This window comes from Chiroxiphia lanceolata, chromosome 23 (genome assembly GCF_009829145.1).
Source record: "Chiroxiphia lanceolata isolate bChiLan1 chromosome 23, bChiLan1.pri, whole genome shotgun sequence".
Lineage (NCBI taxonomy): Eukaryota > Metazoa > Chordata > Aves > Passeriformes > Pipridae > Chiroxiphia > Chiroxiphia lanceolata.
In genome coordinates, this window is record NC_045659.1 from 2,224,687 (window position 1) to 2,366,264 (window position 141,578).

Here is a 141,578-nt window from a genome sequence, read left to right on the forward strand (position 1 = left end):
GGACTTGCCCCAGGGCTCCCAAAGCAGCACCTCTGCCACCACACTTGCCTGCCTGGGCACCTCAGATAACAGCTCCTGCCTCGGACAGGTTGTTCTGTGCAGCCACAGCCCCTGTGGCACCAGGTCACACATCCTGGCACCGAGATTGCTGGGGGGGAACCCACCAGCTGGAGAGGGGCTCGGGCCAGATGGTGGGCAAGGATTAGAGGCATTTGATTTTTCAGAAGGCATCAGAAACCTCGATGATCTAATATTGCTCCAGATGTGAAATTCCTTAATCCACAGGGAGGAGATTTTTTTTTGGGGGGGGGGGGGGAAGGAATGGTCCCTGCCAACTGTGTTCCTGGAAAGGAATTCTCCTGCCTGGCAGGGGGTGGTGGTCTGGGAGTGTATTAAAGAAATGACAGCATATATCTGGCTCCCCACAAGCCACACAGAGAGCCTTCCTGCCCAGCAGCTCCAACAGCCCTGCACGCAGCCATTCAGGAGATGAGATTTTAAAAAATGCCTTTATTACAGGGATTATTGTCGTAAGTAGGTTAAACCATCATTGACAATGCCAGCTACCCTGAGGAGAAAAAAATAGTGACTTGGAGGCTGGTGATTTCAAGCAGCTGCCCACCTCCCCTCCCAACCCCATTCTGACTAATTCAGACCTCAGGCAGATGCCCCTTGGCTATGATCTACAGTGCACCAAAAAAAAACCCAAAAAAGCCTTATAAATAACCACCATTGTTCCAAGATTGCCTTCTCTGCCTCTTTTTTGTTGCCCTCTCCCCGAGGCAGGTTTGGAGGCTTCCATTTGTGCTGAGGAGAGGCAGAGCAGGGCTGCTCACGTCTCTCCCCTCTCTGCTCTGCACTCCCCGAGCTTTTCTCCCCGAGCACGTGGCTCTGATGCAGCAGAGACACAAAACTGTGCCCCCCCTGCTCCTGAAAGGCAAGGAAGGGGCTCAGCTTTGGGCATCTTCACCCACTTCCCTCCTGCAGAAGTCACCCTGTTGGATTTATTGATGTTGGTTTCACATCTGGATTGGATTTACCTCTTGAACATCCCGAAGTGAAGGAGGATTTTACCTTTTGGGGAAGCAGGTCCCCGAGCTGCGTTTGTTGATATGGACACTCAGCACCCAGAGGTTTCTCCTCCCCTGGGCTGCCTGATGTGCCCCTGAGTTTCACGTCCCCTTGCTGGGACAAAGGCACCTCTGTGTGAGCAGTGAACCCCCAAACCCAGAGGCTGGATGTTGAGAGAATCCGAGTGTAAAAATCTGTACCTGAGCGGGGTGACAGGAAATCCCCCCCTCATCCCAGATTATTTGGCTCTGAGAGATCAGGCTGGATTAGGCATTACAGATGGTTTCCCCTCTCAGCCAAGACACCCACCCCTTCCAAATTAACTTCATCCCTTCCGGCCTGGGGGGGGGGGGGCTTAACACAGATGGAGACCCCGATCTCCTGCTTCCCCCAGGAATCAGGGAGCTGGGAGGGGAGGATGGGGCACAACAGGACCCCGCTGTGGGAAGCCAGGCTGGATTCCCCCCGTGTGAGCACAGCACCGGGCTGGCAGAGCAGTCCCTCCCGTCCTGCTGGGAAAACATCAGTGCCAGGGGGTGTTTGGGGAAAACATCAGCGCCAGGGGGTGTTTGGGGAAAACATCAGTTCCAGGGGGTGTTTTGGGAAAACATCAGTGCCAGGGGGTGTTTTCCAAGAAGAGAGGAGGGAAGCAGAGCGTTCCCCGGAGCTGGTTTATGGTAGTTCTCAGCCTTTTAGCAGCTGTTTGCACATGAAATTGTTTCACAGCGATTAGGCAGGTAACGGCACCTCTAAGCCCTGTGTCAAATATTATTACGCAATAAAATAAAACCCCGAGGGGGAATCGTCCTGACACACACCCTGATTTACACCCTGCGCCGTGGAGATAATTACATTTCAGCCTGATCTATAAAAGGCAGCCCAGGAAGCTGGTGAGGAAGGTGCAGCTCTCTGCAGCGCCTGCTAAGTCAGAAGTGTCTTGTTAATCATTGTTTTACAGGAATCAAAATAACGCTGGAACAAAGAGGGACTAGCAGGGCTGATCTCCAGGGGGGCTGTGAGGAGGGCTGGGAATAGGGCTGACTGGGGAAGACAGCTCTTGCTGAACAGGGAACAGGGAGGGGGAGCAGCGTGACCTTTTCCTGCCTCTTCATTTCCTAAATAAGTGTAAAACACTTATCACTGCAATTTTCTCATCCTCTTCCCAACAAGAACAAAAACATGGCTGAAGGTGAAGCTGCAAATGTGCCTGAAGATGTATTAAAGTGGTGGAGAAAGGGGCCAGGAAGGATGTGTTTGCTTGGGAGGGAACCTAATATCCATGAAAAGGGAATGTATCCCTATTCCCTATTTCCAGAATAAGGGTGCTGGGCTGTGTGAAGGCTTCATTCTGCCTCTCACCTGTGTCTGGGAAGGAGAAGCACTGAGTCACTAGACCTTATCTGTAGCCCATCTTCACCTTGTTTTAGTACAGAAAGACTTTCCTTCTTTCCCAGTTACAGGGAAGACACTTCATGGGGAAATCCCAGGAAGGAGGGAGGTTTAACCTGTCTCTTCACCAAAATGCTTATGCTGTGAGTTCAAAACCAGCACTGCTTTTACCTTTTTTTTCCTTCTCTTCCTTGCAGGTTGGTGAGACTAATCCTTTCAGGGTGTGAAAAAGGGCAGAAAAGCCTCAGGCAACCCAAGGTCTCATCCCCACCTCCTTTCCTGCTGGAGAAGTTGTGGCCCTTCAGTGCAGCTCTGCAGGTCTATGGAACTTGCAGGTGAAGCCTGGGATGAGGAACAGGCTCAGAAATGGGGACAGTGGGACTGGGAGAGCTGCTTGTTGGGGCTGAGGAGAGCTGGCAATAAACTGGGATTAACTGGATGTTGCAGCCTTGAATTTAGTTCTGTCCCACTCTCACGTCTTTGCCCTTTTCTTGCCTTTTTCCAGGTGAAATCAGCACTGTGATTAGAAAAAGAAGAGAAGGAAATTAATTGCTCATAACAAACTTTTAAGATCACGGGTTAGACAGTGCCTCCTTAAAAATCTCCAAATCCCCACGAAAAGCCAGGCCCCTGCAATGCACTTTACATACTAACAGAGTCCAATTCCCTGTCTGATAAAAGCAGAAGGAAAGATAAAAAAGCCTGAAGGCAAACAGGATTAATTGTGTGTCAGAGGTGCCTAATTAGAAAGAATGATGGTGTGGAAGGCAACACACAGGAGGCACCAGCCAGCCCATGCTGCTCTTAGTGGCCTCTTCTGTACCCAGGAGCATCAGCTACGGGCACCTTTAATGCTCTTGCATCACTGAGCCCCCTTTTTCCACTCTGTCCCTTCCATCTGGGATGTAGGAAACTCTTCTTTAGTACCTCTCACATGCCTGGGAAGGTTTCCTCCATCCACATGCTTGTTTACTCCAGCTGCCTTTCCCCTGGAAAATCCATGTGTTAGAGAACTCTTGTTCCTTCTTCCTTCTCTTTTTTGGTGCGTTTCCTCCCGAGCCTTTTGTCCTGCAAGGCTTTTGAGCATCTGTGATTTCTGAGCCAAGTATTTCTCCTCAACCTCTGAACCTCAGGGAAGCCCTGAGCCTCCTCTGAGGACACAGAGTTGGCTTCCTTAGACTTCCTCCACGCCCAGAGACAGAGTCTGGGGTGCCATGTTAAACAGAAATAAATGGCCAGCAGTGTTGTGCTGGAATTTTCCACAGAGCAGAGCAGCTGGAGGGGATCTGGTTGTTACACGTGATGGGAGGGTGCCAGTCTCTTCTCCTGCTTGGAGGCTCAGGGAGCGTGAGTGGGACTAATTTCATTTCACCTAAAGCATTCAGTGAATCCTTTTCACCATGTAAAATCCATTGCAGTTTTCTCATTAATCCTCCAAAGTACAGACACTTACTCCAGGCCTAATCCCACTCTGCTATTGTGTTTCTCTACTGCAGCCTTCCCTCATCAGCTTAACAAATTCCCTCGATTTCAATGGAAGATCCAAAGCTGAACATGTTGGGCATTAAACTGAGACTGTCTCCCAAGGGCTGTTACACCTTCCTCATCTGGAAGCAGCCTGGGCAGGGAAAAATCCTGAAAGAAGGCAGGAGAGGCGGAGGTCACGAGCTGTGACATTTAAAAATTGCTTCTCAGAGCCCGTGTCAGGTGAGACAAAAAAATGTATCACGTCCCAGGCAAATTAGAATTGATCGGGGGCGAGGGCTGGGGCTGAGATTCTCTTTTTTCCCTTTGTGTCTCTTCTGGGACTGATCCCAACTCCTGTGGGGAGATAGATGGAGAGTCCACGCTGGTGATAAGGAGCTGGATCTAATTAACAACTTTGTCAGAGGGCTTTGTTTCAGAGGCTCAGCTCCCGCTGCCAACACACCCCATCCATCAATTTTAAGCAGCCCTATCTATGCACAGCTCATGGGCTCAGGGGGAGCTGAGGAGCTGTTAAACCCCCAGCACTGGCCCTCAGCCCTCCTGCTCTCTGAGACCAGCAATGAGCTCAGGCACAGCTGCTCTTCCTCCAAGGACTTCTGTTTCTTGTCCCTTGCATTTCCTTGTGTTCATTTTGCTTCCCTCTCTTTCCCCTGCAAACCTCCTCCTTTCTCCTGGATGTTGATTCGGGATCAAGCCGCTTCTTTCCCTCTGGGCATCGGTTTGTCACCTCTAAAATGGAGAATGCTGACCCTTCCATTTGCTTGGAGATGCTGGAGGAAGGGGGGGAGGATGGTTACAGTAATATTTTCATCTTCAGCTGCTTGGCTTTGCTCGCCTGTGTCATCTGAGCAGCTCTTTCCTTAATTTGCACCAAGAAATTGTGTTATTTCCTCCCAGTTCAGGCTGTTGTTTCCTCCCAGTTCAGGCTGTGGGTCCCCTGCCCAGCTTGGCACCCCTGAGCTGTAGCAGAGAAGTGTTTATTTTCCTCCTGGGTGATTCCCCAGCTGGGGTGGTTATTGCACAAGGGATTTCAAGCCAGGAAAAGCTCTAAACCTCCTTGACCTGGGTGCCTGTCAACTTCTAGGCTACAAAGAGCCTTTTCATGACCACCTAAACAAGTAGCCACATACACCTGCAGGTTCCCAGCTCACCAACAGCCCCTTCCCAATTCCCTGGGGACCTCAGGTGACCTGCACAGCTCAGTTTTCCCTTTCCTCCTGGCCCTGCTTTAGCTCTGAGGATGCACCCAGCACCTAAATAACATCTCATAAATATCTGCCCTTAGACCCCTCATCACTAGTACAGGCTGAGGCCATTTGCTCTCTTTCCATTTATAAGGTCTGATTCCCATGTAAATGTTTCATTTGCTTCCGCAATTACTTTGATCTCTTCTGAATTTTTTATCTCTTTTTATTGTGTTCTGGGATCATAATCCTGCTTTATGTCCTGGTGTCTTTTGGAGAGGCCAAATGCCTGCGTGCATTTGTTTTTCAGCCTGGCATTTTCACTGTGCAATTGCTACATGAGCACACTTCTGAGGGAGAGATTCACAGTGGAAATTAGGCATAAAAGACTAAATGCTCCTGTTGAGCTATGAGCTGTTGTGTTGTTTTGTTAAATTTTTAAGAGTATTCGGATGGAAATGGTCCCTTTTTTGGTTCAGTTTTCACAAATCCCTTCTGAGAGACCATAGTATCCTTCTGGAATATGCAGGGAAGACTTGTCTGTTTTAATAAAAGTGAGAAGGGGAAACAAAATAAACCCAGAAACAGTGATATATCCTCTAAAATTAGCAGCATCACAGGCATCCTAGTAGAACTAACTTGGGAATGATGGTGTGACATGCAGAGAAGTGGGGGAGAGGCTTTTTATCTCCTCAGCCCTTCTCCAAGGACGATGCTGGGCGGGAAGGAGATGGTCTGACTGGAGTCAGGCACAGCCCTGCTGTGATCTCTGGTTTGGGGCACAGCCCTGTCAACACTGGGCTGAAGTGCTGAGCTCGTGCCATGGGTGGAGATGGGCATCCTTGGTGCCAGGCTTCAAAGGAGAGAAGGAATATAAGGAGCACAAGGGGTGGGAGGGAAGTGTGGGTGAAAAGCAGGCTTGGAGGAGACGAGCACGGCGCGGAAGGGAGGATGTGTTTGGCATTTTGCGGGTGCCTGTGCTGTGGGAGGGCAAGGTTTGCCATCTCTACCACGCTCTGGTTTGTGAATTGAGCTCACCCAGCTTCTGAAGAAAGACAGGGAGAAGACCTGTCCATGGAGGAGCAGAAATTCCCAGCATTAACACCGTGTCTCCTGTTTCTGTGCAGGACCTCCCGTGGTTTATATTCTTGCTTTAAGTGAGCCACTTCTGCTCGCAGGGATTGAGGAGGGGATTTAACCTGCCCGTGCTGATGAGGTGGTGAAAGGCCAGCTGAGGTGCCCAGGCTGCCCATTCCATATGCAGATGAGCTTGGTGTGTGCCTTGAATTCATACCAGGAGCCTCTGATCAGCTGGCCCTGAGGCATCACTGAGACACAAAGCACGGGACAGGCCTGGGGAAATCCTGAAAGCAAAGGCTGGGGTGATCAAAGTCTGTCCCTGTTACACTTCAATCCTGTCTTCCTGCAGATCTTTCAAAACAAAGTGCAGCCAACAAGACAAGCATGTCCTGAGACAGACAGGGCAGGGCTGTCTCTGAACAAAGAATTCGGTGCTGGTGCAACATTTAAAGAGAAATCACTTTTCCTCAGCCTTAGCTGGGGAAAGAGTCCACTGGCAGAGGAGGCTCAAGGACAGGTCCCCTTTTTCCCTTCACCCCCTTCCCTGTCACTGCAGCAAGTGAGGTGTTTTCACTGTGCATTTTCTGAGTTGCAGAGTTATGGTTGTTATTAAGTTGGAGTGTTTTTATAGACTTGTCCACTTACAATATACAAGAGTGTTTACACACCCAAACCCTTTGCTTTTATTTAGTTCTCTCCTTCTCTGCACCCCATCAAGTGACTTCTAATAAATGACCGAATAAATGCATTCAGATAGTGCTGTAATGGAGAAAAATTCAGTATCTAATGAAGAGGTTGTTCATACCCCGGGACTGTAAAGATGAATGATGGTGACTACAGTTTGAAAACTCCTTTTAGTTTAAAATATTGCTCCCTCATAAGGAAAAAAGAAAGCACAAAGGAAAAAAAAAAACCCAACAACAATCATGTATAGTTTTTACCAGTCAGGAGCTGCTTGCACACAGAACAGAACTGTCGCAGCCAAAATTGCTTCATATATCATAGACCAACACCAGGCAGATAATGGCAAAGCCAGCTCTGATCAGGGGCTGATTATTGTCCCGTGCTCCCAGCACTGATGTGCAGACAACTGACTGCAGCCTGGTTTTCTTGAACTGAGCTGATCTCCTGAGGTTGAAATTAAGAACATGATCACCCTGACGGGGTAGATGAGGTGTCAACCCGAAGGAGAATCCCTAAAAGAAGTAATCCTTCCTCTCTCACACTTGCATTTTATGTTTGAAATAGGATTGTCTTCTTTCCACGAGGAATCTGTGTGTGCTCAAAGGGAAAAATAGGCTTTTGTCTTCCTGGCCTGTTAGTGACAGATATCAAATTATCTCAAAATCATCTTGCACCTGATGGGAATCTGTGGTCAGATGAGTTCCCAGATTGCAATGCCTGGCAGAAATAGGAAGCAGAGTGGAGGGAATTATGATGAGATCGTGTAGTTTAGTATCAATCTGCTCTCCCCCAGCTCATCCAGCGTGATCCTGGAGCACCCACCTTGGAGCACCAGGCAGTGTGTGTGTTTGCTTTGCCCAAGGGCTGACCCCAGAGAACAAAAGGCAGGCTGTTGTGGGTGATCTGGGAGAGGTGGACATGCCAGGGGTGCATTTGCATGTGAGGAACAAGGTCTGTTGCTGCTGTGTCCACGGGCTGGGAATGTGTAAGGAGTGCTCGTCCTGCGCAGTGTCACAGCCTCGTCGGTCCTTCAGAGGGGACAGAAACCTCCTCGGACACCAGACCATCTGCTCTGTTACACCCCTCAGCTCATCAGCTCCCTTTCCCTGGGCTCCACACTGTTCTCTGTGCTCTGTTTTGCTCTGTCTGTACAAACACATCTTTCCAGACTCACAGGACACCACGATCAAACTCTCCGGCGCTGGAGGTTCAGGTTGGGATAGGGGAGATGGAAAAGCAGGGGCTGTTCCCTGCCACTGCAATGTGATCCCAGGGGATCATCCATCAGCCTGTTTGGCTCTTTCCTTCTCCCAGTATCTTTGTCATTAGGCCATTATGAGTTTCAGATGAGGGACAGTCCCACTGGTTCAGCACCAGCCAGGCAGGGCCTGCAGGGACAGTCACAGCACGAGCAGAGATCAATGCAGCAACTGAATCCTGCCCACTCCAACAGAGCTCTGGGAATGTGTCAATCTACTCAGTACCAAATCCATGGATTTGGTGCTAACAGGATGCTTATCTGCCACGTTGTACCCTAAGACCCCCTGTTTAATTTATTTTAACATGACATAGGACCAGTGTCAGAAAGGAGAGGGAGTTGGGTGATCCCCAGGCTTGATCACACTTGGCAATTCCCATGTGCCTGTTGTTGATTTTTTACTGCTGGAGAACAAACTCCAAGCTGAGAAAGGCACCCAGTGGTCAAAGGATCGTGGTGGGGACACAAAGTAGAAAGCAAACAATACAACAAGAGAAAGTCAAGCACAGATGAATCTCCTGCTGCCAAGACAACAAGTCAAACTTGCACCTTTCGTGCCTAAACCAGCACATTAAAATTCATTGAATGAGCCCTAACTTCCGTGAGAAGGATGTTCTGTGGCTGTTCATCTGAATCCTTGCTTCCCTCAAAGATGTTTTTGTGCCATTAATCCAAAATTATGCTACATATCCTCCTTCTTGTAAAGCACAGTGAGAGACAGACCTGGGATCTGCCACAGTTTGTTATGGAGTTTGTAATATGCAATTGTGGGAATGATTATAATATCAGCAACTGTATTTCATCTGTCCCTGCACATTCAACCAGGCAAGCAGGAATGAACAGTGACAGGAAAATGTTCTTGTTTGCACACAAATCCTTTAATAACTAGCAATTTCAGAAAGAGAAAAGTAGGAGAAAAAGAAGTTGAAGGACAAAGAACTCACATATTAAATTCTACAGTGAAGTTAAGTCTTAAAAACCGTATCATTAAAGCTTTCAGCGTGCCTGGAAGAGTGGTAAAAGCAACCAAAAGGGTTAATTCTCCCCCTAAATCTCTCATTCAGAGACCACTATTTGCATTCCTTTTAAGGCAGGCAGGAAATTACATTAATTTCTCTAATGTGTGCAGTGCCATAAGTTCTTTTTTTAATTACGATGATCAAAATATTGCTTAAAATTAAAGGCAGCTGCATTTGTTTCTGACGGATATCATAATTGCAATTGTAAATTGGGAAATGTAACGTTTCCTGGTGCTGCTGTGAGTAATGGTTCTGAGATCATTATAGATAGGTAGATATAAATAAACCAGGAGATCTGTGAAAATAGAGCAAAAGCAAGCTAAAAGGGTAATTAGCTGAGCGAATGGGAACAGAGGGATCCGGGGCTCCAAAAAAAAAAATAATCTCAGGATTCTGAGGAGCTCTGTGACTGTATTGGTGGCATGTTGAAAAAAAAAATTGCTTTTCAAAAAGGGAGAGGGAAAAAAACCCACCGAAACAACAAAGGAAAAGAATTAATTTGAACTCTGGATTTACCACGAAGGGTTTTTATTTTTTGCTGTCTTTATACCCTGTAGAGGAATAAATTCCTCCCTGTGAGATCCCCCAATGCAAATGTCACAGAGTTCCTTCGGGTTTGTCCTGCCCTGGGCCTTGACTCCCATGTTGGGGTGATCCCTGCTTTTCCCTGGGGAGCAGCAGGTGGGAAAGTGGCTGATCCTGGGGCTCTGTCATTGCTGGTGATGAGAAGACAAGTCACGTTTTAAACCAGCCTCTTTTCACCCCCTGAAGAGGGAATGTGAAGCCAGGCTGGGGCTCCTTTCCCCAGGGCTGTCCTAATCCAGGATCCTGCTGCCCTCTGGGAGAGGGATGGAGCAGCTTCACACCCCGTTTCTATTCCACACAGCCATGGAAGAGCTGGAAACGCTCAGAAAAGCCCTGGGACACCCAGCAAGGTGCAGCTGAGCTGTTCTTGTGTGACTGAATGACCTCCCAGAGCACAAGGAGCCAATCTGGAAGGGGTGTGAAACCAGAGGAACGCACGGGACCGTCGGTTTATGTTTTTTAACAGAAAGAAAAATGGAGGTTTTTCTGGTTCCGAGGCCCTGACAACTGGAAAATGGCCAACTCAGCAGCGACATTTATCAGTAGGCCCTGAGATATAACAGGCAATCACACTCCAGCTGGTTTCCCATCAATAAGCAGGGATGGAATATTAGTAACAATTCCGTGGGATTTCGGAGGCAAACACCGAAAAAAAAGAGCAGTTGCAAACTGGAGAGCTCGGCCCGGATTCCCTGCTCTGCTAAATTCCCTGGTCCAACAGCTCCAGGTGGTGCTGCTGTCGCTGCCTCACCAGAGCCATGCTGGGAAGAGTGGGCTGAGATGACTCATGGAGGAGACAGATGGAAATGGGAAAGCAGTGACCAGCTGTGCAAACCCCTGGAACGTCCCCAGATGGGAAGGAGCTGTTGCTGGACCAGCTGCCCACAGGGGCTGGAATTGTTCCTGGCACAGGCAGGAGGAGCAGGACACAGAGATCTGACACTAGTTGGAAGATACATCCTTAGAGAGAAAATTAGGAAGCTGCAAAATAAAGTGGAGCTCTGATGCTCTGGGGCAGCCCAAACTTTGCTCCCGGGGTTGTGCCCACAAAATTTGCAAGCACAAGTAGAGCTGAAATCACTGAACATCTGCTGAGGAAATGCATGTTCTCACATGTGTGAGAGGACACTTTGACCTTAACTGGAGCAAAACCAAGCACCAAAATTTGACTAGCCAGGCAAAATTCTGAGAAAAGCTGGTCCATCCCATAAAGCTGATTAGCAAGGAACGCTTTCCCTCTGCTGTGGGCGAGGGAAGAAGCCAGCAGACTTCTTAGGCTTCATTAGAGAGATGGGGATCATTATTTCCCTTCTCCAGCTCGTAGAATCACCAGCTGAAAGGATCCTTTGGCAGCCAGAAACCAACTTTACAAGGACAGTGACCGATGGAGGAGCCTTTGTGGGTTCTATAAACAGTATTGATTTTCACATTCACAACGAAATGAATTAGCTGCCAATTGTGTCTGAACTGTGCTGCTGTCCCTTGAGCACTCTGTGAACAGGAGTAGATCTGCAAAACACTGGGTGCCCTCAAGGGAAGAACAGGCTGAGGAGGGAGAGAGGGAGGGAGGGAGGGAGGGAAGGAGCACAGATGTGGGATTGAAAAGGTTGTCTCCAGTTTAGTCCTCTGCTATTGTCAGCAAGTGCCTTAGGAAAGGCCATTTCTCAGCTAATCAGGCTGCTGTATAAAACCTTAAGGAAACAGATTTAAACTCCATGGTCAGCATGGTGCTGACATACCTAGTTGCAGACTAATCTGAGAATTCTTAGCTAAAGGGGACCAGGAGAGAGAGAGAAAATGGTGGATACTGAGGGAATAATGTGAAACTGGGCTCCCCTCTGCTCCACAGGACTTCCCACTCGCACAAACCCTGCTGTATGTTCATCCTCACGCCTGACAACTGACAAAACAGACATGTGGGCATCCAGGACTATCACCTCTGTGCCAGTCACAATGAGCTTTCCCTTCCAGAGCTTCAAATCTGCTGTTCCAGACAGTCCCCCACCTCTGGGAGATGGAGGGATGTGAATGACAGGAGTGACCCGAGAGCCAGGACAAATGACACGGCCCCGTGTCACAGAGCTCTGTCTCCTGCTCTAATTCATCATCACCACGATGAAGAAGAGCTCAGACACTGCAGCTGGGGCTGGTTTAATCTTCTGCAGGGCTGTAATGACTCTGAACCCCGTGTCTAACATCCCTCAGCGTGACTACTTAATTACAGTAATTGGGGAGTGTGGCAGGAACCTGTGCAGTGTGAAGGAGGCACTGCTCTCAGGAAACGGATTCCCTGTCCCTCGGGTCCATTAGGAAGTGATCCTGCCCATCGCTTCCACCTCCTGTGGCAGCCTGTGCTCCAGTCTGGTTGCTCAGGAGCTCTGTCTGCTCCAAGCTGGGTTGGACCCCCTGTTCTAGGCAGGGGATGTGCTGCTTCTCATGGTTCTTCCTTCCCTCCCATTCCCAGAACTGATTTTATGCTCCAGCATCAGTGAAAGATCACTCCTGGCTGCTCTTTAAAAGAAGACAAGGATGGTGTTGGTCAGTTAGAGAGGTGTCCCTGGGAGAGAAGGTGACAGCCAGGGCTCCTCTCTCCCCATCACCTCCCATGAGAGTGGAAGTGAACATCAGCTTTCCCACTGGGTCACAGGGAGCTGGAGAATCTCTCCACCCTGGGAAAAGGCATGTGGAATACTGGTGGAGAGGAGGGAGCACTGGCACAGCATTGCTGTCACCCCACATGCATGGCCAGGATGGCTTTTCCCTCCACAGGGAGTGGTGGCAGCTCACCCTTGAAGTAGCTGTGATGTCTTTCTGGAGCAGCACCTCACTCCTGACCCTGACCAGCCCCCTGCCCACGTTCCCCGAGCTCAGACAGACTAAATCCTCTCTGCCCTGTGCCCTGAGTGACTCCCACAGGCTCACAGCAGCTGGATCACAGCACAGCCCTTTCCCCACCCCACGTGTCCCGCTCAGCCCCGACCCGCCCTGGCACTCAGCCTGCCTGGAGCATTCCCTAGGCTGCTCTTGTCACACCTGATCTTCCCTGAGCTGCAGCAAAACACGTTGCACACCAGGAGGGTTGACCTTTCCAGCTTCCCTGTGGTTCAGAGACACCTTCCCTGCCTGCTGTGACGTCCCTGTCCGAGCACACCCCGCGTTGGTCGCGCTTTGGGAGGTGACACCGAGCGTGGCCAAGGGACAGGGATTAAACCTGCCCCCAGCCAGGGCAGAAATAATCCTGGCCCCACACCACTGCACCGGGGAAGAACCCCGGCTCTGAGTTAATGAACCATAAATTCCAGCTTAATGAGTTTTATACTGAGGAGAATAATTAATGCAATTAGTAGTGATACGAAAATGATGGTACTCGAGCCCGGATTACGAGGAGAGGGGAGGCTGAGGGTGGGAGGAAGCTTGGAGAAAGTTCACTCTGTCTATGCTGCTGCTCACCCAGAGGAACAGGGCTGGATGCATTCTTGGCAGGCTTTAAAACCTCACCTCCCATCTGCCATAAAGGGGAAGAAAGTAGAGCATGACAATAAGAGCAAAAAAAAAAATCCAAGAGATCACCCCTGCCCTGTTTGCAGCAGGGACGTGGAGCCTTCAGTGCAGCTTTTTCCTGGGATGGCCTTTAATTCACAGCTCCTCCACTCCACTCCCTGCTCATGGTGTATCCTCTGCCCTCCACAGTGCCTATTGTTTTTGTTCTACATGAAAATATCTCTATAAAGGTGATTAACTCCAGGATGAAACAACAGCTCTTCACCTTACACTGCATAAGCATATATTTACTTCTACTGTATAACTGTTTTGATATGTTTTATGTATTTAATGCAGACCAGGAGGCACTAATATCTGTATTTTGGTTTTATTCATGTAAACTGATACATAAATTTCTATATAACCATAAAGTGACCCAGTAAGGGGTACTCTGAGTGTGGCACTGATCAGACATTCAAGCAGTGGAGAAGGAGACCTAAAAACTCATCTTAAGTGCTGACCCTGATAGCAGGGGGGAAATAAAAAAGAGCAGGAATTGAGGTGCTTCACAGCACCTCTGTTTGATTTGGCTTCTTTTCCTCCTTACCTGTGCAAGGTTTTGCTCACACCAGCCTGGGTGTTTGTGTGACTTTTCAACACAGGCTCTAGTTGGGTTTTGGTGGGAGTCTCCTGCTTCAGAACCTGCCATACAGGAGGTAAATCCAGATTCTTTCCCCCTTTTTGGAAAGCGAACACAGTCCTGGGGGGAGATGCCAGGTTCCAGAAATACAGGATAAACCAGTCTTTGTGCAGAGTGAGGGTGGCACTGCCAGCAGTCTGCTCCCACCATCCTGCCTTCTACCCTGAGCCAGGCTGCCCCTGAGGATAAGCTGTGTCTCTCCTTGATATTTCTGAGAAACAACCCAGGGAAATGCTGGAGTTCTCAGCAAAATTGTGCCATGGTCTTGTCAGCTTATCTCAAGCAATCCAATAAATCCTACCCAGTAATGCCCAGCTTTGGCTGCTGCTGGTGCTGTATCCAACCCACTGGCTGCAAGGCAGAGACCCTTTTACCCTCCCTCCTTCAAACCCCACCCCAGCCCTCTGCAATCTGCTAACCCAGATCTGTGGCTAAATTGTCCCAAAAAGGCCTTTATCCAGAGGCAGAGGCTCTATCCTTGTGCAGTGGAGCTTTGTTATTAAAAAATATCCTGGGGATTTTTTCATTCTCGGAGTTAGTGGCTTGTGCTAAAAATTCTCTAATGGTGTATTGATCAAATGTGTCTGACAGGGAACCTCCTGAGTAAGCAGGAGCTCTGTGTTCAGCTGGGTTGGGCTGATGTCCCACAAGTGCTTCCTGTGGAAGCAGGACTGCTTTCCTGCCCAGGGAAATCAGGCCACTGGCACGAGAAGTGGGCTAGAGAGGAGGGAATCCAGGGGTGACCCCACTGCACCTTCCCTGAATAGCTGCTGGCCCCGAGGACCGGCTGGTTGTGACTGATTCTGTCCCACCCACGTGCACAGGGAAGCTGGGAGGAGGCTTCCCAAATAGTCAACAAAAGGAATTGAGTGAGAGAGGCATTTTTTGGGGCACCACAGTGGTTGTATTGCTCCAAGGGCAGAGCTAGAGTGGGAATGTGCAGCAGATAGTGCCTTGCAGATCAGCTGGATGTTGCTCCTCTGCTTACCTGTAAGTCCCATTTCCCCACTGGCAGAGGAAAGGTGTGTTATCCCAGTCCTGGGAAGCCTTTGGAATGGGCAGGACTCAGCCAGTGTCTCCTGGGCCCTGTGCAAAGGCAGGAGTGGGTGCACATTTTGGGGTGGGAAGTGCAAGGGAGGAGGGAGGTGGTGAACAACCCCAGCCAGCACTGGGAGAAAGGCAGAGATCAAACACCCCACCCAGGTTTGACAGGTATGACAGAAGCCCTTGTAGCTCTTCAGTTCACTTTTATTTAAGTTCTGTGATCAGTCTTTTCCACCTGCAAGAGCTCTTGTGTCAGTGCCACCGACATATGGAACAGAAATTATGACATTTCACCCTGGTAACAGGAAGAAGGGCTTCATCTTAAAGGTCTTTTCAACCTAAATGGTTCTGTGTCCTATAACACCAGTTCCTCCCACATTCTGCCAGCCCACTGGGTCACACTCCACCAGTTTCCTGTTCAACTTGTTCAGCAGTCTACACCCAACAACTTCATGGCTCAGTTCCTGGAGCAGGGATCTTTTAGAGTCAATTGGCACCATGTCAGGAGGAGAGCACCTCTCCTCAGTGTTGCTGCAGCAGGATTTCAGCACCTCCGGGGTCCCCACGGGCATGGGCAGCCTTAGCATGGAGCAAAGGGAGTGTTGAGCCCATGGCAGCAGGTGCAGGGGAGTTTGGAAGAAGCCACCAGGCAAACACTGTGCAGCAGCAGGGAAAGGGAGGGAGGAGTAAGAGCCCCGAATCAGAACCATTTCCAAACACAGATTTGTAAAACCAAAGCAGTGCACCTGGACCTCATTAGCTCTTCCTTCAAGGTTTTCCTTCAGGGTTTTCCCACTTTTCCTAGGGTGGTGTGTGGCAAATCTCTCTTGCCATTTTTTTTTTTTTTTTGAGACCAACCCAGAGAGGCAAAGAGAACCAAGACATTCCTATACTTATTATATGTGCTGGCATAAGTCAAACTAGAGCTTTGAATTGAGGCTCCTCTTGCCTTTTACTTTTCTAAGGAGGGTTGAAATCCTTTTGCTTTGCTGAAAGCACAGTAAAACCCTCTGTGGCAGACTTCTGTGGGTAGCTCACATTCAAAGCTGCACGAGGCAAACCAGAGTTTCTCTGTAATGCTGCAGTTTGTGTCTCTGCCTTCCCCTTCCTCATCAAAGCATCGTCCCCCCAGCCATGGGCAGCAGAGAAAACCACCTGCAACGTGTTCTCTGCCTCCTCTGGCAAACAATCATTTTGTCTGGCTTTGTTTCCTTATGTGTCTGAAGGCCTGAACATCTTCCACTCCTCGTTTAAGTTCTTAGATCTGTCTGAAACTGCATCAGGAGGTGAAGGCTCCAAATCAAACCTACCTCTGCTATTCCAGGCATGCAAGTAGGGAAGTGTGTGATGGGTTTTTGCTTGCCTTTATTCCGTGGTCAGCGGTGCTGGGTTGGTTCGAGGACATCAGAGACCCTTGGGTTTTCCAGCACCTCATCACCTTTCCAAACAGAGGGACCAAAGGCAGGTTTGGCAGAGTTGAGCACAGTTCCCTGCTGGGGTGGAAGTGTTGGCTGTGCCTTCAGTTCAGAGCACACCCAGTTTCCAGCTCTGTGGCAACCACAAAGTCCCCCAAGGTGTGTTGAGAAGGAAACGAGAGATAAACACATTATCTGAATCAAGACATGTGGCATTTGAGTCCACTGGTGACCAGCTGAATTCTCTGGAAACTGGAGGAGGAACTGTGAATCCAAATGACTCCAAGAAGGTTTCCATCAGTCAAGACCAAAAGGATGGCATTGTAAAGTTGTGCTGAATGCTCTAAGGCTGTGCCTGCATAGTCCCCTGGTCCTTTGGGAACGAGAGTGCTCCATGCACCAGCACACAGGGAAGCTGCTGCTGCCCATTTCAGCTTGGCCAAAAATTGTTCATCCCCATCTCAGCCAGCCAGGTCACTCAGCTGTCATCTAGTGGGACACCACCTCCTAGCAGGAATCTACCTCCCCAGGAGCAGCAATTCCCACCACAGAGGGGAAAGCTTGTCCTTGTGACCAGCTCCCAGCCCGTCTCAAGCACAAAGTGTCAGCGTGCACAGGGAAGCAGGGAAGGGTGGGAACACTCCGTGCCCCAGGGGGGTGTTTGGTGCCATGCAAGGGCCTGGGGGATCCATGCACATGGTGCCATCTCACACAGGGCTGGATTGCCCCACTCACTGAAGAATAAACTTCTCTCTTATGTACAGATCTGCTCGTTATCCTGCAGGGGGTCCACGAGGTAGTGTGACATTCACAGATGTGCTTCTCTGGGGAGGAGGAGGAGGAGGAGGAGGAGGAGGAGGGACAAGCAGGGGGAGGCTGGAGGCTGCTCCAGGTGGGAACACAGCAAGTGCAGGCACCAACTCCAGCTGTTCACATTCAGATACACAAAAATCGACGGGGTCCTCAGTCCGGGTGGCACAGCAGGAGCTGGGCTGGGGCAGCCAAGGAGTTCCCACCTCCCCTGGCAGGGAGGCTTCACCTGGCTGGGAGTTCCTTTCCCACGTGTACAGAACAGCACTGACACGTTGTCTGGGCAGTGGGATGATGGAGTGGTCCCCGTCCCTGCCTCCCACTCAGCTCGAGCACCCTGGCGGTTTCCAGAGGAACAGCAAGTGTGCAAGGTCTGCAGAATCCCAAATACCCACCCTGAGCCAAAGGGAAGGGAAAACCCACTCGCCACATATCCCCTTGTTCAGACCTCTCCCACCTCTCCTATGCCATACCTGGGTGAAACAGGTGAAAGTTATCCCTGAAACCAAGCTCTTACACAGCATCTTCATTCCTCGTCCTCCTCCTTCCTCTGCTTTGCTTTTATATACATTTAAGTGTATATCGATATTTAGTTTTTCCTCTAATACAGGTGAACACAAATGTGATGTGGAGATAAATTCCCTTGTCTAAAACACTTTGTGGCCACAGGAATGCACACGTTTGGATTGACAAACCCCCACACATTCCAATATCCCAAAAAAAAAAAAAAGTGTAGTCCCAAAACTAAGATGCTTTTAAAAAAGTTAAAAGGCCAGATTCCTCTATTGGCTTTTATCCTTCATTAAGAACAAGGAGATTACCTGAAAACATGATTTATTCTTCATATTCTGCCTGAGTTAATTTTAAAATTCCAATCAACAGATGCAAGGAAGAGAGAGGGGAAAAGCTAGTGGGGGGCCACGTTAGGCTTTGAAAAGAAAATTAGAGAGAATGTTTTCCTTCATAATTATTTTCCCCTTCTGGTTTCAGGTTATAAGACAGTTATTTAAAGGATGCTTCCTCCAAATGGGTTGACTTCAAAATACGTCCCCATGTCACATGGATTTAAAGGAGTCAATCCAAGAGATTGGGAATGGGAACAGGAAGGGAAAAGGATAGAAACAAAAACCCCCAAACCAAGCACTGATCTCTATTTTTTGGGTTGGTTTTGAGCATCTTTCATTACAAGCATCTTATGATTTGGTTCAGCCACCCTGGCTGTTTAGCTCTTCACAAACAGGGATTTCCTACCCCCACTGCCAAGGGGGAAATTTCTCCAAAGGGGGGGGGTGGTGATGGAAAAAAAACCTCCCAAAGCTACAGCCTGAGATCTGAGCCCTGGCCGTGCTGGAAAACCTCACACAGGCTGGAACAGGGGCCGTGGAGGATCCACACCCAGTGCAGGGACTGACATGAGGGAGCCTACAGGGGATGTTTCATGGGGTTGGGCACATCCCACCCACCACAGGGGCAGCTGCCACCCACGGGCACATGCACACACGGAGCCAGCTGGGCACAGGAGGGCCAGGAGGAGGAAGGAGAGAGTGATGCAGGAACCACAGGAGATGTGGGAGAGGGCAGAGCGTTCCCTTGGGCACGAGCAAAGCCGGGCAGGTGCTCAGCCCAACCCAGGTTTAAAAATCAACCCAGAAAATTTAGCTGATGGCAAAAAAGGGGGGGGGGACACACGACAGGATCTAAAAGGCCGAGTGAAAGAACGTGGAGCTTCTTCATTTTGCACCTCAGACATACTGTTCCTTAGGGCAGATGTAGGGAGCCCGAGAGCCTGGGGGTGGGCAGCAGAAGGAGATGTCAGAGTGGTGAGGGTAAAGATCCTGTGGGAGGTCTGACAGGGGGGTGTAGACACGAGGGATCTTCTCCAGGTAGCGATGATCTTGGTGTGAGTAGCAGCGGCTCAGGTAATCACCCGCATCCGATACCTCTGGGTGACACTTTCCAAAGTTCTGCAGGCAGAGACAGAGAGGCAAGGGGTGAAAACTCCGGGCCACAGAACCTTCACCACTCCTCAGCTCCCTGCTGAGACGCACGTGGAACGAGCAGGATGGAAAATTGAACAGTTCTGCTCACTGCTCCAGGGAAATAGAAACCCGGGTGATAAATCCTCACACGGCAAAATTTGTAGTCTCACTCCCCAAAATATCCGTGGTTTTGTTGGTGTGTATGTATAGACTGTGCACAATTTGTCCCTTGTCTGTAAATACTCTGCTCTCTGGACAAAATAAGCAGCTGGGAGAGGAAAGACAGTTTGTTTTCGCTCTTTCACACCTGAGTTTTGGAAAAGCAGTGCTTGGAGGCGTCATTAATCTAACCAGGGCTCGTGCTCTTTCATTTAAAGGGCACATGTGTCTGAGCAGGAGCTTTGGATGCAAACTGGGTTACTGTGCCTGATGTTTCCGTGGCAGACAGGAGGGCGTGTGTGGACCTTTACCTGTGTGAGCAGCTCCCCTGGCAGCCTGGGGGCCAGATTTGTGAGTCAAATCAACTGCAGGGAACACAAAGAACTCACAAAACCCAGGCTGCTCTGCGGGTCCCATGATCTCTCCTGTGATGGAGTGTGTGCCGTGGATGCTTTGCTCTCTCCCGGGGTGAGAGAGCATCTTTCCCACAGCCCAGGGCTGTGGCTCCCCAGAGGGTGGCAGCAGATGGGAAGGATTCCTCCCTGCTCACAGCCCTTTTCCTCCTCTGGAAGCCCTGCAGGATGACCCAAGCAGGCAGGACACCTGGAGAGGACGGGGCTGTTGGCTTTTAAAATCACCCCATGCTCATGGGCACCCACCAAGAGCCGATTTCTCCTCTAAGAGAGAGCCAACAACACTTTGGTGCCTGTGGTTTGAACAGGGGCTGGTTGAAGCAAGTAAATTACCCTTGAGTCCTTCCTTGTTCTCATTCAAAAATACCAGAAAGAGTCAGTTTAGTGGAAAGGACAAGGATTTGACCCTCAGGAGAGAACGCCTGAAGGAACAGAACAATCTACTCAGCTCATCTGCTGGAGTTCCTGGATAAATATTTCACCAGGATGCTTAAAAAAAAAAAATCGTATAGAAAACAAGGTGTCAACAAGAATTTATTGATGGGTAGGACTGCTGGGAGAGGCAAGAACAAAGTTGAAGGGCTGCTCAGTCTTAAGGCGATTTTGGGAACAGCCTGGGTGGGAGCAGTGAAGGCTGCTGAGGATGGAAAGTTTGTCTGAGCACCAGGAAAACAGCAGCAATTCTAAGGTCAACCTCATTTTCATTTCCCTGCCATTGGCACAGCTGAATATGCCACAGATTAAGCTTTCAAAAGTCAGTGATTGTGTGTTAGAATTGCTCTGTTGGTATCCTGAATCCGGGTGGGCCATTCCCACAGCTGCCTCAGGGGGGTTTGGCCACTTCTGGCCTCCAAGTGCAAAGTGAAAAGGTGGTAAAAAGTGAAAAGTGAGTGCTGTGCAGCATTAGAGCTGTTTAACTGGAGGAACCCAAGCCAGGGGCCACGAGGGACCTTCACTAACTCCACCTTAACCTCAGACCCCTGTTTGCTCTTCTTCTGATGGCACCAGCTGCTCAAAAGGCACAAAGAAGGGGTAACAGCCAGGCAGGGTGTGAGCCAGCTTGGGGGGGGTGCAAAGTCTGTATAATCTACCCTCCAGAAATCTCAGACACAACAGAACTCCTTTCCATACCTGCAAGGGGGGAAAAAAAGTAATAGCCACGCTCTCCTCCTGCTTTACAGGGGTCATTAACTGTCTGGGTAAAGCCAAGCTGAAAGGGAAGTTGTCTTAATTATGGCAATTTAGTAAGACACAGCAGGCAAGGGGTTTTCTTAGCAAGGTTTGTAATCTGTTATCTGTTAATGGGAGGGAAGGTTTAGATGGTTTTTGGGCATGCAACAGAAAAGCACAGGATTTGATGTTACTGTGTCTTAAAAAGGTCTCACGGGAAAGAGATTCTCAGTTAACAGAAAGTGATGTGTAAGTTGAGCTGGGCGTGAGCAGGTAACTCTAAATTAAACAAAAGGGGTTGTGAGATCCTATTTTATGGGCTGCTGTGACAATATTCTGGGTCAGTAAAGCATAATTCTTTCTGCTTGTCTCCCAGGCCATGTGGGCAGGGGACAGACATCCATAAAGTACTGCTAAAAGACACTAAGTGCAATTTTGTCCACACTTCTGCTTGCCCAGGTGAGTCCAAACAAATTCTCCTTTTCTTTCTGGTCAGTGTTTTGTGATGGATGTCAGGGTCAAAGGAAGAGACTCCCCTGTCTCCTCTCACCTTTCCTCAGCAGGTGAAGGCAGGATTTGCATTGTTCCTGCTTTGTTCCCTGATCTCATTTCTAAGTAGCAAAAGGGAAGAGAACAAAATCAGCCTGGTGGTTTTTTTTAACATATTTAGCAGCCCGTGCCCTTTGACTTCCTTCCCCGGTCCCACTGTGAATTTTCCCCAATCTAATTTATCTTTAACGAAGTTTGAAATTAAATTAGGGATAATGAACTAATTAAATTGAACTGGCACACGATTCTACCACCTTCCCCCACCTGACTTCTCCCACTTGCCTTTGTCTCCAGCATGACTCCATACAATTCTTCATTATCTGGGTTACATCCTCCCCTCTCAGTTTTATTTTCAAGAGCTTGATTAAAGGGGATGTCAGCAATCTATCCATTTCAGACAGCCTGGCAGATTACCTTTAAACAGGCTTTATTTGAATGAATTAGAGAGCTTTCATTCCTGCCATGTCTTACTCTCAACCCTTCTCCACCCCCCATACACCTGATTCCATCTTTTCTTCTATTTGTAGATCATCTCTTTGGGTAAAACCATGTGTGCAGCAGGTGACCATATCTTGTACTTTCAATCATCTTGAAATAATGGAGTTTTTACTGATCTAAAAGTGAAAAGCTCCTTCTCAACATCCTGAGGATTTCTCTGCTGCAGTTTTTGGGAAGTCTGAAGAGTACTGAGAGCTGGGCAGACACTGGTTTTCTCTGCTGGGCCAAACCCAGGGCACATTCCTGCACTTATGGAGTGTGTGAGCCTGTTCCCTGGCTGGGAAAAGTCCCTGCTGCTCGAAACTCTTCAAACTTTGGGCTGCCACCACCCTGACCCTCTCCATCAGCTGATTTGGAATTTTGGGATGCAGCACAGGCTGGTGGCCAGAAAAAAGTTCTGCTGAGTGACAGCAACATAAGACTGTTGTCACTGTGGACCATTCAGTGGGGAGGATGTAGGTGTTGGGAGATATAAAATACACTGGGAACCAAAAATAAGAAGCATTTCATCACTGGGACCTCACATCCTCTCCTCCCTGGTTCTAAACTCCCTGCTTGCTGGTTTTGAGCTGTTTTTCATCTTCCAAGCATGGCCACAACTTCAGGTGTCTCTGGGCATGTCCCTGCTCTGTTTGATGCTTTATCTGAGAGGGAGTTCTCAAATAATCTCTGTCCTGAGCAAAGAACAAACATTCCTGTCCCAGGGATGAGCAGGAACCAGGGGTCCTGAGCTTGCTCTCAGGATCTTTGTGAGCATAAAACCGAGGGCAAGCGGGACAGAGGGATCACCCCTGGGACAGAGGGACTCACCCCTGGGACAGAGGGACTCACCCCTGAGCTCAGAAAACAAAAAGGATGAGCATGAGGAAAGCTGAAATTCCCAAAACACACGGCAGGGACCTGTGATGAGGGATGCACTCAGACACATGCAAGTATTAGTTATGCAGAAAACTTGCTCATAAAGTTGCATTCCTTCCCACAGCATGCTGCTGTCCTTCTCTTCTGCCTCCAGCACCCACCTGTTCTGTGTTCCTACAGCAACTTACACCAGCAACAATCTGAAACATTGCCCTCCTTGCTGTTTCTCTCCCAAATCCTCCTCTCTATCCTTCTGGAGTCAGGGCAGAGCTGCTGTTTAAATTGGGGAATCTAATAAGGAGCCACCCTAGTTCTTTGCTTTATTTCCCCTGCAATTTGGAAAGGGGAATTTTCGCCCCAGTCACCGATTTTTTGGGTTCTTGGCGCGAGTCTTTTGGTTTTCAGATATTCCTGCTGCAACAGGGACAAGAAATTCCCAAGCAAAACTGAGAACCGGAGTGCGGGGAGGTGAAGGGGGGAGGAAATAATTAAAAAAGCATCAAAAAAAAAATGAAATTGCCCTGATCTGTGGTGTGTCTTAGCGGGGAGATTTCGTGGCGGCCGAGATTACACCTTCAAAGCACCATATGACTGGCTTTATTTTTACTTCAGAGAAACTGGGAGGATTTCCAAATTTGGATTTGGAGGATTATTGTCCTTTTGCTGACAATAAAATTCCCCACCCCGGGGAGGACAAGGCGAGACCTCCCAAGATGGATTAGGGAGCTCTTGCCTTGTTTGGAGCAGCGGGAGCAGCTCCTCCAGCACAGCCCAAGGATCTGTTGGGAACTGGAGGTGAAGGGAGGGTGGAATTCTCGTCCTCTCATCCAGAGGAGGCTGGCAGGTGCCTGGGAGCTGCTCAGCCCCAGGTGACAGAGAGACCCCACAACCCAAATGGAGAAAAGGAAAACCAAACCCATCCAAAACTTACTGTCCACTCTCGCTCGTTACGTCTACGAAGACCTTGATCCTCATTCTGGGAGCAGGAGTGGGTGAGACACCACAAGAGAGAGGTTATGGTTCTGGTCCAGGCCAGGGCTGCTGCAGACACTTACCTAGGAAGGCTTTTGCTACAGCAAGGGGACTACAGGGCTGCTTCCAACACGGGAAAACCAGGGACCACAGGGATAAAAGGCAGACTGAACTCTCCCACTGCACACCTTCCACCTGGGGGTTTGTGCTGCACCTTCCAGCCCAGGGGTTCCCAGTCCTCAGGGAGACACTGAGCAACAGGGCTGGCCAAGGGGACTTCTCAAAAATGCCATTTTCCCCCTGCTTATCTTCCTGCATGGAGCTACTTCCCTCCTTCCCAGGGATCCAATTCCCCTGTGCTTTATCTCCTCCGAGCCATCCCTCTCCATCCTCAGGCTGCTGCTTCTCTGTGAGCCTCCTCTTACCCACCTGGGGCGACCTATGAGGGATTCAGGCAGCTGCAAAGCACCTCAGCACCTCAGCCCTCCATTTGCTGTCTTCCTTTCTCCTCACCCTTCCCTGCACCTCTTCACTGGGTACCCCCTGTAGCCCCTTTAAACCCACAGCCCCTTCCTGCCCTTGAAAAAGCAGCAAAATAAAAGGGAAGAAGTGAGACAGAAGCTGGAATCACCACAGCTTTGGGAATACACAGGAGTGAGGAAGAGTTGTAGCCAAGAAAGGGGGTACCAATGTCATTTCCTTGGCCAACAACTCTTGGAACCATCCAGCAAATTTCCCATGGGCTGGGGAAGGAGAGATGTCTCCCTTTCAGACAGAGACCTGGTGGCTTTAATAGGTGTGGTTTTAGGGCAAGGGAATATAAGAAAAGCTGAAGATGCCTTTTTCCACTAAAAAAAACACCACTCAAAGGGTCACTGGCAGCCAGAGATGGATCAGAACAACCACTCATAGGTTTAAATTCAAACTGAGTCCTAATCCCTCCCTGCCACAGGACCTGAGCTCGGTGACACTGATGCAAAAAACAGGAGAGCAAAGTCAGGTCTGGTCTCTAATTTTGAGAAGGAGAGCACCAAAGAAAATAACCTTTCCCCCTCTGTCCCAAACATCCAAACACGCTGCCTTGCACCATCCTCACACAACAGCAGCTCTGTCACTGTCACATACACAGTCCCTCTCTGACTGGCTCTTATTCACTGAGTCTTTCAGATGTAGGAACCTTTACGTGTTCCCATATTCTCTCACATCCTCTCCCACCTTGTTCTTTCACACATGCACATATGCTCCAGCTTATCTATAGTTACTTCCATGCACACAAAACTCTTCTTTTTTAATTTTCCTTTCAATCAGTCCTTTTTTCTTCCCCCCACCCCTCCCCTTCTTGCACTGACTAACTTGGAAAACACCTCTTAACATTTCTAGGAGGATTTTTGACTCCTGCAGAACTAGGTACTAGAATCCTGGTACTGCTGCTGCAAAAATTCCCTGAACTGAATCCCAGACCAGGAGCTGTGCCCACCTCATCTCTCCCTGTGCCTCCAGCCACGCTGATGCAGCAATGGGGGCAAACCCTGGCCTGAAATGAAGGAATCAACACTTTCCCCCCTCTCCCACTGTAGAAAGCAAAGGAAAACACTGCAAAGAGCATGCACAGAGGCAAGGCAAGGCAAGGCATTCCTGTCAGCACCCCCAAAAATCAGGGTAGCACGGAGAGCAGGCAGCGCGCGGGAGGCGGGAGCGGGAGAGGAGGAGGGGGACAGACCGGGCGTGGTGGGGACCACTCCAGAGGGGGGGAGGAGATGCAGGAGGGGAGAGTGATGACTTTGAGGGGTGCAGTGAGGAAGGCAGAGTGCAGTTGTGTACCTTGAGGCCAGAATCTGAGGGGAAAGGGCCTAGAGTGACATGCGCTAGCGTAAGTTGGGCTGGATGGTTGCATACTCGACTAGGTCTCCGCCAGCATGGATGGAGGTCCGAGGGCTGGGTGACGAGGCCAGAGCGGACGTGTCCAGCTCTGCATACTGGACATCACAGTCCTTGTTGCCAGAGTTCTGGAGAGAAGAGAGCAGCAAGGCAGTGGGGGACACAGGAGGGAGGAGTCGGGGTCGGAGTGGGGAGTGAGAACGGGACGGAGGGTCCGTGCGGACGAGTGAGCGAGAGGGGAGAGGGGGCGTGTGGAGGGTGGGGGAGAAAGAAGAGAAGGGTGAGGAGGGGGGGGGGAAGAAAAAAAGAGTTAAAAAAGAGGGAGGTAGGGAGGTAATGAATAAATCAGTAAGGTAAAATCCCAAGTCAAAGCAGAAGTCCCAAAGGCACTGCTCCCCAGATTCACCACAGAGCTGAGTGACTAAGCCCGGCTTGGCAGCACTCCCCTTTTCTCACTGCTCTGCTCTCCCATCCAACCCCTCTAGGATCAGCATTTTCCTTAGCTGGGGGGTGGTTCAGTGAATTCAAGCCTTCTCAGGTACCTGAGCTGTCTGGTTTGCCCCAGGGGTTCGAGGTTCACTGCAGCACAGTGGGGGCACATGCAGGGCTGGGGGGGCAGGACTGAAAACCTTGAATTCTGGTCCTTGGAAAGGAGATACCTGGAGGGAATGACCTCAAAGCCACAGCTCCAGGGGCACTGCCATAAGGAAATGGCACTGCTTGGCCAACAGTGTTGTTTTGCCCCAGTGTGGGGACTGTAGGGTCCTTAAGTGCCACACTGAACACAAGGCTTGACTGCACAGCTTGCTACTGCAGATTAACTATGCAGCATGATTTTGCCATTGTAATAACGACTAATAGAGGCTAAAAGCATCCCTCTTTGGCATGGAAATATTTATGGGTATTCCTTTACTAAGCAGGCTTATCAGCAAGAGCTGCATGAATGGAATATTATCCAATTTGTCTGATCATTCCTACCCAGCCATCTTTCATGCTTTGCAAACAATAATAATGGGAGAGCCCTGGAAGGCAGGATGGCCTGGAAAGCTCAGGGCTCAGTGGGGAATGTGGATCACCAGGAGGAGCCTTGGTGCCAATAGTCAAGGTGTGAGGGGGACTCTGGCTACTTGCCCTGTGGAATTTCTTTAATACTCACTTTTAGAGCTGTTTTCTGTGCCAGCATTAGCCAGGCATCTGCTAAGCCTCTCTGAGAGGAGAGCGTTTTCCCTTCCAAATGAAACAGCTTTCCAGTTTCTCTCTCCCCTTTCCAAAATGGCTGCATCACTTGGTAATTATGCAAAAGGTGTTTAATTTGAAAGTGTTTCTCTCCTCTTTGTTTGGAAGTGTCCTCAGCCACCTACCAGCTGTGGCAGAGCCATTTTCAGAAGTTTATAGCCCTGTAATGAGCTGGTTGAGTGCCTGTTGCTGGAAGGGGTTATTCAGTGAGTGGCTGTCTCTGCCTGCTGTGCCAGGGCTTGGCTCCCTGATTCCCCATGAGGGGAATGGGGAACAGGGCTGCAGCAGCATTTCCACGCTTCCCAAGCTGGATGCTGGGGGAGCAGGAGGCTCGAGGTCACCTCTGTCCTGCCCTTGGTGAGCAGATGGCAGTGGCAAGTTGTTGGCACGAGAGCTGTGCATCCTGTGGCCTCTCTGCTTCGTGTCTGGACCCAGACTATGGGCATTTAGGAAAATTAGTAATGCCAACTCCAGCCTCAAAGCTAAACCCAGGCCCTGCAAACCCCTTCCCCCTGAACTTTGTATCTCAGTCTCAGAGAAAGGCGGACTAAGTTTTACCTTTTCCTGCCTACTTTGCCTCACTCCTCTCCAAAATAGCGCTTCCTTCCCACAGGAGGTGTTTTCTCCATGGAGTTTCTCCCACTGCTGGGCTTTCTCCTTCTCCCTGCTGCTCGTTTGGAGCAGAATTTATTACAATATCAATAATGTGACTTGTATACAAGGTCTGGCACTGCCTCACACAAGCGCTGTGTGTAAATCATCGGCATCGGCACCCCGGTAATTGCCCTGCAAAACTGAGAGGAATTATTCTGCTGTCTGCAGCAATGAAACTTTCCCCTCCACCTGTGCAAATGGGGCCTGCTGACACCTACACTAATCATGGCTCTGCTCCTCCACGCACTGGTAGCCCCAGCTCCCTCCTCATGTTACTGCTCACACGCACCCAGAGCACGCCCGCTGTCACCCACACACCTGAGGCACACTCACCCTTCCCTCCCTTCACTCCTGCTTTGATACCTCCCATAAACCAACTCTGTCACCCCATAAGAGCTCGGAGACAAATGCTGCAGGCAACCCCTCCATCCCTATGCCACTTCTCAGTTGTCCACTCCACTGTCCTCGGGCATTTTGCTGCTGTCGGCTCCACTTCAGCTTTCCCACGGTCTGCAACTCCTAAATGTCCATATTCCTTCCCAGTTCTGACATAGGGCTCCCCCCTGCTCCCTTCTGCAGGTGTCCTGGCCCTGCAGACATGCCCCAGCCTCTCCCTTCCCCTGGTCCCCTGCCAGCACATGTCCACACACACATCCCTGCACACCCTCTTTGGAGGTTCCTCCTCCACCTGCCTCCTTTATTTTGTCTCTGGCACCTCTCCCATTTCCCCCTCCCTCGCTCTTTGCCATCTCTAATCATTTTCTGACTCCCATTCTAGTGCTGTGAAATTGTCAACCCCAGGCAGTGGCTTTCATGCTGCCTTGTGATAAATCTAGTTTATCCCAAATTACGAGGTTTTGCACAATTCATTTAAAGCTGAATGCACCCGCCCCATTTTCCTGCAGAATCCGTTCCCTTCAACTCTCATCTTCTTCACTCCCCTCCCAAGTCAAATCTGCAGATGAAGTACAAGCAGAACAAGAATATCCTGCCTTTCTGCTGTGCCTTCCCCTCTAAAGGATCCCAGAACCACAGATACTCCGGAGTAGCTGTGTCTGAACACGGTGGGAGCGGGGCTGTAGCAGAGTGAGGTTGGCAGAGACCAGGTGAAGCTGAAGGGATGTGCTTCCCTCCTCATCCTCCAACTGACCCACCTCCCAGGTGAAGGATCAGGCAGGTCTGGCTCCATCCCATGGCACAGGGTTGCTGGGACTGAGCTGGGAGTGCTGGTTTTGGTAACCACCACTCTCCCTGCTGCTGTTCCCTGGGGGTTTCCACACCAGTGCTATCCCAGACACCCCTCAGAACCCCAGTGTGACACGAGCAGGAGGCCCCTGCAATGCTTTAGGGGTGGAAAAAAGTGATGCAGGTCACTTTTTTCCCACCAGGGAGGAGGGCAGGAGCTGGCTCCTCTGCAAAGCGTGGCTGGGCGACGTGGTGCCCACCCAGCCTGGCTGTGCTGCCTGGGAGAAATCCAGCAAAATCAGCACTCTTTGGCTGCAAAGCAACACCCTTCTCCCCCCTGCCAGTCCCAAACTTGAATAGCCTGCTGCCTGCCTGAAGGACACGGTGATTTAGCAAGGAATGGGAGCAAGCCTCAGCTCGCTCCTCCTGGGGCACGGAGCCAGGGCACGGAGCAGGTACGTGATGGGGGAGTGTGACACCCATTGCAGGGGCTGACCAGGGGACAGGGCCAACCCACAGCTGTGCCAGACCCATGCCAAGAGCAGGCAGAGCTGTGGCAGCAGTGTTTGAGTCCCCCAGACCCCACATCACCACTGCAAAGCGAGCCCTTCATGGGCCAGATGAAATGAGAGCTCCACACTCCGTCACCTCCTGGCTGAATCCACGGGTGGGGAGCAGGGAGTGCCAGGCTTGGGACGTGGAAATGCATCTTCTCAGGCCAGGATTGAGAGCAGCAAACTCTGTTCCCATGGTTACAGAGCAGCTACCCATCAGGCCCCATCTCACATCACTAACTCTGCCACTTAATTAACTGACTGCTCATTATTTCCCAAAATGAGCTCCTCCATCCTCCTGCCTGCCTGAAATCCAGCCCTCAGATGCTCTCCCAGCAGCTGCCTTGCTTTAGCACCCTGTGTTTCATTTAAAACTCAGCAAGGATTAGAAAGACCCAGGACTGAGGGAGGGCTCCAAGGGGAAGTTTTTCTTTGGGGCCACGGGCCACGCTCAGCTGGGATGAGGGAAATGGGATCACACGCACACAGCCCAGCACAGAGCTGTGCCTTCTGATTTCCAACGCCCTCGGCATCTGTCTCGCTGCAGACTTCTGCCAGCTAAAGGTCACTGGGCCCTGTCCTTCCATTATCTGCACAGGAACACCCATTAAAGGGTCATAGCAGGATGAACTGGGTTATAATGAGTTATGTTCATAAAATATTACTCCGGTGTGGGCTGGTATTTGCACAGCCTTCTCAAACAAATGGGCTCACGTTGCTGGAGCACCAGGCTGGGTGTGCAGTGCTCTGAACCATCCCTTGTGGAGGAAGAATTTGGGAGAGACCTGCAGCGTTTACATGGGGATGCCTTGTCTCCCATGGATCAAGGGGGGAGCAGCCCCATGCCACCTGGTGAGGGAGGGAGAGGATGTTGCCTGAGGCCCAGTGGTTTTCTGTTTTCTCATCCAAAAAGGACTCTCATCTTACTTGCCTTTGCATCTGACATTTCCTCCTTCAGCCTCCCTCCTTGCAAGCCTGCCTTTCCCATGTGGCTGCTAATATCTCTTCCTGACCCTTAATCTCACTGCTGCTGCTGCCTCACATTAGCATCTCCCCATCTGAGGCTCAACAAATCCACACACACACACAAAAAAAAAGGGGTTTAAAGAACTTGTTGTCAAGTGAGAGCCAGACACTGGCACGCTCTGCCCTGCAGATAATTGCTTTGTGAAGCTCTCCCTGCTGCTTCCTTCAGCTGCAAACTCTAACAGGGGCTCCTTGCAGGAGGTGAAGAGTGGCCAGGGTGGGCTTGTAGGCGTAGGTGTCATATGTGGGTAAAGGATTTGGAGTTAACAGGGGTGTTCTACTGAGGAATGAGCCATAAAGGCACAGCTCTAGGACCTGGGGAAAGGGGCAGAGGTGGGTCTCAGAGGTGGGCTGAGATCAGTGTGGAGGTTGCCTTCCTCCAGCACAGGATAATCCTGGGCTGAGAAGCTGCTCTTGGGGGTCTCTTAATTTTTAGGGTGAGAGATGCAGTGTGCAAGGCAGAGAGGCTGGGGGTGAGGGTGAGGCCAGGCAGCACCATCAGCACCCTGTCTGGCAGGGTCCTTACCAGTTTGTCAGTGTAGGGAGAGGGCTCAGGGGCTGCCATGTCATAGTATGGAGTCTGCAAGGGGAGCTTCTGGATCTCCTCCTCATGTTTCATGTTGTCCAAGTGAACAACCTGTAATAGAGGAGAGAGAAGAGGTGAGAAGGGCAAGATCTGTCCTCCAAGGTCTGTCCTCCTGTCACAGCTTGTGGCAATGTCTGTTCAGGGGGCACCACGAAGGGCAGAGCATCTCACCTCCTCCCTTGTTCCCACCATGTTATTTGCCTCCTCTTCTCTTTGTCTCATTCTCACACCCCTCACTACCACTTGTGCCGTTCAAAGTGGGGGGAGATGCTCAAAAGTCCTCACACCCAAGAGCCCACCTGAACACCAACCCCATTGGAACTCAACACCCACAAAAGGGACTGAGCAGAATCCAAATTACAGCTTTCAACGAGTGCCAGACTCTGGGAGTTCTGGGGGAACGAGTCACAGAATCAGAGAATCACAGAATCAGAGAATCACAGAATGGTTTGGGTTGGAAAACCTTAAAGATAATTTATTTCCAACCCCCAGCCACGGGCAGGGACACCTTCCACTAGAGCAGGTTGTTCACAGCCCTGTCCAACCTGGCCTTGAGAAGTCCTTCCTTTCTGCCCCTCAAACTCAGGCCATGGACTTCTTTGCTCCTGGAAACCCCATTTTCCAATTTTTAGGTACTGTGGACACTGCCTGGGATCAGTTTTCCTCTCCAGAGGAAGGCTGGGGAGGCATACCTGGATATCTTCTGGAGTCAGGTGGCTTTTCATCTCCTGTTTCCTCTTTGGTGGAGGGGCAGGTTTGTGGGATGGAGGCAAGTCAATTCTGCAGGGAAAGAAGTGTCTGATGATTAGAGAACAAGGGAGAGGGATCTGCTGCTTTGATGTGCCCTGCACCGAGGCTTTGATTGTGTTTGTCACCAAACTGCCAATATAATCATATAGATTACTCTCAGGAACTCCCCCGTGCCCTTTTCCTCACCCCAATTAGAATTGTTAATAGAAATAAACTCCCTGCTAGCATTCTGTTCCTGTTCCAAGCAAATCTCCATGTCGGATTGCGGATCCTGAGGGTGCAGCTGGGATACCCAGCTTTGGAATGGCTCAAAAACCATCCCACGGGAGGTGGGTTATTTTTATGGCTGTAAGGTACTGGGAAGTGCTAGCAAGGTTATGCCAACCCCAGTTTGGCAGCTTACCTGGAATGGCAGCCCCTGCCACAGGCTTCCCAGCAGGACTTTGGATCCTCCTCCCAGACAGGCTGTGCCACGCAGGGACATTCATCCCTGACCCCCAGTCAGGGGATCAGCTCTTGCCCCAGAGCAAAGGGATTGGCAGCCACGGTAATCCCAGCCTAGAGACTGTCTCTGCACATTCTGTTCACATGCACAGATGTGTCTAATCCTTTTACAAAACTTATTAAAACTCTGATCCACTAATTAGCCGGGTCCCCCCTCCCTCCTCTCCACCAGATCTGATGGAGATGGGCGACTTCTCTTGGCAGCCCAGTGGATTCCAGCGTGGGACCAGAGCTTATGGGTGAAGGGGAGGGTGAAAGAGCTCCCTGAGGCTCTGTAAAACATTGACTTTGTGGCTGTATAGAAAAGAAATTCTATTACCTTTTGGATCAGCTTCCACAATAGAGGCAGCACCTCAGCAGAGCAGGGCACTGTTGTGTTTCTATTCTCTGGTAAAGTGGCTCTTCCCCGAGCCTGGTGGAGGGCCATTGTGGGAAGTGGATTGTCAGAAAGCATCTCCATCACAGGGCCAGTGCTGTTGATGCAATTTCACCTCGTGGTGCTGGGTTTTTTTTTTGTTTCTGTGCCTTTTCTGTCTCTGCTCCTGCTCTCCCCACTTCTCTTCCCTCCCTTCTGCCGCTCTCCTCCGGTGCCCTCTCTCAAATGGGATTAAATGGAGCACAAAATGTGCCCAAGGTGTAACAACAATGAGCTGGGGGGTTGTGGAAGATAAAAGCAACCTCTGGGCCTTGGGCTTTCCGTGCCTCCCCTGTGAGGTAGGAGAGGAGGGAGGTGGTGGGAAGAGTGGGAAGGGAGGGAGGGGGTGCTCTGGTGAAGAGCTGGTGACAAGACAGGGCTTTTCAGAAGAGCCCAGGCTAAATGTTTCTGAAGAGGTTCATGCTGCATAAACTGACCTCCACACCACACAATTCCCTGCCTGGGATCTGAGCTGTGTGGTGCAGGGCAGAGCAAAGCAAGTACCTGTCAAAGAGGAGCCCCTGTGATGTCCTCTCTCTCTACTATTGCCAGAGTTCATACCACCCTACGTGCAAAACCAGAATGCTGAGTGGATGTGAATCCTTTCCAGACCCTTTGGGATACATTCAGAGGTGCTCAGGGTGACATCTCTGATGACAGAATGTCATCCAGCCCAATTCAAGAGCCTGAAGCCATTTCACTGAGAAAGAAAGAACAGGATCCTCTTCTACCCATGGAGGTGAGAGGGGCACTGAGCTGCTGCTATGCTACAGCATCTGGGTGAACATCACTGTGCTTCAGTTTCCACTTAAAGCTCATGGTAAGAACTCAAAAAACAGGAGAGAGAAGGATGGAAAGCACGAGGGAGCCCCAGTGAAGGGAGGAGAATCAGAGCAGTGAGCCAGGGGGTGGCAGACCCGGCAGAGACGCCAGGGAAAAATCGGCTCGCTGCCAATTTTATCTTGTGTGCAGGCAGTGGGAGGGCCAGAGGTGCTCTCTCCCACCCCAGAGCACCTGCACCACCCGTGGGCTGTGGCTCTGGGGGCGTGGGGTCACTCACAGGTCGTGGTCCGTGCCCGTGCGGTTCTTCTGCTGCCGCCGGTAGACGACGATGACGGTGACGGCCACGCCGAGGATGAGAGCGGCTGCCACGACGCCTCCCACGATGCCAATGATGCCTCCCGGGGCACTCTGAGGTAGTGGCTTGTCTGCAACACACAGGGCAGCACAGAGGAGAGGGTTAGAGCAGCACAGGGACCAGCACAGGCAGGGATTCCAGGAGCAAAGGTGCCAACTCGCCCCACCGAGGGAGACGGGTTGTGATGAAACACAGCCCTCGGAGCTCAGGAGGAACAGAAGCTGTGGCTACAACTGCAGCCCACTGTGTCCCCAGGAGTTAACCCCTTCCTTAATCCACTCTGCAATTTCCCCTTAAATCAGGTGGTTATTCCTGGATCTCTTATTCAGCCTTTGTTCAGCTCTAGAAAAAAGAGGGGTTTAGGGAACAAAGGTGCTTCCAAGCACTCAAGTGGACCTGCTACTTGATATTGCTTAACTATTTTTGAAAGCCTTCTGCTGGGCTTTGTCAAAGTGTATTCACTGAATTCATGGCACTGCCTGAAATGAAGGAGAGCCTTGTTCAAGTAGACCTTAGGAAAACTAAGGAGCAATTCATTGAGATGGAGCAGAGGCATGTGCGCCCCTAAAGCTTTCCTAAAAAGATGTCCTGAGTGCAGGATTTAGGGGTAAAGGGGAAACATATCTCATCTTGCAGTTCATCTCCTGCTTGCCCCATGGCTGGAGAGCTCTGTGACCTGGGCCAGCTCCTGGGTGACCAACATGGACCTCATTCAAAGGCAACCCATCCCATGGGCCTGATGGGAAAGCGCTTTGAAACCCGCGATAAAAGGATTTAATTTGCTCTACCTTCCAACCTAATTAAACTTGAAAACTAGCTAATTGGTACTTTGTACTTACAACTCCGGCAGTGATGAAAGGAGGAGATAATTGGAATGGAGGAAGAAGGAGGAGGAGGAGGAGGAGGAGGAAAAGAAATTCAGGGGAGGGGAGCATGACAGGGGTGAGGGAACAAGGTGCTTCACAAAACTTGTCTACCACATTTAATTTTCATACTTCTCTTAATGCCCTGGGTACTGGCTGCTCTTAGAGACCAGATGCTGGACTATATGGCCCTTATTTGTGATAATTATGGCTTTGGGTACCATAGTGTCAGCCAGGATCTCCCCTAAACCACCTGGCCGCGAGGCCACTAAATTATACCCACTTTACACGTGCAAAGGAATAAAACCAAGCTAAGTGTGGTCATAAAACATCTGCACACGCTCCTAAACCACGTAGGACAACGTACACAGGGCTTTTCAGGGTGAGCATCTGCCTCTTCCTCCCACCTCACACCCGTGGATTCAGCACTCAGATCCTGGAGCTCTGCCAGCAGCCTATTCCCAGGTCTCATCTGGCCGCCAGCCTTCCTCACCTCTCAGATTTGCAGCTGCCATCCAGGAGTGGAGTGAGGTGTGTAAACATCTCCCAGGGAACATCCCCTCCCCGGTCAATACCAGCCTGCAGAGCAGAGCCCTGCCGTGTTGGCTGTGTCGGTACAAAGCGCTCTCGGGCTGCCGGCACCACGCTGGGACAGCGCTGCCGGGGAGCAATTTACCCTGGGAATTGTTTGGACACCGATTCCCCACCCTTTCCCGGGCAAACCCGGCTTTCTCTTGCCAAGCCGTGACACCCCAGAGCGCCCACGGGGCAGCATCCCACGCTGGTCCTTAATTAAGAGCTCGGAGCTGCGTGTGTGATGCTGCAGTCACCAGAACTCGCTGCCCCCCCAAAATCCTCAGCAGTGGCAGCCACTTTTCTTCCTCTTCCCTCCTCCAAAAGCCACATTATCTCGAAAATAATATTTCTGCCTTGAGACAGCTCTCTCACAGCCCTGCTCGGGCACAGGGCTGACATGTTGCAATCCAATTCAGACTGTAAAGAATCTCCTCCCAGTCCCTTTGGCTGGGGCATTCCCAAGATGAATTGACCCCTAATGGCTCTCGGGATGGAACAGGGAACATCAGCCTCCTGCTGCTGCTGTAAATGTGTGTGTATGTGCGCGGGGGAAGGGGGTGGAAGGAGAAAGAGGGAAATAAATAAATAAGATGAATCTCCGGGAACTTGGACAGGGACCTGTGTAACAGCAGGAAGGGGCCAAGAGAATTTAGAGAGGGGCAAATACAGCCATCCTTTTGAAGAAGAGGAAGAGATAAACACAGGGCACTGGGTAAAGACAGTGAAAGAATGAAGGAGGACAAGGAGAAATTTGGGGTCTACCAGGGTCCCTCCTTCTTGCCAGGCTCTCAGAACTGGGGTATGAAGATCCTGGTGTCAGTGCCCACCCAGCTGCCTCAGCCAGGGCTGGGTGACACTGCAGGGGCAAGTCCCAAACCCTGACAGAGCCCCGGGACAGCAAACCCTGCCCCTCGTGTGCAGGATAGCCCGAGCCACCCACCCTGCAAAGGGTTGGTCGTGGCTTTGCAGGAGTCCAGGCTGGAAGCTGTGAGAGGTGCCAGGGATAATTGCTGACAATAACAGGAAACACCAGGAGACAAGGAAGATAAATGAGAGAAGAAGGTCCTGAGAGAGCAAGAAAGTGCAGAGGATAGAAGAAGAAAATGAGTAGTAGAGAGAATCCTTCCTTTCTGCTTGCTCTTCCCTCTCTATTTTTTCCCCCTTTTTAAAACCATTTTTCATCTATATCCCTCAATCTCCCCTTCCTGGGGAAGAGCTGTGTCTGATGGTTTGGAGGGCACCATCAGGGCTTTTTTGGAGGGCAGGGTGGCTGCAAGAAGGGGTGTTATAAGTCAAACAGGAGAACACCAGGAAAAGCCCCAGGAGATGATGAGAACTGGCAGATGAGGATTCGGTTACACTGACAGGGCTTTGGGGCAGCCCTGGGAAGATGTTTGCAAGGCTTGTGAATCAGGATCAGAATAAATTGGCAGGACAGCTCAGGGGCCTCCAGACAGGAGTGGGAAAAGGCTTTGCCAATTAAGAATGCAAACCCCCGTGCTCTGTGTCACGCTTGAATAATTTAAAACTCTCCAAAAAAAAAAAGTTGGTGTGAAGCAGTTGGCAGTGAGGCAGGTACCAGAGAGAACCCAAAGGGGCTGAACAAACAGCTCAGCCTTATCTGGATGTCTAAGGGCTGCTGGGAAACTCCTCGTTCCTGCTGCAAAACTGAATTAATTCACAGTATTACAATTAAGGAGAAAAGAAGGGCGTCCCACCCCCGGTCTCTTTCAGAGCTGTTTTGTTCCTTACTTTGTTCTCCCACGGCTCTTCTGGAGATGGAGGCAGACACAGGAAAGGAGGAAAAGTGGTTATCTCTCTGCAAAGCATCCTTGCCAGTCACCTGATGGTGCGTGTGTCTGGCTTTCCAAAAGTAACTGCTAACAGCTGAAGGTCTTTGTACCAACCGGATCAATTAAAGCATTTTGCGAGGTGCTGATACTGTAATTCACCACTCCCAGAGCTCAGTTAAATCACACCCAGCATTCCAGTGCTGCCCGTTGTTCCCAAAGAAGCGAGGAATGGATGGGCATGGATGTGTATCCCGAGGGGATGCATCAGGCACAGCCACAGCACACAACTGAGCGGAGTTTAATGGCACTGGCGCTGACAAACCCCTTGTCCAAACAGCCTCGGGGCTGATGGCTCTGTCTGTGAGGACTGTGATTCACTGCCAAGAGCCAGGGGAGCGTTGCTCAGCAGAGAGACAAAGGGACAGAGGCATCCACGGGAGCAGAGCCCAGGGGAGACACAGTGCAGCTGCCCAGAGCAGCAGTCAATAAAAACTGAGGGACAACAAAGGCTCGGGAGAAGCAACTTGCAGGAGAGCAAGAGAGATGCTCCCAAAGGCAACTTGCAGTGAGGCAGAGATGGATCAACTGGAAAACATCCAGACAAGGGTATGGCAGAGCAGAGGAAATGAGTCACTTGCTCTTGGTAAGGAGGGAGGGATGTGGAGGAATTTGTGAAAGGAGAGACTGTGTCTGTCACACTTTTGGAAGTGAGGTCTCTTCCCTCAGAGCTGCTTGTGTGGTTGGGACATTGGTATCGTGAAGCAGCCTGGCTGTTTTTGGGATCAAGGCTTGAGGGAGGGATATGTTACATCCGCAGCAAGGGTCTGTGCCTGCCTGGGATTGACTTTGGCTGTAAAGCTGGGATCAGACAGCTAATTCTGCCCTCCCTGCAGCGTGTGCACAGTGCCATCCAGCCTGAGCAGGTCTGTGGGAAGGAGTCTGAGCAGGCAGGAAGGCTTCATTTGGGTGAGGGGACTGGGTCTCGCACTGGGATTGGCTTTTTTCTGTTCTGACTGTCTGTCATGAACTCAGCTGCCCCAAGGAGAGCCTGAGCCCCATCTGATTGCTGATGCTCCAACCTGCCCCCCCAGGTAAATCTGGAAGCTGGGTCAGTCTCTGGGCTGTTTTACTGCAGTGAAACCAATACTTCTGAGCGAAGCCAATTGCTCAAGGAGAGCTGCACACTCTCCTCCTGTCTTTGCCCCCTCCTAAATTCAACCTGATCCCTCATTGCTTCGCAGAAAACCAGCACAGCAACACACAACACCTCTGATAAACGTTTGGCTCCAAGACCTGCCCGCATCCATAACCAGTTCCAAAGCAGGGTTCCCTTTCCATTTATCACCTCCCCACACAGAGCAAATCCCCCCCTGTTCCGTGGCTGGCTGGCCCAGGCACTCAGCCCCGTGCTGCCTTGCTCACAGACACACTGCAAATCCACGGGAAGGGATTGGGATCCCTCTCTCCTCTGCTGGCAGCTCTGAAGCCCCTCCAGCAGCCAGCCCTGCTGGAGTTAGTGCTGCCTTGGTGCTCCCCTGCCTGCACGTGTAAAACACCCCGTGCCAGAGCAATGCCAGCCCAAAGCAAGCCTGTCCCTGCCCTGGATTGTCACCCTGACCCACTGCAAGGAGTCAGCACTTGCCGGACTCTTTTCTTCCTGCTGAGCAAGACAATGAGCTCAGACGATGCATATTTATAATACACCCCACCTGACACCTTCCAGGGAGCCTGAGACAAGTTCACAGAGAGCTAAATTAAACCGAGCTGAAAAGCTTGGCAGAACAAATAGATCCCCGGTTCGGGTTTTAAAGACAAGAGCAGGATTGGCTAATTTGAGACACGCTCCAGTGGAACACACACACACACCCCCGGGCACAAGCTGGTTCCCCAGCCTCGTGATTCCCTGCCTTTGCAAAGGGTTAATGGGATGCTGCTCCCAGGAGAGCCAGAGCCAGAGCTGGTGGAACTGATAGGCCAAAGGGGAGGATGAACAGCAAGGTCCTGGGGATTTGAAAGGGATCTGAAGTCTGAGGGAGCAGAGGATTCTCTGGTGGCAGTTCCCTTCGCTGGGTATATCAAGTGAATCCCTTCCAGGGACAGCGAAGCATCCAGAGGATAAAAGGGATTAAGAAGGGAAGGACACTGCTGAGGAAGCTGTGCCAGGGGCACGGGACCTTCAGTGTGTGAGGTTGAAGTGCCCTCCTGCCCCTTCAGCAGCAGCATTTCCTGGGTCTAAAATATTCACACCCTGTGGTCCTGGCCTGGAGAGCAGAAGGGGAGCACAGCACCTCCCTCTGCTCCCACCTAAGCCCCCTCAGACCTTGCTCCAGCTCAGATCCTTCTGGAGGTGGCCAGGCTGCAAGAACCACTCATGGAAGTGCTTCCCAGCGAGGTGACCCTGCCCTGTGCAAACACAAACTCATGTTCCATGGTCGGTTTGGGGGTTGCAGCCCCACTTAACCCCCTCCAGGATCCAGTCCCAGCTCTGCTACCAAGTGCTGCTTGTGTGGTGAGAGAAAGAGGGGCAGCTGGACCTCAGCACAGGGGGGAGCAGTGATTTGGTCAGCAAAGGTGGCTGGCAGGGGTTTCTGAGCAGGAGGAGTGTCTGGGCTTCACTTGGGGACAAAAGCATCCCAAGAGCAGAGCTGAAGGAGCAGATCTCCCTATCCCTGCCTCCCAGAGACCCCTCCAGCTACAGACATTGCTCAGGACCTGATTGCTTCTGCTTTTGTGCCACCCCAGGAGCTGGAGGTGCAGCTGTTGCCCATAGAATTGGTGTGCAACAAGCTGATAATTGCACACCCAAGAGGGACACTGATTATTTCAGAGTTGCCCAAGCCTGGGTCCTTGGTGGTGTCCCACAAATCCAGCACATCCACTGGACTTTTCATGCCACTATTTACACACAGGAATTCAGAGTTAGTAACAGGTACAGCCCCTCTGTTAGGATTAGTTAGTCATTTCCACGCAAATTCCATAACCCCACCTAACTTCTACTCATGATCTTTACCTGGGCAGGGTCTTTTTTAGTATTATAATTATATAAAAGATACATTAATATTTTTTAGTGTTATAATGAGCATAGTTCAGCTGTAGGACACACGGACCTTGAGTCTTTTGCCAAGTTGGCAATGTATACATAGACATACATCAACATCTTGATTTAATACTTCCTTCCCTAATAGTTCCACGAGGTCCTTGATGCTCACTGCCCTCTGTTCTACTGACACACAACAACATTTTCATTTGCTATATCCTTAAAACTTGTTAGTTCCCAGATGTCCTTGACTCAGGCATGCTGGCTGCTGCCTGTTGCACTGATTAGGTCTCCTTTCTTGGTGATTAGGCTTGAAAGTATACGAAGATTTTACACCAGGGAACATCCTGACTTAAAACAATCTTGACATATTCCACATTTTGCAACACAGCCAGCTAAAGGTTAAACACCAAAATGAAGGCAGAGCTTCTCTTCTGCTCTGTGCCCTGATATAAGTCAGATGGAATTTTTAGAGCCTGTCACAGCTTCTCCCTGTCAGGGTGTTTGTTGATGTAACTCTCACTTACACAATCAGCCACCACACAGGCGAGTGCCAAGGCATGGCTTCGATCCTGGCACTGCCTCCTTTCCCTGGAAATCCCCCCCTCAGCACAGGCTGGGGCCACAGGGCCCCCCCAAATGGGGTGCTCACCTCCCACAGGGGCTGCAGCATCTCCCTGCAGCAAAGGGGTGCTGGGAGGGTCCTGCTTACACTGTGTGTTTGATGGGGCCAAAAGCCAGTGTCCCCAAGGGTGGTTCAACAAACAAATGCCTCTGACCCCTCTGCCTTGTCCTTTCTCCCCTCCCACGAGTGGGAATCCCTCTGCTGAGCCCCTCTGTGAATGACCTGATATGTCCCCTCTCTAATTCCTGTCCTCTGAAAACCAGAGCTGGGTATCCCCTGGGTCATTCCCAGCGTGGGTATCCCACTGTCCTGGTTCCAATCACCACATCCCCTGAAGATGCCTGACCACTCTGCTTTCCTCTGTAATTTTTCCAGTGCCAGCTGGCACTCAGGGACTGTGCAAACCACTGGCCTGTCTCTGATGAGGTTTTGGGAGAGCCTGGCAGTGTGCTGTGCGGGTCCAGCCCTCCCTGGGGTGCCTGCTTTGAAGTGGACACAGGGATGTGCTTGATATTAGTGGAGATTTCACAGACATTCCAGCAAAGGCAATTGCTTTGCCATTCACCAAGGGCAGGGACCAGCCTCCTCCCTCTCCCCTCCTGCAGGAAGCAGCAGCCACAGCCATCCTTGGTGAAACAGCATCTGCTTAAGCAGCTACTGGCTGCAAAGGCATGTCTGGAATGTGGCTTTAGCCCCTGGTGACCTCCCCTTGCTGTGCTTCCAGTGGCCACTACCCAGGATGGGGCTGGGATGCAGCAGTGGGAGCAGGGTGTTAACCCCATGGGGTCCAGCAGAGAGGAGGCTCCTGCAGAGGAGCTGTTGAGGTGGGAATTCCACTAAAGACACCTCTTACTGGGCTGGTTTTTCTTCTCTGTGCCACTCTAGCAAAAGAGGGGGCAAACATGACCTCGTTGCCTCTAACCCACCTGTCCAAACCCAGCCCAAACCTCACCTGGCCTCTCTCCATCCCACTTGGCCAACCCCACAGACACCCCCTGCCTTCCTGCAACCTGCAGCTCAGTGCAGCAGGATGGGCAGTGCCCCAGCCTGGTTTTGGGGGAGAAGACGAGCCCTGGAGAAGAAGGGAAGTGTTATCTGATATTTCCTCAGCCTCCCAGCCCTTAATTTTAGTTCTGCTTCATTTCCTTGCGGCTCGGCAGAGTAATGAACAATCAAATCCCTTTAGTAATTTATTTCTTCTGCTGTACAGTTTCGAGGAGGTGATGACACTTGAAATTGCCTCTCCTGGAGGGATGAAGGGGCCAGATCCCAAACCCTGTTACACCAGAGCGTGTCTCTCTCGATCTCAGCAGCCTGCTGGAGCTGCCCAGAGCACAGTGTGGTCCCAAATCCATGTTTAGCCAGAGATACAGCCTTGCTCCCTTGATGAGTCCATTAAGGTCATGCTATTACAAGCAGCCACCAGATGAATTCTGTCAGATAGAAGGTACAGGAACTCAGACAGCTCAGACTCTCATCATTTGCGTTAATAGAGTTAATTTGCTCAACAATCTCCAGCAGCTCTCCCGGGAACATCTCACTCTGCCTGGGCTGTGCTCTGGGTTGTGTTTGTCTCCTGCTGCCTTTGGGGTGCTCACAGCACTGGGCAGCGTGTCCTGGCTGTCTCCAAAGGATGAGCTCCCCTCCCGTTTGCATCCATGCCCAGGAACACAGGATGTGAGGAGGAATTGCTCTGCCCCTCTGTCACCCCAAAGTGCCTCGATGGTTGTGCAAAGGGAAAGGTGGGCAGGGCTGCAGTTCTCCTCTGCAGCTCTCCACAGAGCAGGGAGGGCTCTGTGCCTCTTCACACCCCCCTTCCCTTCTCTCCTCTCCCACAGCTTCCCAAACACCCCTGAGACCTGCTGCAGGCTGGCCAAAAGGATGACTTCAGCCTCCTGGAAAAGGGAGGGACCTGCCAGACGTGTGAGAAGGAAGCTGTTGGATGCTCCTGTGGCTCTGACCTGGACTCTGATGCTGCTGTCCCTCACACCTCCCTTCCTGACAGGCAGTGCTGAGGGTCACATCTGCTTCTCCCAAGCCAGGACTGTCCCTGTGCCTACCCTGGCTGAGGAGGTGCAGAAAATCCCTGGCTGCCCCTGATCTCCAGGACAGGGACACAATGCAAAGGCAACTCAGACTTCACATTCCTGACCCTTTTCCTGATTTCTCCCTCCCCTTCGTGGCACTGAAAGACTCCTAGCACACCTTCCCTCCTAACTTCCTAAAGGATGCAACCCCCAGTATTGAGCCATGTAACCTCACCCAGCAGGGTGTTTGTCAGCCTGCACACAGGGAGCTTCCCCCAGCTCCAGTATGGATCAAATGGAAAAGCTGGAAAGAGCCATCAGTCAGTAGGACACAGAAGCTGTGAAGGACACAGGCTATTGATACAAAAGCCAGGCTCACCCTGGGGAGCACAACAGGAATAAACAAAATCCCTGCAGTGCTCCAGAGGCACTTCAGCAGATGGGTATGGTCAAGAGGCCTGTAATGATTCAGAAAAGGCAGAAGGTTTGAATAACTATTCATGATCCGTCTCTGGAGACCAACACACATTTGTTTGTGGCTTCTGAGATGACAAAACAATTTCCTCATGTTTGAGGATGACAAGAGTGAGGAGCTTGCTGGACACCATCTCCTTGGATACTCCACTTACTGTAAGCAAACAGAGAGGTTGAAAGACTTAGATGACAAGACTCCAAACTCAGAGCTGTTGGTTTTTACTATTTGTTAAAATAGTTCAGTTCTAGAAGGTTAAATTCTAGCAGAATGGAAGAGGACACAGAGAAAGACTTGAATCCTACAGGGTGATTTCCTGGCAGCAAAGAGAAAGCAAACACAGGCTCCAGTTAATAAAGAATTAAAAGGAGGGAACATAATCAATGCCAGTCTGCAAGGTTCATGGGAAATGGGTCTTGTCAGTCAAACACAATGTCATTTTTTGCCTACTAAACCAGTCATCTCATCAAATAAGTGTAGAGATGGGATAGAAAATAGATTTAGAATGGCTGACTGACAGGTGTCAGGGGTTGTCAAGAGGGAGTTGAACGGAGAGTCCCAGAGGCTGCCAGAGCTGATCAGTCCCAAGGTCACACTGGAAGCCAGGACAAGCCTTCCCCAGCTCTAAATCTCTCTCTCCCCACCCGAATCCCCTGCTGGGTGTCAGCCCTTTTGGCTCAGAGGGGAGGTGACCCCTCTCTGGCACAGGGAGGATGGTGGCACTTGAGGGAAGAGCATCCTGGGGAGGGGAGAGGGGTCCCAAAGGCTCTGTGGGGAGTGCAGAGCTGCCTGTGCACATCCCTTCAGTCAGGGCCAGGCTCCACACGTCCTCCTCCTCATCTCCCCCTGTTCTGTTGCTCAGGTAACACTTTCAAGGCAGGTCCTCCAAGCAAAATTTTAGGTCAGCTATAATTGGGAAACCTCACGTGGAGCCATAAAACATCAGTTAATATGCTGGAACTATCTAGTTAAATGCCAATTATAAAACCCCATAAGCTCCTCAACTCAAATATATTAATAACATAATTAAACATTTATTGCTTATGCAAATTAAAAGTTAAGTTAATCGGACGGCAACGAAAACCCCGGGAAGTGACCATTTAAATAACTAATTTCTATTTAATTGTGATTCCTCCCTGTTACAAAGCCCTGCCCCCCCCCATGCCATCATTCCTGGAGTGTTTACTTGAGCCATTCCAACTTGGCATTCCCACTCTGGCATCCATTCATCACTGCAGACAGCTGCAGCATTCATCCCAACAGCTGGCAGCAGCTGCACGGGGTGCCCCTCTTCTGCACACTGGGGGAATTATTGGGCCTTGGGATGAGTGTTCCGTGCTGGGATCAGCCCCTTGGCTGGACAGAGCTGCCAGTAGCCCATTAGTATTGTAAGGTGGCCACTGGAAGGGCTGGGAGCTCCAGGACAGTGGGATGAGGCTGGGAGGTGGGGAATGCGAGCAAAGCCACATGGATGGGGTGTTCCCCCCCTCCATCCCTCCCTTCCTCCAAGCCACAGGCAGTCAGTTCGACCTGACAGGTGTGGAGCTGGCAGTTTTCCTTTCCAAACTGAGAGGTAAACAGGCTGCTGGCAGGAGTCTGGGAGGAACAGAGGGATAGAGGAGAGATGGAAACATTCCTGCAGCCTCTCTCCGTGGGGTGGCTCGTGGGCAGGCACAGGGAGGGAAGGGTTGGCTTTGCAAAGCCCCGAGTGCAGCTGGGACTCAGGTGTGAGGGTAGGAAAGGGACTGATGAAGAGGAGAAACCCCCTCCTCTCACAGCTCCTCAAAGGGATCCCTCTGATCTCTAAAGATCTGATCCCTGTTCACCCCCGGAGCTCCCTGGCAAACCCCAGCACGGTGTTTTCTGCAGAAAGAGCATTTAGTCCCTCTTTGCATGAAACCATTTTCTTCCCCAAACTCCAAACCCTTCAGACAAAAAAAAAAAAACAAACCCTGCCTGCTTCCTGCCAGGACCTGGGTTTGGGCCAGCAGTTGTGAAATCTGCAGGGGAGGGAGCGTCCCTAACTCACCTTGAGCAGGGCTCAGTCAGACGAGGCCACCTCACCTCAGCTGCTGAGGGTGAGTGAGCAGCTCCGATGGCAGGTATCCCTAAATCACTGCCTTTCAATAATTCAGCCCCTGGAGGGTGATACAACATTTTTAACCTACATTTCAGGTGAAAATGTAAGCACGGCCATGCCTGACTCCCGGATTGCTGCTCGCTAGTATGTAAAATTTCAGCAGTGCAACACACATCCATTTTTAATTTTTCTTTTTTTTTTTTTTTTTTTTACAGGCTGATCCTTGTTCTGCAAACACTGTCTAAGAGCCAGCCTGCATCCAGACACGACTGGGGAGGCTGTGAAATGCCTTGTTTGGAGGAGGAGGAGGAGGAGGAGTGAACCAGCCCCCAGCACTGAGGGCATGTGAGGCTCACCAGCACTTCTCGGTGTCACAGGTCCCCCAGCTGGAATACATTTGCATAAAGCAATTTCCTCTAACAAATATGTTCATACAAATCAAACCCAAGATTGCAAATAATATGAAACCACGAAAAAGAAGAAAACAAAAACCAAACAAACCCTAATCAAACATATTTTGCTGCAAGTAATTCACCAGCACTGGAAGTTTTTCTCAGTCCAATTTATCCAGCGGTAGCTCGAGGAGATTTAATGGGGTGTGTGACCTTGTGTGCTCTGGCTTGAACTTGAGCAGGGCTTGCCTCTCACCTCACAAGGAATTTGGGATTGAAGGTCGTATATTTCTGAACTGACCTGTTTCCAGTGCCCCTGAGCCCCCACCCCCTCACAGCCAGCCTGGTTTAACATCTCCCAATTAAACTGACTTTTCCTCTGTCTGCTGGAGCCTTTTGGCTCTGGCACTTCCAGTTCTGAGCCTGCCACGCATGTGGATCCCTGGGACATCCATCTGGTTTGGCTGTCATGCAAGGCACTAATCCCAGGTGTCTGTGCCCAGGGATATTGGGCAAGTTACCTGGAAATCCCCTGATTACACTGGGCTTTATCTCACTCTCACTCCCCACAAATCCCTCTCAGGCCACATTCATCTGAATGGGCAGAAATAATAACTCCATTGTAGTCAGAAAAGTTGGATGTGCTTGCACCAGATGGTGACCTGGCTCTGTACCTCCACCACGGACATTCCAGCCCTGAACTCTGCTTACACCTCCCAGCTCCAGGGAGGGAAATCCCACCGTGTTCACTCTGGTCTGGACCCTCTGCTGCTGGACCACGCTCAGCACGGGGCACACAGCAAACACAACCCCCTGGTTCATCTCCTCCTGCCCTGTTCCAGCTCCTCCCCTGACTCTCAGCTGATCCTCAGGGCTCTGAAGTCACTTTTGGGGCCAGCAGTGCTCGCCTGCAGAGATGTGGCTTGGAGAAGGGATCCAAGCCACGCTGCCATTTCTCCACGGGCCGCATGCACTGCTGGCATTCCCCCCACCCCAACGTGTTTCTGGTTTGTTCCAGAGAAACACAATACTTGGGGGCACTGCATGGGACTCTGTTCCTGCTGTGTTCAGCCCTCTGCAACCTGAGCTGCTGAGAAGAGGCCCCGTGCCATGGGTTTTATCCATCATCGCTCAACTCTAAGACACGGTCTGGGAAATCAGCGCAGCATTTCCCAAGGGCTCATCCCAGCAGGACCACGGGCAAAGACAGCCCCTCTTATCCTTCTTCCCATCTTAGACCCGGCTCCCCAGCGCTCCTTTTGTTTCTCTCCCACCCCCAAACTTGGCTGGAGTGGCTGAGCCAGCTGCTGGGATCTGGTTCTGTGGGACGGTGCCCCTCAGCATCGCTGCCGTGGTCGCTCTGAAAGGCTGAGCTGAAGCAAAGCTCCACTTCCAACATTTTGCCTGGCTAAGGTGAGCTGGCAGATGGGAAAACGAGAGGGGTAAAATATGTGGACAGAAGGATACAGCCCAAACAGCAGTCACGTCTCCCTTGGACAGGTTGAAGCCTCCCAACAGGAGTGTCCCTGCCTTTCCCTCCCGTTGCACCTGAGGAAAGCATTCCCAAGGCTCTCTTTCACCCCTTCCAAAGGGAGGTGCCCAGCACACTCCCTTCTGAGCAGCAGGACTGAGAACTGGCTCCAACAGCAGCACAGGGTTTGGAGGAGCCTCCTGCCAGGCAGCAGCACACAGGGCATCGATCACCATCCTCCTGCCAGGCAGCACATGGGGCACTGATCACCAGCCTGGAATCAGCCTCCTGCTGCTCTGGCACAGCCTCCACTCCTGCTGACAGGGAACGAACAATCTGCACCAACCCACTCCTTCCCAGCCTGATCCTGAACACTTCCCTCTCCATCCAGCTCATGGAGACCAGTTCAAATTCAAATTCGGGCCGGTGCCTTTCTCCCTTTCTCTCTGTTGATGGATCAGATCTGGTTCAGATCTCCAGCACATCACCCACGTGCTGAAGTTGGGTGCAAAAATCCCTTTCCAGAGCCATGGAGCAGTGTGTGTTGGTATCAGAGCAGGGACAGCACGCACGCTCCCTCTGATCTCCTGCTCTCCTCGTCTCTCCCTCCCTTGCAAAAGCCTGGCCTTGATCTTTGGGAACAAGGCTGCCTTTGTAGCATCTCTTCACAGCCAGGAAGCTGGGGAGGAAAGGAGAAAGGCAAACTGTTCTTGCCCGTGCAGAGATGAGTGATGGAGACACAGAGATGCCTGATCTCCCCTCCCAGCAGTCCCTCAGCACCCCTACAGTATTTAGAGGGGTTTGATGCCCCATTTTAGAGGGGTTTGATGCCCCGTTTTAGAGGGGTTTGATGCCCCATTTCCATGGCAGGCAAGTGTTGCACTATAGGAACACCCTCCTGTGTCAGAGTAAAGGCTGGCCTAGCCCTGTATCCTGCCCTGACCACAGCTAATTCCACGTGCCTGGAGAAAATATAAGTTAAGCTAGTGTGTATTGACATTTTGCCAATAACCTGTCCCCTCTGCCACAGCCAACAGCAACTTCAGAACTTCCTCAGCTATAGGCAGTGTCCTCATCTTTAACACCTTTAATGGATTTTTTCTTCTCTTTGTTTTTCTAGCTCTTTTTTTTTTTTTTTTAGCTCAGGTAAACTTTTGGCACCAGCCAAGGGATTTCACTGTTTACACCAACAAGGCTCCCACCTCCTTTTGTCTGTCTCCAATCTGCTGTTCAAGAATTCCATACAAATATGGCAGTGGCAAAGCCAGTCATTCCCTGCCCACCTCCTCCAGCCCACTGAGCCTTCAGCCTTCACCTGCAAGCAACTCCCAAATTCCAAAATACTGCATATCTTGGGATATTTGCAGCCTAGGCCAGTGGAAAACAGGTACTGCTGTGACTCTCCTTCCAGCTCCCAGCCACGGGGTGCACAACGACGCAGTCCCAGATGCACCAAAAACGAGGAGAACGTCTCTTTTTTTTTTTTCTTTTAAAATTCTTTATTTATAAAAAAGTACATTTTTTTTTCCACAGCTGAGCCACTATTGGTTTTTATACAAGTAAAAGGAAGGGTGATGCAACACCCCACCCACACAAATTATAACCATGAAAATGTCCCCCACCCCCATCCCTCCAGGACTCCAAATGAACAAATTACAAAGGATGGAAAACTGGACCAAAAAAAAAAAATACAACAAACAAACAAACAAAAATCATAAAAGTCCATTACATTATTATTATTTTTTATTTTTATTTTGTACAAAAGCACTTACAACACAGATTACAAAAAAAAAAAAAAAAGTGGGGTTAGGGTTGTTTGTCTGTCTGCAGTCTTTATTCCACAATGATAATTACAGCAAGAGGATGAAGAAAAAGAGAGATAAAATCACTGGAGCTAAGGAATCATGGTTGTTTTGTTGGTTTTTTTTTTTAAAAAGAAAGGCAAAAGAAAAGAAAATCCAGATCCTCAGCATGAGTCCCTCCACCAGTACCAGCTTCTGCCAGTGGAGGATCTGACCCCATATGCTCCTTACATTCACCCCCAGGTAAACTGCATATGGAAAGTCACACTGGTCCAAAACACGAAGTTTTGAGACCCAAACTCACCCTCCTCTCTAAGGCTTGGGTTTCCTTCCCTTGCTGGTGGGCTGAATCCCCCCTTCACCCCCCTCTGCCCTCGGTCCCCCCCACCCCCGTGGCCCCTGGGGAGAGGTTGGTGAGTTTTGGGAGTGATGGTGGGGCCGTGGTGGGACCTGAGAGCTTCCCACCCTTGCCCTGCCTCTCCCAGGGTGCAGCTGCAGCTGCTGGCACATCTCAGCAGGTACCAGGGGGTGGCAAGGGGGGTGAATACAGAACAGGCATCAGTGCACACCAGGCTGGCAGTGCCCCCTCTCCCCATCGGGGTCCACTGCCCACAGCCTGGGCAGACCCAAAACTTCAGTGCTACGACAGCAGAGGCTGTGAACTCAGAAAAATGGGGAAAGTGGATTTTAACCTGCTGGCAAAAGGCTCCAACCCGTCTCACTGGTTCCCTTCCCAGAACAAACCGGGCCTGGGATGCCCTCGTTTCCACAGTGGGAAACCTCTGAGCCTGCAGGAATGACACATCTGACTCCCTCACGGAGCTGGGCAGGGGGGGGTTTCCCCTCCACCTAAGGATTGGTGCCCAAAACTCCCAAAAATCCGTGTGCGTGTGTGTGTGTGTGTGTGCTCATGCATGGGGAAGGAAAACAGCAAAGCAGAGCAGCAGCCCCTGTTCTAATCACATTCCCTTCTCTAATTGCTTGAAGATCAATCTTTGGAATCTCTCTCTCTCTCTCTCACCCTCTGTGATTTCTGCAGAACAGTTGTTGTTTCTTTTTGACTCAACATCAGGAAAATGGCTCCCATTGTCCCTTATGTCTTTGCAATCAATTTGGTGTAACCACTTCAGTTTGTTGATTTATTTCATGAAGAAATCCTCAGGTTGTTTCTTTTTTTAATTTATTTTTTTTTTCTCCCTGGTTGAATGAAAATAACTTAACAGGGGGAAAAAAACCCTGGTAATTAAATAAGGGAAAATAACATCACCAGGGTGAATTGCAATGAATAATCCTAGAGATAAGCCCCAGCAGGAAAACAGCTGGGGTGTCTTTGTACATAAACCACAGGTTCATTTTGGGTTGTGACACAGATGGGTTTGCTTGCACAGCTCCCTGAAAACACAGAAGGAAGAATCTGGGGCATCAGCCCAAATTCACCTGTGTTTTGGGTCATGAGATCCATGGGGCTCAGCCTGAGCTCCCCCTCAGCCTGCTCAGCTTCCACACACACCCAGCTCAGTCCTGAGGTCCCAAAGGCTTTGCCCCACGCTGCCACCCTGGATCAGGGCTTGGGAAGTGAAAAAGCACCACATTGATATGTCTTTTCACTGGCAAGAGCCCAGCACGGGGATCCCAAAAACGATCCCTTCCAATGGATGGGGCAGCTGCCACAGCTCTGAGGCACTGACACCCAGCCCAGAGCAGGGGGAAGGCATTTCCCAGGCACAAAAGCCAGCCCAGGTACCACTAATGGGACACACCAGTTCAGGACTGGTGTGAAATGGGACAGTTCCTGGAGAGCAGCAGCTCCCTAGCACCGGGGAGGAGAGGCAGCCAGCACAGGGCTGGGCACTGAGAGCACAGGGACAGCTTCCCTCTCCCAACTGGAAGCTTCCACTTGCTCTTTTCCCAGGTCCCACGGGGACCTTTTATGCCTCCTTAGCACCTCTGATGAAAGGGGGGTGGAGAAGCCGGGGATTTTTCACCTGAGGGTCCCAGAGAGGTCACCCAGCCTGGGAGCTGTGAAACTCCAGCCTGACACAATCTGCCCACTGCCAGAAACTGGGGCACAAAGGGACAAGTGACCCTGTCCCCTGAGGAAAGAACAGACTGCCCCTCTGACCCCCTCACAGCCCAGGAGCCCCCCGGGGCCAGCAGGCAGGTTGTCCCTGCAAGGTGAGCACTGCAGGGTTTCCAGCACCTTCCCTGCCCTGCAGAACCCCCCCAGGAAGGTGTTGTTCAATCTGGCAGCTCTCCTGAGCTCCCCCTCTCATTCAGGTAGAGACAGGTACCCCCTTCTTCCTGGTGATGCTGGAAAACCTGATCTAATTACCTTCAAGGGCTCCCTCAGAGCAATTTAACCCAGAGGAGACAGTGATGCTATTACAGGACCAAAACAGATCTCAGATGGAACATCAATCTGATTTTCCACCCCCACACTTCTTTTTTCTTCTGCCTTTTTTTTATGGATTAATGGCTAATCACCTGGCTAATTGCCACCCCAAGAGCCTCTTGGCCATTTAGCTGACCTTGCAGGGGACAGCAGGAAGCAAATCACAGCATAGAGGTGGCATTTCTCCATGGCTGCAGGGATAACTGCACCAAGGGAGCAATGCTGGAGGGCCCAAGGATGAGAGGAATGCACTCCTGAACCTTGAACTTGCAGGGCACCTCACTGCTGGGCCAGGCAACGCTGCCTAAGGATCTTCCACTCCAGGCTTGTTCAGGTTCTGGATGAAAAACAATCATTTGACCCCTTTTCTGACCCACTGTGACAAGGTAAGTGGCTGAGCTAAGTCCTGCATTTGTGCTGGTGCACTATTGGGGAGGAAAAAAATGTGCTGCAGCAGGAAGGGAACGAGCTTGGAAATCCCACATTGCTCCACTATCTCCTTCCCTTTCCCTGGGTTTTTGGAGCCCCATTCAGTGAACCATGTGGACAGTGTGTGAATAGGCAGCAAATAAGCCATGTCAAAAAATGACACCTCCAAATGCAAAGGATTAACTCCCCAAAGCAGATTGCTCAGGACTCCCTGTTCATAATTCCTGAAAGCCAGACCTTAACCTGGGAACATCCCCACTGTCCTGTTCTCTCCCAGGCCCTTCTGCTCTGTCTGCCAGGCTTTGTGCCTTTGCTCTCTAGGGCTCAGCTTCCCTGTGGGGTCAGTGCAGTGGGAATTTGCCAGCTCAGAGCAGTGGCCCCTGCCTGTGACTAATGAAGAACACGAAGAATCGCTGCTGGACCCTGCAGATTTCATAAAAGCTTCTTTTCTTCCAAACCCATCCCCTCACAGAGTGTGCCTGTGCTGGGGGAAATCTGCAGAGGAGGGTCTGTGCCACTGACTGCACTCTGGGGATGGACCACCCAGAGTTTGGTGTTGGGGACACTGTCACAATCCTGGTCAGAGCCTGGTTGTGAAATTCAGACCTAAAGGATTATTCACTTGACAGAAGGACTTTGCTGGGAATTCCAGGCTCTGCAGCACACCCCGTGTTGCTCTGGGGTGAGCTGTGGCTGGGGTACAACCCTCAGCTGTGCTGCCCTGCCCTGCTCCAGATTACAGATTCCTTGGGGGAATTAAAGCCCTGTGGATGCTGCTATCCCAAGGCACTGGAGGGAAGCCATTCCCACTCCTAACCACCAGCCCCTGCTAGTCATCAGAGATATGTTAAGAGGTTTTATTTCCTTTACTGGGGGGGTTTCTTGCTAGCAGGGTGCTCCTAGGGGCAGTGGACGGACCCAGGAAGGTTTTAGCCTCATTTTTTAAGCTTCAGCCTGAGAGACCTCAAGGGAATCTCTGCCTGCCCTGCCTTCCAGAGGACATAAAGCAGCCTTCCTGTGGCATGTGGCTGTTCTGCCAGAAGCCAGGAAGCCTGAGGGGCTGGCAGGAACAGCAGGAAGATTGCAGCCCAACAATTGGATTTCCCACTCCCCTTCCCCACTAACGCAATCAGAGCAAGGGACAACAAACTGTGGATGGCTCAGGCTGAGCTTCATGTGGCCTGGACCAAGAACCACATGGTGAAGGGGAGCACTGGAAGCTGCTTGGATCAGAGATCCGACCTTGACTCATCTGTGTGGGTCTGCCTCTCCACCCTCCCTTTCGTAGCAGGATAAACCACTGGATGCTATGGAACAAAACCCAGCGGGTAAGGCAGGAGGAGAATTAGTCCTGCTATTTTTAGATGTGCATGATAATACAGCTCAGAAAACTGGGGATTTCTTTTCAAACAAAAGATTTATTTATACATCAAATTAAAAAAAAAAAAAATAAAATTAACCCGCAAGAAGAAAAATAAGCCCCAACCCAGTGAATCTAATTTTGGAGACGGTCGGTGTGAGACAGAGGACCCTGAAGTCTGGAATCCCATTTATCCACAGAGCAGAGATAGCAGCAATCCAAACCTCCCCATCACAACACAGTGGCTCAAGGGAAGGAGGACGAGATCAATACCCCAGGCTCAATCACTCCTACCCTGTCTACCAAGCCTGTGCTTAGAAGAGGGATGTGATATTGAAGAAGTGGCAATCAATGCCAACTATGTGGTACAGCCAAGGCTGAGGTTGTTGCTAGGAGAGAGAGAGAGAGAGAGGGAGAGAGAAAGAAGAAGCACCCCCATGCTCTGACCAGAATAATAAAAAAAAAAAAGTGTAAACACATGACAGTTAAGTCTCAGTGGTATAACCAAAGCCAGGGGCTGATCCTGCCCTGCCAGGGTGTGCAGAGCTGAAGGCAGTGGGTGTGTGGAAGCGAAGTGTTCTCGGTTGGTCCCTTCCCCAGTCGGTGTGTGCCCGACTTGTGCCCCCAGTGAACTGCTCTGTGGCTGGTACTGACAACAACAACAGCAACAAGAACAAAAAAGAGCCAGCATTTCTCTGAGCCATCACAGGGGGAAAAATGTCAGCAATAAATACTCCTCTTCTTTCTTTTAAAAGAACACTCAGACAAAGACAGAAAACGAAAAGCCAGGAAATAATAAATTGTGGAGGGAAAATGGCAGTTTTGTTTCCCTGCTCTGCTATCAGCCCATGCACCTGGGGTTTGGTCTAGGGCTTTTTTCCCCCCCTTTCTCCTCATTTTCCTTTTACTGAGTCATTAAAAACTGGGTGTGGATCTCTCCAGGTGTGCAGCAGGCAATGGGAATGTCACCCAGACCCCACTGAAGGAAAAAAACCAAGCGATTAGGGGGAAAACCCAAATCTCTTCACCTGATAAAATGGCACCTATGTTTCCATTGCCATAAAGTTTCCTGGCCTCTGTCCTACGGACAGCCCCCGCCTCCCAAGGTTAAAAACAAACAAACAAGACAACATACAAACAAATTCCAGTGTTTCAGGGGGGTGGGAGCGGGAGGAGGAACCCTCGGGGAGGGGAGTGGGGCCGAAGGGCACTCTGAGACATGAAGACACAAAACAGAGTGTAATATACAGGCTGGGCAACAGTCGTTAAAGCAAAGAGTAACACCTAAGCCACCGACCAATACAAACACCACAGAAGGGGACGAAAAGTCGTCGAGAGATTAAAAAGCAAAAAAAAAAAAAAAAAAAAAGGAAAAAAAACCAAAAAACCGAAAAACCGAGAGAAGAGAGAAAATAATTACCCAACCTCCCGCCTCCCTTTAATGCCTTCCCCCCCCCCCAAAAAAAAAAAAACCGATCTGTAAGCAAAGCTGCCCCTCCTTTCCCTGCCCCAGCCCTTCCTTGCCAGTGCTGGAAGTGTCCAAAAGTCTGTGCTGGGGCTGGCTGGGGGGGCGAGCGTGTGTGTGTGTGTGTTTGTGTGCAGGGGGGAGCGCGGGTGTGCAAGCTCCGAGGGGTGCAGGGGAGCAGGAGGGCATCACTCGTGTGTGTGTGTGTGTGTGTTGTGTGGTGTGTGTGTGGTGTGTGTGTTGGTGCAGCAGTGCCGTGCCAGGCTACACGTACCACTCCTTTTTGGAAATAAAAGACCCGTCGTTCTGCGACACCATGTTCTCGGCCATGTCGAGCTGCTCGGGGTCGTACTGGAAGCCGAGTGTCCTTTCGTCGTAGGGCTCAGGGTGGGCCTCCCCCTCGTCTACGGTGAAGTAAGGCCTCTTGGCGTCCTCCTCGTAGGCTTTGGGGCCGCCCAGCTTGCGCTCGCCGCCCGCCTCCTCGTCCTCGTCCTCGTAGGTGCTGCCGCCCAACGGGCCCGGCTTCTTCTCGTCGTCCGAGTCGTCGGGGTACTGCAGGTTCTGGGCCATGGGGGGGTGGTGCTGTGGGATGCCGGCCTTGCTGTAGCCGTTGCCGTACACGTGCTTCTTTGTGCTGTAGTCACCCTTGAAGGTGTGACGCCGGCGCCGGAGTACCACAAAGAGCACCACGGCCACCAGCAGGACCAGCGAGACGCCGCCCACTATGCCCCCAATCACCGGTGTGGGGATGTTCGGCTGCACCATGGATTTGTGATCATCGATTGGAGACGGGGTGTAGGGGAATTCTGGGTAGGAAAAGACAGATGGAAGGGGGAACAGTGTCAAACCATGCGGAAACGCGCCCCTCCCTCCATGCTTTCATTGCCAGTTTGGGGAGGGGAGGGGGGGGGGGGTGAGGGGGTGGGAAGATGAGGGTAAGGAACAGGGAAGGGAAAAACTAGGGAAAAGGGAATAGGGGCGTCCTCACGGGGGTCAGCTCTGCCTTAGCGAGGGGAGCGCAGCGTGCCGTGCCAAGCTGGCCAAGCCTCATGCAGGAGCCCCGGGGGCTGGAAGCAGTGTGTCTGTCCCTCCCCACCCCACCTGGTCTCTCCGGACGTGCTCAGATCCCACCAGCCCAGTGTCTTGAGTCCGGACGCTTTCCGCTTTACCGGGTGACATTTTTCCAGTTCCGGTTGCCCAGAGCGCTCTGGCAGCCCCAGAGTGCTCCTGGTGGGGAGCTACACCCACATCCCAGTCCAGCGGTGGGCACCGAGATGCCACAACTGCTCCTGGAGGTGCCACGCTGGACCTGCCAGCTTGGCATCCTCCTCCTGGCATCCCAGCCTGGACCACAACCAGTTCAGTCCAGAGCAGGAGGCACCAGCACCTTGTGATCTCCCACCCACACACCCACAAGTGCTGTGTGGCTGCTCAGTCCTGCTGGCTCCTGACCCCGTGTGCTGACCCTGCAGCACAGGGACACAGACCTCCCACTGCTTCTTTTTCTTCCATGGCCAGCCCAGTGCCACTACTCATGCTAATCTCGTTCCTACAGTTACCCTGACCCATTTAAAAAAAAAAATAAATAACTCAAAAGAAAAAGAGAAAAAGAGATGAGAAAGCAGCTCTCTTCCCTTTCATGCAGTTCAACACCTACACCTTGGCACAGATAAAGTTTGATCCAGGACTTGAATCAACTTCCTGATGCTCCCTGGGCACAGTTACAGCCCCTGGCCAAACTCAGCTTTCACACAGTGCCTGTTGAACACCCGTGTCCACGAGGCATTAAGCATCACATGGTTGTCTCAGTCCTTCACCTGCCTCTGAATTTAGACAGCAGGCGCCTGGTTAATGCCCCGTGGCAGCCTTGCCCTTGCACACCAGGCTCAGACCTCTCCCACTGCTCTTCCCACCCCAAGGCCTGTCTGCCAGCCCTGCTCTGAGCTGCAAACCTTTGGTGCTGCTCCAGAGCCTCCTGGCCCTCAGTTTTTACTCCAGCAGCCAAGGAGAGGGGCAGGGTGAGCAGCAATCTCAACGTGCCCTCCCAGAGAGCAGCCAGGATGGGGAGATGGGGAAAGAGGGGCTCAAAGGAGCAGATTCCAAAGGGATATGAGGCAGTGTCTGCCTCCTACCCCTCTTCACGTCCCTGCTGGCAGGGAGTGGGGTTCTGCAGCACAGCTTAGCCCAGCAGCTGAGCAAGAGGGGAGAAAAGAGCTTCCCCCCAACAGAGGCAGTTCCTGAAACAGCTGCAGATTTTGGACAAGGGCACTGAGTTTGAGCAATTGCTGGCCTGATCCATAAATGGGGCTTTTTTTTGTGCCTGAAAGCTGATTTATTCCTGCCTTTCTTGAGACGCCAACCCGACAACAGCATCTTGGTCCCTGCAGTGCTGCCTTGCCTCGAGCAAAGCTTCATGAGGCTGAACCCACACAGAGAGCAGCCCACTGGGCAGAGTGGGCTGGGGACAGGCAGATGGGGGGGTCCCTGCTGCAGCCACAATGAGGAGCAAGATGCTGTGCAGGCAGGAGCCAGCATTTTTCCAAAGACAGCCTTTGGAGCAGCAGCAAGGGCATGTCTTTCAGCACAGGGAGCTGGGGCTGGGTTCTGGAAAGCCAAAACCACATGTTGCATCAACAGAAGGCTTGTCACAGCCAGCTGGTTAATGCAAAACCTCTCTGCAGGGACAGCAGGAAAAGTCACGTCCATCCCCTCATGGTCTTGGCTGCTGAGGGCTCGTCCTCAACCACACTGTTCCTTCTCCCCCTGCCCAAGCCACTTCCCAGGGCTGCTCCTTGCCCTCACAGCCTCTGCAACCCTGTGGTGCCCGATTCCCAAAACTGTGCACAAAGCAGGGACCACCTGGAGGCTGAGTGGGAGCAGGGGAAGACCGGCAAGCAGCTCAGTCCCCAGGGGCTCTCTGTTTTATTTTCCCACAGCTCCGATCCGAAGCCTCTTCGCGCCCTGCTGTTCCCTACAGCAAGGCTGATGTTGTGCGTGGGACCACGGGCCCCAAAATCCACCCTGAGAAGACCCAGACATGGTGTGTAGTGTCCCTCTGCCTCCCTGCTCTGGAACACAGATCCTAGAGGGGCAGTCTGTGCCCGATTCCTGAAGGAGCTTGGCCCACTTTTCCCTTAAAGGCCTCATTAGCAGTCCAGGTTGGACGCACGAAGCGAAAAGGGGGAGAGAGGGATGTTTTTCCACCTTTTCTTACAGATATTTATTTTTTCCTGCCCTTTGTGCTGCCCACCCCTGAGACAGCACCCGCCCACGTGCCGCCCCCCTGGCACTGCCAACGCCGTGGACACGAGCACGAGCACGAGCCGCCGTGTTGGCTTTCACACGTCGCTCGGGGAAGGAACTATTTTCTGCTCCCGTCCCATCCCCATCCTCCTCGCAGTGGCCCAGTTCCCATGCCAGAGAAAACAAACCCGAACTGTGGGAAGAGAAGGGAGAGGAAGGACGGGGAAGATCACAAGCCAGCAGCCGAAATCATCCCTTCCTCAGGCACGTTTTGCTCCCAGCGCATCCCTCCGGACCGGACACACGGGGGGCTCCGGGGGTGCCATGGGGATGGTGGGTGACCCCGGGGTGAGGGGATGGGCAGAACCGAGGGGCCAGTGGTCCAAGGAGGAGGGGTCCTGGCCACTCCAGAGCCCGGCACTGCCACTGGATGGCGGCACAGACCGGCGCTGGCTCCGCAGCAGGGTGGGCACTGCCGGCGACCCTCACCCTGCTCCAGCAGCGAGGGCGGGATGAGCCGGGAAGGGAGGAGTGTTCCCTGGGAAGGCAGCAGCATTCCCCAGGCAGGGCTATGCCTCTGCCTTGCAACAAGGTGCCTTGGTGCCAAGGCAGGTGGTGAGCAGGGAGCAGCGTGTCAGCTGTGCCTTGGTCCCTGTCACGGTGTCCCCATCCAGCTCCCAGGTTAATTAATGACTGGGACAGGTCTGGCTCACAGTGGGCACCTCTCCACATGCAGCCACTGCTCCAGCCCCCACAGAGGGGGACTCACTCAGAGCCCCCACAGAGGGGGACTCTGTCCACTCAGTTTTGTGTCTGGGGTGCAAAGAGAGCAGCGCTGCAGCCTGGGCAAGAGAGAGGGGGCAAGTGTGGGAAAAGGAACTCTCTTTTTGTGTCCAAGGGGGGCGTGAAATTTCTGGAAACTGGTGCGATGCCTGAGCGTGATTGGGGGCCCCCATGTGAAAAATCCATTAGGAAGAGCCTGGAGAGAATTAAAGCCGCTGTGAAAAGCGGCCTGGAGAAACAGGAGACAGCAGAGCAGAGGGAGGGGGAACAAGCCAGGCTTTAATGCCAGCATAAAAAGCCTCCCCCCCCTCTCGCCACCCCCCAGCCCTCATAAAAAGAGGGAGTGCTGTATGAATAGGAATTAAAGCAGCAACACTATCTGCCCGTGCCCGGCTCTGCCAGCTGTTGCATTCAGCCCAGCTTCCTGTCCCCGTGCCAGGAGCTGGACCTCTGGGACAGCAGCTGGGAACGCTGGGGGGTCACGCTGGGCTCCGCTCTGGCACCCGGCCGAGCCCACAGGTTCTCTTTGATCCCTCCATCCCCGGCTCCAGGCACCTCCTGCCCTCCCCCTGCAGCACCCCCGGGCACAGCAGAGCAGCCACTGCAGGGACAGACCCTCCCCAGCACCGGAGCGGCCTCGAAAATAAAGACTTTTTAAAAATCACGTCTCTCTTCTCATGGCCGGCTTCCAATAAAAACGAGGCGCATGCAAATCATCCCACCTGCCCATCAATCCCACTTCTAATGCCTTTTGAACCTGCTGGCCAATTTCAGTGCTATCTGACAGAAGGAGAATGAACCAAAATTAGCCCTCTTATAAAGCTCTTGGTGAGAGCTGGAGAGGGATCCTTGGTAGAGGTGGGAGCTAAACCTCATTAGACATCAGAGAACCCAGAAGGGACAAGAGGCTGCTCCCAAAGGGCAGGATGGGCCCATATCAGAAAAAGTATATTTTTAGACACCAAGTAATTCTTCTGTGATATGCAGATCCACGGGAAACCAGCTTTCAAAAGCCCTTCTGCTCATCACACTGCTCGGATATTTTAAAAGATTCTACTTCCTGTGGACACGTTTCTTCTTGAAGGCACATTTCCATCCTTTTGCCTTCAATCGTAAAGACCAAGGAAAAACCCAGCACCAGGTACAGCTCTCCCTGCAGCCATGGGCACTGAGGAAAATGTCAAACTCCATGAGAAATCACCTTCTGGACATGTGTCAGCCCAAGCTGCTCCTTGCACGAAGCTCTTCCAGAGGAAGGCTCTGGATTTCCTTCTACCTTGCAAAACCAAACACCCGCCGCAATTCAGGAGCAGGAACCTGAATTCCAACGGATTCATGGGGCTTCCCAGTTCCCAGCTGGCCTCAGCAAACACAACAATGACTATGTGGGTGTCGTTTTTAAGAGGCAGATTGCTGATGGCAAACTTCCCCTGCCCGGAAGAGTCCACGCCAGATTATCCCAGGACTTTGCCCCCCTGCTGTGTACAGGAGTGAAGATAAGGAGATACCTCTGGACCTGCCTCAGCCTGGAATTTGAGAAGCCCGTAGCACTGCTGCCCTTTTGCCTTCCCCTTTGCACCTCTGCATGCCCACCTCCAGCTCCAAGGGCTCCTGCCTTTCCTCTCCCTTCCAGGGGTTCCTCGCGCAGATGGAGGGAGAGGAGGCAGTCGGGGGGGGGGTGTAGAAAAACCACTGGCAACTAATCCAGAAGTTCAGCAGCTGCCACTGGCATTTCAGAGTGTGACGGCTTCCAGGCCAGATGCCAAACGTGTCTTAGGTTCTAATCTCTCTGTCAGGTCACCTATCACTTGTCAATCAAGCCCTGCTCCCGCTGGCACAGATGCCACCAGACAGGATGCAGCAGCAGACACTCCGGAAGATTAGCATCAGACAGACACCCCCCAGGCTTGTAATCAGACAGACACCCCCCAGGCTTGTTCCTCTGCAGCCCCCCCAGGCCATACATCCTCCCACTTTAAAGCTGCCTGGCCGGTGGTGAGGCTTTGGGAGCACCTGCTTCAGGCTTGGGATTTAGGACTTCCCAGAAAGGGCTTTCCCTGGGTGCTCTGAGCCTCAGCAAAGCCCTGCTGCTGCTGCATGGCAGAGGGTTCCAGCCAGCCCAGGGGCTGTTTGCAGTGACCTTGCTGGGACAAGATCACTGCTGGTGTGTAAATAACTCCCTGCTGCAAGCCAAGTAAACAGGGGGGGTGTGATCAGCCCCTGCCAGCCTTTCCTTCCCCCCAGCCTGTAGCACATCCAAGGCCAGGGCTGGCACAGCCTCTCCCTGCTCCCCCAGCTCTCCTCTGAAGGTCCATGAGGAGAAGGGATGCTTTAACATCTCTCTCCTTGTGCTGAAGCCAGTACAGAAGTGGGTGAATGTCCCCTGCACACACACACACACACAAATATGTATGTACAAACATGCACAGGGGATGGACATGCTCTGCTGCACACAGAAAAGCACATGTTCCTAAATACATGCACACACACACATGCAAATGCACTGGTGTTCCAATCCTGCACACACACATGACTGTGCAGCAGGGCACCACGGTGCAGGCAGCTCTGGGAAGCCCATTTCCACAGCCAGGATGAGGATCAGGGTCACACAGGTGTGTATGTCCATGGCCAGGATTCCCCTGGGGTCACACAGCTGTGTATGTCCATGATCAGGATACAAATGGGGGTCACAACTGTGTATGTCCATGGCCAGGATTCCACTGGGGTCACACATGTGTGTGTCCATGGCCAGGATGCACACAGGGGTCACACAGCTGTGTGTGTCCATGGCCAAGATACAAATTAGGGTCACAGAGGTGTGTTTGGCCCCAACCAGCCCCCTGTGCAGGACCCCCACACCCCACACACGGGCAGTCTCCAACCACAGCCTTTTATTATGTCACCCACCCGCCTGCAATAAATAGTTACATGTCACACTACATGGCTTGGCTGCGCCTGACAAAGGTCCTGCAAGGCAGGGGAAGCTATTATAGGAACAGATTGCTGGAATAAAATATTAAATTTCCACTTATCAATCTCTTTAATGTGCTATAACTCTCATAGAAGCACTCAGCCTTCTCCCTCTGAACAAGTCTCCTTCCCCATCAGGGGCCAGAACCAGCCCTGCCCTCCTCTCTGGGGCCTGGAGGAAGGATTTTGGGTGGCAGGAGGGGGGAGACAGGGAAGCAGAAGGGGGAAAAGCTGCTGCAGGGTTTTCTCTGCATCAGCCTTCTGTGTTGTTTTTTTTCTCCCAAGGCTGGCTGCTCACTAGATTGAACTCCATTTATTGCATGCAGCTCTTGAAAGAGGTTTCGTGGTCCACTGACAATCCCTAAATTGCCTGCAAGACCCAAACAAATGTACCTGTAATAGCTGAGCGAGGAGGGCTGAGCCCTCCCCAGCACTGGCCTAATCGGTCCTCAGGGAGAGCTGGATAAACATATTCAGATCCCATGAATTATTAAAGGCTTGCTTTTTTTTTTTTTTTTTTTATTTAATGTGGTGGAGGCCTGGCCTACTGGGTTGGCTGCTAATCCCTCCTGTCAGGGCAGCCATGGGTGTGCCCTTCATTCCCTCTCATTTAACCTCAACCCCACAATTCAGAGCTTTGGGGACAAACTGAGATTACAGGCAGGCAGACACCAACCCAAACCCCAAAATCCTGCCAGTCCCCGCTTCCTTTGCCAACTCTGTGCTGATGGAGCGTGAGAACAATGCTCTACCAGTCCTCTGAAAAACCACCAGGAAGGGAGACACTTCCAAAAGCCAGAGGGGGAACCCACAGCCCCTCGTGCCCAGAGGAGCCCTCGTGCCTGTGCAGATGAGTTGGTGCAGCCCACCCGGGCTGCAATGCTGCTGTGGTGCTGAGACACATCCCAAACTGCCAGGTGGCAGCAGGAAATGTGAAGAGAAGGCTGTGTGTGGTGTCTGGGAACACGTGTCCTGACACCACAGGTGATACAGGGCGGCTGGACAGACAGAATGACAGCGAGGCTGTACAGGCTGTGCAGGAGTGGAAAGTGAGACGTGGTGCAGAGAGCCTGTTACTCTCAAAGTCTTCTGAACTATTCCACCTCCTTCTCTGTGACTGGGGGCAGAGAGTCTGTTACTCTCAAAGTCTTCTGAACTATTCCACCTCCTTCTCTGTGACTGGGGGCTGAGTTTGGAGGCTTTTGCCCTCTGCTCACTGTTCCAAACTTGCCCCAGTGTTCGAGTTGCTGCGTGGGATGGATTTCTGTTGCCGAAGGGAGTCGGCTCAGTTTGTACCAGGCACTGCCTGCACTGTCCCAGGAATGCTGTGCCTTTGGTGGCAACTCCCATGGCATGGCCAGCAGCTGATTTTGGCCATGACCTTCCCCTGGCTTCAGGCAGTTGGGAGGGTTGGGCACCAAGAGCTTTGTTATTCCACTGCCTTTAGCTGTGGAAACAGCCCCCAGAGAAAAGCTTGTACCAGGAACAACTCAGCAGGCAAGGATCCAGGACAGGAGGTGTGAATTAAAGGCCTGCTACAGTGATAATAATCATAAATAAATACCGGGTAATTAGCATCTAATTAGCACATCCCATCCATTGACCTCCAAGCACTTGGATAGAGGAAGATTAGCCTGGTTTTACCCATGTTACAGAGAGGGGAACTGAGGTGGTGAGGGTGCCAAACACAGAGTTATTGCTCATTTTAGCTGCCCTGGGCTCATATTTATGGTTGCTCAGCATTTACCACCATAGAAAGCAGGTGGAAGGGGCTGGGGCTCAGCCCCCCTGAGAACCCCATTCCATCACACTCAGGTTAAACAACTCCCCAGGCACTGGGGTGGCTCCCAGGGGTGCCTGCTGGCAGAACAGCAGGGCTCTGACTGCCTCGGGGTGGGCAGCAGAAAGGACTAAAAACCCAGGAACCTGCCCTGTATTTCCCTGGGAAGCCCCCAGTGCCCCCTCCAGCTCACAGGCACCTGGGCTGCCCGGGGTGTTTGCAGCCCAGACCTCACTGCAGTGAGGTACTTCGAGCTCTCCTGAGACCCACAGCTGAGCACTGCCTGTCATTAACCCACTGACAAACCAAATCACTCCTTTTACCCCAAAGGAATGGGACAAACTTCCCTTTCCTGCTCTCAAAGCACCAACAGCCACTTTTCCCCTTTGGTGATGCCCTGCAATGTCACTTTGACTCTCTGAAATGAGGCTATTGCCATATGGTATTGCTTTTTTTCCAACTATTTCTTGACATCACTTTCTCTCCCTGACACTACCTAAACTTCTCCACACATCTTTTCCTCACTCCTGTGGCTACACTGATTTGCAAGTCATCAAACTCCTTCTGTCTCATACGACATCACACAGCACCACTGTCCCACTGCCTGCACCCTGGGATGTTATTCCTTTCTGGAGCCCAGACAAAGCCACTCCAGTGCCCATAGCCTCCCAGAAATCAGGCAGGTGAGCAAGTGCACAGACCAACAGGGCATTGGAAGGAGCTCAAATGAAAAACCACGAGTTACCTAACACCAGAAACACCAAACATCATCCTGCACAAATGACTCATCCATCTCACGCCTTGCAGTCCATATCCTCATCCTACCCCTTCTTCTACCTCCCAACAAACATCTCCCTGACGTGTCTTTGCTTTTAACACGCCCGGTGATCTCTCTGAATCTGAAGCAGAAGGCAAGGGGGAAACAAACTGAATACATCTCGGTGCAAGAAAGGAAAAGACAACACGAGGAGAGGAGAAAAGAAAACCCAAGGCAAACCAGCGCAAAACCAGAACAGAGCAAAGAACCCGCTGCCCCCTCTGCGTGGTGGAACTCCCCACCCTGGAAAGGAGATGCTGGTGACTGAGGAGATGTGACTCCCCCTCCCCAGCTCCCTGTCCCCATGGTTCAGAGCACACCAGGTGCTGTCCTACCTGTGACATTGACCTCCACCAGGCCCGACCGCGTGCCGATGGCGTTGGTGGCCTCGCAGACGTAGGTGCCGGCCACGCTGTAGGACACGGGCCCTTTGAAGTAGATGGTGTTGTTCTGGATTTCCACACTCCCTGGCAGAGTCCCGTTTGGCCTGGGGGGGGGGGACAAAGAGCGTGGTTGGCCCCAGAGATGACACCCAGTGGCACCGACACGCTGGGTCTGCTTTTGGGCAGGTCTGCTTTTGGGCAGGTCCAGGAGCTGGTGATGCTGTCTGGAAGGTACCCACTGATGTAGCCAGGAAAAGGACACAACCTGACCCTGCTCTGCTCCAATTTCCTGCCCATGTAACACTCCTGGGCAGCTGATCAGCCAGTGTTAATTGCAACTCAGGCTCTAAAAGAACGGTGTTGATTTAAAGCCCTGCCATCTATGACCTGCCCACGTCAGAACAGCAAGTGTGAAGCTGGAATAATGCAAAACTAGAATAAATGAACAAAGGCAGACAAAAAAAAAATAAAAAAGCCCCTGTGTGTTAGGAAAAGACACACATGGCCTGGTTATTCTTAATTACTGAAGCAAAGTAAAGTAATTACTTCTCTTAGGCAATTAAAAATTACTCAAGTAATTCCTTCCCCTCCTCCCAACCCAAATGTGCACATATTGTCAGCAATTTGTAAGAAACAAAAGGGAATAATGGGGGCATAATTAGGATTGTCAAGAAGTGCCTAAATGCACATGCACTTCTTTTGCATGTCTACATACACACACAGGCACACAGGTACAGCAAACATTTGAGTGTTTCCCAGCTACACCAATCCAGTGATCCCAAAACTGATGGGAGAACAGAACACCCTAACCTTGGTCCCCACAGAGCCCTGGATCTACAAAGACAAGGGCACATCTTGTGGGGTGGGATGCTAAATAAGGCCATCTCCTCCTCTGACAGCTCCCCTGACTGTTGCTCATCACCATCCAAATGGCAGGGGAGGAAAGCACTGCTGGGTTTTACATTCCAGGCAGGAGCAAAACAGCAGCAGCAGTAATTGCTTCCTGACCTCCGGGAAGGGGAAGAGGAACATGTGAGCACAGAAATAGCCTCAAGTGGCATCTTTTCTGCCGTGGGTGCATCTCGGCCTCTGAGGCTTTCCTGGAAATGTTGTGGGGAGCCCAGAGAGCCCCTCGGAGTTTAAGGCAGCCTGGCAGAACCAAGAGATGGAGGGAGCTGGGGATGAGGACTAGAAGAAAGGCAAGAAAAACAATCCTCTTCAGACTTTCCCTTTGAACAGTTTGATCTGGGAAGTGAAATGAGAGAGAATATGCTCCTTGCAAAGCCATGTTGAGAGCCTCTTTCCTGATGACAAATGCCAGCTGAAAAGAAGAAAGGATCCATTTGATCTTTCTCTTTTAAAGTTACATGAGTGCTTATAGAAGAGAGAGAGCAGCAGAGAGAATCACATCAGGTTGTATCAATTCCCATCTGGCTCCCCAGACACCCCTCACTCACTTTTCATGTCTCTTTAGTGTTTTCAGCCAAAAGCTGAAACCCTGGAGGATGAGGAATTGGTTCTGCTTAATGTCAGTCACGTGGGGATCTCCTGGAGCTGATTCCAGGGAAAGGTTGTTCACACACAGACAAATTTTGTGCCATTTGTGCCCCTTTAAGGCAGGGAAATCCTGGGTTATTTTCCAGCTCTGCTACCGAAGCACTTGGTGGTGCTGGGCAAATTAATCACCTTGTCACATCTCAGCTGCTTCACGTCACCAGGGCAGAATATTATTCCAGTGAGGTGAGAACAGGAAGTTTTGCTGGATATTGAGGCTGCAGTGCTGCTGGCAGCAAGTTTCATCACAGGCACAGGTTCTACCTTGGAGTGACACCGCTGACATTAATGGGACTGGGCCCTAATTGACCAGGGGGTGAGTGAGGTGTCTGCAGAGGCTCCCTGGCCCTGGTGGAAGGTGACATGTGCTGCTGAGAGCAGAGGCACTGGAGACACTTACAGCTTCCATTCGTAGGTGTGAGCTGGGGGGTTGGCATCAGATTTGCATATCAGCTTCACATCCTTGCGGTTGAGGAACCAGTTGCCATCAAAGCCCTCGATGGTGACTTCTGGCTCATCTGCAGGGGGGGTGGGAGAGAGGGAAAAGCAGTAGGGAACAGGAGAGGAGAGAGGGAAAAGGAAAGGAAGGAGTTGTGGAAAAGCAAGGAGGAGAAAATGAAACAGGAAGAGATGAGGGGGCAGGGGTGGGAGAAGGAGAGAGATTGCAAGGAGGCAAAGATGACAGGACAAGAAATGTGAGGGAGGGGAGCAAAAGGGACATGGCAGAGGCAGAGAGGGAAGGTGTGAAAAGGAGAAAACATATGATTATTCCGAGGGATCACTTCAGTTTTCACTCTCAAAAAAAAAAAAGAGAGCAGCCTCCACCACACCAACATCCTCCCTTCGGAAAATTCTCTTCTGCCAGACTTCATCCCAGACTTTATCCCGCACCCACCGCAGGGACTGGGCACTGCTCCCTGCCCCCAGCCCTGCCCCCTGCCCTGCTCCAGGCCCTGCCCAGGCCCACTCACACTGCACGTTGAGGGTGATGCTGTCAGTGAACCTGTCCAGCTGGTAGTTGACCACGCACATGAGCTGCTGCCGATGGGCCTCCCGGCTCGGCACCAGCCGGTACCGGCTGATCACCGTGAAGGTGCCGTTGCTGTTCCTGATCTCCTGGAATTCCGCCTCCCCCTTCAGCTTGGTGTCCCAGGTGACAGTGCTGGGGGGCTTCCCGTTGGAGGAGGTGCAGGTGGCCACCAGGATCTTCTCTGTCCTGCCAGACTTCGCAATGAGCGGCCTCTTGGTGCCCTCCATCCAGTTCGTGGGCTTGGCTGCGAGGGAGGGCAGAAAGAAAAGGGTACAATTACAATTTATCAATAAAGAGACGGTCAGCAAACCAATGCTACCCTGTCTACTGCATCCCAAGAGACATCTAGTACCACTGTAACAGACCTTGGGGCGAGCCCAGGATAATTGCTAGCAATTATTCCCCTGTAAGAGTTGCTTTACAGCAGTGCTTGTACACCTTGCACCATCCAGCTGCAGCACCTCTGGGGAAAAAAGAACGGTGGAAGTGGCCTGGATGCACAGATACACAGTGGGAAGTCAATCCTTTCCTGCCAGAGGTTTTCAGCCCTATGTTAGAGAGAAACTGAAACTGGAGAGCAAACAAATCATGTGCACCTTGGCTGTGTCTGTTCCTTCCCAACCCTAAGCTCCATGGACAAGCTCTGCTTGTGCTTAGGATCTCTCTCCTGTCTCTCCTCTCTGTTCACTTGACAGTTACGAGCTCATTAAAACTCCCACAGGGAACTGGCCACTGCTAATGCACCTGCCTTAAGAGTGTAGGTGAGGGGAAAAGGGAACCTGAGGCCTGGGGAGAAGAGGAGGTGTGACAGCTCAGCGAACCACCTACCCTGGGCTCCCTGCTCTTCACCTCTTCCCAGTCAACTTGAAAGATCATCACAGGCAAAAATTTACACCCAAAGATTCACTTCTGCCCTGAGCTGCCGGGACACAGGTCTCAGGTTCCTCCAGATCTGCTGAACTGGAGGCAATGGTTCACCCCACAAAGTCTTACCCAGCACAGTGAGGTTCAGCTGCCCTTCCCGGTTGCCGGTGGGGAAAGTTGCGAACTCACAGATGTAAACCCCCTCATCCTCCAGCTCCAGCCGGGAGAGCTGGATGGTGCCATCCTTGAAGGAAGGGTTCCTGAAGGTCACCCTCTCCTTGTAGGGGGACAGGATGGACACCCCCATGGCAGGGTTGTAGATGGCCACATTCTGCTTGGTGCCGTTGGTGGCCTTCTGCCACGTCACCTGCGTGATCTTCACATTGGGGAGGGGGTTGGTGAAGCTGCAGTGCAGGACCACGTCTGTGCCGATGAACCCCGACACGGTGTCATTGACCAACACGGTCTGAGCCTGCAGCCCTGCAAGGAAATGGAAACATGAGTGTGTGGGCACGTCCCAGACTGAGAAAAACAAGGTTATGGCACATCAGGCTTGTGAAATCCTTTATTTATCCCCGTTGCTGCTTCTTGGTATGGCTGATACAAGGACAGTCTATGGCTGCAGGCTCTCAGTACCTTCTGCACCCACCTGCAGCTTCATTCCTTTCATTCACATGTTCATGAACACCTTATTCCCCACAACTGGTGGTCACTCTTCACCACAATCAGTCAAACTAGGGCTCATGATCACCAGAAGTTTGGATCAATAATGCTTTCCTTCCTTTTGTCTTCAACTCTGGGTGACACCAGATCAGTTATGGTAAATATGCAGGGCATGTGTGTCTGGAGGCATGTTAAAGGGCTGATATCTATCAGCACAGCACATCCTAACATATGCTAACACACACTCACACATCCATTTAATCCCACTGGAACTGCATCAGGAATTAAAGGAGAGGCAAAGACTCAGCCCTCATTTCAGGGCAGCAGTAATTCCCATACAAGAATCACTTTACAGCACTGCCTTGTACACCTTGCACCATCCACCTGCACCATCTAGATCATTTCTGCGGCCTTTTTTTCACCCCAAAGTGGCAGAATTTAGGAACCTTCCATCTTGGTTCTATGCAGTAAAAGATGAAAGGTGCCTGGGAAAACTGGTGGCTGGAGTTCATGACAGTTCTTCTGTCTCTTGATTCCTCCCCTGACAGGTGGAGAAAAATGTCTCCCACCAGACTGACCCTGAAATTCATCTCTGCTGCCACTGTGTCTTTTCCCAATCTGTATATTTAGAGATAATACTCTGCTAATTATACACCCAGTATTTATATGATAAATACAACAGAGAAGCAAGGTGGTAAGAACAAGAAAAGCGGGTTTTGCTCCCTGCTTCTGGTAGAATCTGTAATTGGATGTATTCTGGGAGCCTGAGAGTAAAGGAAAGAAAGGGATAATAAAGAGAGAAAGATGTACAAAGAGTGAGCAACATGAAGGGGTAATAAAAGAGAGAGAGGCTGGGGAAAGAAAAATGCCCAGTAAGAGAAACACGACAGCATCTTCTAAGTGAAATGTCACCCTACCCTGCTCCTGCAGGGGATGAATGGGCTCCCTGTGCCAGGCCAGAATGAGCTGCTCAGTGTCAGCCCCCACAGATCCCTGGCAGGGGGACCTGGGACTTCTCCAGAGAAGGTGAGCAGGACTCCCCCTCCCGCACTTCCACCCACACAGTGCAGGCAGACAAAACTCTTCTCACCCACAAACACGCAGGCTCCAAGCTGCCCCCTCACTCCACGCCTGCTGCTCTCAGGCTTATCCCAATCTCATCTACGCCTCTTCCCTCTCCCCCTCTCCTTCCCGTGACCCCCAGGACAAGCCTCGACAGCCCAGCCCGGCCAGGAGACGCCACCAGCTGACCACAGCCATCAGCAGTTCCGACCGAAACTCGGCCTCCGGAGCTCTGTGTGGACTTGCCCCCTTCCCTGAGCCAAGCCCTGGTTTGCCCCACACCCCAGCACTGCAGCTGGGTGCTGAGGAATGTTTTCCAGAGCTGCTTTACAGCCACAGCAAAGCGCTGGTGCCCTCATGTGCCTGCATGCACCAGTCCTCTGAGGCTCAGCCCAGCTGGCAGGGTGCACCTCTCCCCTCCCAGCGTAGCCCAGGTCATTTTTGCCACGGTTTTCCCTCCAGAAACCAGAGGGAAGGGATGTTCCTGCTCTGAGAAAGTCATTTCTGGATCATGTTTCTCCACTGGACGATGTCCCAGCAGTAGGACACAGTGAAGGACTTCTCTGACACCGGTCTGGTCTGTGCCCACAGTGTCCTTCCTGATGAAATGAGGGCATGGGCTGGGTTTAGATGATGTCATGCTGGGATTTGAGGGAAGAATGGGTGGATGGGGAGGGGGGACACGTCTCCAACGTGCCCTGCAGCATATGCTGCTCCCTGCACCCCGGAGGTGAGCGAGCCTCTTGCAGCGTTGCCCACACCCGCGGAGGTGAGGAACAGCTCTGCCAAGCAAAGTCTGGCTCTGAAGCCTTCAGAGCCTCCCAGAGCATGTGGGAGCTTGCTGGGGAGCGATTCCAGCACGTAGCCAGGGCCCTGGGAACAGCCCCCCACCCTCCCCAGCACTGCCTGGCTGGAGGTGTGCTCAGCTCTCCCTCCTTCTCCCAGGGCTGGGGGAGAGCGAGTTCATCAGCACCCCTTTCATGAAGGGCTCGTGCCCCCAGGCAGAGCCTGCCCGGGGCTGGGGCGATGGCACAGCTGGCTCTGCTCCCACACAAGCTCCCTGACCCCCCACAGGCCCCAGGGCATCCCTTTGAACCGGGATTTCCACATCCCAATAAACAGGCCCAGGAAGCAGTGGCCCAGCGTCTCCTCGAGGTGCCAGAAGAGCAAGAGATGAGCAGAACTCCAGAGAGGAGAGGATGGAAAGCCACCAGCTTCTCCTTGGAGAAGGGCAGACAGACTGTCTCTCCCTCGTGGGACATCTAACTGCACCTAAGCTGTGCCCCTTAAATAAGGTTATAGTCAGTCAGACTGGCAGGGAACGTGATATATAGCACAGGAAAGATCAATCCACACCCTCACTTCAATCATTACCATGCCCTTCCTTTATGCTGTGATTTTCCTGCAAATTAATGAACTGACCCTTTTAAAAATCAAGTGATTTTTCTTGACCTTGAGTGGTAGTGACAATTCCCAGTTCTATCCTCCCTCTTCCACCCTCTCCCTGCCATGGGATCCATGCATCCACGCAGACTGGACTTGGGCATAAACTGGAGAGGAAGTGAATTTTGGAGCTGATCCTGAACCAGACCCCAGAATGGTCCAGCAGAACCCTCTCCCCAAGTGTAAAGAGCCAGACTTTTGGCCAGGGAAAAAGCTGGTGCCAGTTCAGTGAGCACTGCTTGCCAACAACCAAATGCTGCCAGAGCTGGGATTCAGGCCCCTACACGTACCAGCTTCAACAAAAACACATGCCAAACTTTCTCGAGGCTTCAGGGGAAAAAGGGGAAAAAGAAAATAACACCCAGCAGAAGAAATAACAAACCAAACCAAACAAACAAAAAAAAATACCCTGAAAAAAACCCCAAACACTGCAAGGAAATCGTGTTTCCTTTCCAGGTGGCTGAACGACTCATGGCTCTTTTGCAAGACAGGATGAACTCTTTATGTTCAGCTTCCCATGCTCCCCCACCCTCAACCAGAAGGCAGAGGGCAAACCCCAAAGTGCTGCCACGCTCTTTGGGAGCACTTGTTTGCAAGGTGGCCGGGCTGGGAGGGTGGCTCTTCCCCCACCCCGTTACACACTCAATAATTCATCAGGGCAAATGCACAGATAATTGATGGCAATGAGCACGCAGGGCCGGGAGAGGAGGAGAAAATAAAATCACTAATCAGCCTCTGGAGAGGTTTGAACATATTAAACTGGATGTGTGTGTGTGTGTGTGTGCAGGGCCGGGATTCGCCTCAGTTCTTCCCTGCTGAGCGATCTGTGTGGTTGGTGCAGCAGAGAAAAGGCTTGGGATGCATCCTGCTGTTGGCACGTCCCGTGCCAGATCTCCCAGTGCCCACCAATCCGTGCTGACACCTCCCAGGGGCAGCCAGCACACGAGGAAGGATTAGCTGGATGGGTTGCAGCTTGCCTGGGTTGCGTTTTTATTCATTAGTTTTCGTGGTGTTATTTTTTTGTCAAGGACCAAAAAGGCCCAGCTTGTGTGCCAAAGACATGTTGGTGCCAAGGCCTCATTAGTGGAGACCTCTGAGATCCCAACTCCTCCACCTTGGCCTCTGAAGTGGTTTGTGTTGATGCCTTTCCCCACGATCCCAAACCCAGATATTTTACCAGGTCTTGCAAGGCCTTGGGGGCACTGTGCAGAGCTGGGGGTGCCCTGAGGCACAGGCAGTGGGCTGGAAGGAAGGTCTGGACTCCCTGGGTGTGAGGGGCAGTGGGGAGGGAGCAGACAAAGTGGCAGGTGGTGGCTCTTGACCCTGAAAACCCTTTCTCCCAGCACCTCTCCCGGGAGGTGCTGTTACATCGAGGCTCCCACACCTGCAAATCTGGTTCTTGCTCCCCCATATAGAAAGCTCTGGAAATGATCTCCAGGCACTTGTGAGCTCTGACACAACACTGAGCCTCCATTCAATGCCTCTTTGTTAACAACCCTGTGAACTCCGGGCTGCTTTGCACAACCTTGCCTCTGCTGAGCCTCTCACCATCTTCTCTCCCTCCTGTTCCCTGATACTCATCTCCCCCCCAGGGCACTGAAACAGCCCTTGGCAGAAGTGTGATGAGCCACCCTTTGGTGTGGCAATATCATGACTGATGCAAATGTCAGAGGAATCACTCCTGATAGCCTTTGCATCACTTAGAACCAAACTGAAGGGTTGCAGCAGCCGGATCTTACAGAAGGACAAATCCATGCATCACTTCAACCTACAAAGATCCTACAAAAAGCACCTGAGTTTGAGACAGCACCTCGACCATGGCCAATGATGTCCCCATACGCCTCACAGACACCACAAACAGATGTCCAAGAACTTTCTAGGAGGGGAAAAAGGGGATGGAACAGGAGCTCAAAACTTCCCACTCGCTGGCACTGAGAAATGTCTCTCCTGGTATTTCTGAGCTCACCTTTCAAGGCTTCCCCTATTTTTAAGTGGAAAACAAGGTCTGAAATGCCACACAAGCTGCCTCCAGCAGCCCCAAGGAACGCCACAGGTGCGTTACAGGCAGGGTGGGAAACGGGAAAGAAGCTCCTAAAATCCCAGCAGGGGAATTTCAGGTGGCAAGAAGCAAAGGTGTGAGGTGACGCTCAGCCAAGGTGTTGGGGTTAGGTACCTTTTCTTCTTGCCAGGGAGACTTTGTATTGATTGCCAGGCATTTAAATCAGCACTGTGCTGCTCTTCCAAGAGCACAGTGCCTGCCTTGCCCTGCTCACCCAGTGGCTTGAAGCCCACTGCAGGGAAGGAGTGGGCTCCAGTGAGTCAGTGGGCCCCAGTGAGTCACCACCATGAACTTCCCGTGGCATCCAGACTTTCACTGGAGGTCTCTCTGTCATCCACTGACTCAGTCCTGCCCCACTTCAACGTGGAGCTTGAGCACCACAGGGATTAGAAGACTCTGAGTTTCCAGCACAGGGGGAAGGGGGCCTTGGAAGGGAGGAATGAGAGAGAAAAGAGATGTGGCAAGATTAGGGCTGCAGGTGACGTGGCTGCACATGAAAGGGCTGAGAAAACACCGGGACGGGGTGGGGGCACCCCAAGAGCAACTGCACCACCCAAGCACCCCTTCCCCCAGCTGGGAGCTGTATGGGATCTGACTGGGAAATGGCAGAGCACACAACAGCCCGGGCTGGCTCTCGTCCAAATCCCTCTCAAACAAGAAAAAAAAAGGGCTTGGTTTTGGCTTGCAAATGGGAAACACACAGGGCCCTTCTCCGGGTCACCGGTGCATCCCCAGAGCCAGCACACGGCAGGGGCAGCACGGATGTGTGATCCCAGTCAGTGACTTGCATTGAGTGAGGCCTCCAGCCAGCCCTCCACTGGGTCAGGGCAGTGGAGATGCCTCTGGGATAAAGCAGGGCTGCCTTCTCTTGCCTGGGCAGTGTTCCCTCCTCGGATAAATAGAGCACAAAGCAGCCTCGGGATCCCCTCGAACCAAAGCTCCTTCCCAAAGGGCCTGATCCATTGATGCTCCACTTGTTCTCTGCTATGGTTTGGGAAGCCTATTCATTGAGCCACTGCTGGGATTCACACACTGGGATTCTTTCTAAGCAAGACCAAGGCCTTGTTTGTCCCAGGTGTTCCTCACAGAAACAGAGGAAAGAAAAGCAGAGGCCAGTGATGGGCCACGGATCGAAGAGACAGCAAAAATCAGAGATGAACACCAGACTAGACCAAAAGTTCTTGCTGCCTGTGCTTCAACCTTGCAAACGGCCTCAGCTGCAGGCAGCCTTTTAGTTCTCCAGGAAAAGGGCTGCAAACCAGAGGAGTGGGATGGGAACAACCGTGTGCCTTTGCTCCCGGCTCTCCCTCTCTGCCGTACCTGCCCTGGCTCTCACACAGCTGCTCTGCTTCACCCCCCAAGTCAAAGGGAGGGGAGCCATGCCCCATGGCAAAAGCAGGCAGGCTGGCAGAGCAGAAAGAGCTGACACAGCACAGGGAAAGGCCTTCCTGCAATAAAACTCGGAAAGCCCATGCTCAGCAACAAAGCACAAAGGCTCCCGGTCCCGGCGGAGCAGCCGGATCCCGTCCCGCCCCACCAGCACGTCAGCTAATCCCAGGAGAGAGAGCTGCCAGTTCCCACACACCTGAGCAGCTCAGCAGGCTGCCCTGTGCCTCCACCTGACGTGCACCACTGCTCAGCACTCTCCCCTCCACGCTGCCTCTCCCCCGAGGCCTTTTGGACTGGACTTTACTCCAGCTCCTTCCTCAGCTCTTTTCCCACCGTGTGCTCTCTTACCCAGCCCCGTCCAGTGCCTGGGTTCACAGCCCTCATGTCCTTTCTCCTGTGGCCTTGTGCAACTTCTTGCAGCTAAGTCACATCTCCTTCTGCCCCTCTACCTGTCTCCATAAGCAGGGACAGAACTGCCTCTCCACTGGTGTCTGTAATGTTTGTTCCTTTGACTTGCCCTCCTTCCATTTCAGCCTTACAAATTTTCCCACCCCTCTTGTGCCTCTCCAACATCACCACCGCATCCCAGGCCTCTCACTTGCCTCCTCTCATCCCTAGCCACCATTTCCTCTCTGCAGATGCACCAATGGATATGTCCAGGATCATAATCCTGCACTGGGAAAGGTGGGCAGCTGGCCAGGCAAGGGCAAAGAACAAAAAATTCAAGACCCTTCTCTCCAGAGTCAGCTGCCTGCCAGCAAGGAGAAAACCAAGGTGGTTTTTGCTTGCCAACTCTGACCTGTAAGCAAGAGAGAAGACTGAGAAAGGGGACCACATGCAGAGCCAATGCTTATTTGGTGGTTGGGTGGGGAAGAAAAGAACAGTACAGCTGGAAAATCAAGTGTGGAGGAGGGGAAAGAAGCTGTGCATTGAGCAGAGGGAAGCTAATTAAGCTGAGACTGTCCTGAGACCTTATCTTGATGGGCTGAGTCCCCACATGTACAGGAGTGTTTTCTCTGCATTGCCTCTTTCTTGGGCTTCCTTGTAGCCTTGGATGGTGTTCAGGGAGTTTTGGTCCAGTGCTAAATATCCTCCCTACTAGAGCCCTCCAGGTGCTAAGGAGGAGGGATTTAATGAGGAGCCGGGAAGAGGGATCAAGATAGTAACCCATTCAGAGCCTCATTTCCGAAATTAAGGAACTTGAGACTGAAGAGACTCCATAAAAACCAAAATAAGCTCGATGGCACAGAAAAAGAGAACAGCAGATCCTTCCTTCCCTCCCTGGGCTGAGGGCTCGGAGCTGGAGCAGGAAATCAGGGAGCTCTCCGGGCTGGATCAGGGATGACTCACTCGCCTCCACAGTGGGAACGCGACAAAGCCGAAACTCTGCTGACTCAGGCGTGACTTCAGCCAGGGTTAACAGCCAGCCCTCATCCCACTGCCCCCACCACCCAGTTCCCTCTGTCCCGACCCAAATCCAGCCTCTGGTATCAGAGGGGGAGATGCCAGGCCACGGGAAGTTACCAAAGGATACAAACTCTGGCCTCCTGTCCAAACCATGGCGAAAAAACACACCCCTGCCAAACCATGCTGGTGTTGGCCAGGCCTGTAATTTTCATGAGGAGGATCAAAACTCCTACTTTCCTACAGTTGAAATGCATGTTAACAGTCACAGTTTTCTCTCCTCCGTGGTTTTGCTTCCCTTTTGTCTTTCCTCCCATTATCTTGCAGGATGTAACACACTGCTGGTATTTCCCTATCCTCCTCAAGTCAAAAAAAGGAACGTTTTCCCCTATCAAAAGGGGGAATGCCACGCTCTGTTCTTCTGTAATTTGCTCAAAGATAGAAACAGTGGAGTTTTTTTGTAACCAGAAAAAGGGGATGTGTGTTCTGGTGGCTGACAACTGAGGAGCAATCTTTGCAAACAACATGAATGCAAACATGGCACCAACAGATGCAATGGACACACACCCCTGGCTGGCTGACTGCCTGTGATTTCTCTCTTAATGTGTTTTATCTTGCCCTAGAGATATCTCTGCAGGCAAGTGGAAGAGACTCAGACCTCCCAACTTTTTCTGGGCTGTTTAAGGATTCCTGCCCGTGAACAACAGCCCGTAAAGAACAGTGAGCACAAACACACCAAAATTCAGTGCCCTGCCTGATTTCCAGCCTTGCTGCTGCTCAGCTTTCTTATCACCAAGTCCCTGTGCAAGGAACTAATTCCAGAAATTTCACCTCTCCCCGGATTTATGATCTCCAGGGTGCAGAGGCAGACATGGCTTCAGTCCTACCTGGGCCCCATCTGTAGCAACAGCTCTGCATATTTATGGAAAGCTTTGCAAATTCAAAAGGCTTTTCAAACAGTAACTAATTAATCCTCCAACACCCTGAGAGGCAGGAAAGCCTTATTACCCTGCTTTCAGGGATGGGGAAATCAAGAGGTGCTGAATGACAAAGAGATGTGCCCAAGGCCACCCAGGCAAGCACCGGCAATCTCCCCTGGGTGGCTTGGTTAGATGGGGGCATCTGCATATTGTGGTGGCAATTCTCACCTAAGGAAGCAGGGATGGAGGCATTTCTGGGAAGGCCCCACAGCCCCACCCACCACTCATGCAAATGGCAAAGTCACCCTCATTTTCATGGCTGAGGAAACCCAGGGAGGTGAAGTGGAAAACCTATTTTATCAACAGAGCCTGGAAGCAAATCTAAACCTTACCCAGTCAACAGGCAGGCTGAAGGGTCCCAAAATGTGGCTTGTGTTTTTCTCAACAATAAGCAAACTGGGTGCAACCAAATCTATGACATTTTGAATTAAGAACGTGTCAGAAATTAGGAGAGATATTTAGACCGAGAGTGAGTGTCCCGTTCACACTCCAAGCAAAGCCAGCTCCACATTTCTGAGAATATTCCACATGCTGAAAAAGAGTAGGTTTAGGTTAGATTTTAGGAAGAAATCCTTCCCTCTGAGGGTGGGGAGGGCCTGGCACAGGTTTCCTTGACAAGCTGTGGCTGCCCCAGCCCTGGAAGTGTCCAAGGCCAGGTTGGACAGGGCTTGGAGCAACCTGGGCTAGTGGAAGGTGTCCCTGCCCATGGCAGGGGGTGGAATGAGATGATCTTTAAGGTCCCTTCCAACCCAAACCATCCTGTGGTTCTGTGATTACCAGTCTCTGCTGACTCCAGACCTCCCAGGAGATGGGGAGCTGAGCAGAGGGGGGCTGGCAGAGAGACCCCCTTGCTGGGTGGAGATGCAGCTCCCATATCTCTTAAGGTCACAGCCTCCATCCAGGCTGCCTGGGGAAAGGCTGCTGAGCTTCTAAAGGGCTGCACAGCTGGGGCTCAGAGGGGCCTGCTGAGCCTGTAAGACCCAGGACTGTAAACAAGTGACAAGACCACCCATTAAAGGCAGCCTGTGCACGAGCATCTGAAGGGGGGGAAGGCAGTGAGGGTCAGAGCCCAGACCTCCCACCCCGGGTCATGCTCCCTGCCTCACCCTGCCTGGCCACAGCTTTGGGATGCTTTGCTTTCCTGGGAGACCTGCTTTAGTTCACAAAAAACAGGGAGAACATCACATTTCAGTCTGGACACCTCTCAGTGGGAGCACTGCTCCTTTCGGGGCTCAAACAGGGGTAACTGGTGGTGAAGAGTCAAGAGTTGTACATCCTCAGTGCCATGAGGGGCACAGATCAACTTCCAGGAAGAGAAACCAAGGGTTTCTTTCCATGCCTTGTTACCTCCTTCTCAAACAAGGTGAGCTTTGTGCTTCCAGGTAGCCCCAGGCAGGAGCTGGGTTGGGATAAAACACCCAGGGAAACTTGATGACAAAACGTCACTCCGGGGGTGGAACGACACCCTGTGCTGAGTGACTCACCCCACCTCTCCTGCCCAGGGACAAGGGTGTCCCTTCAAACACAGCCACCTGCACTGGGGTGCTGCTCTTTGGGCTGGGTTTGGGGGCCTCTCCCAGCACGTTTCACTTTTATCCCAAATCTGGGGGTACCTGAGCAGGGAGGCTGGGATGGCTCTGAAAGGAGATGCAGGCAGCTCCAAGGCCTGAATCCCTTCCCTCACAGATCTGCTCTAAACCTCCTGCTCCCCAAGTCTTGATTGTTGAGAGAAAAGCCAGAACCCAACAGTTCCCTGCGAAGATCCAACAGGATGGAGCCAGCCAAGAGCCAACACCCCATTTTCCAGCCTCGTGCTGGAGAATCTGAGGGTTAAACAGCCCAGCTGGCCTCAAGTGACACATTTCATTGACTTTCATAGTTATTTCATTGACTTCTGTTAAACTACATCAGCACCAGGCCCACTGTTTCCCTCCTGGGGAGCAATAAGCCACGTTCCAAAGGATGTGGATGCTCAGCAGGGCAGATGGATTTTCCTGTGCCACTGGGGAGAGCTCCAGTGAATCATCCCAGTCTTCAAAGAGCAGGAGGTCAACTGCTCTCTGGGGACTCCTGTGGGCTTTGTCCCAGCTCAAACTGAGGACTGACACAGCTGCCACAAAAATGGAAAGCATGTGATGAAAAATAGCTGGAGCTAGGGGAAAAATTTCCGGCACAGCATATTTTTCTGATGGAAAGTGCCATTTAGTCCAAGCCAAAACTACCCACTGGAACGTGCTGATTTTGGCAAAATTCAATGAAAAAAAAACCAAACCAGAAAGCCTTTTGATAAGGTTGAGATGGTTTTTCCTTTTGGACCCTCATTTCTTTTAAATGGTATATGGTAAAACACTGACCAGAGCTGCAGCCAGAATGGAATGCTTTGCCTGTCATGCAACGAGACACTTTGGATTGAGCCAGGCCAAGGTTCTCCTTTTGAAATCTCATTTCTGTGGAAATTTTTCAAATGACAGTCTGAAAGCAGAAGGGAAACTCCCTCTGAAACACCCAACATCCCCACTTGCAAGCCCATCCTGCGTTTAGTCATCCCCACAGCCGACCTTTCCAACACCCAAGGAGAAAGATCCCTGTGAATCTGCCCACCTTCATCCTCCACAGCCCACTCTGGGCTCTGGTCCATCTGGATTCATTCTCTTCTGGGTCTCACCCCACCCTGGTTAGGAGTTCTCTGGGGGTTTGGGCCACCCCCCCAAGCTGTGTGAGACCCCAGCACCTCTCCCTCCACTCCCTGTCTCTTCCTCCTTCCCGACAGACGGATTTGCTCCCACCCTCCACCTGCCTGGTGTGCCCACCTCCTCCTCCTCCTTCTGCTGTTTGTGCCTTTCCACTCACTAACAGCTACATGGGAGGCTGGTTAAGAGAACTTCTGTTCTTTTCAGACTGGGGGGAATAAGAGGGAGAGAGAACACAAGCCAGACTATTACATTTTTTAGCAGACATGACAATATGGACACAGTTCCAGCAGAACACTGTACATTTTTTAAGACACACTTCACCCCAAAAATGTCAGCCAGCTCCCCTGGTGGCAGGAAAAGCAAAGAAATGAAAGGGTCCTTCAGGTCTGCAGCTGAATTTTTACCTTGGAAAAGCTGGAAACAACTGGGCAAGATCTCTCAGCACCTGGCTGTGCAGGCAGGAGGCCGAGGGCTTGGCTGCTGCACACACTGCTGCCCCCTCCTCAGCAGAGCCCCCCACTTCCCTGCTGCCTCCCCCCAGGGCTGGAGCGAGGATGGATGCTCCCCAACATCCCAGCTCCCACAGAGGCAGCCCTGGAGTGCCCATGGATGGGGGAAATGGCTCTGGAGACACCACACAGGAGGCAGAATCCGGGAGATGGGATGGGCTTTTCCCACAGACCTTGTGCACTCCCCATCCCTGAAGGTGTTCAAGGCCAGGTTGGACAGGGCTTGGAGCAACTGTTCTAGTGGAAAGTGTCCCTAAATGGTCTTTTATGCCCATTCCAACCCAAACCATGGACTTTCTTGACCTACCACCCCGTGTCCCAGCTGGGAACCCTCCCACGTGAGGACCAAAAGAGGAACTGTGCGGAATGAATCCCTAAGAGATAAAAAACACCTCCCTCATGGTCCTAGTGTTCCACAGGAGGATGGGACAAGCCTGGCCACGGCTCCCCTTGGTGCTTCACTACCTCTGGATTTGGCAGCTGGGCCTGAGTTGCTCACAAGCTGCACAGCAGCTCCAGTGTCACCCCAAGAGCAGCCACTGCTTGAACTCACAGCTGTCCAGAAACATCTTTACTTGTTGCTCGGGTACCAAGGTGACAGATATAACACAGCTGGATGCTTGACTACCTAAGAAGATGGATGGAAGGATATAAATAGCTAACAGGAAGAGAAAAGAGGACAAAGAGTCCCATTTCCAACTTGGTAAAAAATATGACCAGGATCACAGCGGAGACAGACTTCCAGAAATAACCACATGGGTATTAAAGGAATGGAAAATAAATCAAAAGAAAAGAGAAACCAAGGAAAAAGAGATTAAAAGGAGCTTCTTAACTTGTTTGAACAGTAATTTTTCCATCATGGAAAAAGGGTTAATGTCACCTGGATGCCACAAACCCTTACTGGTGGTAAGGTACCCAGATATTTCAGTGTGGGGAGTGACAAGCAGGCAGGGGAAAAGAAAGATAAGCTTGTAGATAAACGCCATTAACTCCTATTAGTGCAGGAATTAAGAGAGTTCAAAGGCTCAGTCTTAAGGGTAGAGGTCTCATGGACTGTGTCTGGCAACAGAGGCTTGTCTGGAGAAACTCTGAGAGGAGGCAGTTAAACAAACCAATAGTTTCTTCCTAATTCTGGGAAGGCACCAGACTTGAGAATCTCGTGTTTCTGATGCTGTCACAGCACCAGACCCATGGCAGTCACAGGGAACTCTAAACAGATCAATAGTGTGGAGATCAGAGCAGTCCAAGAAGGCAAAGGTGATGAGCTCTGCATCTGAAGTCACCCTGTGCCCTGACCCAGCCAAACACAGGGGCAACGAGCTGGAGGGAACAGAGCCCAGAGGATGAGAATGATGTGCCCCAAAGGGAAATGAAGAGCCTTCATTGAGGGGAGAGACACACCTTCCTCAGGAGAGATCCCATCAGGAAGAAGTAACACCCCTGAAATGCAAAATAACAGGCTCTTTGCAGGGTGCAGGGCAGGCTGAGAGGACACCCAGTGTGCTCCCCAAGGTTCTCCCAACCCCGAGGGCTTCACAAGCTCAACAATCACTGAGAAAGGGACTGGATTTTCTGCTGTGGATGTCCTCCAGTGAAGGACTCAGGCAGGGAAGCAACAGGAAGCCCAAGAGGAAGAGGAAGTTTACAGCTGTCCTCAGAAAAGTGAACGTGGCCTTTCCTCTCAGAGCTTCCATATCCCTTGGGAAAGCACAACAACTTCTGTGCAAGTCTGCACAGCATCCTCTGGGAGTTGGAACCTCAGGCCTGACAACTCAGTGGCATAGTGTGAATCCAAAGTAATTGCATTGTTTGCTCTGGGAATACTCCAGATACACTTGGCATAACACAGAAACAGACTCGAAATCCTCTTGTTGCAGGATCTACAAACCCTCTGCTCTCTCACATCCCTGGGATCTGCTTTTCATCTTCTCCCCTGCCTTCTTTCTTTCCATCGCCCTGATCTTAGAAAAAAGGTATTTGAGTTCCTGCCTTCGCTCCCTCACTGTGTAATGAAATCTCTGTATCCTCCAAACATGCCTTGCAGAGAAGGGGTTCTCTGGAGCAGACAGTGAGGTAAGGGTCCCTTGGGCATAAAGACAAATTATCTGCAGGCAGCTGTTTGGGCTGCAGGGTTAAGCCATTTTAATCACCTGTAAGCAGAGCAGCAGCCAAAGAGTGGTCAGTGTGTAAAGCAAGCCCTGCTGTGCCAGAGGGGCTGGGATGTCTCACTGAGGCTGCCTGTTGATCCTCTGCTAGATTAAATTCTTCTGCAGAGCTGGCCCACAGTTTTATGGCAATGGGGATAACTTTCCTGCACCTCAGAGCCCCATGTTTGGGTTGGGGCAGTGCCTGTGATCCCAGAGCATTGAACTGCAAACCTCCCACCTGGATCACAACACGCCCTGCAAAATCCAAGGAACCACAGCTCCAGCAGGGTTTGAAGCTGTTGTTTTCCCATTCCTGGCATTGCAGAGAGGCAGATCCCTGGTCTCTCCCTGTCCCCATCCTACCCAGCCCTACCCAACTCCCAGCAGTTCCCCACGGTTCGTGGTCCCCTCATATCACTGTCATCTTCCTCGCATGCCCACAGAGTGAGAGAAAACGGTGTTTGGGTGTGTTTAGACATGGGCAGAGGGAAGGGAAGGCACAGATCTTTCCCAGGAGACTAAGATGGGAGTCAACAGCAGCTCTTCCCTGTGCAGTGATGGCCGTGTCCCTGCCAGCTGGGCCACGCTGTGTGCAGTCACCTGAAGCCATGGCAGGGCTCCCCAGGCAGGGCTCCCCATCAGGAGATCAAACAGCCCACTGCAAAGCTGTGCTGGACCTCTGTCAAAACCCCTACCCATGCCTAACTCCCCCCTGCCCTTCCCCTGCCTGCTTCCCAAGCAGTTTGAGCAGATCCAGGGAATCCAGTCCCCTCTCAACGTCAGTGGCTCTGCTGCACAGACCCCCCCATGGCTGCTCTGCTGAGGGGACCACGCTGTCCTGACTCCCTGCCTCCTGCAGGTTACCAGGGAAGCCCCAGCCTGGTCCCACGGGACTCAGGGTCTCCTGCTCTCCCGTTTCCATGTGGGAAGCCGCGCCCTGACCTCTTCGAGCTCCGACTTGCTTTTCCCAATCCGCCAGGTTTTGGGTCGGACGTGCCGGGACCTGCCGCCTCCTCCCCGTCCCTTTGAAGGCAGACACGTAGGCAGCCAGGCCCTCTGAGCACAGCTGCACACCACAGCATCCAGCCCTCACCCACCACAGCATCCAGCCCTCGCACTCCGGGCTGGAAAAACCACAGATCCATGAGTCACCTGCGCTCGGCACAGACAGGGCCTGGGAATGTCCCCGCTCCCCTTCTCGGCGGGACAGACGCGCTCCCAGGACAACAAACCTCCCTCCCTTCCCAAAATCCGCCATGAATGCTTGGGGAAACTTCTGGGCCAGGTTTTGGGAGCAGGATCTTGGACCCAGACATCGTGACAGGAGAAGGGGAGGCCTTTGTGCAGCCCGCTGGGAGAAGGGGCAGGGAGAGAAGGGACAGGATGCCTGGTGCCACGGCAGGTGACCAGAGCAGGCAGATCCCTGCAGAGCAAGCCCAAATTCAGGGAGCTCTGGCATGCATCAGCCTCAGCTCCACTGCAAAGGAGTTGATGAAGGGTTCTCCCTGCTCAGCACCAACCCCCTCAGAGACCCCCTCTCCTCCTCAACCCCATTATCACCCCGTTCAGCCTCTCTCCTCCTTCCAGTGCCTCTCCGAGGGGAAGGGATGAGGGTGAGCTGGGCTGAAGGAGCCACCTGACAAGCAGAACACAGAGCAGGGCGTGTGCAGAAAGAACGTTTCAGGGAAGAGGAAACACATGCTGTAATTCCATGTACACACACGGCTTCCAGGGCTTGGCACAGACCCTGCTCGACTTCCGCAGCCCGGCTCCAAATCCCCCACAAAGGCCATTTTCTCAGCCAAAGAGACAATAGAGATCTGACATAAACAACCTCTGGAGGATCAGCACATGGTCCCCAGCCTGCCCCCACCGCTGCCTCTCTTCCCCCTCAGTGGAGCCGAGGCCAGCGAGACACAATGTGTAATTAGGTTAATGAGCTAAGCACGGATTTTAATTGGGATTCCCTGATTTACTTGTCTGTCTCCTCCTTTTGTTTTACTGTCGGTGCAGGTCCCTAAAAGCTGCCCTCGCTAAGGGCTCTGATATCAGAAAGGTCTTATGGATCTTTAATTGTATTTAATCATCAAGGTAATTAATGATCCTTGAGCAAAATGGAGATTGCATCTAGAGTGGTTCCAGTCTTGCCCTTCAGCATCTGTTGTGTCTGGGCAGAGGCACTTTGCAGACATGCAGATGACAGAGAAAGACAGAAGGATGGTAGAGAGAGGAGAGTGATGGAAAGATAAAGGATTGGAGGGGGAAAAAAGCATTTAAAATGGAGAAGAAGCTGAGTAGAAGAGAGGGAAACAATTCCTTCTCATCATACGTGAGCACTGCTCCGTCCCACGCCTGATTCATGGGATGGAGGGAAAACAGGGCCCTCAGCCACATGTTCAAGGTGCCCCATGATGCTCCTCTGTCCATCAAATGTCCAGCTGTCCATGCAATAGCCTGTCACGGCACGGAGCTCTCAGTGCCACGGCAACACAGCAAGAGGGAGGCTGGTTCCCACCATCCTCCCACGGTCCTGGCCCCAAAGGCAGAGATCCAGCTGTGTTTGGGCCCTGGGAAATAAGAGGACCCTCCTGGAGCTACCAGAGTGCTATATATGCCACTGGGGTGGTGTCCTCCAAAGGGACAGGAGTCTACTCTCTGTTTAATTCCAGAGCCTGGAGTGGCAGCTCCTGGGGGATGGCCGATGTTCCCTGCGCCTCGCCCGGCACTCGGTGCTCAGATTCTGCCACGGTGACTCCCGTGAGACAATCACCTGCTTCTGCCGCTCCCCTTTTCCATCCTTTGCCTCTCCCCCCCCCTTCTGGCACAATTTCACCCCCCCTCTTTTCTCAGGGAGACGTTTCCAAAGTTCAAAAACTTCCCGAGAGGGAGCCCGGGCGAAGGGGAGCGCTGGGGCAGCAAGCTGCAACACGTCCCCGCTCTCTCCCAGGCCACAACCGTGCAACTCCCAGCCCAGCTCCCAACCTCTCCGCTTCTCCCAGAGCACAAACAATGCCTGTCCAACCAGAAAACTGGGCTGCCTGCTCCGACTTGCCCCAGAAAGGCAGCTCCAGTGAGAAATGTCAGCGGGAAAGCAGGAGGGACATGGAACCAGTGCCTGTCGCCTGGGACCTATCACACCAGGGCCACCTGGAACACAGGGAGAGGTGTGCACTGGCTGTGCTGGCTTGTTGAGGAATGTGCTCTGGCTCCCAGCTCTAATGAACAGGGAAATGTGCAGGAAAACCACTGCCCTGCCCTCCTCCAGCCTCAGCAAGGGTGGGCAGGCTGGGTGCAGCCGGTGGGAGAGTCAAGGGCAGTTGCACATATTCCACATGGACCAGGGGAATGGCCAGTGCAGCCTGGCAGTGGGGTGATATTTAGGACTGCGTGATTCCCCTGTAAAGGAAAAACCCAGCTGCCACAGCAGACCCACCAAAAAGGTTTCCTCTCTCATTCCTATTCTGGTGGGCTCTCAGTGTTGGAGGACAAGTGAAAGGTCCTGGTGTGGTGCTGGAATGAGCTTCCTTTTATTCTGTCACTGTAAATTAGCCCCAGCTGGCTTTAGATTGGACTCAGATAAGCTCTGTGAGTTGTGACTTGCACAGAGAAATTGTTGAGTTGGGCTTGCTTTTCAAACTGGGCATAAACTGGGTTTACAGGCTTCCTCCAGCCTGGAGCAGCCTGGAGTAACCGTTACGGGTTGGGGGCAGAGCTCCCCTCCAGATATTGAAAGCCCAGTTTTTCCTGGAAACCTTGGGCTCTATTACCATGAGAAAGGCACTGTGCAGAGCCAGTCCTGACAGGGAATCTGCCCCTTCCCACTCTGGATCAAGCTGCCTCACCAGGCAGGTTTCAGCTTGCTTGGGCCGTCAGCTTGGTGGATCTTATTTCTAGTGGTTTTTTTTTTTTCCTCCTTTATTGCCTACCCATCTGCCCCAGGGCTTGAGAAAGGGCTGCCTCCTCCTTCAGAGCATTAGCAACCATGCCAGTTTTCCCCACTTGGAATATTTAATGCACAGGCCCTTTTCTCCCACGCTCCCTTATCCACCTTCCCCATCCCACGTCCGGCCACGGCTACTGTGGCAGCCAGGAGCCTCCAGGGGCTGGCAGGCACAGGTAGGCAGGGAACCCTCTGCTTCATCCCTCCAGACATAGCACATCTGAGCAAATAGGAACACCTGATGTGAGATATGGGGAGAGGAAGAGTGCCAGGAGCCACATGGGAAGGAGTGTCGCCCAGAAACACGGGACACGGAGGGGGCCAGCACAAAGGCACGGGGAATGGGAACTCCAGAGGGATAGGCCTTGAAAAGCATGGCACTGCAGCGAGGAAAAAAGGGCTGGGAGACTGGGGAAGCAGCCTGGCTTCAGCCACAGCATGGTACTGGGGTTGGTTGTGCTCCCACAAAGCCTCCCCTCCCTCTGGCAGAGCAGGGTCTCAGCCTCCCTCCCGAGGCTGATCTCCACAGCCCCTGATCCTGGGAACAGGCTAAGCTGATTGCAACAGCAGTGAAGATCTGCATCAATCCTCTCCTCCCTCCCAGCACACAAGATCAGGCCGCCTGATTGTGTCATTTATTCCCCCTGTAAACAAAGCAGCCAAAAGAGAAACCCAGCCCAGAAAGGAGAGCCCTTCCTGAAGATCCAGCTCAGTGCTGAGCAGCTGGGCAGAGCAGGAGGAGAGCAGGGATGAGGCTTCCCGGCCTGACCTCATTTGTGCCAGAGCTGCCTGGGGTGGGAAGCACAGCACTGTCATCTGCACCAAGTGCCTGGGATGGCACAGCCCCCAGGGGTGCCCGGGGGGTCCGTCCTGCCCCACGGGAGCCCTGCCCTGGTGCAGAGCACATGGAGAGGGCTCTTCCCACAGGAGGCACCTTTAGCCACAGCTCTGGAGGAGAACACAGGCAGCACTTCAGGGCAGGAGCTGATCATGGCTTGCCATGCCAGGGAGGAACTGCCCCTCCAAGGCATGTCACCTACTGTCTCTTCTCTCCTGCTGCTCCTACCAACCACTTTCTCTGGGCTGAAAGGCAAGACTGAGGTCCAAAGCCAATACCTGCAGAAGTGGGGCTCAAATCCTGCTGCCTTCCAGCAGCTGCACTATTTTATATCCCAGGAAGGAGCGAATTCAAACAGCCCCTGCAGTTCACACCATCCTGCTGGGATGGAGACCGCTGGACTCCATGATCCAACACATCCAAAATCTCCAGCTCAGGATATTTTGATTCTGTGGCTGGTGTGCAGGGTGACTTGGTGAGTGACCCCCATGGGCAACCACAGCCGGGATCCCCCCCAGGCATTTCAAATTGCCCCCCTGTCACCAGGCCACTGCATCAGCACCCGCAGAGCCAGGAGGTCTTGGCAGGGAAGCAGGAGGTGCTGGGCACCCCTGTTTGCTGAACTCAACCTGTGGCACAGCTCAGCCCTGAAGCAGAGCTCCAGCTGCCCTCCAGCTGTTTTTGGGAGCCAGGGTCCCCCCTGCACCGAGGGAAGCCCTGGGCTCTCTCTGGAGCTGGCAGCGTGGCTGTGGTGCCAAGGCCTGCTGGCAGCAGCCCTGCCTTCTCCTGGGGGATGGTGTGAGAGGGAGGCAGGCTGTGCTGGAGCTGCTCTCCTTGGGGTCCCTGCCAGCCTGTGATTTCCCTCTCGCGTGTCAAGGGCAGCCAGCACAGCCCTGGCTCCCCCCCCTCTGTCTCTCAGCTCTGCCTTCCCAGGAGGAAGGGCAGCGGAGTGGCAGGCTCGGAGGCACGCACAGAGCCACCTGACTCACACTGTCTGCTCCTCTCCCTTTTCTCCCACCCTCCCACCCCTTTGCTCTGCCCTCCTGGCACCTCTGCACACACAGCAGCATCGCTCCTCTGTGCCAGAAAGGGCAACCCGACAAACTGAGAGCAGCGAAACTCAGCCCTGGCGTTCAGGGAGCCAGGTGTGTGGGAAGGGGAGAGCTGGGCAGCCTCACTTGACCCTGTCTCATTGCAGAAACGTCTCCTGGTCACCTCTGCCTTGAAACCCCTGCACTTCATAACCGTGAATGCAAAGCTGGAAGCACCACGACAGCAGTTTTTAGCCACAACCCACTGTCCTTGTTTGCCACTGCCAGCCAGGGAAGGATCAGGCCCAAGCATGCACAGAGCTTTGAAGAGTCCTCTCGATCTTTGTCTTTTTGCAAAGAGGTAGAAATAGAGCAGAAGATCTTGAGGGATGCAGAGAAGTCACTGACTGAACCCACAGCCTAAGAAGCCTTGCCAGGGCATTGTGAAACCTCTGAACCACTGTTCAAACAGATTTTAAATAGAGTCCCAGGCCTTCCTGCTCTGAGGGTGAGGAAAAATAAAATGGGGTGAGGAAGAATAAAATGAGCTGAGAATTTTTCAATGCACACATTGAGGACAAATGGCTTTCTCACTGATAATGCCAGGAGCTGAAGCCAGGGGATTCATCAGCACGTTCTGGCACCCCGTGGGACTGCAGGATTCTGCCCACACTGGTGTTAAATGCCACATTAACAGGAGCAGGAGTGCAAGAGCAGTGCAAAGACTCAGCAGCTGGTGCCAGAATTGGGCTTTCAGAGTCAAGCCCTCCTTTAAATGAATGGAGAGTCACTCCTGCAGTGCTGACACCAGCTCCCAGCCAGGTCACTTGGCTTGGATTGTGCTCTGCAACACCACAGCTGCTGTCCCAGAGGAAGCACTGGGCTGGGAATTACCTGCAGTGGAAGCACTGGGCTGGGAATTACCTGCAGTGGAAGCACTGGGCTGGGAATTACCTGCAGTGAGCACAGGCAGCTGAAAGGGAGGTGATGGTTCAGCTTCAGTCGAGTGATCCCTGCCCTGTCTCAGCCTTCTGTGCCCACCCAGCCTGAGTGCCAAGGTGCCTCTGCCTGCCCAGGCTGTGTGTTCTGCCCTTCACTCCCCTCAGGAAGCTCTTCCCAGCCTTGCTGTCACAGTAATGTGACTCCTGGGACTGAGCCACTGGCGTGTGGGAACCCAGGCACGGAGATGAATCTTGGAGAGACAGTAATTACTTCTGTCATATTAATAAATTAATAAATCTCTCATTTATTCTCCAGATTTAATTTCCAATCCCTGTGTTTTCTCTTCCTGTCACACAAACACGCTGCTAAGAAATGTTGGAAGGCACGAGGAGGGACTGAGAGAAGCAGGGAAGGGGGGAAGGAGGCTCCAAGAAAGGGCCATCTTCCCCCCTGTGAGGCTGTTTAGCATCTCAAAACTACTGAAATGGCTCCTGAAGTTGCAGTGGCAGAAAGGTGAGAGGAGCAGAAACTCTGCCTGCACTACAAGCAGCCCCCCCTCATGGAAAAACCCAGCTCAGAGTGCAGACATCTTCACCTTGGCTGGGTGTCTGCACTCACTGCCCAGTCGAGGAAGAGGAATTCCTACCACATAATAATTCAGGCAGTGTGCAGAAGGAATCCACCCTGGGCTGGATAAATCTGAGCCCGAAAGTGCCTGTTTATTTCCCTGGACATGAGGGAGTCTGGATGATTAGCTCCACATTCCCATTTGGTGTCAAGGCATGGTCCTGCAGGAAACCCTGCCCAGTGAAATCAAGCCTTTGCCACTGACCTGGGCTCTGCTCATCCAGAGACTTCCCAACAACTGCTCAAACACTTTGTCAGGAGACCTTTTTCTAAAGGAGCTGCTGAGCTGGAGACCCCATTTCAGGAGGGCCTGTTCTTTTCAGAAATCACTTCTGAAGTGCCTCCTTAAACCAGGGCAGCCCAAACCACCAGCCAAGAGGAGAACATCACCTGAACCTGGCTCCTCCTCCTGCCTTGGTACCGCTTCTTGCCCAAATTTCTAAGCAGAGGACCTGTCTTTTCTCCCTTTGCAAACTCCCCCTCTGTGAAAAGTGACACTGGCTGTGGTTCAGATTTCTGACTCATCACTTAAAGATGAAGCATCTTGGCCCAGTGCTCAGTCCAGCCTTTGTAAAATGATGCTTGGTCCCACCCCCTCTTGCCCTCCCAGGAGACAGAGGCAGTGGAAACCCAGATGGGTTTGTTGCAGGGGAGGAGGCACAGATGCTTTGATGCTGCAAGGACCTGTCCATGTTTCCCATCTCGGCAGAGGTTCAATGGGAGCATCCATGTAGCAGTAATAGGAAGGGGGAGGAAAATTAAGCTCCTACCAGAGGCCATCAGGTCTTTTCCACTCCACACACCTCATCCTACATCCCTGAATGACCCTGTATCTCCTGCCTTGCTGGCAAATACACAGGCAGGAAGATGAGAGGGGTTTTTTTCCAAAAAAAAACCCCAAAAGGTGGTCAGACCAGCAATAAGAGCAGGGACATTAGAGGAGTCCTATCTATAATTAAACCCTCCTGCTCGAAGCATTCCTCTCCCGTGCATCCCAGACAGCAGGATGCTCACCTGTGCATCCCAGAGAGCAGGATGCTCACCTGTGCATCCCAGAGAGCAGGATGCTCTCCTGTGCATCCCAGACAGCAGGATGCTCTCCTGTGCATCCTAGAGAGCATGATATTCACCTGTGCATCCCAGAGAGCAGGATGCTCTCCTGTGCATCCTAGAGAGCAGGATGTTCACCTGTGCATCCCAGACTGCAGGATGCTCTCCTGTGCATCCCAGAGAGCAGGATGTTCACCTGTGCATCCCAGAGAGCAGGATGTTCACCTGTGCATCCTAGAGAGCAGGATGTTCACCTGTGCATCCCAGACTGCAGGATGCTCTCCTGTGCATCCCAAACAGCAGGATGCTCACCTCTGCAGGTGAGGGGGCTAAGCCAGAGCTTCCCTTGCTCGTTGTTTTGGGGAAGCAGGGGGGAAAATCCCACAAGGATGGCCATATTCTGGCCACGGAAGGAAAAAAAAAAAAAGCAAGAACAAAAGGCAGCAGCGCTTCCCTGCCCCCTCCCCGCTGCCTTGCAGATGTCCACTGGTTGCTGGCTAATCCTCGGGGGCAGCCAGGCAGTGTCACCCCGCGGGGGGACAGCCCTGTTCCCCTCCCCACCGCCCCCAGCACAAAGGGGGGGTCAGCGGGGCAGGGGGGCGGCTCATCCCCGCTCCCGCCGGGAGCAGGAACAAAGCGCCGGGGCCGGGAATTCGACACAACCAACAGCATTTCCATGCTAATGAGAGCTCCCGGTTGCATCCCCGCCCGCCCGTGGCAAATTGGAGCGAAAACCCGGGCTTGGGAGGATGCAACTTTTATGCCCGATGAGCGTCGCTGGGCTCCGACACCGATGCTCTGCCCCGGTTTATTTTTAATTGACTCCCGCTAAGCCGGAGTGCACGTTCAGCCCTTCCAAACGGAACAGCTGTTGAGACTGAAAATCAGCAGCACGAAGTGCGGACGGATCTGTTCCGTGGCGTTCGCTCCTTAGCGCTCCATTGCCAAACCTCAGCAGCCCGCCCGGAACAAAGGATGCCTTGGTGCACAGCGCTAACCCCATCCTGAAACCTCGGAGTGCCCACCCTGCAAACCCTCACATCCCAATCCCGCAAACCCTCACATTCCATCCTTCAAATTCTCACGTCCCCATCCTGCAACCCTCACATTCCATCCTGCAACCCTCACATTCCATCCTGCAAACCCTCACATCCCCATCCTGCAACTCACACATCCCCATCCTTAAACCCTCACATTCCATCCTGCAAACTCTCACATCCCCATCTTGCAACCCTCACATTCCATCCTGCAAACCCTCACATTCCATCCTGCAAACCCTCACATCCCCATCCTGCAACTCACACATCCCCATCCTGCAACTCTCACATCCTAGACCTGAATCCCTCACATCCCCACTCTGCAATCCTCATATTTCATCCTGAATCCCTCACATCCCCACTCTGCAATCCTCATATTCCATCCTGCATCCCTCACATCCCCTGCACCTCTCACATCCTCCTCCTGCATCCCTCAGATCTCCGCCCTGCAATCCCTGCATCCTCATCCTGCACCCCCCCCATCTCCATCCTGAACCCCTCACACCCCCATCCTTCACCCCTCACATCCCAAATCTGCACCCCTCACATCCCCATCCTTCACCCCTCACATCCCAAATCTGCACCCCTCACATCCCCATCCTTCACCCCTCACATCCCCATCCTTCATCCCTCACACTCCCATCCTTCACCTCTCATATCCCAAATCTGCACCGCTCACACCCTCATCCTTCACCCCTCACATTCCCATCCTTCACCCCTCACACCCCCATCCCTCACCTCTCACATCCCAAATCTGCACCCCTCACATCCTCATCCTTCACCCCTCACACCCCCATCCTTCACCCCTCACATTCCAGCCTGCAACACTCCCACCCCCATCCTGAACCCCCCAAGCCCCCATCCCATGGGATGACAGGAAGGGATCTGTCCCCCGGGGCAGCTCAGCCCGAGCCGGGAGAGTTTCAACCAACAGGCTCAGCACCCAGGTCTCCATCCTTTGCACAACTGTCCAGCACCCTCAGAAACAAGCCCTGCCAAGGCTGTGGCCCCTGGAGGTGGCCAGCTGCATCCATGAGCTCATCCAGTCGCTGGGTTTTAGCTGGAATGCTGTTCCGACCGTCAGGAATCAGAGCTGACGTGCTGGTGCTTGGTCCTGCTCACGGATCAGCCGTGCCCTCCTACACAGGGAAAACACCAGCTGGCCAAGCCTTGGCCATCCCACTGCTCAGTCCTGAGGGATAATAATCCCAAATATACTGGAGAACTCCAGGAATGGCCAAATCCTCACAATGAGCTGAAGGCACGTGGAAATGTTGCAAGTGGGAGCGACTGGGGATCCCTCCAGCCCCGGGATCCCTCAAACAGGGACTGAGCTCTCTGCTAACACAGTGCAGTGGGGTCTGGCTGGCTCTGAGAGCACACAGGGTTCACTCCTCCCTCCCTGGGAAGAGGGAGAACAGCCAGTTCCTTAGCCTGGTGTACCTGTGTCCTTCCAGGTAGCCTGCCCGTGGAGTCCAACTGGACACCTGCTGGAAAGGTGGGAAAAAATTGCTAATGGGGGAATAAAAGCTCAGCCTCTCTCCCCCAGGAGTTTGCAACAGGGTTTCTACATGAACAGTCATCAAAGGCCTGGATCTCTAATACAAACACAGCCAGAGGGGGAAGCCAGATCCTGTGGTGGGAAGGATATCCCTCTCACCTTCTGTTTCTTGGGGAGCAGAATCCCCAAGAATGGAGGAAAAGACCTGGAGGAAAACCCCAAGAAGGAGCAGGAGGAGGGGGAGTGGATGCAGATAACACTTTGCTAGCGTGTGTCAGCAGGACTTACTCTATAAATAATATTTCCCACCAGCGGCATGCTGAGTGCCAGTCATTTCAGATGCTTTGGCATTTATCACAGGGTTTTGCTGGGAGCTGAGGTGTTTGGAAAATCTGTCACTGACCAGCGTGTTCCAATCTTAAACTGATTAATTAAAAGCTGACCCTGGGCTTTTTTGGAAAGTCTGGCCCCCTTCTCTGCCTCGCTCTAAACCCAGGAAAAGCAATTTTTATCTTTCTGCCAACCGAACAAATCCAGCTCCAGACCTCTGATTAAATATTAACTACTTTGCACAGACCACAAGCGAGCTCCACAGCTATTTATTGCTCCAAAGGCAGCTGCAGCAAGAAACAAAAACAAAACAAACAGAACCAGCCAGGAACGAACGGTGTCATCCACATCAACAAGTTTCCCTTGTGTGCTTGAGTCAGCTCGGAGCCAGGAGGCATTTAAGAGCACGTTTCACTGGGCTCGGAGCTCAGGGAGCCAGCACGGCTCTCCCAGACCCAAATGCCCCCCAGCAGCTCCTGCATGAGTGCACCAGCTCCATCCCAAATCCACGGGCTGCTGACGTCAATGCTCCTCACGATGGATCTCGCCACAACCCCTCCGTGGTGCTCACAGGGCTCCTCACACTCTGAGGGGGGGAACTGGTGACTTGGCTGATTTATCACCCTTCTCAAAGCCCACTCTGGGCCTGGCAGGGGCCTGCCAGGGATTTTTAGGGACAAGGAAGGCTGGTGAGTGTGTGCAGGAGGCACAGAGCCACAGAGGTCAATGCTCGTGCCTGTGCAGTCACAGCCAGTGGGACACTGCTGGCAACCAAAGTCAGAACAACGTCCCCACACCAAAACTGCCCCGTGTGAGCCCCCCTGGCACTCAAAGCATCTTTGAAAGCTTTTCCCCAAGCTTCTCCCCCGGATCATTCGATCCCCTGGAGCAAGAGGACAAAAGGTGATTGTTCCCCCATCTTATTCCTAATTATTATTGGGAATAAAAAAGCAGCCGTGCTTCTGTTTGGGCCCCGGGCCAGCACTGGGATCCCCCCTCCCCACCCGATTTCCCAGCCATGTGCTCAGGTTTCTGACGCACAGGATCAAATAACCCATCACTCAGGGGAAGATATTATCCCCTATTACCAATTCAATGCAAACAGCTCTCCTCTTCCTCAGATTAAAACCCAATTAAAGAACCTTGCCTTTCAAGGGGAGAGGAGGAAAACTGAGAGGAGATTTTTGTGGTTTTTTTTTTCTTGGTCTCTGGAAAAGAGGAAATATCCACCCATAAGAGCTATCGATGAGTTCTTTTCAAATGGCACTGATTTTGCTCAGAACCATTTGGGGCTCCAAATTTCTGCAGAGAAAAAGAGAAATACAGAGAGGACACAACAACAGAACCTCAACCACCAGTGTCCTAAAAAGGAAAAAGAAAGAATTTTTATTTGCAGGAGGATCAATGGTGTTTGCTTAAGTCAGCAATTGGTGTTTTGGGTTTCAAAGCTTTCCCAGGGCAAGGGAGCCTTACTCTCAAGGTGAAGAGCGAGCTCATAAATCTGGGAGAAGCTTCAAGACCAGAATATGCTGATTCCCCACTGCAGGGAGGGCAGAGCCAACAGGAAAAGGGCATTTGCTCTGCAAACAAGAAGCAGGATGAGCCGCTTGTAAATCGCTGCTCACAAGGGAACAGGTGACATTCAGTCCTGCTGCGCTCGGATCTGGGATACAAGGGGAAGAGAAAGGTGACTTGAAGCCAGCTCTGCACTCCCAAGGGCCACGTGAACCTCTGGTTTCTCCTCTCAGCTCCCAGCCCAGGCCAGTGAAGCCTCAGATCTGATATTTTATTTCCCACAGCTCTCGCTGGGAAAACAAGACTTATCTTCAAGACTTGACCCTGGCCCCAAATCCTACAATCACAGAATGGTTTGGCTTGGAAGGAACCTTAAAGACCGACTTGTTCCAACCCCCTGCCATGGGCAGGGACACCTTCCACCAGCCCAGGTTGCTCAAGGCCCCATCCAACCTGCAGTGTCTCCTATCGCCTCCTGCCCTGGGAGCAGACATGTCCAGAGACGTGTCCAGAGAAGGGGGAAAGCCAGAGATGGGAAAATCTCCCAGCTGGGACTGCAGCCAGCACAGAGAGACTCCACCACAGAGTGCACAGACACAGCCCGCCGCATCGATCCCGCTTCCCCAGCTTTAGTGGAAACAAACAAAAAGCCTCATCATCAAAAACCCCAGACTGCCTCTGCAGCAAGTATCCTGCCCAAAAAGGAGCTCTGCGTTTGGAATCACACAATCATTAGGGTTGGAAAAGATCTCCAAGAGCATCGAGCCCAAGCTCTGAACCACAGAGCTCCCCCCCAGCTTCCCCCCGTTGTCTGCTGCAAGGTGAGGGGGGATTAGGGGTATTGAGTTCTTGACAGCAGGTGTTTAGCACACCCATCTGCCTCAGCAGGCAGGTAGGTGACCTCCCCGGCTCCTCTGCAACCTGAATTATCTTCTTTTTCTATCAGGATGCTAAACCAGCACAAAAACATGTCTGTCTTTCTGTCAATCTGTCACCTCGCGTTCATTTCATTTTCGTCTGTCAAACATTAGCCCAGATCTTACTGTCAACAAGCAGATAGTTTATTTATTGTTTCCTCTTTTGTTTGCTTTTTTTTAAAAGCCATTTCCACTTGAAATACACTCAGGCAGGCAGAGCCATACGCACACAAATAGCAGGGCACCATTTTCACCAGGCTCACTCCACTCCGGGCTTATTTAGTGGGAAGACTGGGAGTAACTTGGTCTGACAAGTGACTCTTTGCATTAAAACCAAGCTGCCAGACTGCTCTTGGCTGCACACAGGGGCAAGGTGAGGGGATGTGCCCAGTTTGCCTGCACAGGCTGGGCTCAGCCAGGTCGTGCCACATCCCAGCCCACACCTGCCCGAGCAGCCACAAGTTTTGCATCGGGAGAGGAGAGACTCAAAAGGAGGAACCCAAAATCCTTTTCCCACTGCCTGGGCTGAGCATGAGGACATGAGGACAACCACCAGCAGACGTCCTGAACATCCTTGTGCTCAGCATCACAGCGGTGACTTCAGGATGGGAGACACCAGCCCAGCCAGAAGTGGGGAAGGGGTGGGACATGGACACAGCCGTGGTTCTGGGGGGATCCAACAGTTCTGCCATGGATCCAGGTGGGATGGAGCTCTGAGCAACCCGGTCGAGTGGAAGGGAAGGTGTCCCTGCCCATGGCAGGGAGTTGTAATGAGATGACCTTTAAGGTCCCTTCCAACCCAACCCATTCCATGATTCTGGGGGCGCTCGGGGGGAATGGCACCAGGGCTGGGGGAGAGGCAGAGCCGGGTGTGGCTGCTCGAGGGGCACCACAGCCCCCTCTCACAGCATGCCCACTGCCTGCTGCCACGCCAGGGAGGCTCCCAGCCCTCACCTGCACAGTCACACACCTGTATGGGACACCTAAAACGCAGGGAAAGGGACAGGTGGGAAGGAAATAAGGGGAGAGCAGGAGGAGCCCGAGGACAGGACAGCCTTGCAGGGGGGCACAGGGAGGAGCCAGAAGGATCCCTCCCTCTCCTCTTCATTTCCGCCCAGGGCAAAAAAAAAAAAGACTTTTCCTGCCTGGATTTTTTTTCCCGGCGTCCCCCCCGGCCCCGCTGCTCATCAGCCCATCTCAAGCCACCCCGTCGCCATGGCAACGGGCCGAAAGAACAGATGGTCCTGGCAACCAAATCCCCCTTCGAGGGGAGCACACGGGGCCACGCGCCTGGGGACAGGGAGGACACCCCCTCACGCTGCTCCCCCTCAATCTTCTGGCCATGGGGACATTCCCAGGCTTGGTGCCACCTCGGGGTGTCCTTGCAGGAGGGAGGGACAGGGATGCTCCCATCCCAAGGCGCCTGAACCCTCTGGGAGCCACCAGCCACGACCTGGGCTTCCCTGGCTGTGGGAAGAGCCACGTTTTCCCAGCAGTCCGGAGCATCTCCCTGCCCGCCTCACCCCTAAACCAGGGGGCTGCACAGGGGACAGACCTTCTCCTCCCTGAGCTGAGGGCTCAGCTCTCCAAACCTCGCTGGGTTTCCCAGACGGATTCATTTGACCAGACCGGGATGAGATCCGGGGTGGGTGAAGATAAAACTCGGCCACTAATCTCCCTGGGGATTAACCATCAGGCCTGAGCACGTGGGGCCGTGGTGTGGGGCTCTGGAGCAGGAAAACAACATCCAAGCCCTCCTGGAGATGCCCACGGCTCCTCTGGAATATTTGAGGGAAGCAGCCAGGCATGTCCCAGGCACCCAGGGAGAAGAAGGTGTTCTCAGAGGCAAAAACCTTGCCTTTCCTCATGGGATTTGCTGCAAACCTGATGCAGCTTGTTGTGTTCAGCCCCAGAACTGGTTGGTTTTTTCGGGGAAAACAGCAAGTGTGAAGCTACACTTCAAAGCCTACAGAGCTGCCTGGGCCTGCAAAGGCAAAGGACTCTCTATGGGGAAACACAGGCTAAAGACATCAAGAAACACTCTTGCAAGAAAGAAAAAAAAATATAACAAGTGGCTTTTCCTTTAGGAACCTTAGCATGGGCTGTCTCATCTGCTCAGGCCCATTTCCTCCTGAAAAACCCAGAGCACCACTTGCTCTCCAGAGCCAGTTTTGGAGCTGTTACCACCATTATCACAACTTCCCTAGCTCCAGCCAAGTCTCTGTGGATCCTGGCTGAGTTCTGCAGCCCTGTCCCCAGTCCCACGGAGGCCAGACAGCTGCTTTCCTTGCCCACGGAGTCCCGGCGAGGCTTCATCCCACCTGGGAAGCAGCGTTTCCCAGGGCTCCAGAGCCAGAAGACGGAAAGCAGGCAGTCCCAGGGTGGGAGATGAACACGTTGGGAGCTGAACCCCTCCTGCCTCACAGCAATCCCTTCCCCTGCACCGAGCTGCTCCCTCTCCCCGGCCCTGGCACGCTCACAGGGATGCTGCCCCGGGGAACCAGCCCGGCCCAACCGGCTCCCAGCCCACACCCGTGGGAAGCACCAGAGCCCGTCCTGCCTCTCAGGTGTGGCCCTTCGCCCCAGGGCTCCCAGAGCACTTGGTGCCAGCTTGGATGTGGCCACTTCTGCTGGGGAGAGGAGGGGAGCTGTGCCAGGGAGCTCCGTGCCAGGGCAGCGGATCAGGGGAGGCTCCCGCTGTGGATGGGGCTACGCTGTCCACAGCACCCCTTCCCAGTGCTTCCTCTCCTTCACACAGGGTTCCCAGACATTATTTTCGCTCTGGGTTCAGCCCTTTCTTCCCCAGCCCCACCAAGCCCTGGAAACCCACATCTTTTCTCTGCAGAACAGGTTGGGTGCAGGAGCAGCCGAGCCCGCTTCCCACGCGCCAGCGCGGCCCAGCCTGGCCCACACCCTCCCCCTGCCCCAGTAGCCCATCTCTAGTTTTTTCCCTCTGCTCCCTTTCCTGGAGCAGAGCTGCCTCCCCTCCCTGTGTTGCAAACATTATTCAGCTGCTAGATAAGAAGCTCTCCAGCAGCTCTTTATTAATCCCACTGGAGGCAGAAAGAAGAGGAGTGAAAGGGTTTAGTGTGGCCAGGACAGAGACTAATGTTCCACGAAACACCTTTGCAAAAGAGAGCCATGTCTTCTTCCCAGAAGGTCTCGTGGGAAGCTTGGGCAATAATTAACAATTATTGAACTTCAGGCCATCCCTCCCTCTCTCTCTCTCTCTGTCCTGACCAGGGTTTTGCAATAACTCCCCTGGTCTGAAAGGCTCCCAGCCCGCTTTGCTGGGGTGCACTGGGGCTGCAGGGATGAGGAGGAGGGTGCAGACAGACTCCGTGGGCAGGCTGGAGGCAGCTGCTGAGTCTGCTGCTTCTACTCTGAGCTTGGCTCTGAACCTCCTTTCCCTCCCTCAGTGCATCCTGCAGCTCCTTTGGCCACAATGGCTCGTTGTGGTTCTTTCCTAGGGCAGTTCCCCCCAGCCTTGGAATGTCACAGACTCCTGCATATGGCTAAAATCGTGATCTACCCAGGAGAGAGACTAGAAAGCTTTTATAGCACAAAGACACTTGTTTAAATCCATCTGCTGTCTGAGGCAACTGTAATCAGTGCCATGTGATGGCTCACAGGTGCATGGCTCCTCAGGCCTGGGTTTGCATTGCTACCTGTCCCCTCTGATGGAAGGACCACAGAGCTTTGGAAGTGCTTGTTCATGGAACAAAGGGTATTTCTGTTACCTGCACAGGGCAGCTGAAGTGTCAGGAACCTTGCCCACAGCCATGCAGGAAATTATGGGTAAAAGCAAAAACACATTGCAGGTATCTGAAGGCTCACATTATTGTCCTGGCATGGCATGGCATCACATCCTTCCTGCCTCAGCACCCACAGAGCCACCCAGGACAGGGCACAATGTGAACCTGCCACAGCCTTTCCTGGAGTGCTGCCCAGCAAAGAGCCAGGGCGTGGGTGGGAGGGCAGCAGGGCTGTGGAGAGATGTCCAGCCCACACCTCTCACCTACCTGCAGCCCCCCCAGACAGTGACTGGAAACCAGAAGTGACCCAAATGCAAAACCAGCAGAGCGAGAAATCAAGAGACCTCTGGATTAAACCAGGCAGGGAAGCCAATGGACCATGTTCACCCACTTCCATGATGTCAACCCACACATCACACACTCAGAGCAGCCACAAACTGGGGCCAGTGTCTGCACTGATAGAGTATTTGCACATTGATCTACACAAAAGGATTTCCTGTCTTCTAAAATCCCTGGCTCTGGAAAATGCCAAAATAAAGGGGAGCCTCCTTTCCCTGTGCTTTGTAAGTGGTCTCCTGCTCGGATGGAGTGAGGTTGGGAAGATGAGCTGTGCAAGGCACCCTGCAGACACGGGGCAGTGTGAGCACAGCAGAGAGGGACGGCCACTGACAGCCACCAGCAGCTCCTGACAAGGAAAGGCACTCAGAGGTGAAGGGAGCTGGCCAAGGATATTCCAGGGAGCTTGTGGCAAAGCCAAGAACTGCTGCCAGCCCTTCTGAGCTCAGCCTGCCTTTGCCATCACCTCCAGGCCATTCTTTCCCTGTAAGTAAAAGCTGATTCATGCCTGGTAGGAGTCGGTGTGAGGCAGCAGATATTCCCATTTCCACTGAGGTGCTGGAAGGTACTCCACAGGCACGGCAGCATTTGAAATGTCAAGAATACAAAAAAAATAAAATAAAATATATATATACTTAAAGAGAATGATTTCAGCCTTTTATTTCCAAAGCGAGTTTAGAGGCAGTGCAAGGTCTCAGATCAATACCAGCAAAACTGCAAATTGGAGTCCTCCCCTTCGCCACAGAAAGGGTACAGCTGAGACAGCATCTGCACAAACAGCCTGCCCACAGTCCCTGCCAGCCTGCCTCAGCTCTGACCTTGAGGAGTTGCCTTCAAGTGTGAGAGGGAAACACCCCCTTCCTCCCCCTGCCCATGCAGCCCCGGGCTTTTCTTCCCCGGCAGGGAGATCACTGCTGATTTATTTTCCTTGGGTACACTCTGTCTAGGGGAGAAACCGAGGCTTGACAAACTCATCCCACGTGCACACCAAGAAGAAACCTGCTTCATCGTGCAGGTGGAAAGGAATCCTGAAGGGGTTCAGGGGGACTTTGCAGCACAGATTTTGAGGTAAATCCAGAGAGAGCTTAACTAGTAGGCTGGCTCTGGCACTCTGGATGGTGAGATGTGTTCCTGTGCTCCACTAAAAACAGGCCCTTCTCCTCCTCCCCTGCCCTACAGCTGTTCCTGTGCTTGGCCCCGGGGACCTTGGAAAACTGCTGTTCTAGGTCCTCCCCATACAAAGCTGGGATCAATACAGCTGTCAGGCTTTGGCCACATTACCCCTCCTAATTGGAATTACAATGGGCAGACTGCAGCTCTCACTCCATCTCTCTGTTGCTTGTCATAATGTAATCAAAATCTCTCTCGCTGTCTCTTCACCACGGAGTGTGACGGGAGCAGCCACGAGGCTCCCAGAGACTACAGATTCCTCCGGATCAGGGAGCTTTCCTGAGGCTGGGAAGCTTTTCCACTGGGCTGGGAGACGAGCCCCTGAACGCCAAAACTCTCCAGCCTGCCTTTGGTCAAGCAGGTTAAAGGGGAGAGATGGCCTGAACCCCCCAGCTGGGCAGAGCAGGGAGGCAGAGATGGGGATGGAGGGGTGCTGTGGGAAGGGGGTGCAGCATCAGGGTAAGACTAGAGGCAGCCACAGCTTGGTTACAGAGGTGGAAACTGGCCATCAACAGAGCCCAAACGCTCACCTGGCTGTGCCAAAGAAGGAGCCTCCCTCCTCCTCCTGCTTTTTCTCCTCCTCCTCCTCACTATCTCTTGGCAATCCCAGCCCCTGCCTGCCCAGCAGTGCTCAGCCACCCCCATGGAAGCAGGTTCCCAGCAGCTGCCAGAGCCAAAACTGAGCGTGGGATCACTGGCCAAGCCATGAGGCAGCTCGGCACGGGCACGGGGCACTGAGCAGGACTCGATGAGCCACAGCTTTGTGCTCACCCAGGAGGCCACACGTGTCCTGCTCCATCCAGGGTGATCCATCGTGGGCAACAGACACAGCAGCCGTGATTTGTTGATCATTATCTAACGACAGTAATGCAGGGCTGAATTACCCAGAGGGGGGAAGGATCAGCAGCCCGGACCTACTCAGCTCCCCAGAGACTGGCCATAAACAAAACTTAAATAATTAGAGTGCTTGGGCGGAGCTGCAGCCTCTAAGTATTCTTAGGCTCCACGCAAATAAAGGGAATAAATTCTTGGAAGGTGCCAGGCTGGATGGGGCAGAGGGAGGCTCATTTTCCACATCACTTGAGAGCAGCCGTTATAAATCTCGCTGAAAGATGCACCTCCCCGGGCTAGCGATATTTTTAAACTCCGAGAGAGAGGGGAGAGGAAAAACACATTTCAGTATTTACACCACAGGCGAAAAGGGTATTTAAAAATCAGGGTACATTTTTGAAAGTCTGTTCCTGCCATGCCATGAAAGAAAGAATTTTCTTTCCACGGTGTGATAGCTGGCAATATTAGCCCCAGAGAATTCATTCCTACCACCGTCGTTCTGTTGCGAGCTGAGAAATCAAATTCCCAGAAGGACTGGGGGAGTCAGGGGATAAAGGTTCCTTCCCGACTGAACCAGCAGCAAATGCAAATCGACTCCTGCACTGTCCCTGCTCGCTTGGTGTCTGGGATAACGTCCCATGGGAGTTGGGCCGACGTGGCTCAGCACAGCAGCACCCTCACGGGAGCAGCAGGCTGGTTTGCCGGGCCAGGAGCCAGGCACAGCAGGGATGGGCACCAGGACACAGGGAGGGTGTCAACTGAAGGACATGGCACTGCAGTCAGAGCCAGGGCAGAGCCCACGAGGTGTTCTGGCCACTGGAGCGGCGTGTCCCTGATGTGCCAAGGACACCTTTGGGGCAGGGGATCCATCCACCACCTGCTGCAGGATCTCCAGGCCAGTTTTCCTTTCTGATACTTTGCCATCCTCTAGTTGGTCCATGGTTCCTTCCCTGTGCAGGGTGGGATGGGTTTTTTTGGTGGTCATCTAGGAAATGTTGCCAACAGCTGACTGATGAGGAGTTGGATGAGGCTGCAGGGCAGCTCTGCCACGGGAGGTGCACTGAGGTGAGAGTTCTCATCCTGGCTCTCCTGGAGGACCCCAAAGATGAACTGCCAGGGAACTGCCCTCCCCTGCAACCACTGCATCCCTCCTCCTGCCAAACTCAGTCCTGCTCCTCATTCCCTGCTGGGTTCCCAGGCACGGAGAACATTCCCCCTTTCACAAAGCTGTGCTCTGTGCAAGCCTCTCTCCCTCCCATCCCTCCCACCCCTTGCCAGGACTGCTGCCATCCTCCCAAAAGGATCCTATTCAGCTCCTATCAAAGGGATTCACGAGCACACCCATCAGGCATCACAGCACCGAGCAAATCCCCAAACAAGCTGCCTCTGAAGATCAGAGCCCGCTGTAATCACTCCCTCTGCGGGGAATGATCCCAATAAGCCCTCCCCCACCTTCCCTGAACCCGAGCATGGGATAAGTTTGGCAAAGCTCAGCCCCATCACTAGTAAAAGTCTCTTCACAAAACTCACACACACGTTGCTCCTGGTCTCTCCTGGTCCCACACCAGCCCAGCTCAGCACACAGGCACTGGGGGGCTGACCCAGCCCTCCTGCCCTGCAGGAAGGGGGTCTGACACTGCCCTTTCTTCAGCCCCTTGGGGCACAAAGTGAACTCACCCTTCCCGAGCAAAACCTCCCATCCTGCCCGGCTGTGGGGTGCAGTGCTCAGACTGAGAGCACCCAGCAGCACTGCTGGAGAGCCAAGAGGGGTCCTGTATCCAATGGAAACTGGTAGCTGATGGAAATCATCACAGCATGGCAAGGATGCTGCTATGCAACACATCCCCGATCCTTCGCGGCCATAAATGGGCACAGCCTTGGTTCTCCCCCATATCCAGAGACATCCCTTCCTCCAGCACGGTCCCCAGCCAGTGCTGGTGCAGCTGGCAAGGGGAAGAGCACAAACAGGCCCAGGGATGAACAGCCTGTGTAGTTGTCTCTGCTGTGCACCACCAAAATCACTCGCTGCTGCCTTCTGCTGCAGCTCTTAAAACAGCACTGCTTCCCACATGGCACAGGCCTTGGCTAAGGGAGGTGACAGGCAAGAGCAGCAAGGAAATACAACCTCTCCAGAACGGAGAAGATATTCTTAGAGCTCCTAAATTGACCTTGATTATCTGTCCTTAACATTTCCTCCAGTTTTGGCACCCCCAGGCTAGGAAGGCCATCAGCACTGGTAGGAATGTGACTCTGGGCTTTGCCTACAAGGGGTCTCTGCTGATTATCCTGCCCAAGAAAAGTCAAAGAGTAAAGCCCATTAGATGCCTCTTCCTAAGAAAAAAGTAGCCATAGCTCGATGCAGCTTTAATTCTCCAGTGAAAACACTGTCCTCCTGGCTGCAGGCTTTGTATGGTGTTATTTCTAGTCCCAGTTCAGTGGGAGAACGAGGAGATGTTTCAAGGCAGGGGGAACCTCCCTCAGGGCTGTGGGTTTGGGCGAGGGGTGAGTTATGACTCCCCAAAACTGATAACTCCTCTGTCACAGGATTCTGAGCTGAGCTGGCTCATTTCTTTGGGCTATTCAAGGACAGGCCAAGGGTTCATTGCTCCCTTGCTGCTCTCCCCTGCCCTGAGTGCCACAGTTCCTCACACAGACCAACATAACCACGCTGTATAAAGCTGTTCTACACAGAAATCAGGGAAAGACAGAAACCCTGACCTTCCTCCTCAACTCTCCAGCCCTCTGTATGTGCCTCCCAGTAAACCCTGCTCATCAGATTAAACTCTCCCCTGGGTCTATGACTTCTGCCCGTCACAGACCGTTTGTAACCCCTGGCTTTGTCAGGACACTCAGCACAACAACCTCTAATTACAGGCCTCTGCTTGAGCTCTTGAGTCACATCAGCCTCTTCTACACATCACCATCAGACCCTGAGCCCACAGCCAGAACCCTGCCCCCAAACTGTCCCCTTGGGCTGTCTTTCCTAGGGACAGTGAGAATGGTCAGTGAAAAGCTCCTCCAGCAGCATCCCCTCAGTCCAGAGGGTCTCCTGCCAGGGGATAAGAAATGAAACCTGCTTTTGCCACGTGTGAGATCCTCAGTGCAAAAGGCAGATACCAGCTGAAATGCAGCATCCCCACTGGGTCCATGGGATGTGGCTCCAGACCCTCCACTGCAGTAGCCTCTCTGTAGCCTCACACAGAGAACAAAGCTGGTTCTGCTCTCAGGTGGCCACTCAGCACTTCATTCCAGCCCCCTCAGCTCCTGCACAGACAGGCCTTTGTGCTGGGAAGGGCTCTCTCCCGTCACCAGAGCAGAAAGGCTGGATGTTGGCCACTGGCTGGGAGCTGCATGGACACCCTGTCACTCCTGGACAAGCCTCTGGATGCCTCGCTCTAGCACGGGGAGGGGAGGAATGGATCCTCCACGAGAAAAGAAAAATGGACTCCAGCTCAGCCTGATGACAGCATTTCCCCAGGTAGAGAGAGAAGTGCTGAGAAGAGAGATGGAGGCTGAGTCCTCTTGACTAACCAGGCTTGGGAGTACCTGCTGTCTCCTAGCCAGGTGGTCCATCTGGTGCCTGCCGCTGCTCCGAGGCAGGGATGTGATTTGCAGGTCCTGTTCTGCAGCTGTAGCATCCCTGCATGGTTGGGAGCAGATGGAGCCACTTTGCTGTTTCCCGCAGCTAGCAGGGAAAATCGGCTGGGATGGGGAACAGAAAACCCCATCCCTGGGTTTTAACTTCCAGGGAGGAGAGCCACACTGATCCTGCCTCTCTTATGCTCTTCTCCCTGCCCGCCTGTGGGCTGAATGGGGATGGAAAGCAGTGCCTACACCAGTCCCCAACTGGTCTGGCTCAGAGCCAGGAGCAGAGCGAGGGACAGAGGCAGAGTTGGGTAGACAGTGCTTAGAAAGGCTTCCCTCTTGCATCACTCCAAATAATGTCAAAGGAGGATTATAAACCTCCTGCAGGGACTGCTTTATGGTGGGGGAATGGAGAAGAGATGGTTCATCAACTTGGGTCCGTTCCTCCTCACCCATCCCCAGCACCCCACAGGGACGCTGAAGGGAGCAGGGACCACTGAGCCAGATTTCCCCTGAGCCTCCCCAGTCTGGGACCTCCTGTCCTCCCAGGCTGGGGAACAGCAAGAGACTGAAGCTCTCTCCTCCTCCTGTGCCCAGTAGCTGCTGTTTGTCTGCCTTGGGACTGCAGCAGAGCCGAGAGCTGCCGCAGCTTTGCTGAAGCCAGAGTGTGCAAACGGCTGCACCAGCCCCCAGACAGGGAGGAACACGGGATGGGGAGCAGGTGTTAAACTCCCCACGTGTCCCTGGGGTGCCCTTGGAGCCTGGGACACGCAGAAGTGACAGCACAGGGCAGATAAAATAACACAGTGCTGGGAAGGGCAGCCCTTGAACCTGCAAGTTTCGCTTCCCGTCTCTCCGTGTGACAGAAATGGGGTTGGAAATGCAGGACTTTAAACCCAGCGTGGGGGCACAGGGGAAGGACAGGGAGGTGACTGCCTGGCTGCCACGGGCTCTCAGTCACAGACTGAGGGGAAACTGTCCTTCCTCCCATGAGTGATACTTCTGCATTTTATTCCGCTATGGGAAGAGGGGGTTCCCCTTGGAAACCCGGCTGGGAGGGTACCTGAGTGTGTGCATCCATCTAGTCTGGACTAAACCTTCTCCAGGAGAAGCAAACAAAACTGTACACCCAGGAGAATATCTGTGGCTTAACAGCAGCCAGCAGGAAAGCAGGAGGATGTATCACCAGAGGTTTCCCTCCTTAGTTAAACAAATTTTCACCTGGCACACTAATGTGGGTTAGGGAGCCCTGGATGTGGAATTCTCCGTGCTGGGATGGCTGAGCTCTGGTAATTAACACAATGAGTGTCTCCAGTGCAAACTGGGTCCCAGCTCCCGTGGCTGGCGGCACCAGCTCACCCTTCATCAGGGCTGCCCTGATTTAATCTGACGTATTTGAGGAAGCAGGATCTCTGGGGGCTGTGAGACTGGAGTACCTTTGTCCCTCCCTCATTTGTTTCTTCTGCTTTTTGCACTGATAAGCCTGGCTGGGCTGAGAAAGGCACTGAGCAAGAGCCACCACCACCTCGAGCAATGATGTTGCAAGAGGCAAAGCCTCTCTCAGCAGCCCTGAGGGCTGTGGCCATCCACATGAGGACTGACCAACTCATCCTAGCAGCACCCACAGGCAGCCTGGCTCCTGCTCTTCCAAAAAAACTTGCCTTTGAGCCAGCTGGTCTAGTGGGAGGTGTCCCTGTCCTTGGCAGGGGGGTTGGAAGGAGATGATCTTTAAGGTCCCTTCCAACCCAAACCATTCCGGGAGCCAGTGATTAAAAAATCATTTTGCCCTGGTGCTGCCCCACCATTCCTGTGTAACCCCTCGGGGCACTGCAGAAGGGCAAAGAGCCTTCCCCTGGCTGGTGGTGGCCACTCACTGCTCTCCCCCCAGGCTGTCCCCAGCCTCGGTGGCACTAGCAGAGGGCCAGAGGTGCCCGTGGAAGAGCAGGCCTGGGAAGCAGGGCAGGACAACCGGCTCTTCTGGTTCCCTTGGTGATTCAGGTGCCCAAAGGATCCTTCTGGTGCCACCCTTTAAGCTGGGCTTTGTGGCTGGTCCAGCTGCAGCGCCAGGCTCTGCCAGCACCCGCATCCTGTCAGCCACAGGCTCCTTCCCAGCACCCTCTGGATGTGCTGCTGGATGTGGGGGTGCCCCTGCGGTCTCTTTGCCGACGGCTCCATGTGCACCGGGGCTGGCAGCTCGTGCCTGATTAACTCTGCTGGTTCAGAGAGCAAACAGCAGCAAGCAGGGCCAGCCCTGGCCCTGGCCACGGGGCAGACGCCCTCCTGCTCGTGGGCTGAGCTGGCTCTCACACAGCCTGTCGCCTCACCCACACACCCATGAGCTCAGCACACCGGGGCAAAACCCGACGGGTCGGTTGGGCTGCAGAGAGCCAGGTTTAACGAGAAAACACCAGCAAAAGACACGCTTTGCCTTCCTGAAATAGCCCCATGCTGTCGTTTCTGAGTTTTCGGAGCAGACAGGCGGGGAGAAATCAAAAAATAATAACAAGAACTCAAACCAAAGGCTGAACAAGACTCTGGCAACTGGGTTTGTTTTTTTTTTCTGTGTGTGTTTTGGAAGCTGCTGTGGGATATTAAAGCAGCTCTGTAAAGCACAAGATGGACCAGATCCTGCAGTGACACACTTTGACTATTCCCAGCACTCCAGAGAGCTGTTGTACCTCGCCAAAAACGAACCCTCCCTCCAGCTGCAGCCAAGCTTGACCTCAGCCCTCCAGGTCACTACAGCTCAGGCAACGCTGCTTTTGATGGAAAAACAGCGTGTCAAAGCTTCAGCCACCTCTGCAGCTCTCCCCTGCAGAGCATCTCAAAGCACTTTGCAAAGTGTTCACAGGCCCCTCTGGGAGCCCAGGAGGCAGCCCAGCGACAGCAGACAGGAATTTGTCCCCAGACAGAGGGGAGCACTTGGAAACAGAGGCCCAGATGTGCAGACGCAGGACCCAGCACAGGATGAAGCCTCTGCTCTGGGTGGCTGCACCTCAAGCCGTACGAGTTTCAGGGCAGGGATTAAACAGACAGACTGTTAAAACTTGTAAAGCATAAATTTAACTGCGAGTGTTCTTCAACTCTGCAGTGGAACCCTCCTGCCCTTCCCCCAGGGCTTTGCAGGAGCCCCTGTTGGTATCAGTATCTGGAAGCCCTAATGTAGCGTGAGTTGATACCTGGTTCCAAATGGATGGGCAGATGTGCACCGAAGGCTGCAGGAGCCACGAACTGAATCCGTTCTGGGCGATTGAACCGATCGCGTTAAAGATAATTTGTAAAGCAGATTTTTATAAGAGCCTCCGTACGGCTTTTACAGCAGGGAACTTTTATTTCCTTATCGGGGGGGGAAAAAAAAAAAAAAGCTAACATTATGTGAAGGGGGAGGCAGCGGACGTGGATGGGAACAGAATGAAACGGCATCGATCAGACGGACATGAAAGGTTTCCCAGAAAGCAAGCAGTGCCTCCTGCTTTCCTCTCATCCTTCTTGGAGGTTGAGAAAACCACATTTGCCAACAATTCCACAGCTCCTATTCATTTAGAGTAGCGGATCCTGAGTTCCCCTACCCCCTCATTGAAAAGCAAGCTCGTCTGCATTCAAAGCTTACGTATGGCTTGTTTTAGATATATATATAAAAATATAAAAATATAAAAATATAAAAATATAAAAATATAAAAATATATAAATATATAAATATATAAATATATAAATATCTCCTCAGCTGAAATTGGCACAATGCACTTGAACTTGAGGAATTACCTGCCTGATAAAGGCACCCAGACCTGGGGTCCAGCAAGGACTGCCAGTCTGCTGTGTCTGTGTGCAGCACCGAGCACGGCACTGTGCTGGTCCTTCCCTGCAGCTCTGGATCCATCCCCAGCCCACCCAAAACGAACCCAAACCAAGTAAAGAAATGAATGAATGAATGTGTAACACGGGCTCAGACGTTCCTGCAGCTGTGGTGCACCCACCACCACCACCAAACTGGTCCGGCCGAGAGTGTCGCCCACACAGGCTGCAGGGCACTGGGGATCCCAGCCAGGGTTTGGGAAGGATTATCCTCCTGGAACACTGCGGAGCTGGCTGTCCCCTTGGCTTGGCAAGGCACCACTAGATGCACCACTGGCTGATCCTGGCAGAGCTGTCAGCGGGACAGTGCAAGACAAACTACCACGCTACTGCAGTGGCAGGAGATGAGCCCGCTCCACTGCTGGCAGCAAAGCCTTGGGAACAGCCAAAAATGGGATGAGTGGAGGGGAAAAAAAGTCTCTCTTGGCAGGACAAGGTGAGATGCCAGGCTGAGTCAGGGTCACGGTGTGTCTCCTTGGTGAGAGCAATTCCTAGAGGGACTGGGGGGAGCATAAATCCCTTTTGGTTTGCCCGGCTCAGTCACCACAGCATTACTCCACCTCCTGTGCCTTTCCCGGGGGTTGTGGGGAGGGTTTCCTGCATGGGGCTGCCAGGTGGAAGGATAGAAGGAAGGAAGACCAGGTGAAGAATGGCATGGAAAGTTCTGAGACATCTTGTGAGGAGCCAGAGCCCAGCCAGGCACCTGCCTGGCAGCACAGGGAGTGCAGGGAGCCCGAGGCTGTCCCTTCCCTCACCTCTTTTTGCAATGCACAGCAGATCCCTTTGTCCTGGGAATACAGAGCCATACCCAGCCCTGGTTTCTCATCACCTTCTTAACCTTTTCTCTCTCACAGTCCCCCTGGTTACTGGACCATCCCCCTCCTCCCATTTCACCTCTGTCCTCATCCATTTTAGCCAGACCATCCAGTCACTGTGCCCTGTTATCTCCCCTGCTCTGGGTGTTATCATCAATCTTTGCCAGCACCAGGAAACTCTGGGCCCTGGCATTTCCCCTGATGGCCCGTCCTTTGGCTCAGACCTTGCTATCTGCAGCCACGTCTCAAGAGTCACAGCCCAAGCCAGCCTGGCTGCTCTTCTCAGACGCAGCCCCAGCCCAAACAGAGCAGGAGTGGAGGCAATTCCACCCTGCCTTCCCTGCAACTTCTCTCCAGCTGCAGATCCCACTCCTGCTGCAGGCACAGGCTGCCTCTCACCCCTGCAGAAGGCTGGATGCCGACCCGGGGTGGCACATGTGCCCGCTGCCAGCACTCCCGCCCCAGCCACCAGCAGCCTAGTCCCAAAAAGGCAACCACCGGCTCTATTTGCATCTCCCGGCTCATTCACAAACTGTAAACCCAGACTGCCGATCCCTTTTCCATGGCTCCGACTCCGGAAAGCCCTCCAGGATGGCATTAACCCACTCTGCACTGGAGCAGAATAAATGAGTCCCCGCAGGGCACTTCCCAAAGTGGGTCACTCTCCCGCTTCCCAGAGCTGTGCTGGAGCCCAGGGCAGCACCGAGCCCGGGGAAGGGACACACGGGCTGTTCTGCCACCGCCCGGCTGGGTCCAAGGAGCTGGGGAGCAGCCGATCCACAGCTCTGCCCATCTCCTCCTTTCCAGGGATGGATCGGAACCAAGGGGATGGATCGGAACCAAGGGGATGGATCGGAACCAAAGGGATGGATCGGAACCAAAGGGATGGATCGGAACCAAAGCGATGAATAAGGTGCCGTCAGGCAGCCAAGCGCAAAAGCAGCGAAAGGAAGCTCCGAAACCTGGGAGCGGTCCAGCCCCTCCGCGAAAGGAGCCCGTGGGAAGTGTGTGTGCGAAGGGGAGCGGGGGGATTTCGGGGATGCTGGAGAGCTGAAACCCTCCATCGCTCCTCCCGGAACATCTGCGCTCCGTGCCCTGCCTCGTGGCCGCCTTTCCCGGGAAGCCTGGCTGCCGCGCCTCGCCAGACGCCGCTCGATCCAAAAAAGCAAACAAACGGCCTCAGCTCCCCGGGCTCCGCAGCCCGCTGCCTGCAGCTGCTTCCCAAACAAACGGGCGTGTTGTTCCGAGCCGAGCTGGGGCTCCCACCGGCCCCGACCCTCGCCCACCCTCGCACAGATGCTCCCACACCTGCTCCAGACCCGGGCGCGCACCCCAAAAACGCCGGTGCCGCCCTTCCCCGCACCCCTTTCCCCCACGGGCACCCCGCATCCCCCCTCCGGGGCTGTCCCCCATCCCCACGGAGCCCCGGCGGAGCCCACCGCCCCCCGGGGGGACCGTCTCACCTGGGAGGAGCGCGGCCGCCAGGATGCAAACTCCGATAGTCCACCACGATGCACGGCAACTTGTCTGCAGCCGTGAAGCCATGAGAGTTCCTTAGGAGCGATGGGCAAAGGGGTCGGTCTTGGCAGCAGCCCCGCGGGGTACCCCCCCCCCCGCCCCAACCCTCCCCGCCCCGCGGTGATGCTCAGGTCTGGTTGCAAAAAAAAAAAAAAAATAAAATAAAAAATATTAAAATATAAAAAAACGTAGGTGGGTGCGGGAGGACAAAGAGGCGGCGGGAGGGCGGGAGGGCTCCGGGGGGGGAGCTCCGCACATCCGCGGGGCAGCACAGTGAGAAAGGGAGGGGAGGGGACGGGGGAAAAAAATGCTATTTAAAAAAAAAAAAAAATTAAAAAAAAAAAAAGGAAGAAGAAAGAAAAAAAAGGGAGGCAAAACAAATAAAGAGCGGCGAGGCAGAGCCCTCCGCGGGCTGCGGCGGTTCCCGTGGCTCCGGGCTCTTCGGCAGCCCCCGCCCGCTGCCCTTGCCCTGCGCGGGGCGCCGGGGGGGCCCGGCGGGGCTCACAGGGGGATGCGGGGCTCGCTGCGGTGCTCCATGGCCGGGCGGGGGGCGCGGGGGCCGGGCCGGCCGCGGGGCGGGGGGCGCGGGTGCCCGGGCTGGGCTGGCGGGGCTCGGCGGGGCCGCTCTCGCACTCGCACACACGGAGAACACACGCACGGCCCGCGGGCGGAGCCTCTCCCGCGTGATGTCAGCGCTCGGCGGAAGGAGGGCGCAGCCTTAACCCTTTGCAGGGATGCGGGGATGCGGGAAAAAAGGGCAGGGAGGGGTGGCCGGGCTCGCCCCCCGCCCCCCGCGGCTCCCGCCCCCTCCAGCTGTTGGCAGATGTTGGCGGCTGTGGTGGCAGCTGGGCTTTGTTCGCCGTGTCCGGGCGCATCTCGCGGCCCAGGGGCGCCTCTCTGTGGGTTTCCCGAGGTGCTCCTGCCTCAGCGCCCCGGGTTTTGTGGACTTGAGGCTTGTTCCTGGATCCCCTTCGGGGCCGTGCCTCTGTCAGTGCCAGGTGCCCACCTACCAGATACAACACACAGAAATACCCGCCACGAATAGACACGGCCATCGCGGGGGGATCTAAATTTACCCTCCCCGGTGCCTGGGGTGTAGATACTACAGCGTTTCCTCCTCTACGCCTCGGGTGTAGCTGCTCCAGCGTTTTTCACGGGGCCTGCTGAAAGAAGGAGCTTGTTCTGGACACCCTCTGTGTGTACTGATAAGCGAGGGGATTCAGAGCCAGCACAAGGGCTGGTGAGCCGGAGGAGGGAAGGCAGCGGTTTGCTGCTCTTTGTAACAGCCTTTATTATGTGGACACAGACACAGCCTTTGTGGATCCTTTGCTAAGGAGGTATTTAGCCTGCTAACGCCGGCTCCCGAGCTGCCCTGGCCTCTGCGAGGATGCTGAACCCCAAACAAAGATGTGAACAACAATGACAACAACCAACAACAAAGTCACGTTGATTTCAAGCTCCATTAGAACAACACGGGAACAAATCAATGCCTGGCAGGCAGAAAAGGACAGAACCAGTGGGGAAGGATACCACACAGAGTGGAAAAGGGAGAGGAGGGGGCAGCCAGCAGCTATAAAAAGATACCCCTGAGGACCCCTTCAGCAGCCTCCTCCTCCTTTTAATTCCTTTAGAAGTTAATTCCTGTTCGAGGGAAGGATGGACAGCTCTGTAACAAAGCGGATTAGCCAGATACAAGGTTTGCTCCGAAATAACAAAAGTTATTACGTAGTAATGAGGTTTGGTTAATAGATTCACAGGCTGCAAGGCCACTGGGATTCCTTTGGACATCCTGCTTGTGGAGCTGAGGCTGCTGAGCTTGTCCTGATGATTTCTGCCTCCTGCCTCTTCCAGAAAGCTGCAGACCTGAGCTTAGGAGTGCAACCCCCCGTCCTTGTGGACAGGCAGGCTGTGGAGTGTTCCCAGCATCCTTGGGATGGTTGGTTTTCCTGTCTGTGGAGTGTTTATCGGTTTAATTTCAGTTTTAATCCATAAAGTCTCATTATTTCTTTTCCCAACTCCATTAAAGAGATACCTCCAGTGAGACATTGCTCCCCTGGGCAGGACTCTCGAAGTTACCACGGAGTCCCCCACATTATCAATGTTCTATCTTGCATTATTCCCAGTGTTACACTCTCCCATCTCCCATTTACTGTACAGTCACTGCCCCTGAACTGGCCCCTGCTGAGATGTGTGGGGCAGCCACACCTCAGCTTTCTGCATTCCAGGTGACACTGCAGTGCTACGTCCAAGGTGAAATTCAGATTTCCCTTCAGGAATATGGGGAGATTTGGGCCTTGGCCTTGAGGTGGAGCCTTGGGCCTTGACCTCCCAAATCCCAGACCTCAAACATGGGAGACAAAAATGTAAAATCCATTTAGCAGCAGCAGCAGCAGTGGACCATTCGCCCTGGTGCATCAGGCCTGACTTATTGAGCCAGAATGTATTATTTTCATGATCCTGCACAAAGCAGAACCCATCACATTTGGCACAGTTCTGGCTGTTAACTTCTAAGATTTATTACACAGTGCCATGGGGCCCCTGTTCCTCAGCATTTTGTGAGTCCAAAATTTCCGTGAAGCCCAAGGGGACTTCTGCATGAGCAGGAAAGGCAGGAGCAGAATTCTTTGCTTTGGCAGTTTTTTGTTATTTCTAGGGGAGGAAGATCATAATATGTAACATATTTAATTGCATCAGACTTATTTTTTGGATTTGGGGAGGTCTCTGTGTGCATGTCCTCTGAGGGCTGCAGGGACTGCCTTCTGCTTTGCTAGAGCAGCTGGTTTAGCCAATTTTTTCTTTCCTTGTTCTAACCCTCACTGGGATGGTTTCTAAAGCTCATCCCAGCCAGAGACATCAAAGAGGACCCCTAACTATTGTATATCCCATGGTGCCTGCAATAATAGGACAGGGGTTTTAAAGGTTCCCCATCCTTTCCACTGCTAGTATAGGAACACATGAACCACTCTGAGGCTCAGAAATTCCTTTCATAAATCTGTAAACATATTTCACTAGAAACAAAGGGAGAATAAAGCAGCCCACCTGGTGCCTCAGATAATCTGGAGAATCCCGTGTTCTCCAAGGAGAATAATTTCTAACATGGTGCTATTTACCCCCTCTTGACTTTTAGGGATGGCAGGACTCATTTGAGGTGGCAGCTAGCCATCAGAACAGAGATCCAAGCCCCTTCCTCTGCACCCCTTTGAAATCTGTTTTAGGCACAGATACTGGAAGTGGTGCAGGAACTTGGCCGCCACTTCCATGAGCTGTCACGCTAATATCGTTCTTGAAAATTGCCATTAAAGCATGAAACAACATTTGGCTGGAAAAAAAGAAAAAAAAAACAACAACAACCCACCCCGGGCTTGCAGTGTTTTGTCCGCCCAGCATTTTGGCTGCTCCACCAGCACGAGGGTTTTCTGCTGATGCTGCCATGTGAGGTAACGTCTCCTCAGCAACCTGCTGTTATAGGACGTTCCACCAGCGCCTCCCAAAATCCTTCCCACTGCCTGACGTGGTTGAGCCTTGGTCTGTTGGCAGGAGGACACGGGATGGGGCTGGGAAGGGCTCTGCAATGACACAGATCCTTTTGGATGGGGTCTTCCCTGGCGAGCTGATGCACATCCTTCCTCTGGGTGGAACAGATGCTGGGCTGGAGTCAGGGAAGAGTGGCTCGTCCAAACAGCTCCTGTCTGCCCTGGGAGGAGCACAGGGACAACAGGGCTGGGCTGATGGATACCCCTCAGGGGATCCAGGAATTCCCTCAGTGTCTTCCCGAGCAGTGGCCCCTTCCCAGTGGCTCCCTGCGACTTGAAAGGCTCAGTGGGAATGGACCTCTTATACTAGTTATTTATAGTTATGATTACCAGAGAGGCTTGGGAGGAGGGAAGAAGGGGGGGAAAGGAATTGCTCTTTAAAACATTCCTCAGTGGGGTTTTTCAGCTGCCTTTGTTTGATGCAGAGCCCACAGCAGAGACCTGTCATTCCGAGCTGGGAGCGCGTTTGACACTCCTGTCTCCGCCGTGTACCTGGTGTGTATTTGCTGCAGTGCTGATTACATTAACTCCTGTGTTTATAAACATTTGGAATCAGTGCAGAAGGCTGTGCTGAACAGAATTTTAAAGCCGGCATCAGTTTTATTTTTGCTTTTTCATCTGTAAACACACATAATGTGTCTGCGGCGCAGTCAACAATGAGGGATCAGAGGTGCAAAGGGCTTCCTGAGCTGATTGTCTGCTTGGCTTCACTTCTGAGCTCTCCTGATACAGCCTCCTCCATGCACAGACAGACAGACACACATACACACTGCACAGACAGCACACACTGCCTCACACCTCAGAGCACCATCCTATTTTACGAGGCAATTCAGCACTGATAGTCCTGTCCTGCTGTTCTCTGGATAGGACCAGCAGTTGGAGAAGGAATTAAGTCTGAACTGGTGAGAAAATTGCCTCCCAGTTAATGGGAGCTGATGCGAGCTGCGAGCAGCCCGCGAACAGCAGAGGGGGTGTTGTGGCCCCCTCTGTGGAAGGGTTTGTCACAGCCTCGCTGCAGCGCTATCGCAGTGCCTTAACCCTCGCAATCCCCACAGCACCCCCTTGTGAGGCTGGAATTAAACCGTAATCCTCATTATACATGGAGAAAAGAAGCCCAGGGAGATTAGGAATCCCGGCCCTGCAGAAAGCAGGATGAGTTCTGCTCAAGGCTTTCAGTGGAAAGCGGCTGGAATGGCAAGGCTGGGGGATTGGGAGGACCCACATCTTGGAAATGCCCTACAAGGGCTGGACTGAGTGGCTTTTAATCCAGCCAAACACTGGGGGGGGAATTTGGGCTGGAATTTGGGCTCTTGCAAGGGTAAGACTGCTGCAAACAGCACCCATGTCTTGCTCAGACTAGAGGTGGGCACAGGGGCAGACTGGACAAAGGGTGTGGGGTCTGTGTGTGTGTCAGCCTGTTCCCATCAGCAAAGAATCACTCCTGCATCAAAGCCCATGAAATGCCTGAGAGAAGGAGCTGTCTTCTTCCCAGATGGAGCTGACATGGAAGAAGGAATTGAAAGGTCTGTCTTACATGCACACAAACACGCTGGGATGGTGTGTGCATGTCCATGGAGGGCAGGAGGCGAGGCACAGCATCCACAGAGACCCCATGGCACTGGGGGGGGGGGGGAAGAAAAAGCAGAGGAGAAATAGAAAATGAACTCAGCAGAAACACTTCAAAGGGCATTGCTGATGAGGTCCAGCAAGGGGAATTCTCTCCCTGCTCTTCAGACTCGTCTCTCAGGTCCAAGATCTGAATGATGTGCTCCCCAGCACCGGCACGGCCCGTGCAGGGCGGGCAGTTATTGTATTAGAAAATAGCATTATTATGGAACAGCTCCATGCCCTGCCTTCCCAGGGGCCTTGGCAGTGCCCATGCGTGGCCAGGAAGGCAGGACACAGAGTCCCAACCCAACAGCCTTCTGACTGAGGGTGTCAGGAGCTGCTGTGCAGCCATCCATGAGGGAAAAGCCACAGAGAGGATTTCTGCTGTGCTGGAAATGCACCGACACGCTCTGCTTCGGGTTGGAGTCGGGATCAGGACACGCTGCCAATTTACAAGTGGAAATAAGCCTTTTGCTTTCAGTGGTCGGACAAATAGGCTTCTGCTCTTGCATAAGCTCTTTTGGGACCTGATCTCAGGATCACAGGGAGGGAAGTCGAGGGGTTTGAGGGCCTGTCTCATTTGCAGGCTGTCAGGTCAGCAGCACGAGGGTGTGAATTTGGTGCTGTGACAGGGGAGCAGTGCTCCCACAGCCATCACGGGGGTGGAGGGGCACGTTGCCACCAGCAGGGTAAAACCCCTCTCATGGAACCCATGGGGTTGGGCCAGACCCCCTTCCCCGTGTCAAGGTGTGCCTCTGGAGCAACTCTGGTGCGTTAAATTTAGCAAATCTGCAGCAAATCCAGCCCAGACATGGGAATTTCTGGTGTAAACCTGGAGTTGATCCCAATCACTGCTGTGAACACGGAGCAGCCCCACTCCCTGTGCCCCTTTCAATCGGTGCCACTTGTTTCTAAGGCACATCCAGCAAAGATTATTCTCTCTATCCCTCATTTCCAGCCATGCCATTAATTCCTGGCTGTCCCAAACGAGCTGTTTCCCTGTGAACAGGACCCTCTGCCCCTCTCTGCCAGGCCAGGTGGGCATCAGCCTTGGCAGCACCCGACGGGACGGGAATCAACACATCCTAGGGATGCTGATTTGTCACTCTTGGGATTGTCAGCATAAATCCTGATAAATAGAGACAGGAATAATAAAGGCTGAGTTTACCTTGTGGGCATTACTGAGTGTCCTGTGGGTGAGCAGGGGGAGGCTGTTGCCAGGCTGGGCAGGCAGGGGAGGTTTCCTGTGCACGTTCCTCCACCATCCCAGGAAGGGAAGGGGTTTTACTCCAAACAATGCTGTGTGAGCCCAGAGTAATCCCCCTCACAGCCTGTTTTGTCAGTGCCAACTGGGCCTGGCTGATGTCTATTCAGAGGGATTTTGCTGCAGTCTGAGGAGTTAGCAATGTGAGTTTGGAGGGGCTCCAAGGGAAATGTTTCTGTCAGCCTGGAATGACTGCAGAGGGGCCGGTGGAATGATGTTGCTGCTCTCTCCCAGAGGACAAACCTCTGCTCGTGGACCAGTTCCCTCCTCCTGTCTCACTGTGGGAGTTCTCCTCCATCCAAGAGTTTCTGCTTTCTTCTGCAGGTGCTGGGGGGAGGAGGTCACCTTCCTCCTGCTGAGCTCCCAGGAAATCAGGAGACCTTTCCAAAGGCATGGGATAGCTTTGCCCATCTCCCTGGGAGAGTAGCTGGCCTGGCACTGAGGATGAGCACTTGTCCCCATGGCAAGTCTATCCAGACTTTCAACCAGCCAAAGAGCCAGGCTTTGTCTACTAATTCCTAATGCCTGTTTAGTTGGGGTTTTTTTGTGACAGAAAAAGACACTGGTTAAAAATTGGTAGATCTCTGGTGCTTCACAGCCTTCCCAGGAGGAGAAAGGATTCATGCAGGCTTTGGACTTAGGGAAACCAAGTTTAGTTGCCCTCCCTGGTGGTGTGACTCTTATCTCCAAGTGCTGTGAGCCCCTGCCACCCTGGGCACCCACCAAGAGTTGTAAAGTGACTTCATGAGTCATCTCTTACCAAGTGGGGAGAAAAAAAATGTCACATTGCATTTTTGTTTTTCTGCTCTGGGCAGAAATGAGCTCACAGTGGAAACTGTCTGCAGGGTGTGTTTCCCATGGCCATGTTCTCTGGGTGGACATTTGGTGGTGTTGCTGGGTTCCAAACCCCTCTCTCATGGAGCAACAGCTAAGCCAGTACCTACATGGGCTTTTGTGGCAGAAAAATTTAATGTGTCTCCTACAGATCTGTGGAAATGGGACAGAAAACTTTGAGCAGCAGAAACAGACCCCTGAGTTCAGCCTGTATTTCTGACACCTTTTTTCCCCCCATTTAATATTCAGGTTGAGCTCAGTTACATTTTTTTTTTTGCCCTGATATAAACAGCTGGGATGAGAATTCACTTTGCAGCACATCTCCCAGTGCCTGTTCATGATACCTATTCTACCAGTGTATGATACCTATTCTGTCCAGATCTGGGGCTGGATCTGAGGCATCATCTCATGCCTCAGTTTGCCACCAAACATGTCACAGCCAGTTTGGAGGTCAAAAGCCCTTGTGGCTGGAAGAGGCTCAGCCAGGGTTGGGATAAATGAGTAGCTGGTCTCCATCTGGAGCATTCTGGGAAACTGGACCTCTTTGGAAGTGATGTGAGATGGATAATAGCAGGGAAAAGCTGTTAAGGGCTTTTTGTCCTTCCGTGGGCACCAAAGGTCTCTTTTCTCTTTGAAGATAACCTGAGAGGAGTAGGACTGTGGGCTCACTCCATTTGTCAAGCGATTCTTTTAAATGTATTTAAATACTTTTACAGTCTCTGTTAATGAAACTTTGGTGACCCTGGGGCTCCTCAGGGAATCCATCTGCATCTAAGTGATGGAAAATGAACTCGTTAATGGCTGGGCCCTGCTTAGTCAATAAGGGATATCGATCCCTGGTGATGAAGGGCTGGATGGGAAGGGGCTTGGCTAAGTGGGCTCCATCCTCGGGATGAGCAGGGATGGGTGGGCAGTGCAGAGCAGTGATTGATGAGGAGGATCAGATGGTGGCTGGGAGAACTCCTCATTCTCGCTGCTCGCTGCAGGGATTTGGAAGGGCTTGCCAAACTGAGGTACTCGTGCCTGAAGGACACGTGGAAAGCCTGTGGAAGAGCTGATTGCAGTCTCTCTGCTCCTGGCTGCTGTGCCTGTACACCACCCACCTCCACAGGGGGCTTCTTTCCCTTTGGATGTCCCCTTGGGAAGGAGAAATGTCTCTCCAAACCCACCCACCCCTGCTCCCACCAAACCTAATTTCCTCTTGCCACAGCAGACTGAGCACGGGGAGGGAGGTTAGAACTCCTGGATGTGCTCACCCTGTGGATAACACAGAGGATAAAGGCTGGCACGTCCAGAGAGCCATTGGAAAGTCATGCTCTAAATGCCTGGATCCTCTGGGAGGTGCTCTGAAGCAGTTGGGAACATTTCTCATGCATCCAATGGGAGTTATTTTGGGGCAGGGCTTGTCCTGGTCTTCCCATGGGCTGGAAAACTCCCATGAACTCCTTTTCCACTGCCTTTGGAACACCTGCCCATCACGGAGGGAAAGAAGCTCATACATTTGGGAATCTGCTGCAGGAAATGGGAGTTACCTGTGTGGCTGTGGAAACCCATTGCTCCTGCTCAAAGGGAAAGGTGTGAAGGTGGGGAGGGGGATGACAAGTTAGAAGAGGGAAATAGGGAACAGGAAGCATATTTTCCAGCCTGTTTGGGTGCAATCCTCCTGTACACACCATCTGTGCACTGGGAAAACCGTGCTGGGTCTTTTAAGGGCACTGATCCACCCTTTCATCTCTCTCACACAGGGCAAAAAATGCAGCATGGAGCTGGGAGCAGAGCCTCAGACAGAGGAAACTGGTCATGTTCTGCTGGTATCCTGCAGAAAAAATGCTGATTTTCCTTACAGAGGGGGATGGCCCAGCGACATCAGAACAGCAGGGCTGACTCTGCTTTTATTCAGGGTCCTGTTACCCCCCTCTCCTCTGCTTTGAGGGGTCTCACTCATTTGAAGCAGCTGAACCTGCAGGGATTGTAGGGAAAAAAAAGGCAAATTTGGAGCAGTGAGCAAAACCTTTATGGCTCTGGAGCAGCTTTGGAATGTCTGCAAAAGGCTTTGAGAGCTGCAGTGGCCAAAGCTGAGCAGTTTTATTACAACGTGATGGTGCTGTGGCCTTCAGTGATTCCCACATCCCCTGGGTCAGATCCTCAGCTGATAAAAGCTGGGAGAACTGAGCTGATTTATGGCCACTGAAGATCAGCTGCAGCAAGCCCACATTGCACCATTGGATGAACAGCCTGCTCTCCCCTCTTGCCTTTAGCCACTAAAATCTGCTTCATTAACAAACTCTCCCTAATCAGTGCTCCTGAGCAGCAGAGCACTCTGCCCAGTGGGGCTCTGCGTGGAGCTTCTTCCCAAGGATTTTTCCAGCCCATATAACACACACTTTAATGACTTTGCTTCTCCTTAGCCAGTCGTTGGAGGCCGTGGAGCAGATTCTGCACAGAGTCTCTCGTGGGTGGCTGGATGTCAGGCTGTGAATCTGCTCATGTCCCCAGCAACCAAACATCTTCCTCCTCTTAAAAGGGGATGGTCTTTTAGCTAAAGGCATTTTAGTCACCAAGTGGAGTCTGGGGGGTTGGTGGATGTGGTACTTCAGCTTTTAGGCACGTCACAGAAAGCAAACAGGGGTCTTCAGGTATTTCATTTTTGTGCCAGGATTTGCCTTCGAAAGAAAAACTCTTCCAGGAAATAGAGTTTCCTGATCTGGAAGCGATCAGACTGTGGCTGTGCCACGAGGGAGGGAAGGATGGGCATGGAAAAGAGCAGGCTGAGCCCTGGCAGCACGACCAGGATTTGTGCTCAGCAGCGTCTGTCAACGCCCTCCTCCCCGTGGGCTGCGCTCGCACCCCTCTCTCTCATCCTGACGGATGGAGACCCACCATGAGACGTGGAGAGGATAATCTGGGCTGTTCTATTCCCACCCTGGCGTGGAGCCATCTGTGTGAGACGTCAGAGTCTCCCCCACACAGCCCCTGGCACAGCAGCAGCGGCGGGTTTGCCGTGGGGAGCGGCCCAGCCACCCTTGTCCCGTGGGCGGCTTGTTTTCCATCCTTCCCACCCCCTGGGTGATGATGAGGCCTATTTTTCTCCCCTTCCCTGTGCAGAAATAGCTCGCATTTGTCGTAAATCACCTCGGCTGCAGATGGTGAGTCACCAGTTGATCAAAGGCAAGACCCTTTTCTAGGTCTGGGCGGGAGACGAGATGCTTCAATAAATCATTGGGAATCAGCAGCAGAGAGTTCCCCTCTGGTTTAAGGAGAAAACCAGCCCGCCCCCCTCCTTTATCCCCGTGCCCCTGGCTTTGTGCAGTGTACATTGCAAGCCTCAGTGGCAGGAAGGGGGACACCTGATTTAGGATCCCTGTCACAGCTGTTCCTGGGCACTGGGCAGCAGTTTTCTGCCCTAACCACCAAGCCTGGACAGCAGCAGGGGGGAAAACGTCGTGGCTGAGGGGGACAGATGTGCTGGGAGCAGGGAATGAGAACGGACAGAGTGTTGGCATGTGCCATTCACCAGCAGGCAATGAGATAAGAACGGAGAGTCCAACGGGATCAGCATCAGCTGGGCAGGAGCGTGACATGAGTTGGCGGGGTGGTGACAGGAGCTGGGATGCAGGGGGGGTAAACTGCCAGCCTGTGGTATAACTGCAGCAGGATCCAGGGATCTGCACTGTGCACCCATGGCAGGGTGGGATGAGGTGGCACCGACAGGACTGTGCAGGCAAGACAAGGAGAAACACGGCAGTGAGGAGAGGAGAGACTGAACCCAAGCCGTGCCTCTGCCAGCCTCGTGGTTGCAGTGCCTGCCCAGGAGAGAGAACTGGGTTACAGGGGAGCAGGGGACGGTGGGAGAGCTGTCAAGGAAAAGGGAAAGACCTGGAATTGTTCTGAGGGCTCCTTTCCTCTCCGCACCTCCAGCCACAGCCTCTCCGGGAAGGGAGAGATCAATGGCTCTTGAGGCAGAGACTCCGCTGAAAGCGGAGCAGATGAAGGGTTTGCCATCTGTGAACAAGTTGTTCTGATTGAATTAGAGAACATTTAACATTTACAGATAATTAGAAACAGCCTCCCATTACAAAGGGAGCAGAGGGAAGGGAAGCTTTTGAAAGGCGATTGGAAGCTCCTCGACACATCAGCCAGGGGAGCTTTTCACACACAACTTCTGAGCGTTTCCAAGTGCTTTGTGCTCCTTACAGCTCCAGATCTTGGGAGCCAAGGGTCTTCCTCTCTCTCTTTTCTGTCCTCTCCATTACTTTTTAACTGCCTTTTGCCTTTTTCCTCCAGCCAGCTCCTTTCTGGGAGATTTTAGCAGGGTTTTACCTTCGGTCCCATACTGGGCTGTCAGCTGGGAAGGAAAGGGAAGGAAATTGCTTTCCTGTTCCATGACTGTCACAGTTCCTTTGGCCTGGAGTTGGGCTGTGCAGCCATGGGGAGGGACATCTTTGAATGCAGAGGCTCCTGTGCTATCCTGACCTCTGCAGGAGAGACCTGGACCTAAAGCTGGTTAGTATTTTTTCAAATTATATTACACAGCAAGATAAATACTCCTGTAATAGGAAAAGAAAAAATAAAATGTTTGGTTATAGATTTAAAAAAATAGTAAAATGTGTAAAACGCTCTCTTTTCTGCTCAAAAATACATTCTTCTCTTTTTATCCTCTAGTATGTTTTTACATCAACAGTATTTAAGAAAGCTTGTTTCCCATCCTTTTCTTTTGAGTGAAAAGAGAAGCTGGTGGAAACTTCAAATTCCCCAAAAACGCGAAAAAAGAGATGATTTCCTTCCCAAATTTCCTCTGAAAAATAGCTGGCATTTCTTAAGCAGCTCGAGCAGTAATTGCCTTTCAGCAGTGATGGTAATTGCGTTGCATCTGCTGCGAAGAGATACCCAAGAGGTGAAACCGTGGAGCTGCAGCTGCCCTTTGGCTGGAGGAAGCCTCAGTGATGGCTTTGGAGCAGCTGATCCATGGCTTGGCCTCTGCTCCCAGCCCCGTGGGTGAATCCATGGGCAGAGGCACTGCCCCACTGCCCCATCCCAGTGGGATTGCTGTGCCAACCAGGGAATAAATAGGTTTGTGTGCATGCATGGAGGTGGCTGTGCCTTTAGCAGGAATTAAATGCTCAGTGAAGTCGTGGCTGCTCCATCCCTGGAAGTGTTCCAGGCCAGGTTGGATGGGTTTGGAGCAACCTGGTGCAGGGGAAGGTGTCCCTGCCCGTGGCAGAAGGTTGGAACAGGATGATCTTTAAGGTCCCTTCCAATCCAAACCATCCCGTGGTTCTACGAAGTTTCAAGTGGGGATTTTTCCCACAGGCCCGAAAATATCAGAAATCCTGGCTGGGGTGCTGGCACTGACCCGGGCACAGCTCCCAGCCCAGCCTGCACCCCAACCCTGTCCCCCCCGGTTCCCAGGGCTGTCCCCAGCAGCCGATGTGCAGGACCCTGACAGACATCTAGTGGCATTTTCTATAACTACAGGCACGTGTGGCTGGGAAGGGGGTGCCCCGGGGAGCTGGGGGGGCACGGTGGGAGCACACGAACAAACATCAGCAGGAGCTCTGAGCACCCATCCCTTGCGCCGGCGTCCGTCCCACGGAAGGACGAAGGGAGAGAGAGATGCGATGCCGCAGCTTTATTTCTTGGAGGATCAGGCTGAGGGCGAGGGAATCCTTCCAGAGGGCTCATCCCGTCCCGGTGCCACCGATCCCCGCTGCCGGTGGTGCTGGGCAAGGAGAGGGCAGGGTGGGCAACCCCTGCCCGCAGAGCCAGGGCGGGCTGGGGGGGTCTGCACGTGCCCGCACCCCGGCTGGGAGCATGAGAAAATGCCTCCAAGGGGGTGTCAGACACAGTTACAGTGAAACGCGATATTTATAACAAAGTGTGGGGGAAGGTGTCACATCACATTACGCTGATGCTCCAACGCCGGAGACGCGGGGACAATGCTGCTGGAGTGGGGTGTGGGGAGGGCCAGCAGGCAGGAGGATGGCTTGGCTCGGCAAGTGCTGATCCTTTGCTGGAGTTCCTGGCAGCGTCCACACCGAGCAGGGCTTTTCCTGGAGGCAGGAGGGGAAGGCAGGTCTCTCTCGTGGGTGCTGGCATCGGATGGTGGTGTCACTTGGCTCTTGGAGTCACTGTGCCCAGCCTTGCTCTGCTTTCCAACAGCGGTGCTGGGGTGTGAGGTGATAAAACGGGGGAAATAAAATCCAGATATCTCAAACACTGCTCCACTGTATCTCTCCTGGATGGACATATCCCACTTGCTTTTGCGTCAGCACAAGGACGTTGGCTTGGGAGCACAACCTTGCTGATAAACCTTTCCTTACCAAGCTACCAGTAAATACTGCAATCCTTGGAATAAACAGTTCTTTAGGGAGAGCCAGGCTGTGTCCCTGCACGGAGCTGGGATTGCACAACTGCCTCCCTGAAGAACGAGCCTCTGGAAGTACCCAGCTCTTCCCAGTTGATGCAATGAGAGCCAAAGCCAAGGGCCAGGTCTCAGAGCTGCAGTTTCCTTGGATCCTGTGTGGAAATTCCCTTGCATTGTAAAGAGAGCAGTGGGAGCTCTTACACACACCCAGGCATGCTTCTTTCTGTGCATTCAGCTCCTGCTCCTTCCCCCTGCCCTGGCAACGGCACAGTGAAACATGGATGCAGCACAGCCCAGCAGGCACAGCCCTCGCCGGCCTCTGGGGGCTAATTGCCTGGGAATAGCTTTTGTCAGCTGCCGGTTCACCCTCTCTGCAAACACGGGAGCGTCTCCTGAGACAGCAGGGCAGAACTGGAGCCTGCTGCTTCTCCCCCCTTCTCTGGTGAAGGTGTGTGGTGCAGGTCTGGTGGCAGGTAAAGCCTCTCCCCTCGGTGAATGGAGACTGGTCCCCACGTGCCAGCACTCAGGGGAACGTGCAGGTGGGCACTGCACACCTTGCAGTGGGCTGGGAGCCCTTCCAGCCCTCTCTGCTCTGCCCCGTGCTCCTCTGTGACCCCACAGTCCCTCGTGGGCCACTTCAGCCTCTGCCCATCCCACGCCAGTCCTGCATTCCCTCCATTTCTCCCCCTGTTTCCTTTCTGGGCACTCAGCTGCTCAGTGCCTGCAGGGACTGATGCTCTTTCCCAGGGTGGTTTGAGGTCAGTTAGAGCATCGCAGCTCTGTCCAGAAGTGGAGACCTCATCACTGCTGGCGTGTTGGTGCCAGCTTTTATCCTCCTGGGAGTGCCTCTGACAGCTCTCCTTGGAGTGCCAGCGTGGGTTGGGGTGACCTTGGCCCCGTTGCCTGCCCTCATGAGGCTGCTTCCAAGTGCCTGCAGCGCTGGAGCCGCAGTCCCTGAGTGGAGATGGCAGCAGTGGCTGCACAAGGGAGGTTGGCTCTGCCCCAGCTGCCTGCAAGGGAGCGTTCCCTGGGAAAAGGCACTGGCTCCTGCCTGCTTTGCAAGGCAAGTGTCTGCCATGGGAGAGAGCAAATATTAATTTTCCAAGGGAAATGCACACTTGAGATCAGCCCTAGACTAAGCCAACCCTGAGCTCTGTTGGGTTCATCTGCAGGGAGAGTGAGGTGCTCTCACCAGGTCGTCGCTCAAACCTGAGCTCCTTCACTCGAGGCATGAAAGTCCCCACGTGAGAGAAGAGCCAGGAGAAAAGAGGGATGAGAGCAGAGGCTGGCATGGAACCCCAGGAGGGCAAAGGGCTGGAGCACCCAGCTGGAGCACCCCAGCATGGTCTGTGGTCAGTGGTAGAAATTGGCTGCTTTGGGGAGGAAAAGGTGCTGGTGAGAGGCATTAAGGAGGTTTAGGCTGTGTGTTGGTGCACAGGGGTGTGCTGGGTGCAGGTTAATTGTCCTGGGTGCACCTCTGGATGCACCTCTGGGATCTGTACAGCACAGCCCTGCTGTTCCCAGAATAGGTGTTGCACTCCTGCTGTGAACAGGCCAGCACAGGGGCTGTGATGGATGCTGGAGTGCGACTGTACATCTGCACAGAGAGCACTTCCCAGTGAGATCAGGGAGGGACACAAAGGCCACAGGGGCACAGACAGGGGTCCCTGCACACCCCCTGTGTGGGTCATACGTGTCATGGTGGTGATGCCTGACCAGACATCACGTCCCTGGGGGTGAGGGGCTCAGGGGGACGGGGGGGGTGTGTCCCTGCCAGGCTCTGCTCCCATCACAGACGTGTTTCTCTGCAGAACACGTCCCATGGGAGTCAGTGTCTGCACGAGAGCCCAGCCTGTGGTTCTGGTGTCCCGGGCTGTGTGTGGACACACCAACACGTGTGTGTCCTGGGAGGCACATCCTGCAGCCCGTGTTCCATGTGTCTGCTGCGTGTCAGCCCAGCCCAGCCCTGCCTGGGCCCTGCCCACAGCCCTGGCACAAGGCCATGGCACAGCCAGCCCTCGGATGTGGCTGCTCTTCCTTCCCCTCACTCCACAGTTTAAAGGAGGTCGTCCTCCTCCCGCTGCATCCAGTGACTAAGGCAGCCTGGCATTTACCCAGGATTTATTTGGACACCCTAGAGCCAGCTGCACACATTTTTTTCATTTGCTTTTTGTCTGACTTCATGCCCTTTTGGTGATTGGTTGTAACCCCAGTGCAGAGAAGGCACCAATGCTCTCTGCTTCCAGGGGAAGGAGACTCGTGCATCATCCACCAGATTCAGCCAAACCAAAAGGGAAGCAACCTAAGAGAGAGAGAGAGAGAAAGAAAAAAAAAGCCTCCTGCATTATCTGTCCTGGAAATGGCATGTTCTTTCTACAGTTCCCTTTGACTGTTTAAGGAAAGATTTATTGTCTCCTTTCTCTGACAGCAGAGTTTGCAGTGCTCCTGTTAAGTTTGGGCCAGCCTGGATTAACTGTGCATCCTCAGTGTCTGATTAGCTCTATTTGCTGTGTTTTTATTGACCTATGCAAGAGGAAAAACTAGGTCAAGCCAGGCTGATGAGGCTCGAACTGGCTCGGTAATATAAATCAGTACAAACGAGGCCATCCAGTCGCTGAGCCATCAAATCACGCTCTGGGGTGGGTCGCCTCCAAAGTGTCCAGGGGACATAATTAGGAACTTTCCCAAGCTGTCAATCAGACTGGAAGCGTGGTTTGGAGGTGGAGGGCGGGTAGATCGTTTTTATTTTTTAGGAAGCTCTTCTTTGTTTCTGTGGTGAGGGGCATTCTATCAGCAAGTGGCTGAAGCGCAGACGCTGGGATGGCTGCAAATAGAAACGGCCCCTGCCTGGCTGTGACTCCGTGTTTCTCTCCACAGAGGAGGGCTGGAGACAGCTGAAAGAAGCCTGCAGGGCTGAAATGAGTTTTTCTACGGAAGCAGGAGGGGAGGGCAGCATCTTTTACCCAGCTTCCTCGCTAGCAGACCTTATTGATGGCTTCTGCCATGCACAGCCAAGGGCGGTTCAGCCAGCTTCCAGCACGGGGAAGCAGTGGAGACTGCCTGCTCCTGGCAGTCCTGAGTCTCCTCTAACATTGCCACTCCCGATCTGGTTGGATCCCAGCAGGAATCAGGCTGTGACCCAACGTGAGTTAGTCACCCTGCTCTGGGGAGGGAAAGGAGGCAGCAGTGTCTGTGACAGGCTGGTTTCAGCGGCATGAAAAAAAAAAAAACCCCTCCACCACTGGAAAAGCTTTTTGCAGGGAGACAAAGGTGTCTGGTGCTGGAAGCTTCCAGGACAGGGAGCGGGGAGCAGGCTCAGCTGGTGTGTGAGCGGAGTGTGACGCGCTGGGAGTGAGCTGTCACACAGCATCAGCTTCACTCTCGGCGGGGCTGTGCCAGCTCGGGGGGTCACAAAGCCACCCTGAGAGGGGCCAGAGGAGCAACAGGGCGAAGCAGAGGGGGCCACATCCCGACCAGGCTGTGCTGGTGCAGCAGGCACTCAAGGAGGGGGTGCTGGGGGGGCAGTGGAGGAGGCTGGAGTGCTGCCAGCTCAGAGGGCTCTCCCTGCTCGTCCCGTTCCCCCGGGGCTGTCAGCGAGGCTCTGCTGGATTGGCCCCGGCTCTGCAGAGCTCAGCCCGGGCGGGAGGGGAGCTCAGGTCAGCGTCACGTTGTGCTGCCCAGAGCCACACATGCCATCCCCACGGTGAGGGGGAACCGGCCCTGGAGAAGGTCACCTGGGTGAGGGAGCCGGCTGTGGTCTGCTCCGGGAGGAGCAAGTGGTTTGGGCAGAGCTGTGCAGGGTGAATTCAGCCACGGGAACAGAGCAGGATGTTTTCAGAGTGCAGACAGAGGCAGAGAACCCATCATCTTCCAAAGGCTTTGGGGAGCTCACACGGATGTCGGGACACAAATGCCTCGCTCACCCCCGACAATATCTGCAGTCCCTTCCCACTTAGCGGGATCTGAAGGGATTTTGTGTGTCACAATATGTGGGGCACCTTCAGTGGGAGTGTCAGGATGCTGCTGGGGGCAGGAACTCACCTGTTTGGAACAGGAACAATCCTCTATTTTCCAGCTCTGTACAGCAGATGCCCAACGTGCTGTAAATGCTGTTCCTCCAGGGAAAAACTGGTGAGGAAAACAAGAGGAATATCAGCTTTTATGTACGAGACAGAGCTGATGAGCCCTGCATATGCAAGGTACCCTCCACTGAAGCCATCCAGCTGAGGCAGGAGGTGATTCCCAGCTCCTGCAGGCTGTGCTGGGGGAAGCTGGGATGCAGGGAGCAGCCACTCTGGCAGGGCAGGGGCTGGCACGGGCACCTCTGCAGCCTCCAGAGCTGCCTGTCCTGCCCCTGCTGTGAGTGATGGCCCGGCTTCCCGGAGGCATTTGCATTCCCTTCCCGTGCTGCTGTTGCCTTCCCTTCTTTATGGCTGTGATTTACTGACGTCACAGGCGCAGCATCACGGAATTGAATTTACGGGAGGCTGAATTTATGATTAGAGAAATGAACCCTTCACCACCGTGTGCTGCGCCCCCCCCCCCCTCTTGTACACACCTCACTCTGCTCCACGGCATGGAGGGGGAAGAGAGGCCGTGGAAGACCCCAGTTCCTGGAGGATACCTTCATTTTAGCAGGTAGAAATGAAGGGAGCAGGGAAAGGCTTCAACGGGAGCCTGGGCATCCAGAGTTGCCATGGACCTTCAGGCTGGCACTGCAGCCACTCAGTCAGGAAGGCAGAGCTCCTGTCTGCTTGTTTCGTGCTAACAGTCCTCTTCAGAATGATGTATTCCCTGGTTCTGGGTGACTTCCAAAGCATTCCCAGCAGGTATTTCTCAGCCTCGCCATCCCCTGTCCCTCCCCTCCAAATTTTGCCCTCTCTCCAGCTGAACTGTTGGACAAACTGCAGGATCCATCAGCCAAAGAGAGAGGGAAGGGGAGCAGAAACGAGGCACAGTTTACAGCCCACAAGCCAAACTCGCTATGGGATGCAGCTCCATGCAGATTGGAGCGTGGCTTGGTTTGTGTCTGGGGGGGTTGGAATAACTCCATCCTCGGGAGCTAATTTAGGGCGTCCTCTGCTCTGCCTGGGGAGGAAATGGCTTCTGTGCAGAAGGCACTTGTCTGTGACAGATCTCTTGTAAACAGCATAATAGCTCCATGTCAGACACGCTGAAGACATCTTTATCAGGTGCTTTGCCAAAGCCCCGGGGGAAGCTGGAGGACAGACCTTGGTCAGCAGAGATTTCTCAGGCACAGGCTGGCTGAGATTCAGGCTGCACAGAGCCCTGGCTCGCTCAAAGGCTTGGGCAGGCCACTAGTTATTAATGAAAAAGGAGGTCTGTGTTCTACCCTGCTGCATCACACACCCAGCTGTCTCTCAGCAGAGCAGCTTTGCTCAGGTATTCCCAGCAGAGGCACTAAAGAAAAGATGTTATCAAAAACAGAGCGGGGAGGAGAGCGGGGTGGATAAAGGATTTCCTGCTCCAGGGGAAGGTCAAAGCCTTTTTTTTAATCCAAAATGAAAATCCTGGTGGTTTTCATCAATCATCAAAACCCATTTTTGCCCGGGCTTAATCACAGTGATTCATGTGGGCCTTTCTATATTTTGTTCCTTACTTCTGTGCACGTATCCACCACCTTCCCAATGAAGTGTCCCTTCGTACCCGCAGTCCTCAAAAATCTTAGTTTCAAAACTGGAGCTAAAACGTTGCTATGTTTCTTTTTCTCTGGCATTGATATTAAGTGAGGGGAATCCATCTTGCTTTTCATGAACACTTTGGGGTTTGGCTGTTTGCAGGAAGCTGAAAGCAGAACAATGTTAGTGGGCATCAGTGTTTCTCTGGTGATGTGCTCATTTCTTTCCAGCCTAGAAAAAGTCCTTGTGCCTGCTACAGTCCATCCACTCATTCATCCATCTCTCCATTCCCATCTTGCCCTGCACACCAGAGTACCCTCTGGCTACACTGAAACATCCCCAGCTGCAGAAATCATGCTTGAGGTGGAGAAACAGCAGAAGGAGCCTTTACAGCAAACAGTCTATTTATTGATATTTTATTATGCTGTTTAGCAGGACCCTGGTGCCTGTAATAAAGCATTAAGGAAGTGTAGCAGCACATTCTCATTGATCCCATTCAGTGCTGTGATATTAGTGAGAGGACCAGTGACAAAGGAAAGGAATAATTCTGTTCCCCTCCCCTGTGCTGAATTGCTGATGGCAAAATGCCCTGTAAGCCTGAAGATTAGTTAGTTGTACTGTGACCCCCAGCTGAATAACCACAAACCACAGGCTAAAAGGGAGAGACAAGTGGGTTTTTTGATCTACAGAACTACACAGTGAGAGATCTGGAGAAATCCATGCTGGCTCAGGAGAGCTCAGATCTATCAAGGCTGGTATTCCCTGACTGAAGGTGGGAGTAGTCTGGGCTGGTCCTGAAGAGCTGCCAGGGAAGGGGATGAGCTGAAAAGTCCTCTGTGTGTGGAAGCATTTGCAGTTTTGTGTGCTCTGGGTGTCCCAGCTGCAGGACACAGCAGCCTGGCTGGGGCTGGAGCACAGGAACAAACCCCCTCGGCCGGTCCCCGCTCCTTGGGGTGACCCCACAGCCACGGGGGGACCCGCAGAGAGGGAGGGATGTGAGCCCACCACAAACAGAGCACGGAGAAGGAGCCACACACAGCCCTTCAGGAGACATCTCCCACCTCCAGGAGTTTACACCAAAAATACAGAGTGGGTGAGAACAGTAGAAAATGGTGAGAAAGCCCCCAGTGTGCCAGTGGCAGGAAGGACACAAAAACTGCCCTGTGGCTGAAGGACAAAGCAGAGCTTCCAAATGCTGCCCACCAAGCGAGTGAAGACACTTTGCTTCTTCCTCCCTGGTCCTTCCCAGGTGTCCAGTGGCTCAGGAATGGCCAGGCTGGGGTATCCTCCTGCCCCTTGCCCAGATCCTGCCCTGCCCAGGGTGTGTGCCTGCAGGGAGAGCAGCCCCCAGTGCCAGGAGCTGGGGGGATGTTGCCACTCCCTGTGCTGCCAGGCCCTTGGAGATGGGATGTTGTGCTCCTGCTTTCTGTTTTTTGACTCCAGACAGGTCTCAGCAGGTCCCAGGGATGCTGCTCCGGGGTGTTTCACAGCTCTCCACCTGGAATGGGTGGCTCTGGATCAGATTAACCTGCAAACACGGCATTAGCCAAATGGCCTTTGCAGAGGGAGGAGGAGCCGGGGTGTTTGAGGAGGGATTTAGCTCTGGTATCACCTGCACAGCTGCTCTTCCAGCCCCAGCGTGGCTGAACGTTTCCAGCCGAGGAAGGTGGGGAATCCAGCACATGGAGGGAGTGTCCTGTCCCCAGCCAGACCTCAGTGAACAACTTCAGCTGCTTCCCCATCCCTGTTTCTGCTGCTCAGCGGGGCCACGCTGCTGCTCACCAGCACAGGAATGACCCCTGAGCTCTGCTGCCTGCCCCTGCTCCTCCACAAAACTCCTACATGGTCTCTTCATCATCTGATGCTCCTTTCTTCCCCCGTGAAAATCAGGGCAATAATAGTAGTAGCCCTTAGAATGGCTGGAATCATTAGTCAAATAATGTTCCCAAGGGTCTTAAACCTCTCATTTTGTTCCTCCTGGGCTTCACATCATCCTGGACGTGCTTCTTCCCATTTTTAGCAATCTCTGTGGCCGTGGGGACAATTAGGAGCTGTAATCTTGTCTGAGCAGCGTGTAAGGAGGGAGAGAATCCAGTAATACCTGGCTGGGATTTGGTGTGGATTAATTAGCTCCCGTTTGCACAGCTCTTTGAAGCTTCAAACCTATTCAGGGGCTAAGTGTTATTATTAAATAGTGATCCATTAGTTCTGATCATTGGCTACGGCTTCTCCGTAGCCTCCCCGGTGTCATTTTCTACAGTATCATATATTTTATTTTGCTATTCCAAATATATATATATATGTATATATATACATTTTTTTAAGGAGATGTGGCAGCAAAAGAGTCCACCTGCAGTTTTGGTTTCAGTGTGTGGGTCACACTCCTGATAGCTGGGTTATAACTGTGCTTAGTAGCCACAAGTGTATTAAAACCTGCACTCCCTGGCTCATCTGAGCACCAGGAGGGCTAAACACCAACATTCAGGAGCAGGATGACATTACAACACCTTCAACCCCCCTTTTTCCAGTCTGGCAACCGGAATTTTATCTGGCACCACCAAAACTGGGAAAGAAATTAGCTTGTCCTCCCAGGGGTGTGAGCCCTGACTTCCCAGATCCCCGGGGATGAAGGATCCTCCTCCTCCTCGCACAGGTCTGGCAGAACATCTCCCATCCAGGGAAGGGGCTGTGGAGCTCCCAGGAGCAGCTGTTTGGACCAGCTGAGGACTGTTTTAAGTCAGAGTTTACTCCTGGTATCACCACTGGGAAGAGCTCAGAGCCTCTGGCACTGACACACATATGCGGGTGCATATTTCTATCTGGAATTGAGGTTTTATTCTTGTAAACACTGTATTTATTATTAAAATATATATATATATTGGCTGCTGCATTCATATTGCACGAAAAAAAAAGTCATAAACCTCCCACTAAAGAGCCAGGAAAATGCTGTGAGGAGAACAAAGCAGGCATATATCACTGTGTTTGGGCAATCTTAAAGCCAGGCACAGCACTGTAAATAAAATACACAGTGCTCCTTTCAACACAAATGTATCCCCCATCAGGAAAAAAAACCCCACATATAATTTGAGATCTGATCCACTCTCAATCAAGAGGTGACTTATGTTCAGGAATCAGAAAGATAAAAAATTGGGGCAATTTCTAAGTCATTCGGGTCTCCAAATGCTATTTCTTCAACTGCTGTTTAAGGGAGAAGCTTTGGGAACAAGCAAAGATTGTCAAGTGGGACAAGGAATTCAGAATGCCTCAGATTCTGAGACTTAACCCCAGCTTTTTATTCCACTATCACACCAGTGAAGCCAGTCATTATTGCTCATTGCAATATTGACAATTTTTAATTCTAAGCGGTTCCCCACACATAATAACATTTTCTCTTTAATACATGGTTTAACTCTTGCTCTCATTGATGCAGGCTGAAAATTTCCAGGATGGGTGTAAGCCAAGAATTTCATGCCTGAGGTCCTCCTAAAGGATCTGTGAGAGGGATTAGGGAAAGCAAAGCTCACTATTATCAGGTTTTAATTTGCTACACGGGATCCACACTTCTGCTGGGGAATTTGTAGGGTCTGCAAAAGGAGGTAAAAGCTTTGTAGATGCTAAAGTCACTATGGCAGCGACTTGTAGGGACCTTGACAGCACACAGAACAACAGAGAACTGCCTGGATTGGGGGATTTAAGCCCTGTCTTAATCTACAGACCAGACAGAACCTGGACCTCAGTGCCAGAACCTCCCAACGATGCTGCAGTGCAGCATCATTTTGTGCTTTAGTGCATCTGAGACTGTTTCTGAGCTATTTAGGTCCGGCTTAACTTGATCTTGATCCCTTAATTACATCACTTGGAGCGTTTCCAAATCAGCCCTCTGAAATATCTGACTCCTGGGTCTGAAGAGAGGGCTGTTATCCAAGCTTTGATCCACATCCCTGATGAGGATGAGGAGATGGACCTTGGTGTGACACGGCTTCCTCTGGGTGCTGGAGAGGCCAGAGGCACAGTCTGTGGCTTTGGGTGATGAGCACTGCAGATGACATCGGGCTGTGGGTCTCTGGAGGGTGTTTTGAACTCTAGATGGATATTTCGATGGCTGTACCAAGGTGGTGGGCGAAACTCAGAACGTGGCTGCTTCATATACATATTTATATGTAAAATATTGGGGGTTTTACATAAATTTCCACCCGTGCCTCGCTGTGGGGGGGTGCCCGGGGTGCCCTGAGGAGCGGGCAGGTGGAGGATGTGCATGAGGAGTGTTATTCCTCCTGTTGTACAGCTGGGGGCTCCGAGGCACAGCAGGATCAAGTGCTCTGCCCACAGCAGTGTCCAGTGCTTCACTCCTTTCCCGGGCTGGGAATTCTGTGGGCTTTCCTTGTCCTGCTCAGATAAGGGATTAAGTCTCCAGCAGGCAGAAATCAGCCCCAATGGGCAGTGCTGGTCCTTTGGCCTTTCCTTTTTATCTTGGGTTAATGTTCACCTGTTAACACCCATGGGAGCTTTTCCTTCTGAGCTTCATCCATTTCTTGGTCGTTTGTTAAACACACAGCTGGAGGTGAAGCTGCACCTTCTCCCCTTAGTCTTGGAGACCTCACTGCCTGTGGTTACAACACAAATGCAGAGTGCCAAAAAGCTCTTTTCTTATTTGAGGAGCAGGTGTAAACCTTGGCAGGATAAACACACCTCCATCGGGGAGGGAGAACGGCTCCACTGCTGCCTCACAATCACTGCTCCTGCCAGCTTTAATCATCCTGCTCTTTGTGCTGAGCGAGGCCCTCCTGATCAATCAGAACTTTGAAGCTCTGTTATAAAAATGTAAATGAAATGCATTGCTAAATGAAGCTTTTCTTCTGCCTCGTGCTCCTCTCCATTCTTCCACGCTCACAACAGCGCCGTGGCCTCGCTGGGCCATCTCAGCACTGAGCTGCACATTTGCCTCCTGCCTCCCACTCTCTTCACTGCTTTTATTGCAAAAAAAAAAAAAAAAAAAAAAAGAGAAGAAAAGAGGAGCAGAGCTGCCCCCTGTTCATTTCCAGACGTGCTGATCCGGCTGGGAGACAAAATGTTCTCCTGATTACAGCTCTAAAAATAAAGAAGGGGATAGCAGGGAAAATGTGCTGCTGGTTGGGTCTTTTTAAGAAGTAAAGCCTGACTCCTGAGGGAATCAAGGTGTCTGCATGTGGGGCTGGTGTGCTCCACTAATCACCCCTGGTGTTGGCCTCTGCCTCTGACTGTCACAAAAAGCAGCTCCAAGGTCTGATGTTCCCGTGCTTCAAAAAATCCCCTCTGCCCAAGCCCCCTGGTCTGAGGCTCAGCAAAATAAATCATCCCCTCAAACTGGTTCATCACAAGCCAGGCAGGCCCTGGTGATGTGCAGCCATCAACCATCTGGCCACTCTCCTGGGAGAAGCACTTCCCAGGGTTTTGGCCGGGAGAAGGGAGCGGTGCTGGCGGGTCTGGGATGGCTCCGTGGAAGTGCTTCATTCCAAACTGGTTCATCAAATTCCACTTTCACTGCCACCCTTAGCAAGTCCTTGGGAAGCAGAGCCAGCCAAGCCTGGCAGACCTGGAGGAAGAAGACAGCTCTATCAATGCCCTGAGCGCTTCTGCTGGGAATGGGGGTGGATTTTTTTGTTTCCAGGAGCTTTTTGCACAGAGTTGTGCTGTGGTTTGGTGACTCCTCTCAATATCCATGACCCTCTGCTTCTCCAGGGATGGCTCCAGCCCCTCACTCAGGGCATCAGTGTGCTGCCCTGCACTTCTGGGGAGCAAGGGAAAGCTCACTGGGACACTTGCAAGGCTGTGGAAAGGTCAGGCTTGGGAAGAATCTGGGATGTGGGCAGCTGGCACTGGAGCCAAGTCTCCTTCATTTCCAAAGGGAAGCATATGGAAAGAAGTGTAATTTTAGAAGCAGGTGGATAAAAGTGTCCTTCTTCTCTGTACTCACTGCGTTTCTATTTTCTCTACTTTCTCCTTTTTCCCCTTTTTTTTTTAATTTTTTTTTCCTTTTCTTTCTTTCTTTTCTTTTTTTTTTTTCCCATTTTTTTTTTAGCACCTGGCTGAAGGCTTTGCTCCTGTGCACCCAGGCCCTGCTCACCACTGCATGACCTGCATGGGGAGCAGACCTGCAGGAAAGTGCTGATCCATTGGGGTTTTTTTAGGGTGCATTGTGGGTTTAGTTTGGAGCCACGGTAGATCTCTTGATTCTAATTCCAGATCACAAATTCCAGGCTGGAGTAGTCTCCAAGGTGCTGGTTGATGGACTGGACAAACTGAGAGCATGGCAAGAGAATTTCACTGTTAGATTTATGCCATTTACTGCTTCAGAGCATTCACTGTGTTCTATGTACTCCTCATGGGGAATGGGCTGATTTAGTGGTGTCTGATTTTTAACACTTACAGGGAATTTTCCTTCTAGACTGGGGAGGATTCTGTGCTAAATTAAGAGCCTCTGCTTTTCTGAGTGGAGCAGGTATGGCTTGAGCAGGTGAGGGGTTCTCTGTGTCAACTGGTGGCTTCAACCTCTCAGGATGAGTTGCTGAGGTCAATTCAAGTTCATTACTCTGCCAGGAGTTTATGATTTCTTTGTTATGGAGGTTCAATACGAATTGATTTTAGAATAAACTTCTTTTTCGGACCAATTTAATAAATGCACTTTATTGTTCGGGCTTTGATGTTATTTTCCATGTGATCAGCATAAAGCATTTCCCTTGCTACCCCCCTCAACACTGAGTGTTATTTAGACCTTGCAGCTCTTTCCCTCAGTCCAAAGCTCGATCCAAAGCTGGGCTTGGACTGCAGCTCATCCAAGGCTCAGGTCTAGGGGCCAGTTTTGCAGCTGTAGCTCAGGAATTGAGCCAGTACAGCTCACTGTGGGAGAGCCATTTTTGCTCAAAGCCAATATTTTCCCAGGTATTTTTGCTGGGATTGAGGGATTTCAGTGAGCATTAACAGATGGGGAGCTTCAAGGGCACGATCATCATTTGCATCACGGTGCAGTTTGGATAATAATTGTGGTTATTCCCTGAGGATGGCTGAGAATCAGCCTGGAATGGGGGGATCTTTTCCAAGTGAGGAACGAGATCCACTCTGCAAAACAAAATGCATTATTAAATAAGCCCTTCTCCTCCCAGCCCCAAATCCAACAGAATTTCACTCTGTCCCGTCTCGTAAAGGGAGCGAAACTGGAAAGGGGTTTGGGAATTCTGTAGGATAAACAGCAAACTGGCAGAAACACAGGCAGCAGGATTGTTCCATGGGAATTCAGGTGAAAGCAATCTGAGCAGTGCTGAGCCTCACCTGGGCACGCAGCTGATTCCAGTCACTGGGACAATTAAGTTGTAAGTTTTTCTCCTCGCGCTTTTTCTCCCTGGGGAAAATATTCTCTCCCGTCTTCAGTATAAAGTTTATTCCGCCCATTAAAAATCACCCAAAGAGCTCCCTGCCCTCCAGACCTGTGCATGGGCCTGGAGAGAGTGGATTGGATGGGAATGATTGGAACCAAACCGTGGTTTGGGTGGTTTTTACCCAGGTGTTTCAGGTAAAGCCATGATGCCCCAACCATCACCATCACCTGGGACCCCTTTGCAGGAGAAGTATTTATAGAGCAGCACAAGCCCTCTCCTGGCTTTAGGATGGTCTGCTTAGCTGGAGCTTTTAGCTAGTTTTTGGAGGGTTTTTTTTATGTGTGTTTATGCAGTTTTATTTTGTAGTTAGGTCTCAGTGTGGCTGTAGGTGCAAGGTGATTTTCCCCTCTGCTCTGCTCTGCCTTCCACGCCCTCAGAGCTGCAAAACAAGGTAGGAAAACTTTCTGTTACTTCTGGTTTTTGTTCTTCCCCCCAGCCTGGAGTGCTGGGGGAGGGAGAGGAAAACGAGCTGGATTGTTCAGGGAGATGAGTGTGTTTTAGGGAGCAGTGATATCTGTCAGTGAGGCAGCAGCTGCACAGGGATGTATTTCCATTTCCATCTCTGCCTCCTCGGCTCGCCCCAGAAATGTCGACGCAGCACTTTTGTCTCTCAGGTTGTTTCTTGAGTTGTGGTTTGGATTTTTTGTCAGTTTTTTAGGGTTTTTAATTTAGGGAAAGCTCTGAGCCTGTGTAACCCACCCCCAAACCCTTCCCTGGGCTTGCCCAGGCTGTGCCACAGGAGGCTCTGCTCTGCTGGAAAGAGCAGCAAAGGGAACAGCTCAAAATTCATCCAGCAATGCCCATCTGTTGGCTTGGCATTTGCAGCCTGTCCCTCTGCTCCTCCTCTCTGCCTTGCAGGAAGGTCAGATGGCTGCAGGGCAATCAGAGTGTCCCAGAGTGGGGCTCAGCAGCTTTTTTTGGGGGGTGTTGGAGGCTGCAGGCACAGCCAGGCTGTCCTAGGGAAGGGCTGGGTAAGGCAGGGAATAAGTCAGTGATTTTATTGTTGGATGGTGTTCCCTGTGATCACTGAATTATCTGAGTCACTCCATGTAACAACAACCATTCTTAATCCTTTCCCTGAATCCCAGTGTCCTCTTTTTTGCATTTGCTGCCTTCTAACCTTGCCAGTGCACCTCATATCCCATAAGTGTCCCCAATAACGAGTGAAAAGCCACTGAAATGCTGGGGGAACTCGGTGAAATTGGGCTGGTTTTACTAAAAGCAGGAACTCTGTCTTTATTTGGAGCCATTTACAGTCATATTCTGTGAAAGATTAGCAAAGGGAGCCCTGGCTTTGGTGGGTGAATGAGTTGCCAGGGAGCCCTTTGCACCTCTGGGTTGTGCTGCTTGAAGCAAGATTGGTGTAAAATGTGTCTTTACTCAAAAAAGAGGGAAAAACTGCAGCAAAGAAACTAGTGCAGGCAACAGTGATGAAGAGCAGCAGGCTGAGGATCTATTGGAAACAGAATATTTGGGTTACCTGCCCTGCTCTGCTGGTGTTTGCAGGGATTGAAGGCTCATTGTTTCACTTCTCTGCTAAAAAAGATTTAAAGAGCCTTTTTTTTTTTTCCTGGCTTGATGGGTTGTGTGTGTGTGGAAATAACTTCAGAATATATATCTGTGTGTTGGAAATCCAGTGTTTCTGCTCTCCTTTGGAGGTGTTTTCTTTAACACCTGTCCTTTGGTGGGTGCTGCTCTCACAATGCAAACAGCATCCATCCCGTGGCAGGGGAATTTATGGGAGTGCTTTATTGCCTGCTCCAAATCATTGCCAAGGTGCAGGAGTGGCTGTGATGGAGGTGAATATGCTCAAGGGTTTCAGTGTGAGCCGTGTGGGTTTACCCAGGTGTTCTGCTGGAGTGATTAAAAATGTTATTTGGGTTTGTTTTGTTTGTTTGGGGGTTTTTGTTTGGTTTATTTTGTTTTTCTCGGGGTTTTTTTGTTGTTGTTGTTTTCAAGCTGACGGTGTGTCCCTTGCAGTACTTGTTTCTGCACGGGGAGGGTGTTACAGGTCACCTGGTGTAAGCCAGGAGAGCCTTTCTGGAGCTGCATTTGGGCTTCAAAGGTTGTTGTTTCGGTGGCACTGTGATTTATGCCAGCTGAAGATCTGCCTCTAAAACTGCTTAAAGCTTAGCATTCCTCTCTCAGCATCCCTGGGAGATAAGGATTTACTGCAGCTGTTTGAGAAATGCAAATTTTTTTATTTTTTTTTTATTTTTTTCTCCCAGGAAATATGCTTCCTCATAAAAACCCTCCTTCAGTGTGTGAAAATATTTCACGAGCATCTTTTTAAGGTTTTTTTTTTTTGATGGGAGATAGAATTTCCAGAAAGCAAAAAAGACGTTTGGAGCTTTCTTTTTTTAGAATGCCGGCTTCGCTCGTGGTCTCAATTATTTACATTTTTCCCCGTGATAAAAAGTGTGATAAATGAAAGCAGGCGAGTTTCTCCTGCTCGCAGAAAATGGTATTTTGGGGGAGAGCTGCTTTTCAGTGAGAGAGGAGCTTTGTGTTGTGGTGTTCCAGCAGCTCTGCAAGCGACAGGCTTAAGCTTAAAATGAGAAAATCCCGGGTTCAATTTTTCCTTTGGCAGATTTCTCTCTCCTTTTCTCAGCTCCTGCGAAGCACTCCCTGCCCCCCCCTCCTGGTTAAAGAGCAGAATCAATACCCAGGAAGGGTCTCAACCAGCTGACAAATCATTACATGTGTGTGTTCCTGCCTGACAGGGCAATTCTGGGGTCTCGTTTTTCAGGGAAAAAAAAGAAAAATAAAAGAAAGAAAGGAAAGCAGGAATAGACAAAGAGACAGAGATTTACCCAAATCATCAAGTGAAATGAAAGCTGACAGGTTTCCTAATGTTACATGCCCAGAACAAAAAGGATTCCTCGCTCTGCTCCTCTGGAAATGCTTGAGGAGCCTTTGTGTGCATCCTGTGCTGTTCACTGGGAACCTCAGCTCCAGGATTCCCCACTAATTCCTTTAAAAATGTGCCCAAGATGCTCCTTGGCCTTGCAAGAATTATTCAGCAGATCAAAGGCAGGCAGCAGTG

General features: G+C 52.4%; 1 protein-coding gene across 4 annotated transcripts; it reads right to left on the reverse strand.

Annotated features, from left to right (window-relative positions):
- Window positions 1-15,203: 15,203 nt before the first annotated feature.
- Window positions 15,204-112,422, reverse strand: NECTIN1 (nectin cell adhesion molecule 1). Of its 4 annotated transcripts, none has more exons than XR_004360731.1 (10): window positions 111,824-112,422; window positions 68,069-68,419; window positions 67,017-67,319; window positions 66,446-66,563; window positions 64,444-64,595; window positions 33,654-33,801; window positions 31,617-31,704; window positions 30,865-30,975; window positions 18,529-19,171; window positions 15,204-18,421 (listed from the first exon to the last, which is right to left on the reverse strand). XR_004360731.1 is itself a non-coding variant. In XM_032709533.1 (10 exons), the coding sequence occupies exons 1-9, from the start codon at window positions 111,903-111,905 to the stop codon at window positions 25,671-25,673; spliced, it is 1,494 nt and encodes a 497-aa protein (XP_032565424.1). In that variant the 5' UTR covers window positions 111,906-112,422; the 3' UTR covers window positions 19,106-19,171; window positions 25,627-25,670. The 4 variants fall into 4 exon arrangements, 3 of the variants coding, with proteins under 3 accessions (XP_032565422.1, XP_032565424.1, XP_032565423.1); XM_032709533.1 differs by lacking the exon at window positions 15,204-18,421 and adding an exon at window positions 25,627-25,811 and having other exon boundaries at window positions 19,106-19,171; XM_032709531.1 differs by having other exon boundaries at window positions 15,204-19,171.
- Window positions 112,423-141,578: the final 29,156 nt, after the last annotated feature.

Coding starts and splice junctions, on each gene's coding strand:
- NECTIN1 (XM_032709531.1), bottom strand. CDS start 111,905: ATGGCTTCACGGCTGCAGACAAGTTGCCGTGCATCGTGGTGGACTATC. Junction 64,596..66,445: donor CACACCTACGAATGGAAGCT/GTAAGTGTCTCC, acceptor CCCCCCCCCCAG/GCCAAACGGGACTCTGCCAG. Junction 33,802..64,443: donor GGTGGAGGTCAATGTCACAG/GTAGGACAGCAC, acceptor TGTGTGTTGCAG/ACAAGCCACTACCTCAGAGT.